This window comes from Colius striatus, chromosome 10 (assembly GCF_028858725.1).
Source record: "Colius striatus isolate bColStr4 chromosome 10, bColStr4.1.hap1, whole genome shotgun sequence".
NCBI classification, from domain to species: domain Eukaryota; kingdom Metazoa; phylum Chordata; class Aves; order Coliiformes; family Coliidae; genus Colius; species Colius striatus.
Window position 1 is genome coordinate 4,604,087 of NC_084768.1, and position 144,179 is coordinate 4,748,265.

At 44.8% G+C, this 144,179-nt stretch overlaps 4 protein-coding genes across 5 annotated transcripts; 1 reads left to right on the plus strand and 3 right to left on the minus strand.

Moving 5' to 3' along the window:
* Positions 1 to 20,556: 20,556 nt before the first annotated feature.
* Positions 20,557 to 22,921, minus strand: LOC133626245 (UPF0690 protein C1orf52 homolog). The gene is made up of 3 exons (XM_062003862.1): positions 22,625 to 22,921; positions 22,293 to 22,500; positions 20,557 to 21,136 (listed from the first exon to the last, which is right to left on the minus strand). The coding sequence occupies exons 1-3, from the start codon at positions 22,883 to 22,885 to the stop codon at positions 21,054 to 21,056; spliced, it is 552 nt and encodes a 183-aa protein (XP_061859846.1). The 5' UTR covers positions 22,886 to 22,921; the 3' UTR covers positions 20,557 to 21,053.
* A 1,734-nt stretch (positions 22,922 to 24,655) lies between these two features.
* Positions 24,656 to 32,393, minus strand: BCL10 (BCL10 immune signaling adaptor). 2 transcript variants are annotated; one of them, XM_062004112.1, is made up of 3 exons: positions 32,205 to 32,393; positions 27,522 to 27,810; positions 24,656 to 26,437 (listed from the first exon to the last, which is right to left on the minus strand). In XM_062004112.1, the coding sequence occupies exons 1-3, from the start codon at positions 32,310 to 32,312 to the stop codon at positions 26,070 to 26,072; spliced, it is 765 nt and encodes a 254-aa protein (XP_061860096.1). In that variant the 5' UTR covers positions 32,313 to 32,393; the 3' UTR covers positions 24,656 to 26,069. The 2 variants fall into 2 exon arrangements, with proteins under 2 accessions (XP_061860096.1, XP_061860097.1); XM_062004113.1 differs by lacking the exon at positions 32,205 to 32,393 and adding an exon at positions 31,676 to 31,876.
* Positions 32,394 to 34,838: 2,445 nt separating this feature from the next.
* Positions 34,839 to 97,227, minus strand: DDAH1 (dimethylarginine dimethylaminohydrolase 1). Its single transcript, XM_062003929.1, has 6 exons — positions 96,906 to 97,227; positions 54,045 to 54,144; positions 52,809 to 52,882; positions 51,856 to 51,975; positions 39,683 to 39,826; positions 34,839 to 39,289 (listed from the first exon to the last, which is right to left on the minus strand). Exons 1-6 carry the CDS (start codon positions 97,209 to 97,211, stop codon positions 39,173 to 39,175), a joined length of 861 nt encoding a protein of 286 aa, XP_061859913.1. The 5' UTR covers positions 97,212 to 97,227; the 3' UTR covers positions 34,839 to 39,172.
* A 42,077-nt stretch (positions 97,228 to 139,304) lies between these two features.
* Positions 139,305 to 141,913, plus strand: CCN1 (cellular communication network factor 1). Its single transcript, XM_062003483.1, has 5 exons — positions 139,305 to 139,479; positions 139,606 to 139,822; positions 140,166 to 140,513; positions 140,657 to 140,859; positions 140,969 to 141,913. Exons 1-5 carry the CDS (start codon positions 139,420 to 139,422, stop codon positions 141,266 to 141,268), a joined length of 1,128 nt encoding a protein of 375 aa, XP_061859467.1. The 5' UTR covers positions 139,305 to 139,419; the 3' UTR covers positions 141,269 to 141,913.
* Positions 141,914 to 144,179: the final 2,266 nt, after the last annotated feature.

Here is a 144,179-nt window from a genome sequence, read left to right on the forward strand (position 1 = left end):
TCTGTGGCTGTGGCTCTGTCAGCCCAGCGTCCCGGGGCAGGGGCCGCTCGGAGCTGAGCCTGCCCGTGAAATCCCGCCCTGTGGGCAGGGAACCAGCAGCTGCTGATACACCATGAAGGAGAAGCGGAGCAGGGCCCCAGTCCCAGACGGGCTCCGGATGGTGCCTCCCGGGGATGGCCCCAGCGAGCCCCCACAGAACATTCAGGTGGTCTTAAATAGGAGCAAGAGCACCGGTATAACATTAGAGCCGTTAAGTAAAACCATTATTTAAAAGAAGCACTGTAAAAGTCGTGATTGCAGAGGCGTTGGACCCACATGTGACGGTGCCCAGGAGCGTGCCAGAGCTGCACCCACGTGCTGCTCCTCTTCCAGGCCACCTCTGAGCCCTTTCCGCTTTGCTCTTTGGCCTGGTGAGATCTGCTGCACTCAGGTTGACCAGCATTACCTATTTAAGTACATGCCATTTATAGCAAATGTCACTCCCCTGGCAGTTTTGATTCCCTTTCCTTCCTGTGCTGTGGCCACATCCTGTGGAAAAATCATCCGGAGTCTGGTTACGCGTCTGGTTTTTATCACATCCAGTTGCCAGGTCTCGAGGGAAGATGACAGTGTTATTGCTGTTTACTTATAAAAGTGTAAACCAGCATGAGTGTACTGCAGAAATGTGTTGGGGCATCTGGTTTGCCTGCTGCGGAAGGCCATGTGCAAGTTCCCACCTACAAATCATCCACAATAACCAGGAGGGACTAAACTTGGAGGAGGTCCCAGGTGAAGGGCTGTGCTGGAATTCCGAACAAGGGCTGTGAAAAGTCTTTTCTCTACCCCAGAAGTAGAAGAACGAAGGGGAAGTACCAGATGAAAAGGAGGTGGTGGCAGGGCGGCTGCTGTGGAGATCCTGATGTGCCTTCCTGTACACAGCCTGTTTCGGAAGAGGTGCTTCACTGGCAGGCAGGGCAGCCTGAGAAACAGAAAAGCCCCCGTTAGCAAGTTGGTTTTTTCCCTCCAAACCACATTCCTGTGTAGCTGAATAATCAATCTAAGCTTTAAACGAGAAATCAGCATCTTAGCACTGTAGTAGATGGCAACAAATCTTCTTTGGTCATTTTGTCAGCAGCAATTAAAACAAAGTAAATAAAGAAAGAGTTTGTGAAAAGCTGGAGAATCCAGTTGCAGCCCAAGAGCCTGGCAGGATCCAGCCCTGCCATTGTGGGACCCGTTAGTCAGTATAGCAGGTGGCACTTCAGTAACACACATGTGTTTCCTGTTACTGTTGTTGCTGCAGATTAAAAGCCTGCTTTTTGTTTTTACAGGATTCAGGGGAGATATTTTAAAAAGAGCATCATATTGATAACTCTGTAATTTTTTTTTAAAAAGAAAAAAGCCTCCCTGTCCCTGTCCCTGTCCCTGTCCCTGTCCATGTCCATGACTTGCACTGGGGATCGGATGCTTGGGGAGTTGCCTCAGGACCATGCTTCTCTGTCCAGACCTGCCACAAGCTGGGTTGTTCCATCACCCACCTTTTCCTCAAAAAAACCCCAAACCATAGGCACTTCCCAGCTGCTCCCCTGTTTCTGCCTGGGGAAGGCTCTGCTGTTGTCAGGAGGATTACAGGGAGTGACCAAACCCAGACATTGGCCACCAGAAGTTGATTCCTGTGGGCCGTCAGGAAAGGCCCTTTTATAAGTGTGGTGATTTGGCCCAGCCAGCACAGATCCACCCTGCTGCCATCTCCCTTATTCACCTTCACAAAGACTGTCTATAAACTGGAGGAATATAAAGGGCAACATTTAAAAGGATGTAGTAGTGTTGGCACATAAGGAGTGCTAAGAAACTGTACATCTGACCTCCTCATGAGATACAGCTACAGCAGTAACATTTTTTTAATCAGCTAGTGCTACTGGTTCCAGTTTTCCACAGATTGTCCAGTCTTTGCTTAGGTTTTCTCTTTGCTCCAAATTTTATTTGCTATGAATTGGTGCAGATGTGCTTTCAGAGGGATTTTTTTCATCAATATATGCTGTTAATTCACAACTAAAAAGCAGTCAGGAACACTATACTCTTATTAATAAATGATCCTTTCATAAAAGACACATTTAAAACTATCAGCAATGCCCACGAGCAAACATATATATATAATAAATCTAACAGAAATATCCCTTCCTACAAAAGTTAGGGAAGATCTCAGATAAGACCCCAAACCTTTAGCTTGATAATATTCATATGGATCAGTCTAGTATCTGTTCATTCAGTGTTAAAATTGATTGAAGATGGTTACTAATACCCCCATCATTTGCTCCACTGTCCATTCTTTTAAATAACCTTTACAACTTTAATATAAGAGGCATTCATAAATATATTTTTTCCACTGTTCACACAGAACTCAAAGGTAAAACCAGAAGTTACTTCACTGGCTCTGGATATTGCAGCAAGCTTCCAGTGGCTACTCAGTTAAATACCCATTAGAGTCATTTCTAAAGGAGACATTCAAAAGCACTTCTGCTTAAAATCATGTGTAATATCATGGTTGGGACATTCACTTTTAGTATTGAACCATTCAGTTCAAATCTCTGCTCCTGACCAGGAAGGAAAGGCATATCAAAACATCAGATGAGTATTGTGGTGTATGGGTAGAGGAGGAACGCTGGCCTCTCTTACTTTTGAGGAGGGATGGGAGCCACTTATACATTCAGGAGAGGAATCCAGGACAATAAAAATGGCATAGGCACAGGAACAGCTACTGTGGGACAACAGAGAAATTGAGTGTTCATATCCCAGATCAGAGAGAGGCATAACAGCATGAAAAAGGAATAATCTACCTCGTATTCACCGAATTTATCACAGGGAAAGAGCATGCACATGGAAGTTTATCACACAACCAGCTGCTTTACTTCACTGTCAGCAAGTTACCTCCCAGTAACTTCTTATATCTCAAAGCCCTCCTTACTTTCCTGGGCAGGATTTAAACCACAGCCTCTCCTTAATGTCTTTAGAGGCCATCTCAGATATTTCTCTGCAAATGAGTTTTTATTGTACACACTGGTCCTGCAAGCACAATTTTCTTCTTGCTTTGTACAAGAGAACGTGGGTCCCCTATGCAGAAGTATGCTAACAAAGCAGGGTCTCTGGGAGCAGCCATCAGTGTCTTACTTGCTTCTGAAGTTACTGCAAGGAGACACTGAAAATTTCATCTGTCACAGGAAAATCAAACAGCCTATTTTCATTCTGCACACCGTACCTACACAAAGACATTTGGCCACCTGCTTTTAAAATGCCGAGTGTAAACACCTCACACTAACAAAAGTAGAGAACAATGTTTTTGATGGAGCTTGTTTTGATCTGGGCTATTGCCTTGCACATCTGGAGCCTATTGATAACAGCAGTCCGTCCTTAGGCTTAAAACTGGAGACATGACGTTTTTGTTAGTGTCGTTAATCTCATTAGATATCTACCCAGAAGTTTTTTGACAGGAAAATGAGTCAGAGACTGGAATGGATATGGATTTTTGGTTAACTTGCAAGACTTTTTCTCCAGCTTTGGAACACGCACAGTCACTAACATGAAAGAGCTTACACTGTGCAAAACCCTGTAAGCCCGGCATAACTCATGGCAGAAGGCAATTCCAACTGGTTCAACAATGTGAAGGCTACTTTCCGTTTGTTTCAACGGTGTGTAGACTGCATTCTACAGAATAGCTTAACAATTCGGGTTATTTCAATGAGCTGTTCACATTCAACCAACTTGTAGCCATTTGTTCAACCTTACAGTTCTAAATGCAACCAAATATTGTTCACAGTTTTAGTTGGGGTACATTCCCTTCCCAGCAGGGAACGTAGACCTAAACTGGGAAAACTTTCTTCTGATGCTACAAGTTATTTGAGAAGTTCTCCCTCTCTGCTCTGCCCTGCTGAGGCCTCATCTGGAGTCCTGTGTCCAGTTCTGGGCTCCTCAGCTCAAGAGGGACAGGGAATTGCTGGAGAGAGTCCAGCACAGGGCACCAAGATGATCAGGGGATGGAGCATCTTTCATACGAGGAAAGGCTGTGGGAACTGGGGCTGTTTAGTCTGGAGGAGACTGAGGGGGGATCTTATTAACATTCATAAATATCTAAAGGGTGGGTGTCAGGAGGTTGGGACATCCCTCTTTTCTATAGCAGCCAGCAACAGGACAAGGGGTGATGGGATGAAACTGGAACACAAAAAGTTCCACTTAAATGTAAGAAGAAACTGTTTGAGTGTTTCAGTGATGGAGCCCTGGCACAGGCTGCCCAGAGGGGTTGTGGAGGCTCCTTCCTTGGAGGTCTTCAAGACCCACCTGGACACGTTCCTGTGTGACCTGATCTAGGTGACCCTGCTTCTGCAGGGGGGTTGGACTGGATGATCTCTAAAGACCCCTTCCAACCCCACCATTCTGTGATTCTATGAAGACCATAGTAGTTTATAGATTATAATGTGGTGTTTGTGATGAGCACCAGATAAAGTACAAAGTGTTTAAATGGTGTTTGAAAGCACCATTCCCTTTTCACATTCACCCCTATGTTCCTGACTCTCTGTACTTGTGTGCCTGATATAGCATGAAATCCACTAGTGAGAAAAGCAACTGTAATGCACAAAGCCTCAAAGGAGATACTGTGATATATCCTCCTTGCCTTTTCTAATATGATGCAATTATTGAAATGGAAAATGAATAATATTTCACCATGCTGAGAATCAAAACGATACTCACTCTGTTTCTGGGATTATGGCCATTTAAAGGATTAACTTCAGAACAGCAGTCCAAGGAGATCTCAGCACTTTTGTACCAAAGGAAGCTGTTGCATGGCAGAATCAGCATCTGTGCAAACCGATACACTTTCTTCTCTAAAGGAGCTTCTCTTTCAGACTCAAAACCTCAAAATGAGCTGTCATCAGGAAGCCCAAGAGGATTTTCCTGTTTCTAGGGTTTTTTTTAACCTTTTCAATTAAAGTATTAACTTGTGGCTTACTCTGCTTGCAAAGGGCAGCCTTGCAAAATGACAGCTATGGGCCACAAGGTAGTTACACTTACTGAGGTGCCGATATTCAACTGGGAATTGATTGCTAATGGTGCAATTTGCCTTGACAATATCTCAGCATAAGAAACTGTTTCAACATTCTCAACAATCTTACTTTCTAGACATATCAAGATATGTCAAGATATTTTTCTTTCCCTCTGCTTTCAGTACCTTTTGGGGAAGTGATAACATGACATTTTGCACTTCAGTGCAAAGGGTACCAGGAACACCCATATGTAAAAATTAGGCAGCTGGCTTTACTCCTTCAGAGTGACAGATGTGATACGTTTTTATATAGGACAACTTGATGGGGCTGAATTGTGTGGTGAAGTAACACACTGTGAAATGCAGACACCTTTCTGCATTGTCCTCTGAAGGAAGGGAGAACCCCTGTGTCTCTGTCCCTGCTGCAATGCTGAGCACTATAAGCATCACGGTTGCAAACAGAGCATTTTGTCAGATTCATCTCTGCAGAAAGCCACAGAAGGTATGTAAGAAACTTTGAGGTCTGTTTTAGAAAACCCAGGGGAACAGTTGCAGAGTCACAGCAGTTCACAGACATGTTTAAGTTGTACAGTGCTACAACCAATTGCCATCTTAGAGTCTGCTGCACAGCTATCAAAAGAATTTGGGTTGGAAATACAGCCCACACACCTGCCTTGCTCTGCCAAAGACCAGTCAGAATAATGAGAGTGGAAAAGGAAAACTCAGAGCAGACCCCTCAACGTGCTGACTATACTCTTCCCAGATTGGTTTTTACTGAGCTCTCATTTTTCTTTCTGTGACTGAAGGGAAAAGCAGAAAAAAACCCCCAACAACACACCTTGCCAATTAGATTTAAACATTTAAATTGCCCCAACACATTGTATGAGAGAATTGATATTTACAAAGTTGATTAGAGAGATCTGACAAGTTCAATCAAACAAGACACAGCCTAGTACAGAATAAAGACTAACTTTGCAACAGCACAAGATTGAGACGTATCAGAAAAGCACCCAAAGGAGCAAATGCTCCATGGGAGGCTACTATGGCAACAAGCTCTTCTGGGTTTTTGAGCCCCTCCAGCACTCATGTCCCTCAACAGCTCCCACCACCCTGGAAGCAACAATTATATCTGCTCTAGAAATTAGCAGGAGTAGCACATGCCACTTCAAGCCTGGTGTTTCAGCCTGCACAGTGCTGAGCTAGGACATGGTAAATGACTGAAAAATGACAGCAGAGCAGCAGCTCTCCAGAACTTGTCACTCAAGGTTTTGTTTAAAACCAACAGGTTTTAAGTGCAGCTTTTCATTGCCATTTCTCAACCTTAGAACAACTGCAGTAATAGTGTTGGAGCTGTGGAGGACCCTGATAACAAGATTCATTTTATCTTAGATGTTCCCACTTGTAGCCATCTATATTTTTGCTAGTCAGGTAAACTGACACTAGAGTCAATAGGGAGTAATGAGTATTTCTAGAGAACAACTCATCTGCTTGTATTTACACATTCAATCCAAGAAGAAAGGAATCATGCTCCATAAGTAGCTTTTTCCTTCATCTGACTAGAAAAGAAATGTAGACAATCAGTTCAGATGCTTGTAATAACAGACACATCAGCATTGTATAAATCCTAATCCCAGTAATTTATTTTCACACTTTTTCAACTACAGATCACTTTTTCCTCCTCTGCCCAGATTACTCTGGAGGTCTTTTTTTTCCTGCTAAACATTCATGTCCTATACAGTAACACATTACATACACTTAATTCTCTAGGCCTCTGTTTTCACATTTGCTTGTACTCTCAGCTCTCTCCCTGTCAATGTTATTCTGGTTGCTGCCTTCTCCGAAACACGTCATTCTTAAACATTTTGGCTGGGGGTTGGGGTGGGGAGGGAAGAGGGTTTATTTCAAACAGCAAACCTCAAAAGACATTTAAGAATTCCATATAATCCCAGAGATATCCCACACTGTGGTCATTGCTATGCTTCCTTTACGTTTCATAAACCAGAAGGAAGCTGCATTAGTTTGTGCCTTTTGATTGTAGATAAAGATAACAACTGATGCATAAGATTAATGTATATTCATGAGTAGAATTATAGCTGTTCATGAAAGCACTACATTAGTGCCTGGTAATCAACATCTACTTTGCTTTCTTTTAATTTTAAAGTTAGCACAGTCACTAATCAAAGGTAATTACAACGCTGCCATTTGAAATGTTTATAAGGAGTTCTGTAGGAGGAAGAACAAGAAGAAGTGCAATTTCTTCCTCTACAGTGACACACGGTACTAGTGAACAACACTGTGATTTGGCTTCACAGAGCTTATCTGCAGAGTTTTGGCATGGAAATAGTAATTGTAAAAGCGATATTTTCATATCTGAATAAAGCCTTTTGCCCAAGAATCACAAGGCCAGAGTAAATATTAATAATTCCTATCTGCAAGATGAAGTACAGAAACACTGAAGCCACTCTTATTGGTAAAAGTGGGGCAAAGAATAGAGTAAGTTTCCAAGGAAGTACAAAACATCAGTGGCACAATCAAGGACAGCATTCACATGCCCTTCTTCTCACTCCTGAGACTGAGACAACCTTTGGAAAATAAGAATGAAATGAGTAGTCATTTTCATTCTTTCTAAACCACAGAAAAATAGGTCAGCCATGTTTTCATTTTAGACTACTACCCATTAATTCTATTTCCATTACAATTTGTTCTGTCAGCTTGCAAGAACTAGCCATCACAAGCTACAATCACGTGTTTGTTCCTAGACTAGCCTAACAGCACCTTGAATACAAAACACGGCTTTCTCTGAGACAGGAAAAGAAAGACTGGGGAAAGGAGAGCTACTGGTGTTTCAATATACACTTTACAAAAATGGTTGTTGCTTTTGCAACTTCTCCAATGTTCCTGGGAATAAGCCAGGTTCAGGTCCATCTATACATAAACCAGAAACCATAAACCACAAACCACAAATCTATGTTTTTTAGTGACTTTTTAGTGGCTTTTTTACTGGCTTTTTGAGTGGCTTTTTTAGTAGCTTTTGAGTGGCTTTCTAAGTGTCTTTTTTTAGTGTCTTTCTTTATTGTGTTTCTCTGATTCTATGGTTCTACGGTTCTCTGATGATGTTGTTTCTACGAGTCTATGGTGACAGGGCTCAGTGCTGCCGCCTTGTGTCCGAAAGCAAGAGCTGCAGCCGGGCTGCTCTCGTCTGCCACCATGTGGTGCAGCGTGAGTACTGCAGCGCTCGATTGACACCGCAGCGTGTGCGCGGCGCTGGGCTGTGACTGATGTCGGGGCATTCCCGCACTATTCTGATGGGCTGCTGGCTCCACAGACTATTTAGGAATTAGGAATTAGGAATTTAGGCTTTTTATGGTTTTGGTGGCTTTTTAGTGTCTTTTTAAGTGGTTTTTTAGTGTTTTTTTTTAATACAATGCTTTTTAAAAATAATATCCTTTTTAGGGGATTTTTTGTGGCTTTTTGTTAGCATTTTTAGTGGCTTTTTTAGTGACTTCTTTTCTTGTGTTTCCATGATTCTGTGTTTCTCTGGTTCTACGATTCCACGGTTCTCTGGCGCTGTGTTTCTACGAGTCTATGGTTCAGGGCTCGGTGCTGCCGCCTTGTGTCCGAATTGAAGAGCTGCGGCCGGGCTGCTCTCTTCTGCCACCATGTGGTGGAGCGTGAGTACTGCAGCGCTCGATTGACACCGCAGCGTGTGCGCGGCGCTGGGCTGTGACTGTCTGCTGTCGGGGCATTCCCGCACTATTCTGATGGGCTGCTGGCTCCACACACTATTTAGGAATTAGGAATTAGGAATTTAGGCTTTTTAGTGGTTTCTTGTGGCTTTTTAGTGGCTTTTTATGTTTTTTGGTGGCTTTTTAGTGCCTTTTTAAGTGGCTTTTTAGTGGCTTTTTTTAATACAATGCTTTTTAAAAATAATATCTTTTTTAGGGGATTCTTTTGTGGCTTTTTTCTCTTTTTAATGGCCTATTAGTGGTTTTTAGTGGCTTTTTTAATGACTTCTTTTCTTGTGTTTCTGTGGTTCTATGATTCTCTGGTTCTCTGGCTCTGTGTTTCTACGAGTCTATGGTGACAGAGCTCAGTGCTGCCGCCCTGTGTCCGAAATCAAGAGCTGCAGTCGGGCTGCTCTCTTCTGCCACCATGTGGTGACGCGTGAGTACTGCAGCGCTCGATTGACACCGCAGCGTGTGCGCGGCGCTGGGCTGTGACTGTCTGCTGTCGGGGCATTCCCGCACTATTCTGATGGGCTGCTGGCTCCACACACTATTTAGGAATTAGGAATTAGGAATTTAGGCTTTTTAGTGGTTTCTTGTGGCTTTTTAGTGGCTTTTTATGGTTTTTGGTGGCTTTTTTAGTGGCTTTTTTTATACAATGCTTTTTAAAAATAATGTCTTTTTTAGGGGATTTTTTGTGGGTTTTTAGTGGCTTTTTTAGTGATTTCTTTTCTTATGTTTCTATGATTCTGTGATTCTATGGTTCTATGATGTGTTTCTACGAGTCTATGGTGTCAGAGCTCAGTGCTGCCGCCTTGTGTCCGAATTGAAGAGCTGCAGCCGGGCTGCTCTCTTCTGCCACCATGTGGTGGAGCGTAAGTACTGCAGCGCTCGATTGACACCGCAGCGTGTGCGCGGCGCTGGGCTGTGACTGTCTGCTGTCGGGGCATTCCCGCACTATTCTGATGGGCTGCTGGCTCCACACACTATTTAGGAATTAGGAATTAGGAATTTAGGCTTTTTAGTGGTTTCTTGTGGCTTTTTAGTGGCTTTTTATGGTTTTTGGTGGCTTTTTTAGTGGCTTTTTTTATACAATGCTTTTTAAAAATAATGTCTTTTTTAGGGGATTTTTTGTGGGTTTTTAGTGGCTTTTTTAGTGATTTCTTTTCTTATGTTTCTATGATTCTGTGATTCTATGGTTCTATGATGTGTTTCTACGAGTCTATGGTGTCAGAGCTCAGTGCTGCCGCCTTGTGTCCGAATTGAAGAGCTGCAGCCGGGCTGCTCTCTTCTGCCACCATGTGGTGGAGCGTAAGTACTGCAGCGCTCGATTGACACCGCAGCGTGTGCGCGGCGCTGGGCTGTGACTGTCTGCTGTCGGGGCATTCCCGCACTATTCTGATGGGCTGCTGGCTCCACAGACTATTGAGGAATTAGGAATTAGGAATTTAGGCTTTTAATGGTTTTTTGGTGGCTTTTTTAGTGGCTTTTTAAGTGGCTTTTTATTGGCTTTTTTATACAATGCTTTTTAAAAATAATGTCTTTTTTTAGGGGATTTTTTGTGGCTTTTTAATCTTTTTTAATGGCTTTTTAGTGGTTTTTAAGTGGCTTTTTTAGTGACTTCTTTTCTTGTGTTTCTATGATTCTGTGATCCTATGGTTCTATGATTCTCTGGTTCTCTGGCTCTGTGTTTCTATGAGTCTGTGGTGTCAGAGCTCAGTGCTGCCGCCTTGTGTCCGAATTGAAGAGCTGCAGTCGGGCTGCTCTCGTCTGCCACCATGTGGTGACGCGTTAGTACTGCAGCGCTCACACTGCAGCGTGTGCGCGGCGCTGGGCTGTGACTGTCTGCTGTCGGGGCATTCCCGCACTATTCTGATGGGCTGCTGGCTCCACAGACTATTTAGAAATTAGGAATTAGGAATTTAGGCTTTTTAGTGGTTTCTTGTGGCTTTTTAGTGGCTTTTTATGGTTTTTGGTGGCTTTTTTAGTGGCTTTTTTTATACAATGCTTTTTAAAAATAATGTCTTTTTTAGGGGATTTTTTGTGGGTTTTTAGTGGCTTTTTTAGTGACTTCTTTTCTTGTGTTTCTATGGTTCTGTGATTCTATGGTTCTATGATGTGTTTCTACGAGTCTATGGTGACAGAGCTCAGTGCTGCCGCCCTGTGTCCGAAATCAAGAGCTGCAGCCGGGCTGCTCTCTTCTGCCACCATGTGGTGGAGCGTGAGTACTGCAGCGCTCGATTGACACCGCAGCGTGTGCGCGGCGCTGGGCTGTGACTGTCTGCTGTCGGGGCATTCCCGCACTATTCTGATGGGCTGCTGGCTCCACAGACTATTGAGGAATTAGGAATTAAAAATTTAGGCTTTTTAGTGGTTTCTTGTGGCTTTTTAGTGGCTTTTTATGGGTTTTCGTGGCTTTTTTAGTGGCTTTTTAGTGGCTTTTTTTATACAATGCTTTTTAAAAATAATGTCTTTTTTAGGGGATTTTTTGTGGTTTTTTAGTAGATTTTTTAATGGCTTTTTAGTGGTTTTTAGTGGCTTTTTTAGTGACTTCTTGTGTTTCTATGGTTCTGTGATTCTCTGGTTCTCTGATGTGTTTCTACGAGTCTATGGTTCAGGGCTCGGTGCTGCCGCCTTGTGTCCGAATTGAAGAGCTGCAGTCGGGCTGCTCTCGTCTGCCACCATGTGGTGAAGCGTGAGTACTGCAGCGCTCGATTGACACCGCAGCGTGTGCGCGGCGCTGGGCTGTGACTGTCTGCTGTCGGGGCATTCCCGCACTATTCTGATGGGCTGCTGGCTCCACAGACTATTTAGGGAATGCCGCGCCGCCACGTTGAGCCGCTGGGCAATGACAATGCGGCGTCAGGCGTTGCCAGGTAACGTCCATGCCAGCAGCCCATCAAAGAATTGCAAGAATGCCTTGCCGTCATTTTGGGTCACAAAATAGACTCAGTATCATATTCTTCCTCTCATCTACCTGCTTCTGAAATACAAGAAATTAATTAATGCTTGAAGCCAGCACATTTTTCTGTTGTAAACAGCAAATGGGCTTCATGAAGACACCCTTAGGTATTTACCTCAACAATCCTAGAGGATGAAGTCTTTAGTTTTACCTCCTCTCTTCCTCTCACCACCTTCTTACCCTTACTTAACTCTGTCACAGCTGAGCTTACTGGAGGGTTTTGGCACAAGTGTCATAACACAGCTCCATATAAGACTCATTTCCTGAAGCCAGATTTGACCATCTCCAGACCTCACACCCAGTGCCATCCTCACACACCTCTTCCTTTGGCTTTGGAAGGGCTTTGCCTATAACACTCCCAGGGCCCTGAGCTTTGCCACACAGGAGGAGAGCTTCTCCAGATAGCTAAATGTGTTTATCAGTCTTTCTGATGGTTAGTTAATTAAAACTTTTAACAGTTAGCAACCTTGGAACAGGCACAGGTTTACTCACCATTTTGACAGAGATCCATGCCTCCAGGATTCAATGTGCACAGGTAGACAACATGCATGGTTTGTCCCACTGACTGTCCCCACCTCCTCTGTCCACCCAGTGAAAACCAGCTTGTGACTCACGAAAGCATCCTGGTCTCCAGTGGCATTTTGGATTCCATTTGACAAGGACAATAGTTGCTATGGCTGGACGTTAGGAAGGACCACGAGCCCCCTTACTCAGTGCTCAGTGCTGTGGCTGCTGCTGCCTTAGATACCAGCACCAACCACAAGATCGGCTCTTCCCAGGTATCAGGATCTCCTTCAGAACTGGCTGATGTTTTGCTTTCACCAGTAAGAAGTCCTTGTGTTGTAGTCGTTAGAGACCACTGCTGGGCAAGAGAGCCAACATCAAAGCACACATCGCTGTCCCGTGCAGAGGCAAAGGCAGCAGTGACTGCAGGTGCCGGTGCTGCAGTGCCGCTCACACTGTGCAGGAAGCGAGACAGAGCACATGGCAAGCAGGACAGGAACGTACAATTGCCCTCTGACTGGCTCTCTTCTCAGAGGACAGGTAAGACATCAGCTATCCCTGCCTATGTAATTCAGCCCCTGGCAACATTTGCCCTTTAAGCAGTAATCAAGACCATTACCTTTCAGCATCACATGTTGCCAAAATGCCGTGAAAAACAACATTAGGTCTTTTAATTAAAACAGTGGATCAGTTCCACCTCTAGGACCTTCATGTCTTTTCTCAAGTTTCTTTCCATTCCTTCTGAAGAGTCTTGATGGAAAAAGTCGGTTTTAAGGGCTAGTTTAACTTCTGGGTGAACAGCAGGGCCTGACTGTTAAATCCTGTCCAGTTACCCCAGGACATCAGCAACATTGCTCCAAGGAAACTTGGACCCAGTGCACTGGAGCAGGTTCTATGATCAGACAAAGTACCCTCAGAAATTCACTATAATTCTGTCATTTCATTTGGAATGACTTTTTTTAAAATGACATCATTTGTATTTTTTTCCCTTGGCTATGCCAAAACCAAAGAACCAAGGCAAAACCTGAGGCAAATCACATTTTATAACTCTGAAAGCATAAATCTCAGCCACTTATACCTGTGCTTACAGAGGAGTCCTTGCTCTGTATGAACATAAAAGTACCAACCAGAGAGCTGCTTGAGAGGGTTATATGCTTCCCCATAAATGGAGATCAACCTTATAAACTCTTTTGTTTAACTGCATCTTTTTGCTGATTTCCACCAATTCGTTCAGGCACTAAGTTGCCAACGGTGGAATAAGGGTTGTTGGTGCTTGTTGCATTGCTGTCTTACCCTCGAGCTCTGCTTTAAAGCTGAGAGCTCTGCCAGGAAGGTGTGTGTCCAGCTGGGCAGCCAGGGGCAGCCAATGGCCTGGGTCACCTTGGGGAAGGCACATTCCAGGCTTATTTTTGTAACTTTCTATGACAGAAGTTTATAGAAATTAGATAAATGCAACTTTTCAAAGCCAATTCTTCCCCACTTCCTTATTTTGCAGAAGTAAGAGGGGGTTTTGAGTGTTGTTAAATTTAAGCCAACCATTACTTCGTGCAATCACAAGGTGACATTTGTTTGTCCCCAGACAACATTCAAAAATTCTGTGAAATGTACAGTGCAAAAGCTGTTTAAAAAGCCTTTGTAGTACTGAGAAAATCTACAGCAAGGTATCAAGCAACCAAAATAGATGAGTACTGCTTCAAGAGATGCTTGATCACGTATTAGAAAGAAAATGAGAAGAAAACGGACTTCTACAGTTTAAAGTAGTACTGCAAATTCAAACATCAGCTTTTAGCAAAAGCAGCCTCTGCTGGAGTAGCACATCTAGAATGTAAGAGCTAAATTACTGCAGGGCTCACTTGCCCAGTGGTCTGTTGGATGATTGTGCCGATGGAGCAACACATCTTTCTTGCAGCTGTATGACACTTTACTGACTCCATAGCTGCCCAAGAAGGCTGCAAAAACTTAGGGAAATAGGGCATCCCCAGGAGGGTGGGGATGATATATGCCTAGGATCCTCACAAGGTTAGACCAGAGGTTATTTGCCCCTAGCACTCAAGCATTCAAAGAGCCCAAATCTAGATACAGCCAGTTTTTATCAGGTCAGTTTCCTTGTTTCATCAGTAAGTGGAATCACTTACTGACATGGATTCTACTCATTTTCATATTGCCAGATTGAGGTGTCAGTTATGCTTCTGTGGGCAAACAATGCAGCAAGTCTATCAACATTATAATAATGTAATAACTCTATAGCATATGGAGTTGTCTTATATAAGTTTATGTCTTGCTTTATTATATACTTAGAAAAAAACTAAGTTAGTAAGACATAAGCAAGAATTCATTACTGTGTCAAAGATCATGGCCACATGGCTCATTTCAACTGTCACAGAGATACAGCTTGTTTATAATTACCTGACAGACACACACAAAGGTTCCTGTGAGAATAAGCCACCAATAGTAAAGCAAAACCTCAGATCTTGTACAAAAATCAGTATTCCTAACTATTAAAACAGTCAGCCTCTAATTACTTTAAATAATACATCTCTTTGAAACATTTCAGGCAATATATGAGCTCTTAAGTCTCTCAAAATACAAGGAAGGTTGTGATAATTTCTCTTAAGCATCTTCTAATTACAACAGAAATTGATCATTTCTCTAGAGCAAAAGCCTAACAGATAAACATTTTTTTTGTAATCACCTTCTTTAGGTTTTTATTAAGTAGTTGTGATCCTTCCTACAAAGTAAGTGAAATTAGTCTCTCATATTACCTGGCCTGGTTCCTCAAGGCACCCCTTACTACCCTGTGTCAGAGAATTTACTTGTTTAACAAAACTGGACCATGTTCTGCTTCCCAACAGTACAGAACTACTTTTGCTGAGGGCCTGATGCTGGGGTATTGTTTGGTTGGTTGGTTTGGTTTGAGGAGAGTGTGTTCATCCTCTCCTGGTAAGTCCTGTGCTTTAGGTTTAAATCCTCATTACACTTTCCTGCGATTACCCTGTATTAATCCTGAATTTGTTTCCATATCAGTCCAACTACAGCAAGAAACAGATGATGGAAAAGTTAAGCAAAGGTTGTGATTTGCTCCAGAGTATTTGCTCCACAGAATACGTTCATCTTGTTAAAAGACAGCAAAACACAGAGCCCTTGTGTTATTGCTCACAGGTACAGCAAAGCAAAGATGAGATTAATCATTTGAAGCTACCAAGATGAAAACATCCTAAAGATGAAGAGCACTTCAGCTTCTAAATGAAGAGCACTGATAAAATTATTTGATAAGGACCAAAAATGCTTATCTTCATTCATTGAATTCATTGCATTCCTCTGTCAATCCAGCTCCACAGGTCCTGGCTTCCTTGAAAATTCCTGCTTTTTTTTTTCCCACAAGTGCCTTGAAGAAAATAGTTCAAAGGAACCAGCAGCACAAGCCCATTCAGCCTCTGGTCCAACTCCACCTGCCAAGTCCAACTGATCTTTGCACATTTCTAGCAGTGACACAAATTCTGCAGACAACCCTTCCATCTGTGATACTCCACACACAAATAACTAGCTCACTGGAATCTGTCCCTCCTGTTATTCCCATTCTTTTTTGGTTCTTAATTATATAACTGACAAGCTTTTAGCAAGCAGTCCACTGCTACCAACACATTTGTCTGAGATTTGTCTGTCTGTCCCACAGGAAGCCTCCTGTGCAATGAACACTTTGTATCTCTTTCAGCAGTATTTTGATGTTTTACTTGACAGAAATCCTGCTTTCATTTCAGTCTGACACTCTGAGGCAGCTGCAGAACACTGAGCTAATCACCACCTTTCATTGCATTGTTCTTTAAACTTCACCTTAGCCCATGCATCCAGAAAATACCTTTGGCAGGAATGGAATCGGGTTTCTCAGCAACTTGCCTCTGTCTGCTCAAAGGGTTTTATAAACACATCCCATGTTTGTCTTCTTTTTGAGAAGATTTTTCCTCTGCAGCATTTGTTATGGAAAGAGGAGTCAGTATCTCCTCCCAAGTAGCCATTTCCACTCTTGCTGCTGGAGCAACAAGCCTGTCAATGAGCTCACCTCCGTAGGGCACCAGCACAACCACGCCTGTGTCCAGGCCTGATGGTGCTCAAATTGTTCCAGTTAGCTGGAAACCAGCCTTTGGATTTTTCCAGTTTGATAAGCAACTGTGGGTGTCCTTAAACATTTTCTCTCAAAAGGGAAATGCTGCAGAGCTGTAGCCAAGGACAGGAACCCATCTATCCCTGAAGGATGCACACTTCAGCTGTGATCAGCTTCCATGCTTTTAATACAGTGCTGTGTTGTTCTCGCATCAGACCCACATCCAATGCAAAAGTACAAACATCTGTGACCAGTAGTCAAAGGGATCTGGAAAAAAACAGCAAGCTAAGAAACAGACATGAGAGCCTTTCAAGACTGAGCAGAAAACCCAAATGAGCTTCCTGTCACCAGAAGAAGTCACCCAGCGCCACACAGCTTGTATTTCTCCTTGTTGAGCCAAAAAATCCTCCTGTGCCGATTCCAGGTTCATGACAGATTACACTTTGTGGAACACGCTGCATTTCCCTGCATTCACTTGCAGATTTTTCAGCCTTAACACAAAGCACTTGTAAATGAAGCAGTTCTTCTGTAGCATTAGCATGCATCAAGCAGTTGCATAGGAACAGCAGATCCACACGAGGGACCTTCAACCACCCCTCCATCAGCATTTCTGGGAGGAAGCACTGCCTGCCATGAGTCATTATCTCCAACAGCTGTACATCTGTACTGATTGGAATTCTTCTTTTGCAGATCATCCTGCCTTTCTTGGGTACCCAAGCAATAGAGCTGCCATTGTGCCAGCACCTGGACTCCCCACAATGCATCCATGGCAAGTCAATTGCCTTCCAGCCACCATTTTTCTAATCCTGACAAACTTTAAAAAGCATTTTCTCAAACCAAACCTGTGTGCATTTTTTACTGCCTTTTTCCCATGTTGCACATAATGATCATCATTACATTTTATTCATCACAACAGCAGTGCCATGATGAGTTAATACAGCCCTTATCTTCAGAGCCAGACCTCTCTATTTGTCAGAGGGAGTGTACGTTCCTTGTCACTCTCTCCTCTTGAAAGACAACCCAGGATAAACTGTTCTCTCATTATAGATTTTTTGAACATCTGAGGTATCAGTTTAAGTTTAGTAAGTGTCCACTCACACATTTCACAGATGCAGAGTAGCCAAATTTTAATTAGCTGCCCAAACCCGAAGAAAGCCTGAAAGTCTGTTTCCTGTTCAATCAAGCTTTGTCCTTCAGCTTTGTGTCAGCCCTTCCCACTTCCACTGTCAAAACAAATGAGAAAAAATTATTGCTCAGTTCTTCACACTTACCTTATCTGCTTCCTTTAAGCACTGCATCATTCCTTGGTTTGTACCTCTGTGTCCCTCCTAATCATGCAAAAACGGGATGGAGACAACTTGAATTCCATTCTGGGGGCTGCTGGATGCACTTCTGTAATTGCAAGGCTTATTGTGACATGGTCATGCTCTCTCGTGACTTATTGAGGAACATGAATGGTGGCTGGTAATTTCACACCTTTGTAGCTATAAATGCCATGGATGTGTTACCAGGAATCTTGAAGCCCAACTCTAGATGAGCATTTATTAATTTAGCCTATTGTCTACGTTTCTTAGAAGCTTTTTGTGGTACCTGAATAAGATTTTAACAGATCCTTGGCAAAACCAGTGGCCTTTCTTGTCCCTTCTTCCTCACCTTGCTGGCAGCTACATACCACCTACTCCTGTAGCCATTTCCAAACAGCCTCCTTGTACCAGCTACAGATACAGTGGGTTTGCCCTGCAGAAACAATTTGTGCCTTTCCAGTCATTTTCTCACACAGTTAGGACTCTAGCAATTTTTCCCCTGTGAAGAGTTCTGTAGTTGTTTGCATTACAAGTCACTGATGATATGAGCATTACATTTCTGTTACACAACCTCATTTACTTCCAATAAAACACACAGGCTGTTCTCTCTGAACTCTGAGAGGTCAGTCCCCCTCCCTGCTCTGAGCGTTTTTGTATGCCCTGTATGTCAAGAAATCTTCTGAGTTACTTGAAGCTGCAGCATTAGCACTTCTCTCATCATCGTCATCTCCTGAAGATGATGCATTGAAGCCTCTCTACCAAAAACCTTCCATCAGCAGAACCAGTCCACCCACATAACAGAGTTTCAGACAGGCTCTCACAGCTTTGTTTCAGAGGTTTTACTTCAGAAACATAGTTGCTTTTGCTCTTCCTCCTGAATAGGGAAGCAGCCATGGTCACTGCTTACAATGAGGATTTCCTCAACCTGTATATAATACAATTAATCAATTCTTCTCTCAGATTAACCACACTGGTTTTCTCCTTGGAAACTGAGTATCAGATGGTGTTAACTTCAGGACAACTGGATACTCATATGATACTCATGTATCATATGATCTGAAAACAAAGGGAGCGATTAGCAAGGTAACTTCCTGAGCTACCCCACAGAATGGCAGAGCAAACAATACCAGGACAAAAGCCTCCTTGGTCACGGCAGGCGTGGGAATGCATCCTATTTCCAGAGCTGGTGACATTAACCTTCAGCTGTAAGGCTCTTCAAGGAGCACTTCAGCAGCAAACAGAACTACTGTAAGGCTTGAGAATTAGGCAGTCCACTGGACCATGTACTTAGTGTCACATCCTTCAGATTTTAAGAAATGGTCCCATTCATCTCACATAGACCTGGAAATAAACTCTGATGAATTCTATCAAATAGGACAGCAGAGGCTGATTTCTCACAAAGTGTCACGCTAGATTATACTAGATCTGCACCTCGCTGCCTGAATATAAACCTTTGGGAAACTGGTCTAACATCCAATTTTAATATCTGAACAGGAGCTTGCTGCTGTTCCCTACCCTCAGTTCTATGCCAGCTACAGTATCAACACATTCCCCTTAAAAACGGAGCATTAACAGTGTTTTCTTGTACCACATTCTCTGAAGATTAGCATCTTCAGTCCAGCTACGTTAGAACAACATCTACAGACAAAAAAAAGCAGATTAGCCTGAGCTTTGTCATTCAGAGATCTTACCTTTAGCACTTCAATAACAACATGCTTCCCTTGTAAGCAAGGCTCACAGAAACCACTTGATCCCAGATGATCAGGACCCGGGACCAGCTACCCAAGTAGCTTGTGACAATCCACACCGTGGAGTGCAGGACGTAAGGCTGCATTACGTGCATGGAGACAGCTATTCCTATAAGAGAACTGGGCTGCACTAGATGCTACTTGGCAGTGGAAGTCCCTGCTCTATCCCAGCCACCACAGCCCAAGATGGACCATCTCGAGATACTACAGAGATGTGGCACTTCAACAGCTGTGACTGCAACACAGTCCCTCATCTGCTAGCATGCTGCGACAGCATCGAGTATTTGGGGCTGTGCTAAGAGAGCTGGGGAACCCTCAGCTCTGTGCAAGTACCATTTATTGAATCGTTTCCAGACTGGCAGCCCTGAGGGGATGCAATAAATCATGGACTTGGCCCAACAGCCTGTGAAATTGGTAAGGAGCAGTTGTTGAGTCTGCAGGTAGAGAAGGATCCAGAGCAAGCATTATCACACTGCCAAGACTGGAATTGCACAATTTCATATGCTCACTAAAATGGAACAGTTTTCTATATATTGAGGTTCAAAATATTTAAAAAAAAAAGTTTAGAAACATTACCCTTGTGTTAGCAGCTACAGAACCTCTCCTGCCAAAATAAAGTTAGTCCAGGATAGAAGAAAAACAAAAATGATGAACCTTTGCGTTAAAAGTTTGATTACATGAACCTCTGTCAGTAGGCTTAATCTCACTGGAGATTTCCTAAGGCACAGAAGTTATATTTGAAAATAAACCTAGAGCAGCCCTTCCTCCAACTCAGTTTTGCTGGTCCTTCCTCATACACAGACCTCAAAATGCATGCAGCAGCATATCACAAGTGCAATATACACTGACTAGTACTTGGAGAAGATTACCCATTGTTTGCACTGAAATAATTTGGCAGATGAAGCTGTGATAGAGCCTTGTGGTTTTTTCCCCCTAGAAATATCTATGTCCTATTTTCAATTTGAGGAACAGTATGTTAAATGCTTCAATTCCTCCCGCATCACTCAGTCTCACGTTTCACTGACACAGATCATGTAACATCATAACTAACTTTTAAAGTTGATTCTGGTTTTTTTCAGTTTGCAGTTGTGTGTTTATTACAAACAAAACCCTGAGGAACCTGTTATGACACAAGAAATACATCATGACAATTCATACAGTACAGAATTCACCCTCCTATTCACCAAGCACACAAGGCAGTATTTGTACTGCAGATGTTTCCAGATGTAGTTTTATTCCAGCGACTTCTTTGCAGTCTTTACATACATTTCAAAACAACACTAACCAAACTTATCACAGGACAGTACTTCAAAGAATCTTTAGTATATACTCCTTTATAAAAGGTTTTGACACAATGGAAAAGTCAGTCCAAAAAAGCTCATGTTACCAGGCTTCTTGATAAACAAGACACCGTGAAGTCCTGTAACCGGCATGAGCACAGGCATCCCTTAACAATGGATCTCTCTTCCAAATTCCTCTCTTAAATAAACAGGTTTCAATTCTGTTCAGTAGACAAGTTTCTATTATGATACTGTCCATTGACTGTTGTGCTTTCCAAAAGGCAAGCATACTACAGAAATAACATTCCCTACCTGACAGGAGAGAGACATTTAGTAAACATGTATTTGTTTCCTGTTCCAGCAGAGGAATCCAAGTTCACTGAAATTCTCATCATGGCTAAATCCAGCACGCCCCGCTTACAACTTCTTCTTCTTTGTCTGCTCCCCAGAGTCTAGTTTACGTTTCTTAGTGGAAATTAGTTCATCGTCTTTTTCATCATCTTAAAAAACAAGACAGAGTTAGTTAGTCAAAGTCAGCAAAGACAGTATCTTTGTCTTAAATACCATCTTCATCTCAGAACAACTGACTTAACTCTAAGATGCCTGGAAAAACAACATCCTTGTTTTTGAAATGTGAGCAATATGTAGACAGAACAGGAATTCTTTCTTGTTATACTACCACAGACCACTAAAGAACTAAGAAGAGGCCTTGCTATGCTACTGTATAGTATCTGTTCTACAGAAATTTTGTAATAGATAAGACAAAAAGAGAAGGACATCTTAGAAGGAGAAAGTAATGTCCAGGTCAATTAACAATTTATTTTTTTAGCCTTTGGATGAAGGCTGGCTAAAAAAAAATAGAGTGGAAAAAAAACCACCCTAAACCATACAGAACTAATGGAGCAAGGCAGAGACAGAAAAACTGCCACTGGTGAAGAAACTCCCAGAACAAAAAAAGGGAACAAGATAGCAAAAGCCCGTTTCTTTTGAAAAGGCTTGCTGACAACTGTTCTGGTAGACTGAAACACTATTGTCTGTTCTGAAAGTCCAGAATTCCTTTTTCTAGATTCCTTCTTGTGGTTGTTAATGGCTCCTCACTTTCCTCAGCAATTGAAAAACTAAATTCCTTCCTCCTGTCAAATATTTCTTCCTAGATTACCCTCCCAGCCTAGATTACCCCATGATTAAAAGTGAAGAGGGCAGTAAACATTTTCTTCAGTAATCTGTCACATGGATATTTAATTTAATTTCCTTCTCAGCCTCCAAGCTCTGCAAACATAACAATAACCTGACTGACATCCACACCTTGGGTCAAGACAGCAGCACTTAAACAGGCTTTAAACCACTTTCTGTTTTAACGTTACTGTGACTGAATCTGTTGGCTTCAGCTCTAACTACACTTCTACAGACTCTTTAACCATTCCCCGCTTCCACAAACGACAGCAGGAGGGGATATGAAATGGCAGGAGAGGCTCCATTAATTCTAAGAGAACCGGCACACAAGCACTGAGATGTAACTATCCCTGCAGCCGACTCCCGCTCTGCCGCTGCAGGGGTCAGCAGAACATCCTTTGGGCTCTGGGCAGGGAGGGCTGCAGCCACAGCCCCCTCTCGGCACCCGCCCCCCAGCTCGGCTGCCGCACGCCGGGGCCTCACCCGACTCCAGCGCCTCCCGCTCCTCGTCCGGCAGGAATCTCGCTTTGCCCGGGGGCCGCGGCGCGTCGGCGCCGTTGTCCTCGTACATGTTGGACCACTTTATCGCCATGTCGAGGGCTGGAGGCGGCGGGGGCTTCTTCTCTGGCGGGCTGTAGGTCTCGGGCGGGGGCACGGCGTTGCTCCGCCACACCTTGAACTCCTTGGGGGGCTGCGCGAGAGAGCAGGGCTACCGTCACACCGGGCCCGGGCGCCCGCCCGAGGCGCGGCCCTCAGCCCCGACCCCGGCTCCGGCCCCGGCCCCGGCGCCCGCCCCAGCCCCGGCCGCCTCGCACCTCCTCGGGCGCCCGCAGGACGCGGCTCTCCCAGTCGATCTGCTTGTTGAGCGGGTTGTAGAGGAACGCGGGCGGCTGGGACACCTTGCGGAACAGCTCGTCTGGCGGCGGCAGCCGCGGCCGCCGCCCCGGGCTGTCCTCCGCCGCCACGCCGCCCCCTGCCTGCCGCTCGTCGGGCTGAGGCTCCTCGGCCTCCGAGTCCGAGCTGGAGCTGCCGTAGGCCGCGAAATAGCTTAGCGGATCCTCTCCCTCGGCCGCCATGGCGGGGCCTGCCGCCGCGACAGTGCCCGCACGGAAACCGGGCCCGCGCCGAGGGTTCCGGCCCGCGGCCGCCCGGCAGCCCCGCCGCGCCCTCGGGGCGCGAAACGCACCCGGTACCGCTGCTCGAGCCCCCGTTTGTACACGGTGACGAGGAGCTCGCAGGAGCTGAGGGAAGCCACCCTTCCCTGGGCATTCCGGGCTCACGCTGGTACACGAGGGCTTTCGCCTGGCAGCGCCCAGAGACACACACAGAAAGTCGGACGTGAAGCAGAGACGAGCTCCCTTTCTCCTTCACAGCTCCAGCCTTAAGGAGGGAGAAAATGCATCTTAAGCGTTCAAGCGTTCACTAGCCCAGGGCAGAGACAGCTTTGAACATCACCTATCGAGTCACAGCTTAAGCAGTCACCTTAAGCACTCACATAGGGTATCTTCATGAAAATAGTTTCAAAATCGATTGAAAAAGGCTTGTACCAGACTTCTCTTGTTGCCAAGGCCCATGTATCTGTTTTTGCATCACATAAACTACTTACTAGTGCCATTCTGATTACCTACACGACCAAGAAAGCAGAACAAGGTGTAAGGAAAGGGCCTGAGTTGCAATATGATCAATTCCTTTATTGCAAAGATACTAAACTGGATCCAGCTGATGTCTCATAATCAATACTATAATCATTACTTTGAAAGAAACTCTACACGCCCATTACAATGAAAACTACTGCTGCACTGAGCCTCCACGGTCAACGTTTGCAAATCCTTTTTTGAGTCACGCTCAGCCCTCCAAACGTTTTGTTTTCCCCCTACTATTAAAGAAAACTAAATCTTGAAAATGAAGTCAACTTCTGTGTGGCTGGAAGCAACACTTCTCAGGTCTTTAAGAAGCTGAGAGATTGAGTCATTTGAAAAAAAAACTAAGAGTCGGGTTAGCAACACTATTCATACCCACAGAAAGTGTAGTTAAGCTAGTTCAGCAGCCAACATCTTCACTCCACGTGTGTGTTTTCCCTACACACTGCAGCAGAATGAGTCCCACAGGCACAGGCGTTTCACATGAAGTCAGTCTTTCCACCAGACAAACCTCTCTAGCAAGACAGTGAGAGCTAAAGCCTCCCGCACACACAAAACCAAAACCACACATCCAGACACGGGTGAGATCTCCTCACGCAATCTACACATCTTAATAACAAGGCAGAGAGGAAAACAGGCAATTACACAAAAGAGTTTATTCCAAAAGTTGTGACAAAAATATTTCAAATCTAAAAAAACCACAGCATGTTATAAACACTTGGTAAGACATTCACTGAAGGCCTGGGGTCAGTCGGCTCCACAGCAGCAGCGGCGCCTGCTCGGGCCAACTCCGGCCGCAAGCGCCCCGCGGTCGGGCTCCAATGTGAGGCCGTCTGTGCCATGCGCCCAGGCACCTCCTTGGGGAAGGCCAAGCTTGCTTGCCCTCATCTGTTACAGGAAAGGAAGCAGGGACCCAAACCCAAGTACAGCTCTTTAGGCGGTTACAGGAGATACTTAGAGAAATCAATTTTGTGGCATCCAGAGTATGTGTAAGAGGTTAATGGAAGAGAGGGATTTAAGACTACCCTTAATGTCATGTTAGAGAGCAAAATTTTGCCTTCTGAGCCAAGCAGTTTTGTTGAAAAGAATTTTCACTGTCTGACTTTAGCTGTATACAAGAAAACCAAGGATTTTTTATAAACACTGAACAGAAGCCCATATCCACATCTTTACTGGATGTAAGCTGTTTATACGCTAAGTATGGAGTGTAGGTGAGCATTGCAGTTTATTTTAATCTACTTTCAAAACCAGAGTAAACATGAAAAAAAACACCCAGAAACGATGCTGAGGTCCTGCAGATGGCCTGTCTCCACAGGAGAACACAGCTTACCTGGGTTTGAACTGGAATGGAATTACATGGCTTCAGCGCTGTACGAGAGCCAAAATCATTTAAAGCCTTAAATACAAACCTACCCTTTGATATGTCAAAGCATCCCGCTAAAGTCCCATCCTGCAGAACACAACTGTACACATTCCCAAGTAAGAGTTTGCCTTTGATTGGTAATTTTAAAGTGATCATAGGCCTGCTTTGTAAAAACTAGATTACAGCTCAAGAGTAGAGTATGAGAGGAACAGAGCATGTTACATTGTGTCAAGAAATGAGAACCTTCCCATGTTGAAATAGTTTAAAATGCATTCGACTCTAAACAATCTGAAATGTAAACGTGTCTATCTGCTTTGAAGAGTAGGTATCTGAAGTGCAACACTTCCAAGAGTCTTTCAGGTACCGACCCTTCCTTGCTACAGGACTCCTCCTCCACTTCCCTACTAGAACAAAACATACCAGCTTTGTTTCTTAATAGCATGATACAGTGACAAAGAGCATTCCCCAGTGATATTTTCTTACAGCCCAGGTGATGCTGTTACAGCAGTTTATGTTCCTTTTCCAGTACTAATGAGAATTTGTGTTTAAAGTGCATCTCAAATCACAAATCTCTAACGCACACACACGAGAACCATACGCAGAGATTTGTGCAAGTACGTTTGCTGTCCCACCTCACTGTGATTTTGGTTTACTACACAAAGTCCAGACAATTCAGAGACATCTCGCAAACAAGCATAGCTACAGATTTGTCCAGATTTCAGGGCTTTTTGGAAATGGAGCTGCATACACATACATAGAAGGCAGAATTTATCCTACAGAGGAACATTTAATTTGGTAAACAAGTTCAAGGTTTTTGGTAAGAACGTTTAAACTTCTTATTCAGAATTTTTTAATACTCAATATTTTTTCTAATTATCTTTCCAAATTCACCCATCACAGAAACATTAAGAAAAGCAGATTTGTAAGGTTCTGTAGGAAGAAAACACCCCTTTGCTCCATAACTGCAGCTTAAGTATCTGCAGCCAAACGTGAAGTCTTAAACACACTGCTTTAAAAAGCAAATCTTTGCAGGTATAATACCATGATCTTTTGAAAAGTAGAAAAAGCTCCCTAAAAAACATAGATCAAGCAGCTCCAGAGTCACTCAATTACAAAAATCAAATTACCCCTTTAAAACAGTAAATTGCATCGATTGCTTCCTCTGATATTGCTAGTTAAGTTTGAAGACAATTTAGAACGTTCTAAAGCATCACACAAAGTTTCAGTACGTTGGGATCAACAGAGAAGTTGTTATGTTCACTGGGGCTGAAGAGAACGTGATCTTAGAGGCAAAAAGCAATTGTCACTGGAACTAGTGCAGGGCTCCTGCTGCTCTGCCTGGAGCTCTGGGGGGAGTGGAGGAGCGCCGGGATCGCCAGGCCCTGGAAGGGTGCCCGAGAACACAGCACGTGCTGCATTTCCCATCTCCGCAACTGGCACGTTCATGGAGTGAAGGGAGACGGCAGACACAAAGGCAGCGGTGCTGTAATCTTCTTCTGGATGGTATATTGGGGTAGATTCCTTGTCTTTTGTTTTATCAAAAAAATTGGATTCATCAGAATACGATCTAGAAAGATTGTTTGTTCCTCCATACAGTGAGGTCATACAGGTGCTGCAGCTTAGACCTGAGACAAAAACGAGAGACTGGATTTAATTGCAAGACAGTGCACTCTTAAAACTGTGCTCCGGTTTAGCATCAGTTGATCTCGTCAAGGAGCAACTGTCTGTAATTTTAACAGGCTAACCTCTTCATCTCACCTGTGACACCCCAATACACACGACACATTAAAAAAATACATGCAGGTTACTTAGGCTGATGTGAATGATTTCTCTGTATCTCTGTACCAGCTACTGTTTTCCAGAGACATCATAATTTAAGGTTTGTTTTAGGAAGTCACTTTAGTCCCTTGAGTCATCTTTTGATAGTTTTTTCTCCCTATTCAAACCTTTAAAAGCTTCAACCACATGGTTCTACTCCAAAGCGGACTGCACTTGAAGGCTGGTTTACCTGAAGCCAGAGAAAACTTTAGGTCTTTCATCTCTAGTGTTGAAATGTACCTCTTCCTTCCTTATTTCTCTTTTGATGGGTGTGAAAGGAGAAGTAAGGTTTTTGGTTTAGATGGCTTTGGCTTTTTTTAATCTTCCTTAAAACTGAAGTGCATATAGTCACTTCAAGATTTGTGTGTCAACAAAATCTCTCTGCCTGTATGAAACAAAACACACACATTTGCAGTGTCTGATTTTAAGTTTTGGCATTGAAGGCATATAGGAGAATTCCTCTCAGGCTTTTGCTGGCTTATCTTCTGCTGAGGTGCAAACTTTGACAAAACCAGAACATCCTGCCACAGCAGTAAATAGCTTCAAGAGAAATGCAAGATGGAAGATAACCACGTATTGTGAGTTCTGAATTAGAGCTTCAGAGAAAGCAAAACTGAAATGTGAAGACAGACATATCCATCATAAATACACCTGACAGAGCTTTCTGAAATCTGTTACTTGTGATGTGTTCAGGTAGTAAAAAGGCAAAGGCAGGGTATATGCACTAGGTAAAGTCCACACGTTCCAAAATGTTTCTCCTAAACACTATGAGGAAAAAATCCCACCAAAACGTCATTACTAAGAAACATGATTTAAAGAATCATTGACATTTAATTTTGCAGACCCTCAAAATAAAACATGTCATACAAAATATTCCTATAAAGTCCTTACCTTTGAGAGCTTCAAGTTTTTCATTTTTTACTTTTAACACCACATCAGTTATCTTTTGTAACAGGAAGTTTTGTGTTCTTTCTCGTCTGATGGATTCAATTAAAAAATCTAGTCCCTTTGGGTTTTCTGCTAAGTAGTCCAGTAACTTCCCAGTTTTTTTCCTACTGGAAGATCTGGAAGAAATTTCTTCTGTATCTTCTCTTGTGAGGATTTTCTTTGAACGTAGGTAATCAAAATGTCTCTCAGCTATGATTTTATCACACAAGTAAGGACGCATCCGTTCTAAAGCCTGAAAAACAAAGACCGGTATTAGCCCATCTTTCCATTTATTCAGAAGCCCTGTATTTGAAACCTGGATGATCCTGACACAAGTTAAAGGAAACAATTCTTAAAGCTGCTCCTGTGTTACCTAGCAGATATTATTCTCCTTGTAAAGAAAACAATTAAAAAGTTATCTAATTTACTCACCTCTTTCATTAGTTTCCTTTGAGGGAACTCAGGACTTTTAATGCACGTTAAGTAATATGGCAAAGAGCTACTGAAAACGTTACCTGTATCACGTCTGTGGTTATCCCATTTCAGAACAGTCAGGAGTAAGAATGAAAAGAGACTACACCAACAAAACACATCAACCAACAAGACACATCAGCACCTACTCACTTTGTCTACAGACACACTAATTCTCGATGACTACCCAATGACCATGTTTCCATACTATTTGTATTCACAAGGCACCACTCAAAGTATTGCAGTTACTGCTCTTTTCTGTACATCCAGCAAAAGCAGTCTCAGAGCAACAGCATGAATATATTAATGTTTTAAAAGGTTTGTTAAATAAACACCACTATTTATAAGTTCAAGAGGTTACTGGCATCCAATACACATGCCCTTTCATCCACAGATGTATCTATTCTCAAAAGATTTTACTGTCTGCCTTTTGCCCTCATCAAACTGTCTTCTTTTGGTTTAAAATTTTGTCTTAAGCACCTGCAGCAACTTGCACATCTCTAACACGCTGCATAGGCCACTGAGATACTGCAACTCTGATGAGGAAAGGCTGTGGGAACTGGGGCTGTTTATTCTAGAAAAGAGAAGACTGAGGGGGGATCTTATTTATATTTACAAATACCTAAAGGGTGGGTGGCAGGAGGTTGGGACATCCCTTTTTTCTATGATATCTAGCAACAGGACGAGGGGTAATGGGATGAAGCTGGAACACAAAAAGTTCCACTTAAATATAAGAAAAAACTACTTCACTGTGAGGTGAGGGAGGCCTGGCACAGGCTGCCCAGAGGGGTTGTGGAGGCTCCTTCCTTGGAGGTCTTCAAGACCCATCTGGACATGTTCCTATGAAACCTGATCTAGGTGACCCTGCTTCTGCAGGAGGGTTGGACTAAATGATCTCTAAAGGTCCCTTCCAACCCCTACCATTCTATGACTCTGGCAGAAACAAAATTACTCTATCTGCAGTACAACCTTGGTTTACAAGTGCTGACTGGCGGCTCAGGTCCTCTCTACAACCAGTGAAAAGAAAGAGGTGGAACAATCTGCCCAAGGAAGGGGACTCCATCCACCAGCTAAAGACCCTAACCTGCAGATGTCTGTCTTAAACACTGAAATAGCAGTGCCACTTTCCATCTCCAGGGACTGCAACATCCACTATCAGATCACACTCGCTCAGAAATAATCCTCCTGGGGAAACATGTTCTTTTCTGTCATCATATTCAACTCCAACCTGACCACTGATTTATTTCTGAGGTAGTTTTATAGAAGCTATGTCAGAACTGAAGACTGCCATGTCACTGCTTTAACTTCCTCCTCGGAGGATGGAGTGTCCTCTCCTACACTGCTCAATTTATTTTACAGTTATCAGAACAAAAACCAATTTCCCTCCACCTTGTTCAGAGGGTGTATACAAGCACAAACATCACCCAAATCTAAATGGCATTCACCTCACTTCAATCTGTACATTAACAAGCCTGCTTGATATCAACATTGGAACATAACTAACAAGTGTTCACAACTCTCTGGTTTCAGTATCTGCTACTCTGTTAAGATGAGAGTTACAAATAACATCTCTGTGCTTGAAAACCAAGCTCATTTTATATAATACTACAAATTTGTCAGCTTCTGCCACCAACATTTTCCCCTTCATACAAGAAGTCAAATATGCAGTAGGTGAATATTACTGATGTGAAAAAACTAATCTGCACAAAGTTTCCCTTCATTCAAAAAAAAAGAAAGAAAGGAAACAGAAAAAAGGAGAGCCAGAAGGAAAAACACCTTTACATACAAGTCATGTGAAGAGATAGAAAGAAATGTAACTTATTTCCTGAAGCAGAAGATGTGTTCTAGTTGCTCTTCAGGATCCAACAAATGCTAAACCATCAATAAACAGCCTGTGGTTACACAGTTGTTAAAGAAAACATCAGTTGAGCATGCACGGAAGATAAAGGAAGACTTTTGGCAGCAGACTGTCACCACTAGAACAAACACAACATAAAACTGAAAATACAAGGGTGTAGCTCCACGCTAGCCAATCTAAGTGCAAGGAATCCCTTCCTCTGCAGGGCAGTTGCATCTTCCTAAACTTTCCATTGTCCAGTCAAGAAATGGAATCAGTGGTTTTTATTCCCCCCAGTCCAACAGCCAGCTTAATTACCTGATCCAGTTTAATGTGCAGTCACACTGGCACCAGTGGTAGCATAACAACTATGATAAGAGCAGAAAAGTGCAACAGTATAGCCTATATCAATTTAGGTAGCTTGGGAATTCATCTCGAGTGTCCAACTGCAATAAGCCCATGCCTGAGTGGTTATGAATGCAGCATGTAATACAGATTTCTTCAGTTCTCATGGAAATGTCCTCCTACCACCAGAAGGATCAATCAGTAAACTCTGAAACATAAATCAGTCAACATTTCAACACAAAAAGAATGGAGTGAGGTGCTACTGAATAGGACTACTATTGTGTTTTGACTAACATCTTCCTGTAATGAGTCTTTCACCATACGAAGCGCATCAGTTCTGAATTCCCCTCTGCACTGTCCTCACAGGCTAGCAGTTTATGCAGGACAGAAAGAGTAAACACATTAGAACAGAAGAACTAATTACACTTTGCTCTCCAGTGATGATTTTGTATGGCTCACTGCCTCCCCCTCAGCTCTCAAATGAAGGAGTTCGACCTTTATAATTTCTCCTCAGGTTTACCCAGACCAAGTTATCCTTGCAAGTTAGCTTTCTGAGGTATGCTATCACATAGCATACACAGCACTTCTGGTCACGCAGCACTTCTGTTCAGTGGGATCCTACCAGAGTTACTTGAACAGCTTTGAAACAGATCAGTGAGTTTACGCTGAACCAGCACTTTGTATTGTGAAGCTGTGACATTTAAAATCTGACAGAAGAAGCTCTGAAGTCAGATTTATTGGATTGTATTTTGATGGTAAAACTAATGTTATTTCTTTCTTATTATTAGGTGTTTGTCAAGTTCTCCAGTTACTATAGAAGGCCATATAAGACAAAGGGCTGAAGCAACATACGTGTACTTCTGTGAGATGCAACTGTGAATTCAGTTAGGCACAGATTAACATACATGTAACATTATACATATAGTTTTAAGTAGGTCTTATCTTTTTTGGTGTATCTACCGGATGCTAACCGTTGCAGTATTACCCTGTGGCTCCAAAGAAGCAAGTAATAACTTGAAAAAGGTGCCTCACGTAACTATGACAAAGCAGTTAAAGACAAGTACGTGCGCATAACACTAGTAAGAAACCAGAACTCAACTCCAAGCGTTCTTTATTGTACTGTAAAGGAACACAAAATCCCAAGCAACTCAAACATAAGGCACTGTAAATCATACACAGAAGCACTGATGGTCACTAACTAATTCATAAACTGCTCCTGTTTTTTTTGTTGCTGTTGTTTTTAAATCAATGACTTGCTGAGGATGGTTAGCACATTGCTTACTCCCAGTGTCGAACAGAAATGAGTAAATCCAGACTGAATCAAGGTGAAGTGTTCCCTCAGATTCCAGACACCACTGAATAAAAACGGGATGTGGGGGGGAAATTCCTCCAAAAAAACCCCAAATTAACCCAAACATTCATGGTCTGTAAGACAGATCTTACTAACATCAAGAGAAGTATATACCTTTTGCAGCCAACCCTTGGATGCCATGCTAGTTACTCATCCCTCATCCTCTACTCGGTCTCCTCCCTGCACAGAGGCACCGTGACAGCCAAACCCTTCCTCCTCCTGCCTTAAAACACGGCACAGGGGCAGGCGGCTCAGAGGAAGACAGAAAGCGGCGCTGCCAGATTAATACCTGTCCCCAGGGCTAAGCTCTCGCAAGCCGCTCCCAGCCTTACAGCGGGACGGCCCTCGCAGCCGCAATCCCCGTCAAGCTCCGGGCGCGACGTGGGCCCCGGGGCCCCTTCCCGCCGCCCCCGCCGCGCCGCACGTGACCCGCCCGCCCCCGCCGGGGCCCTTCGGGAAGCGGCGGGGAATTCCGGGCGGCGCGGTGCTGCCCGGCCCGGCCGCCGCTGCCCACCGTCCCGCCCCGGCGCCAGCCGCCCCCTCCGCGGCCCGCTCCGCCAGAGGCGGCTCCCGCTCCCCACGCAGGGCCCCGGCCCCACTCCGCCGCTGCACGCCCGGCCTCTCGGCCCGGCACACCACTTACATCCTTCTTCACCTCGGCCATTTCGTCCTCCGTTAGCAGCCGCCCCACAGCTCCGGAGACCGAGAGGGACACGGAGCTGCCGCCGGAGCCCGGGCCCGGCCCTTCCATAGCGAACCCGCCCCAGCGCGGCCGCCGCTGGGGAACGCGGCTGCGGGCAGCGCTTCCGGCGCGCGCCCCGGCCCCCGCTCAGCCGCCAATGGGCCCTCGGAGAGGACGCTCGCGGGCGCGTGGCTCCGCCCAGTCGCGCGTGCGCGGAGGGACACGCAGCCCGCCCGGCGCGGGACAGCGGCACCGCGCCCGCACCGCGCCCGGCCGGCAGCGCGCTGCCCCGGGATACGGCTTCGTTCCGCAGGAAGCGCGGCGCGGCCGGGCCGTGCGGGGCAGCTCCCGCCTCCCGCGCCGCTGGCAGCCCGCCGTGCTCCCGGGCCGTGCCCCTGCTAGCGGCGGGCGGGGCCAGTCCCGCGCCCGCTCCGCTAAAGCAGGTGCTTGGCAATGCTGAGCGGGCGCGGGCGCCGCGGGGCTGCAGCCTTCGCGGTTACACTCCACCGACGCGGCCTGGAAAGGCTGCGCTCTGCCCTGGCCACGACACACGTGTTACAGCCTGTTCTGAACTCGGCGGTCGATGAGAGGAGGGGACGCGGACCCACCGCTGTAAAGGGCTCTCTTCCGAGGCTGCTGCGGGTGTGACGAGCCGAGCCGTGCGCCCCGGAGCAGCCGCAGCTCGCCTCTCACGCCTCCGAAGGCCGGGGGGCCCCGCCGCCGGGTGCCGCTGCCCCGCCGGGATGCCGCCGCGCCAGCTCCCGCCCTGCCCGGTGCCGCCGGCCCGGCCCCGCGCAGGAGCCGGCTCGGAAGGAAAAGGGAGAAGACAAAATTTAGTCACTCTTTTTTTTCAACTCTCAAAGGTAAAACCCAGGCTATTGCTGCAGTCTTGAAAAGTTTGGGGGTTTTTTTGCAGCACTTTACTGCATAGTAGAAGCAACCAATGCACAGATTTGCCATCAAGAAGGCAAAACTACCAGTTTTACAGTATTTCACAAAGCCTTGTCAACACAACCATACTCCAACTAGTAACTGCATTGATATCTATTTTACACTGTTAGCATTCCCAGCTTTTCAATAAATGCACTGGATAGCAAAGGTCCTGCCCAGAACATCTGAAAAATAAAGGGCCAGTCACCAATCTTAGCTGGTGACACGGCTGATTTCTGTATAAGTGGGTGCTAAAAGCACAGCCCAAGCTTGGTTACCTGAAAACACCCAACCAGCTTTGCCCTCTGCCATTGCTGGGAAGACACTTCTGCCCAGTGACAATCTTTCAGACTTGCCCTCACCACCCAGCCCTGCAGATTCGATTGCGAGTAGTTTGGCAGCACACCTCTGCTCACGACTCAAAGCTGCCTGTGTATCTGGAATAAACATCTGAAATAGAAAGTAAATGAATATTTATCTCCTCAGAGGGCTGCAGGGAAAGCTGTATTTTCCAAGTCCAAGATCCTTCCTAATCCGTGCTAGGCATCCAAATACATGGCAAAGTTGCAGATTCTCTGATGCTTCCAGTGAGGGGATTGTGGCACTTCTGAGACAGAACTAGGCGTCTTCCCAGCACCTGACTCCCATCCTTGTTCATTAAACTGAATGCCTTTCAGCTCCTCCTCTTCAAGGTGAATTATATTGTTGACTTTGCTGGCTCCATACAATACTGCTGATAAAAATAGCCATTGTGCATTCTGGATTTAGAGTATTTGTTAATAACCTTGCTCAGCGAGAGGCACAGTTCAAAACCACGTGATGTCTGGAGGGTTAGGCTTCTGGATTCCTGAGCCGTGTACAAGACAAACTGAATGCAATTAACTTCAGCAATCAGGAAAAGAGCATGTGGTTAGAGAATACAAGAACAGAATATTTTTGCACACTTAATGCCAATAAACGCTAACAGGATTTAGTGGTGCAGCTGGAAGAAGACTACGCTCAGCATGAAACTCATTTCAGGAGGTTAGCATCAGTTCAATATCAAGAAGTGATCCTCAATGAAAAGCGAGTTAAGAGGGATTTCTTTATTTCAAGGGATCTGGGAAGATTTTGGCCACAAAGGTGCACGTAAATGTTTATTAATTGCACCAAACTAGGTGTATCTACATTAGACACAGCACTGATTTAAATATATTAGTATAAACCCCGTACTTTTAACCACTGTAGTTTAATTAGTACAAAGGCTACACTTAGATCAGCTCTAAAGTAATGTTTCCTTGCCATTGCTTCTCTAGCAGGAAGCATTAGATTGTGTATTCTTTAAAGTCATATTACTAGCAAGGCTGTGCAGTTTGGAAGTGATGTAGTTCTTTTGCTATGGTACCGTTAATTTATTTTGAGTTTCTGAAAAACTTAAATTGAGGCAATAATATTGAGGCCTTGAACAACTGAATCTTGAGTTGCCACAAGGTGGCACTGAAGGGCCGTGAGCACTTACGTCCAGGATGCTTAGAGTAACTGCATCGTCTCCCGAGGCCGTTAACCTCAAAATCCCAACCGAATGGTATCAGAGTACAAAGGCAGAAACGGAGATTAGCCCCACAGGCACTATTTGTAGCACACCACAAGTAGTATTTAGGTACAAACCACTACAGAACTACGGAGTGCACAGTACGACTGACACTTTATTCCTTCGTGACGGGGATATATAGTATTGAAACTGCAAGAGTCACAAAAAGAAAGAAAATCAAAGTGCAAACCTCTGTTAGAACAGATTATGGAATGTGTTCATGTTTTTGGCACAAAAAGTGAGGAACTAGATACTGCAACAAGATTTTAAGTTTAATGAAATGTAACACTTCTGGGTTCAGTAGTCATATTTGTGCACTGCAGAACAATACAACGTAAAGCAGTGACTAACACGATTCACATGCAACTCTATACACGGTATGTCATACGTCCAGTTGAAACTTCTCTGAAAATACATATGTGAGGTCCAACCGATACTTTGTTCACAATCACTTCAGTACCATTCTTTAATCTTTCTTATCTTTTGAGCTTCCTTATGGATAAAAGCAAAAATGGAGAATCTTAAATAGTAAATTGTTTTCCCCAAATGGTTCCACATAAATGTTGATGCTTTCTGTCAAAGTAAACTGGCTCTGACTTCATTGATATCACCTATAAGAAACTGAATGAAATCAAAAGCTCTTTTTTTTCTCTCCTGTACTTCATCCTTGATTTGCTGTGAACAATTAGTATCCTGTGCACTGACTTTTGTTTTTAAACTGGACATAGTGTTGCCTATGAGCTCTGTACCTATCACATGGAAATCACCAAAAAAAAATATCAGAGCATAGATTCATACAGTGGTATCTATTTAATATCAAAAGGGAGTATATTAGCATGGAAAAGACAAAAATGCAGAAATGGAAGAATTCAAGTTTATCTTATAAGGAACAGTATGCATTCACATTTTCATTGCAGAGAGAGACACTGTATTCACATTCTGGTGAAGAAAGAAACCCACATATCACAGCTCTCCCTAAACTCTCAGCAGAGATAACATCGTGAAAGATCTATAATGCACATTGTAGCTCTTTCACTTTGAACTGAGCTAAACTGATTGCTCAAAGGAAAAAAAAACCCCTTTGATGAGTAATTCAAGCCCCATTGCTGAGCTATTAACCACAAGAACTACTGCACTGACCTGCTATGTCATGTAGCCTGACAGTTGTTATTGAGTGTTTTATGTGGGCAGCTATTAGCATTCAGTGTCTCATCTCCTTTTTTGGTTTGGGATTTTATTTTATATTAATCAAGGATGATGACTTACATCAGGCATCTGAAAAATGTTCTGGTGACAAGATGTACAGGATGCCCATTAGATGCATATGTACCACAGCAGAAACGTCCTCATAACTGAATTCTTCATTTGGGTAACAAACAAACAGCAAACAGCAAGAACAAGCAGCATTTGGCGTGATTTTAGTTCTTAGTACCATACTGCAAATGCACAAATGGAAGTGCTCTTAATGTTTTTCCTTTATAATGCCAGAATAAAGAACAATGGAAGAAGCAGAGAGGCGAGTGCAATCCCACTAACCAGCTTAGGTAACTTTTGGCGTCAGGCTAAGGTGTAGTTTAGAGTGTCTACGTTAGGATGCTACGATGCCTACTGAGACAAACAGAGAGAAAAGCAGGTGTGACTTAGAGCACCTAAATTCTGTGCCTGAAGTTAAGACAGTTTGAATACAACTTGAAATCATCACCTGAGGAAATTCAGGTTCTTCAGCCACTCCCTTATCTTCCTTTTACCAAAATGTAGCCTTGAAGCCAAGGAAATCTACACAGAAATAGCTGAAGGACCAATCTCTCTGTCAATGCAATGTTTCTCAGCTCTGAGGTTCCAACTCCCCCTCTCCCTCCTTTGGGAAGCCAGGGGAATCACTGTCACTTTTTTCTATTCCTTTCAGGGACACAAGATATCAACAATGCCCACTGCAAACGTTTCTCTTTTCTGGAGAGATCCTAAGAGAAGTCACCCTTGTCGCTCTCTGGATCTATAGCTCCTGTTGACAGTCATTCCTTCCAGCTCAAAAGAAGCTGCTCAGAGCCAAAGTGGGATCCTCAGTTTCTCTTCCCTCCTGGCATCTACTCAAGGAAGGATTAAGTTTAGAATAGTCCACCTGGGGTTGGGACACTTTGGAGGGAAGAGGGAGGAGTACAGAAAAAGAAGACTCATGTAGCAGAACGGTGACAACAGAAGGCAGAAGGACATGGGTGGGGGCCAGGTCACAGAAGGTGTACCGACAGGTCAGGGGGGGCTCTGTTCCAGCTTTGTACGACAGCTCCCATAGCTGTTTTTAACAGAGTACAGCTTACCTCTAGAAGGTCACAAATACTGCAGGGTCACTTTTTGGCACAAAATCTTTTTTTCATATCAAGTCATTTTAAAATGCATTTTAAATGCTTTATCAGATATCTAAAAAGCACTGAGGGAAGGTAGAAAAAGAGATTTCCCCACTGCAATGTTTAACATCCCTAGAGCCCGATCACCTGGGTCAGGCTTAAACTATGGGGCATGGGAATGCAGGAGACAAAGGGGAAACATTAGGAGAACCCTTTGGGACAGCATACAGCCTTAAAATCAGCACTTGCAGTTTGGCTGGCTAAAGACTTCCTTTGGGACAAGCTCTCTTTTCACATAGGTTTTATTTGTTCCTCATTGCTCTCTCTTGTGATACCTTGTGTCATCACAACATACAGTATGCCCACAAAGTATCAGATGTATTCTGGTAGCTGCCAGGACGTTTCTTCCTTGTCAGCCACTGAGATGAAGCGACAGATATGCTGAAGAGTACCTACGGATATGAGTCCTTGTGTTTCCTCCCTTAATGACTGCACAGAAAAGCGCGCAGGTTTCTAAAGGATATCCAAGTGTGTGCTTGGTTAACAGTTTGCTTTCCTGCAGATCAACACTGCCTGAGTCCCCCCTGCTCCCTTCCTGCTGTACCTTAGCAACATGCCACAAGTGGTCTGGGAAAGGTGGAGGAGATGTCTAGGAAGCTGATAACATGTTCAGACTATTTGTCAGTCTCTGGAGAGTTCCCACTACTGCCTCTGTTTGGGAATTTCTCCATCCTTGGTTTAGAAATGATTTAACAAGTATGTGAATACAATGGGTTATGCTTGGTGAAAAAAAAAGTATGACTCAGTGGGTAAGCATGTTGTGGAATTTGCTACAAAAATTGTATTTGTTTTAACTGAATACCACAGTAAATATTCATGCAACTAAAAAAAAGAAGATGGTTATTGTTCCAAGGAAAACTGCCCCAAGGGCAGATAAAGAACAAATGCCAATGTTTCAGGAAAAAATAGCTTCCCTTATTCATGAGCATAATCCAGGAATAGCTGTCCTTCAACTCCCTCTATCACTCCTTCCTTTTGAATTTTGCTAGTAAGTGGCCTCCAAAAGAAGAGAAAACAGACACAGAAAATTTTTCAAATGTAAACTAGGAGAACTAGAAAACTCCATTATTTTAGATGACTTTAGTGCTTGGTTAACACTGTTTGCTTTCCTGCAGATCAACACTGCCTGAGTCCCCCCTGCTCCCTTCCTGCTGTACCTTAGCAACATGCCACAAGTGGTCTGGGAAAGGTGGAGGAGATGCCTAGGAAGCTGATAACATGTTCAGACTATTTGTCAGTTGTAGTGAAATCTGCAGATGTAACTAATAAATGTTATGTTACTATGACCTGAATTCTGTACTATTGTATAAATATCTGTGTGTATTACTAATAAACAAGCACTGACTCTACCTCCATGAGGATACGTCTTTGACTTCGGAAAGCTCCCACACATCAATTGACGCCCAAACAGGGACCCAGATTGCCTGGACATGGATCACGATGGAAGAAGGCTAAAGGGAAGCCAGACAGAGGAGCTCAGCTCCAGTTGATGTCTAGTTGATGTTCCAAGCTAGTGTATTGAAAGCTTCCCTACCATGCAAGATACCAAGCTTATGAGGCCACTAAGTCTTCTTGAGTCCACCTTGATACCTTACATCGCTGAAAGTAAAGAGGCCTGAGGAAGGAAAAAGAGATGCAGAGCAAGGAAGCAATAGAAAAAATGAGGAGAAGGGAACTGTGTAAAGACAACAGAGGTGCTTGAAATGTTGCTAATTAGTTGGTTTTCATAAAATTTTCACACAGGTATGTTAAATCACTGAAGCTAAGGGTTAGCCATTATAATTGTCTTCTTCTAGCCCATGAGACTAACACACTTCAAAGTCATGTGCACTCCAACAAGCTGTATATCCATCTTAAATACCATCTGCAAGGACATAATAAAAATACACAAAGCAAAAATTTGTAAACAAGGGTTAGTAGCACAGTGGTACAGTAGATTGTCAATAAAACCAATAAAACTGTGGATACAGACTCGTCTACCTTGTGTGTAACATTATTGCCAGTTACAAGGAAGGGACTCTGTAAACTCATAATTCTGAAGATTTGTTAATAAGCACAGAGCAACAGGTGAGTGACCCATCTACTTTCTCCAGTTCTGTGTTGGCTATTGGGATCAGCATGTGGTCCTTCAGCTTTTCAAACACCTGTTTAGGAAAGAAAAGGAACAGAAATCACTACACAGCTCCCTATTTTCCCTTTTTCCTAAGTATTTCCAGAATGAACAGGCATAGATTTATCAGAGGGTGCCAAGCCATCTCATAATTTGTAACCAGCACTAACATTGACAGCATTAGGTAGCCTTCTGGCTATGAGATTCCCTTGCACTAATACTGCAGAGAGGAACTGTTGTTACACCCAGTTACACAGAAGCAGCTCCAGGGTCACAAGAGACAAGGTAATTAAATCAGCAGTAGAGATGAGAACACAGCCCAAGCCTCCCACCTTTCACCATCTGGTATTTCCATGACAGGATACGACATCCCATGTTGGAAACCACCCCATTTCAGTTCCCACTGGCTTCCTGGCAGGGCTCTCACCTTTGCACTCTCTGGGTACTCCTCGGGGGCTCGGTGCAGCAGGACGTGCCCTTTGCTGGGAATGTTTAAGTAGATGCAGTTTGCTGCAGCATCATCGGGCACCGTCAGCTTGTCATAGCGGTGGTCACTCATCTGTTGCATGGTCTGCCAGGAGACACAAAGCACAGCTATTTAGACCAAACACATCAGCAGCCCCAAACAAATGGGAGAATGGTGTCTTCAAAAAATAGTTAATCATGATTGCCAAGTCAGCCAAATGCCACTTTACTATGCAGTAAGTGAGGAGATGTCTTTTCATCCCACTCCTTCAAGGAAGAATCTACTAACCCTAAACTGAAATAAGCAGTAAAAAAACCCTTTGTGAAATGGCTCTTGCAAGAAGCAGGATTAAGCAAGGCACTCAGTAAGCATCTTCTGTGGGGTCTTTTCCTCAAGGAATGTCCATTGAATATGCAAAACTCCTGCTCACATTGATGGAAGCTATAGGTGCTCAGCACCTCCAAAAAAAGCAGTCATCATTCAATATTTATAAAATGAGCGTGAATTCACACAAACAGGACAGAAACAGTTCCCAGCCTGGATATCAGCCCAATCTTAATTCTTTTCAAGGACCTCCTTTCTGCTTTCCAAGCATTTCTTCTTTCACTAAGCACCTGTGCCGAGGACCGAGAAGGCACGGCTGTGCTAATCCTCGTTCCCAAGGGGACAACACAATAACCTCCTCAGAACAGCAGACCTGGTGGTTTTCAGAGGTTTGGTTTATAAATATAGGGCTGATACACAAATTTGGGTTCTGGCTGGAATTTCAGAGACAGAGACTCTCAGCATAGGAGAAGCTTGAGATCCCATGTTTTGGATCAGGCTCAGCTTTTTAATAAAGACGGGAAAAGCACGAATCCCCATTGTATCATTCCAGCTTTACCCCGACAGAAACCGAGAATAGCACAGAACTGAACAAAGCTTAAAGTCAAAACTTCTGGTCCTACTGAAAGCCTAAGCAAACACAAGGGTTTCAGTTTGTCCTCTAGCCCCACTGCATTCCCACATACATTGCAAACACATGAACAGAAGGAAAAGGGTTTTTTTCAGCTTAAAACTACTCACGCTAATGTTATCTTGAAAATAAACTGGTATTTTGTTAACAAACGTTTTCAACTAAATTCTCTTCTCAGGGAAATCCCACAGATTTACATCACACAGCAGAGAGCAGACTCTAATTTTAGGCACAGTTAAGTTCATTGTTAAATTATTTGCAAGGTCGTTCATTTGCACTACTTCTCATTCATTAAAAAAACCACTAAATAGAACTGAATTGTAGTAAAGATCTAAGACACATGGGGAAGCAACAAAACAACTCACACTTGCACAAACCTCCAGTATTTCTTTAATTGGTCTGGATACATTTTTCATGTTGTAGCCTGAGTCATGCACATCTCGCAGAGAACGTGAAACTCACAATGGTGAATGCCATGCATTCTTGAGGAAGTGTTATCAGATTGTCATTTCTTGTTCCCTTTCAAGTTATGAAACTCTCCGGAGTTCCCAAGGTCTCATCTATCTCCATAAAAGGTTAATGGGTTTTTCGGGGGAAAAATCCTTGCACCTTCACTTCACCGGATGCATTTTTATTACATGCTTACTGTGTTTGACTTTCCTAGTTATGATTTTGTTTGTTATGTTGCCAAGACATATTTTGTTATGCTTTCCTTGATATTGCAGACATCCAGCAGCAGGTGATTTGCTGGCACCCAGTGCAACCCTTCTCCCTGGTAAACAGCCAGCAGACTTGGCCTTTACCTGCAGCTTCTCTTCCCTACATCATATTTTTAACAAAACATATTTATTAAATCTGCAGTAAAACACAAGTGTCAGTACAGGGAAAAGTCACTGTGCCTGGATCCCACTCAGCTCCCAAACGTTTGTGCTCTCTCCAGCCCTTGTTGGAAACAGAATGCTAATGTTGCAGGGTTTTCTGTAAGGAACAGCTCATTCATCAGAACTACATTGTGAATCACTGAGAAACATTTCCATATGAAATTACAAACGAATTCCTAAGCAGAAGGGTACAGACACGTCTCCCATTCAGTTGCTTCCACAAAACGCTCAAGTGAGAACAGCAGCAGCAAACAGAAATGAAGTGGCTGGCGGCAGCGCTCTTAGCTGTGCCTCAGGATCCAGCTTCAGGGAGCCTGGGAGATGATGGCGAGGGCACATTAAGAGGATTGTTTTCAAGATTAAAAAGCACAGAAGCGGTGGCTGAATTAATTCAGGAACAAATGAGAAAAAAAGAGAGGGAAAGTGAGATGAAGCAGCACAGGAGTTTGCATACACAGCTGCAACAGCGGGAACGGGATCTCAGCTAGCTCGAACAACGGCACAAGAAAGCATTTATTACCAAGTGGAGGTCTGACAACACAACACTATTCTCTCAGCTCTTGAGATAAGAAGGAAATCATATTTGCAAGCTTTCACTGCTCTTACAACTATGCCTGCATGTAGAAAGAACATTTCAAAAACCACTTTCTTGAGAGTATGCCCAGGCAGTAACACCCCAAACTTGCCCCACAGGGAGGCTCTACATGCAGCAGACACACATCGTTATGATGCAATCAGCTTATTTCAAAGACCTGTGGTTCCATATTTGTATTGCATAAAGTACCAAGCACACAGGCCTGGCCAGGTAGGAGTTCACGGCAGAGAAAGATAAAAGCCCTTTGATTGTATTTTCTATCAGATTCACCTCCAAAAAGACTTCTTTTTTTTTTTAATGGCAAGTTTACAGAGACTATAGTGCTCACACAGTGTGTTTATGGAGGGCTGGCTTTCTGCCCACAAACAATGCACGACCAGCTACGCTCAGAGCCAGGCATTTCCCGCATGCCTAGTTTTTCTGGGAATTTTCTTCAGCCTGAAGAGAGTAATTTTCATTGCACATTCTCTCAGCCCTTAGTCATGCTTTCCTTATGTTGAAGTCATCGACATAGCCTAAGATGCCTTTTCTATAGTTTTTTCACTGTGTGTCCTCAGACAACTGAGGTAATGGATAAGCTAAATAATCCTAAATATGAAGCAGCATTATGCATGATGGAAAAATGTGTATGCATTTAGGGCCTATTATCACTGTCAGAGTTAAGATGACTGCATGCACTTTTAAAACAGGCCAAGCCTAGTTACACATTTTCCCCCCTCTATGGAAGACCCTGGGTTGAGCCCTGTTTCATCTGGGATCTACTCACATCCAGATTGCTGGAGGACAGTGACCAAGCCCACCACACCTGCAAAATGCCTTTGTAACTGCAACATCCCACAAGCAAATCCAAACATACAGTGAATGTTCCACTCGCTAACATGGCAATAAACACTGCACTTAAAAATGCCCACGTCATGTGGACAGAGATGCAGAAGTGCAGGCTTTGGGGGTCTGATTTTTGTTTTGATTAGCTCCTGCTTGCCTGGCTCTCAATGTTGAAAAGAAAAACCAAACCTAAGCCCAAGACAAATACATAAAACCCTACACCCACAGGATCACTCCCTCACCAGATTTCAACTACCCTTTCCTAAATCTTTCAAGTCACAGTCTTCTTAAAAAAAGCCTAATAATTAAAACCTATTGAAGATATTTTTTTGATCCCATCTCTTTGCTTTCTTTCCCAAGCACATTATATTTTGGCCTGTTTTCCATTGATGCTGAAGTAACACTTGACCTGGGGTACAGAGCAAATTGGAACATTTTAATCCAAGAGCTGCGAGACAAGGTCAAGCTACATCAAGATTTTAGGTACAACAATGAAAGTGAAGTATTTTTGTGGTACAGGGCAACTAACACTGATGAGAAGAATAACTCAGCAATATGCAGTCACATCGCCCCAGGGTGGCTGGGAGTTTGGAAGGACAGCATGCTTCTCTTCTGCTTGGAGGAAGGACCGCTTGTCTGGTACAGCGTGGGGCTTCTGCCGTTATATACTCAATGCAAAAGATGAGGACAGGCACCTGGGCCAGTACATTATCATCTGAGGAAGGTAAATTATTGCTTGCTACATGGAAAATACTGGTGACTACCAAACCTGTCATTTCTGACAGAGATTTGGCATGTGGTACACAGGAATCTCAACTCATCAACTGTCATATCAAGCAATCCCATATACAGCACCGCTCCAGGAGTCTGTCCAGTTTACCTTTGAACCTGCAGCATGATGGCTTCAGAGTTCAACATACTGTGTGAGGAAGCATTTCCTTTCCTTTCTTTTTTTGAACTCGCTCGTTGCTTTTAGAGTTCCCTTGGCTCTTGCACTAGAATGGACAGTGAACAACTGATCCCCAGCTGCCTTTTCCACATCTTTCTTGACTTTATAGGCAACTATGATCCCAGCTTGCTTGTCTGTTTTTTCAGGCTATAGTCATAGCTTGCTTAGTTTGTCTCCTTAGGCAAGCTGTTACAGCTTTATGCCCCTCCTTACTGCACTTTTCTGAATCTTTCCAGCTCTACTCTGCTTTTCTTGGAACAAAGGGATTGTGCACATAAAGCACATCCAACAGCCAACATGCAGAGGTATCACAGCTTTAATCAATGTCATAATGGTATTGCCCATTTGGCTTTCATCTGAGCCGGCAATTTCAACAAGCCCAGCATCTTATTTCTGTGATATTGTCACTTTCCCTGCCCCTGCTGCACATCAACTTTACACCTACATACCCTGGATTTCATTCACTATTTTATTGCCCTGTCTCTCTCTGCTGATTCCGTACTTCTTTATGTTTTGAGAAACAATTGGTGCTAGAGAGAGAAAGCAGTAGCCGTAGGGTTCAATACAAGAAAGTGCAGGACAGAGTGAGACTGGCAAGCTATGCCACGGTGCCACACACCTGGGACTCAGCCTGCCATACAAATCACGGCACTCAAGAGCTTCTCAGAGTTTCTTTGAAACATAGCAGTGACAACAGTGACCATAAAGGCTTGACCAGGCTGACCAGAGTTGGACAGAAAAGCAGAGCTGGAAAAGCTAGTGATCTTGGTTGAATGTCAAGGTCTACCAGGAGCGTCACCCCTGATGCACAGACAGGCAGGAGAGACAACAGTGTGGTAGACTCAGTAGGAAGGGAACAAGGCAGCCACTTTGAGCAGCATCACAGTAGAATGATCTGAGGCTTCTTGTCAGGTACCAAAAAGTCTGCTATAGATACAGGATAGCATAGACCCTACAGATTCAAACTGCACTCAAGACTTTGAAACCAGCAATGCCTCAGTCTGCCATGGTCAATTTCTTAGCCCATACACAGCCATGGCCTTACTTCAATTTCCACCTACCACCCACGCTCTCAGCAGCTGGGCTTTGGGCTTTTCCTCCCTGCTGCACCCACTCAGTCATGTTTTCCAGAAGGCAGAGTTCTCTAAGCAACCTCTCCCACCCTGCTCCTGGGCTTTTTCTGGCGCAGGACAACTTTTGCATCACTGCAGATGTGATGGGTACCACATGCTGTTGGACATGTGCACCTGTGCTGCTCTGCCCTTGAGCCACCTTGTGTCTCAGCCACGCCGTCACCTGCCTGCCAGCCCTGCCCAAGGACTGCTGCACAGGGAAACCACAACCCAAGGAGGGGAAAAGGAAGCTGCTTACGTGTGTTGCTTTCAGTCAAGAAGCCCAGAGGACGAACATCCTGTCTTTTAGAACAGGAACCCAGGGAGAGAACGTCAAAGAAAAAAAAAGAAGCAAAGGAATAGAAACATGAGTCCCCATTTACGCAAGTGAAATGACATCTTCTCAGTCAGCCTCTGACCCAGCTCCTGTGGCTGACAGCCTCACTGGTGACAAGTAGGTATTGAAAGTGACACTTTCCTCACCCTTGGAAAAAAACCCCAAAACAGGAAAACCAAAATAAGATTAATGCAACAGTATCTGTTCTATAACTATGTACTTTTGAGTCTTTATCTCTCAGAAGACTAGGTTCTTCTGCACATATACAAACTGAACAGCACTGGCATTCAGTCAAGTGCAATATGTGTATTATAACATCTGTCTTTTAATTAAAGGAAAAGCACAGCTAGTCGCCTTTTTAAAGCAGCAGGTCCCACCTGGTACTCAGTGAAGACCTGCATCCTCTGAGATTCTGTACACCCCTAATTCATAAAGTAATGGAAAGTCAGAGGGAGCTAAAGGAAAGTGCACAGAATTTCATAAACTGGCTAATTTTCCCTTCTATGAGGCTGAGAGCAGCAAAGTCTCATTTTCCAATTTTTAGGAGGAAGTTGTCAATTGTTCTCTGGATTTCACTAACCTTTCTTTGTTACTGCATTACAGAAAAGTCAGCATTCATCTGCACTTACTGCTAATTCCCTACCTGATGTCATCTTCTTTGGGTTATTAATATTACTAATCATTTCCACAGCAACCCATTGTGATATCGTAAATAGAGGATTATGACTTCATGCAGGGAATAAGCAGAGGCACAAATGATGAATTCTTAAGGAAGAAGAGATAATGTTTTCATGCAAACTTGTACATTACTAGAAAAGACAGACACTATACAGACAACAGGAAGAGCAGACTTAGCTGAGTCTTTTCATGCTGGCTGAGGGTTACGGGCTGCTTTCTAAGAACACCAGCTAGATGAAGTTTTCCCTTAGATGCCCATTCTGGAGGCGCTTCTGTGGCAGAGCTGGGAACTCCTCAGCTTTATGCAGGCACTATAACCCTGCTTTCATGCAGGGAAAGAGTACTTGGCTTTTTAAAGCTGGCACTCTGCAGAGAATTCAGTTATACAAGATGGAATAAGAACAAAAGGCATTTAATCACAGGAACGGGGGCAACTGCCAATGCTAGAACAATTCGTTGTGCCCAAGTCTTTAAAAGCGCTGCTCTGATCATAGCTTTGGAAACAGATCAAGAGCCTAGTTGCCCAAGTAACTCCTTTCTATTTTCTGCTTAAGATGTGGTTTCGATAAGCCTCCCTTGACCTCTGTCAAGACAGCTGCATTTGCAATAGCGTCCTTCAGGGAATAATTTAAGGGATGAATGAGCAGCTCCACTCCCAATAGAAGATACTGAATGGGAGAGTCAAGAACAAGGCAGAGCAATCATGTCCAACTTTTAATCTAAAGCAATGGAAAAAAAGAAGCATTTGCTGAAGTCATGGCAGTGCACTATCGTACATACTCTGATACACTCCTGACCATAATGAAATCCCATTGACTAACAAGGCCGGAGTCTGGCATTCCAAGGATGAGCTCAGGAGTGCAGATGCAATCACTGCTCTGAGTCCTGCTGGGGCAGGTCTGTCCAGGGCACACGAGGGGTTACAAACTCAGCTGCATTACCTGCTCTGCCTCGCACCCTGCTGGGCAAACACCACTCAGCCCTGACATCTGCACCTTGGTAATTAACATCCATTCCTCTGAAATAACCAGTTGAAATCCCGGGTGCCTGACATGAAACTCCATTATCCCAGATCTTAGAGGGAATATTCCAGACGTGGTTGGCCATGGTCTGATCATACACAAAGCTGCTTAAACTAAGGACTGTGTCCACCATCATCTGCTACTGTTCAAGTCTTCATTCCTCACAGAATCCAGAGGGGATCTCTGCTCTGTACCAAGCAACACAACCAACCACACATGGCTTTTTGGGAATCAAGATAGAGTGAGAGAGTACAGAAAGGAGCGTGTAACATGCTGTGTTGCCATTCTGATTGTCATCTTGCCCAGCGTTTGCTTTTGCTGATGGAACCTGAACTGCATTACATCCCAGGACACTTCCTGCTCATCTGCTGTCCCAGCAAGACTCCAGGGCTGTGTCCCTCATTGTGGAAGAAGTGGTGCAGAGCATCCATCCGCAGCGCTGCCCCATCAACTTCCTACGCCAGGGCCGGCACTGTCAGGGCCCGAATTCCTCGTTCATACTCATGGTAAAGATCAGCAAGTCCAACAGCATCCGATTAGAGCCCAAAAGTGACACGTTTAGAGGAAACCCCGGCCTCGCTAACAGAACAGAAAAATAATCCAGGCTTTACTGGCTCAACAGTCATGGTCAATGTTCAACTATGGAATTCCACTTAGGGAACTATGAGCAGGTTTAATTACAAGAAGGAATTAAATACATGCTGAAAACAGCAGAGAAAATCTAGTTTCAGATGTGACAGTCACTACAGGCTCCAATACTTTCCACAGTTAATTTGTCTCTTTCACTCATTTTCCTTGAGTGCCACTGTTCAGCTGCAGCCCAAACAAATATTCTACGCTTGCCAGAGTCTGAAGAGGATTTCACGGTTAAACTGTCACTTCTGATTTATTATCTGCTTCTAGCATGTGCTCTATAAAACCTAAACCCTGCGCAAGCATTTCCTAGCTCCCTTGCAGTGCTTTACACTACATACACCACACCGGACTCATGATCAATAGCATTTTGCCATATGTGAGCACCAGATGCGACTTCCTTTATTTTTAAAGTAGTATTGCAAGGATACACAATTTCCACCAGTATGAATAATCAGGATAAACTTCTTCCAAACAAGACTGTTAGTGGAAAGGTAAATCCTATTTTAAATGTAGAATGTTGGCATAGCATGACATAGCAGTTCACTTGTTGCCTAACAAGACCCGTTACAGAATGAAAACAGCTCTACTACCATGGTTAAAGACAGCTTAATCATCTTGCTTGTATGACTGGATTTCCAGACATGAAAAACGGCAACAACAAAGGAGCGGTTTAAAATAACAAGCTATCACAATACAGGAGTGGCACAATGGGCTGTGCCAGGCAAATGACTCAGTAGAAGCTCAGAGGACCGTACTGCCTCACAGTCTGGGATGGGTAACAAGAGGAGCAGCTGACAGCACTGCTATAGCTCAATCTGGTGAAATCCATGGAGCAGCTTTTGATTCTGAGTATCAGTGCCTCATAGATCCTCTTGCAACTGCATTTCCACAAGACTGCAAGAAGCTGACTACAAACTGAAATCTTACTCTTTGGAGGCAAGCAAACAATACAAAGAAATTGCTGAAGGCAAAAGGCAAGAAGTCATGTGTTAGAGGAAGCTAGTGATAAGCAGCCCTGCCAACTCCATTTCTGAGGTGGATGCTTTACCTACTTGTTTTCCAATAATTTCTCTGAAGAAATTTAGGCTTCTTGAGGAACAGATAGAGTTTCTCCAGGATGAGAGTGGAGTTGGATTCCATAAACTGAGCAAGAAGCACATCCTGGGTGTGTTCTTACTGCGATGTGGTTGCCTGATGTGACCTGTCAGCTCACTAAGAGCATGAGAAGGGCATGTGCTGTGGCATAAAACTGCTGCTCTGGGCCAGAGTCCCTAACCTCAGCTGTCAGCATGAGAGCAAACACAACCAGTCACACACATGTAAACATGCTGCTAAATGTTCAAAGCAGAGAAACACACTGAAAATTGACATAGCAGATGTATTTTTAAAAAGATATCCACCAACAATCAAAGACTGCTATATTATCTGGTTAATTACCATCTTCTTTTTAAGATGTATCTGCTTTTCACTGTTCCTTGATCAATGCTGGTATGTACTTGACAGCTAGTTACCAGCAACACTTAATCAGCTTATCCAGAAAATATTTTTGTCTACAATAGCTAAATTGATGCACTGCAACATGATTAGCCGAGCTGTGCAAAAGGCTTTAATCAAACTGATGAGTTCTCAGATTAGTCCTGGCTCAACTTCAAATTGTAGCTCTGAGCAACCAGTATTGTACTTGAATTTTGCTCATGTTTATAAACACTCTACACAAGTGTAGGACTGTCTGGATATGCCCAAACTTCATCACACTGCTGCTCATAATGTGAGTTTGAGTCTGAATATTTGAGGTAGTGCATATTTCACAGAGAAACAAGCAGGCACTTTCCATCCTAAACTAAATCAATCTCACAGCATCAGACCTTTAGAACCAAAACCATTTGTCATAAGTTTCTCAGGGGAGAAGACACGGATGACAAGCTGGGAATGTGCTCACAGAGCTCCATGTAGTGATTTCTAATATAAAGACAGCTTGTTCAAATGAATGAGCAAACTTAAAGCCATTCCAAACTATGGGGGAAGTATGGGGGAAGTCAAGGGACCATCCTTTTGTTTAAGAGCTCCCCTATGCTCACACCATCAGCCTGCCATCCTATTCCCTTAATTGCTGTCAGGCTGCAAGGCTAAGCCAGCCAGGACTGCATTTTCCTGACCTCCATAATTCAACCCATGTCCAGCAGGAGAGATTCTGAGATTTGAAATGTTGGTTTTATTTTAGCTGGGGACTGAGACATTTTAAATCTTGAACTGTCACAAGTTCAAAAAGAAAAAAAAAACAAAAACCCATCAAATCTCTGATGAGCTCTGATAGTAAAAGTCTTGCTGCTGGGAAAGGACAAGTCCTAGGATTATGCCCATGAAGAAATGTAAAAGACTAGAAAAGCAAATGTGCAATGAAGTATCACAGCATGACAGTAAGGACAAGAAGTTGCTCAGGCTTTCCATCTTGCAACTATTTAAGGATATTTAAAAATAATACATTTCAGTAGCTTACTGAAGCTGAGGTGTACAAGACATGCAGGATGTGTTCCTGAGCTCTTTGGGAGCCAGGGATGTTTGTTTCAGAGTTATATACAGTTTTTGTTGTAAATGTTCTGCCTGGCAGAGATTTAGATCAGGAGCCTTGGGCACTGATAGCATTGCTGTTCTTAAAAATAATTCATGCTTTAGAATCAGGGCAAGAGATACATGTTATGTTGCATAAGTTGCATTTAAACTGGATGGATTTCAGAGAGCTTCCTCACTAGCACAGCAGAGCTATCTCCACCCTTCCTCATCTCCCTCCATGCATTAATCATCATTCTGCATCAAGGAAGCTTCTGCAAAGTCTTCACTGAGGTTCTTACTTATTGGCAAAAGAATCAGTATAATCATAAGCTGAAAATTTAGGACTTGCTACTCTTACTGAAAAATAAATTTTGGTTTAGCCTTTGAAGGCAATTCCTGATAAAAAATGCATATGACACTGAGCTATAATGCTTCCAGACGTGCTCTGGCTTGCCTGTGTCTCAAATCAAAACGTGCATGATGGTGGGTCTTAAATTATCAAGAGGAACAAACTCCCTCAAGCTTCACTTCAGGTAAAGTCTCAGTTGCTCTTTCCTGTTTTGGTACCCCAGCCAAAGTTTCTGCTGCAAAGCATGAGTGCCTGCAGCCGTGATCCCATGCAGGAGCAGAGATGCTGATTGCTGTCTCATTGCCTATACTTATAATGAGAGTCATAGCCTCAGGTATCTCTGTGCCCACATCTCTGAAAAAGCTTAATTTGGTAGATTTGCTCTGAACACACCCAGCAGGCAGGAAAGCAGAAAACAGACCACCGCAGCAATACGCATTGCCCATCGAGGATGATGGTGGCAGTACAGTGTTGATACGCTAGACAATGGATTACTGTTTTGCAAGTCTGCAAGTAAAGAGACCCAGATTGGTCTGAAGGTTCAAATCCCACCTCTCACTTTAGAGGAAAACGTTCAGAGACTCAAATTATCAGCCAGGCTGGGGTAAGACTATTCTCCCCTCCTTCTGTTGAAGTCATACTGTTATGACAACTTCATGGGACCAGAGAGGAAAAAAGTGTGACCAGGAAGGAACCTGACTTTGCAGCCAGGTGATGGAGGAAGGAGGGATGGGGAGTGCTGGACTTTCATCCTGAGTCTGGAGTTACTTCATGATTTGATCCAGAAAGTCTGCACTGCAAAGTGTGCACACAGATCATCTTCACAACAAGATCAGACCCCTTGCCACCCCACTTCTTCACGCCAAAACTCTTACTTCCTCTCTGGTCATTTTAAAAGTTACATTTCTCATGGGCAACATCTAAATTAAATATCTCCGCTGCTCTGATGATACCTCCTTATTCCTTCCTATCACCAAATTATCACCTTTTTAGTCAACAAAGCTGCAAGTAATAACCTGTATCATCCATTATTTCCTGGAGACAGCTAAAGCTAAGTTAACATCACTGTGCTCTTGCCTGATATAAACATTGTTTATGGTTTGCACATACAGGAGATCCTGAGATGTACTGATTTCCTCCTTCATTGATCTATATTTACTTTAGATTTCCAGCATCCTTGAGCAGAAATTTAAACCAAAAAAAAACCCAAGTTTATTGGTTAGAAAATTTTCTTATGTGCTTTACCTTGAGGGCTTTCTGTGCAGCTTCACTTGATCCAATAGCAATCAAGTTTGGTCCAGCCATGCTGCAAAAGCTCTTCAGATGCAAAGAATCGTGAACAGGGACTGTGGAAACAGCATAATCCTGTAGGGGAGCAAAGAATGATTGCTATAAATATTTTTAGATTGTCTTAGTTCCATAATTACATTGAGATATTCCGTAACTTATTTTACTCTCCACAAATTAACAATATCAACATATCTCAAGCTGCAGTGTCAACTGTGACATACTCCTCCTGACCAGCTTGTCTTGTCTGGTGCACTGGAATACAGTCCAGAATAAAGTTCAAGTATTACTACTGTTGCAACTGTAAAGAAATACATGAAAATGCATAATTAAGCAGTATGAACACAAACTCTCTTGAGAGACCAGCAATAAGAACGCGCTGCCGATACCACAAGAACACTAAGAATGTGAATGTTGATATGCTCTCAAATAATAACAGTCTTCCACTACCTAACGTAACAATCTCACATTTCAGATCCAACTTCAGCATCTCTCCCTTTACAAGGTCCTCAAACCTTTTCATAGAATCACAGAATGGTAGGGGTTGGAAGGGACCTTTAGAGATCATCCAGTTCAACCCCCCTGCAGAAGCAGGGTCACCTAGATCGGGTCGCATAGGAACATGTCCAGGCGGGTCTTGAAGACATCCAAGGAAGAAGACTCCACAACCTCTCTGGGCAGCCTGTGCCAGGGCTCCCTCACCTGAACAGTGAAATAGTTTTTTCTTATATTTAAGTGGAGCTTTTTGTGTTCCAGCTTCATCCCGTTATCCCTTGTCCTGTTACTAGCGTTAAAGTTTTTTTATGCAAGTCCTAAATAAAGCACTTGAGCATGACAAACACCTTGGCTTGCTCAACTGGTTCAGTGGATGATAGCTTGCATTTCCCATGGCATAAATGAATCTTACAAACCTTAAATGTGTCAGCCAGTATTTCTGCACCACGTTGATTTGTCCGCCTGGAGAGACCCACAAAAAATTCTCGGCCTGGAATGAAAAACAAGGAGGGCAAAACAATACAGCTGGTTTTTTTTAAGGCATCACCTCCCATAAAAGAAATAAAAATCACAGCAGCTCCTTCATCAGAACATACACATCTTAAAACCAGGTTGGCTTTAGAGGCATTCTGAAGCAATCTTTCACGTATATAATTTTCTGTCTTTCTTGTCTCAAGCTGAGTAGCAAAACTGAAAATTCAGCACAGAAGAATGCGACCTGCAACTGTGAGCTGATAATTTAAAGCAATTATCTTTGTCCAGAAGACACATTTCACCAGAAACATAAATAGCTTCCTCTTCTAAAGCTCTGCAATGGCCATTGAGTCAGGAAAAAGAACAGCTGGGCTGGATTAGTACAGAACTGATTAACCATTTCCCTCTCCCTCTGAGACTTCTTCTGTCTCAAACGTAGCTCTGCAGCCACCGTCATCCTCCAGCTCCAGAGGAAATCAGTGCTGATTCTGCACTGCCTTAGAAAGGCCTCGCTTCCCAAGCTGCCTCTTTTGGGACCTTTCTTTCCCCTTGGTGAACTAAGGCAAACAGACAGTCTACTGTGATGCTGATTAAAATAAACAGGCTTGTTCAGCACAGGCGTGTGCACAGCCGATGTGAGAAAATGCCTAATGGGTTTAATGACATAAAAACCACAGTACCTTCACCTTTGAAGTCAACCATGCATTTAAGCTGTCTAGCACATGACATCCAGCAGGCAACTCCACCACTTTCTCCATAAACTAAAAACGCATTCTTTGCATTTGATTCGTTGACCTGCTGACAATTGTCCGCATCGAGCCTTTACGAGTCTTGAAAATGAGCCTGGTGAACATAGCTGCTTATAATAAGAAATACGAAACAACTGCAGGCAGCTGACTACTGAAAGCATTTTTCTTACTGGCATTTTACAAGCTAAAATAAAATCTGTATGCACAGTGCTGCTCTTTGTACTGTGTGCACTGCTACTTCACTGATTCAGGCGTTAGGCAGGACGTCGAGGGTTGCATTGAAAATTTATCTCTCAGCTACTTTCATGACATTTAGTAAACAACTGATTTAACAAAGCACACGAATGACATTTCATTATGCAGACGACAGATAACATGCAGTCTTGGAGGCAGTCAGAATATGTAAACAGCAAATCACTACCACTATACCTGTAAATAAGACGTCTCCACCATCCAACGTGGCATTTTCATCTACCATCTCTACTATATTGAGGCTGAGACTTTCTAGTACTCTCTTCATCGCTTCAACCTGTTTAAAGGAAAGTGGTTTAGATTATATTGTATCACTAGAAAGCTTAAAAACCTACCAGAAATACAAGTCATTAACAAGAATTAAAGTCCTTTAACGTGCTTTTAACAACACAGTTGGCAGGGTACTTTGTGTCCTTGCCCATAGCAATTCCCCAGCTCTCCACAGGCTTTTGTGGTCTGGAGGGGTGAGAGTGTCAAGCAGCAGCAATGAGGCTCTTGCCTTCACACAGGAGCCACGCAGCATGTGAGGAAGAAATGTGAGGGGTCCAGATATGCATGTTAAGTCCAGTCCCTCTGTACAGTAATAGACTTTCTCCCAAATCCCATCTCTTAGATTTGAGCAGGAAAAAGTACCAACAGAAGAGTGACATTCTCTCCTTCTGTGCTTGCTCAGACACAAGATGTGGCTCTACCAACCGTGGAAATGGCAAGTCTAAGCCAAGCCCATACTCAGTCAGGGGAAAAAGCCATTCCCCAATCAGTAAACATGAATTGCCTTTATAGATTTATTGAGCACTAGTTCTTATTGCGTTTTTGAGCTCCCTTGGTACAGAATTACAGGACCTTTCATGTCTACATGTTGTGTGGCTGGCTGCTGGCCACGGAGAGCTGCACGCATGGCAGGGAGCCTGGAGCTGCCGAGCCCCTTTCCTGCTGACAGGAGCTCATAACAGGAGCAGGGAATGCAGCTTCAGGAGGTTTTCTCTTTCCCAGAGAGGGCTGCTGAGGATGCCTAGAGCAGAATCTACTCACATCATCAGCCATCCATACGAAGGGCTAATGCTTGCTACATTTAGGTTCCACCATCTTGGTGTTTTGCAAGCTTAAAGAAGCACCCGCACGCAACCAACTGCTCACCAGAATGGCTTTGGACTACAGCTTGCAGAATGCTAATGGAAACGAGTCCATCCACAGAAACCTCTGAACCTGACCCCACACAGCAGTGTCATCATGTTCAGCGAAACCTCCTCACCATGGTTAACCAGAGATGCCCAGCAAGCATTAACAAATATGAAAGACGCGGTAAAGATCTGTTAGCTCTTATTTTTGCATGTCTCACATGTCATTTATCTATTTAGTGTGATCAACTACGTATCTCTAGAAAATACAGGAAGATAAAGTGGGTGACAGGTTTCTTGTCTTCCAGGACCATATACCAACAGAAGCAACCCTAGCAGCCCTACTCTTGGGCTCTGACAAACTGTACCTGCCATGGCAGAGAATGGAGATATGGTAGTGACTAGTCACTTTTGCTGCAGCAGCCTCAGAGCAATAGCAGCACATGCTTTGTCTGTCATACCTTCCTAAGACCAGGGCTGGCTTCAGGGAATAAGAAAGGCCACAGAGGTGATCCACCTAAGCCTCCTCCCTCTTCTTCTTTATCAGCCATGACTCAGCTATGTGGCATTTGTGAGTGACTCCATAAAGGTAAGAGCAGGTCTCCATGGGCTGCCAGGACAGGTGATGGAGGTCTATAAGACCTCATCTTATCCACAATTTATTTGCTCTCTGAAGGTTTCTCTCTAGCACAGCCTCACTCTCCAATCACTTTATAGAAAAACAACCACCCTTGGACAAGCACACTGTTCAAGTCAGTAATCCAGTTTAAAACTGAACAGGTTGAAGGCACGTCTTTATGACACCTGTAAAACGCTGACAGGTTACCCTGCAGTGCAGAGCTGTAGCTGTGAGCTTTTCAAGTCCAAAAGGACTCATCCTTCCCACACAAAATCCCATCTAAGGCTCTGGCACACAGACTGGAGCAAGTCCTCAGTGTGCCTTCTACAATTATTAACACTTATTTTTGCTCCTCTGTATTTTGCTTGATGCTAAAATGACTTCAGGCTGAAACTGGGCAGTCAATAGATTTCAGGCTTAGTAGCAAGGCTTTATCTTCCTTAGTCTTGTTACTCTGTCTCCGGTGACCTTCAAAATTAGGTTTATAAGGAGGACTGGACCTACGTGGTACTTTAAAAATAAATGGGAAACAGCTAAGTTAATATTGGAAAGCTGACTCTGGTACAAACACAGCAATGTTTTGTAACATCCATGTGCTGATAGGAGAATGAGTTCTTTTGCCTGTGTGGCTCAATGGCTTTTACAGCGCAGGTGCTACATGGTTAAGAGCCATGAGACCCCAAAGAAGAACAGTTGCTTAATATGGGGTATCATAATTGTGGTATAAGAGGGTTCCCAGTCCAAGAACACATAGACTCAATGTTTCGTGCTGACATGGAGCAGACAAGTGAACTCATGACTGGGACACCCTGACACATGAGTACACCAGCCACAGGCAGTTGGAATAAATAAAGAATCCCATCTGATTGGTACATTTAAGACAGAAAGCCATACTGCAGGAAAAAAACAGGATCAGCCAGCTTGTTATGTGATCACCTATCTCCAGTTAATCTACCACCTTCAATAGCTTCCAAAACTGAAACATCAAGGAGAAAAAGCCCTTTTGTGAGATTCGCTGTTGATCGGGTGCTTGCAGCAGAAGCTGTCTGGACTTGAAAGCTAATCCAGAGGCTGCTCTCACACAGCACCTGCTCCCTGTGCCGCTTCTGTCCTCAGAAGGAGACAGATTATTGAGAGCAGAAGAAAAGTAGCATCCATCTCAGCCATGAGCACGAGGTTGGGAGGGTACAAAAGCCCAAAGGTGGATCTGCCTGCAAGATGTGCCTGGGGCCAGAGCAAACAAGCACCAGTCACTGAGGCAGGTTTGGGCTCCCCAAACACGTAGGAAACCTAGTTTTCACCTGAGCATTGCAAACATCCAAAACACCTGCACAATCCTGACAAGTGACTCCAAGCAGTCAGTAAACAGAGTCCCCCAGGGAGAAGCAGGCAGGGAGGCAGCAGCACCTCATATCCCCAGGCCACAACAGCCAATTAATAGCACTAGAGTAGCAATTAAGTCAAGTGCCTAGCTAATGAGAATACTGGAAGGCAAATGCTGACTTTGGATTTGTGATTTGAGCCATATATGTGTTTAATTACCAGATGCTAACTACCATTTAACCACCAGGCTATGCTAGAGATGCCTTGAAGTGTTTCTTTAATTTACTAGGGTTGATGCAGCCACAGTGCAGATACTAAGGAAAGTTATCAGGACTAAACTTTGTCCAAAATCACAGAAAAATTTGCTTCATGATTGTTCCAGGCTTTGGAAATATAAGGTACTCGGATGTTTTTCTCCAACAGTTGAACTCATTTTAGCTTATGAAACTAAATTTTAATAAATAGGATAATAGAATCATAGAATGGTAGGGGTTGGAAGGGACCTTTAGAGATCATTTTTTCCATGATGGGTGCTAGTGGATTCAATTCTACAGTTCAAGGTTTCACAGGATTTTTAAGTAACCAGTAGAAATTCCTGGAGTTTTTAATTGGAAAGTGCTGTTTGCACATCTGGTGACATATGCTAGGAATACCTTTCAATATCTGTTGTTTGTGTAAAATAGAAGTCTCAAGTTACTGTTTGTTTTCTGTTGGCAGCACAAGGACCTTCATTCAGTAGAAGCAAAAATTAAAAAAGAAGCACAAACTGATATGGGGAAGATTAGAGTGAAAATGACATTATTAAAAACCCAATTGAAAAGGAACTTGTAAACACAAGATTCTGGAAAAAAAAACAAACCCAAAAAAGAACAGCCCATCTGCTTTTGCATATAGCTGTGTTTGCTGCACAGGGGATATCACAGACTCACATTACTCCCCATCACATCATCTTTAAAGCCATCCTACAGCAGTTCTGAGTATGTGGCGTGTCCACAGTACATCTTTCACGCATGATCACCTTGGAATCATTCAGAGTTTGGGTTAGAATGGGATAAAGTCCTCACAATTAGCTTGAGTCTATATCTCATCATTGTAAAAGGGTACTGAGAACTTGGTTCTATCCTTAAACCTTAAACTTCCCATATCGGGAAGGCTTGTGCCACTTCCCAGTGGAACTCTTAGCCTGGAGAGAAAACAAGATACGATCTCCAGCTAAGAAGGGATAAGTGATTGTTATCCACAATTAAGAAGTTAAAAACAGGGATGTAGCAAAACAATGGATTTTAAAAGCCTCCCATCCTCCTCACATATTATCCTCCCCAAACAACTGAGATCTGGGGTTTTTTTCTGAAATGTGGAGTCTTAACCCATACTAGTGAGTTTTTTATAGTGAAACAAAGAGATAGCTTGGATGTATGAAAAAGCAACCAACATTTGAAGGTTTTTTTCCAGGAGAGAACTCCAGAAAGGTGGATGGAGAAAGTCCTCTCTGAAGCCACAGTTACCTGGGAGACATCAGGAGAACACAAAGTATCTGGACATGATCTGACTACAGGCATACTCACGATGAAGAAGAGTTATTGCTTGCAGTTTTTTCCTAAGTAGCCAAGAGGAAAAGCCACCTTCCCTCACTTTATCTCCTTTATTTGAAAACTGAAATCTTAGGTAGGCAGAATTGTAGCATACAAAGAAAACACTCATCTGAATCCTTTAAGATTTCTGTATCGTGTTACCTTGGGTCAGCTTAAGGTCTGTAATACAATATTGGGTTTTATTGTACACGTACCCATTAGTACATCAGTTGAGTGTTAAAGCTTGTATGCATTGTGTAGTGATATTTTTTCTAATAAGCACATTCCTGGTGTGAGATGGCATGCATCTAATCCACAGCAAAGCTGACAATGGGCTCCAGCCAGCTCAGCTCTGTTTCAAGGAAAGAGGATAATAACTACATTTGACATTTATAAGAATTTAATTTCCTGGTGCTTTAAAAATGGAGCTCATTACGCCCCAGACTGGTGCTTTCTGCCAATTACTGTAACCAATGTGCAGAGATATCTCTTCTCTATATTAGTATTTGATGCACTCTAAATGGAGGCAGCTTCCTAAATTATTTATTGGTCTTCTGTGCACTAACCATGTTATGGGATTTCTGTTATTGACTGTAAGAAGAAAATCCTCTTTTCAAAAGACAGTGGAAATAGGGAAATGATTTTACAAGCCACAGGCTCACCCTTGCCAACTGCAGGGCAACTTTTCCCCCCAGAGTGCCAAGGCTGGGCAGCAGGGCCACAGGAAAGGCACCACCAAGGCTCCCAAATGCCCCATGGCCAGGGGAACAGCTGGGGCTCAGCACAAGTTGTGAATGGTAACAAATCAGGCATCCCCTAATGACCCCAATTACCCATCTGCCTTCTCCTTGGAGCTCTCACTGAAAGACAGAAGATGTCTGCAGACCTGTTTCAAGTGAAAGGATGCAGAAAGAGCAGAAGGCCATCCGACGAGCCAGAGATTAAATGAGGTTTCTAAACCAGCAAAACTCAGCATTAAGTGCTAACAGTTTGGTTCTCCAGAGACTGACTGCAGCCCTAACAAAAAAGGACTCTCAGCCCAAAACACACTGCCACAGTCTCTTCTGAAATTTTACATCCACCACCAGTTTCTCTGGCATGGTAAATCCCAATTATTGGGTTTCACTCCCTTCTTCATTGTGCTTTAATCAGTCATTCATAGCTGTACAAAGCAAATGTCAGACTTAATATATGCAGAAGTTAGACCGTGATATCTCTGAGGTAACTATTTCTGGAGCCATTAGCTCTGAGTTCACAAAGTACCACTGTCAATATATAATGCATTTTTCAGCAAGGCTCCGAGTGAAGGCTATAAATAGAGATGGATAAAGCCAGGGCCAGGAAAGGGTAACTTCAGTTTTGCAAAACCAGATACCAGTGCTGGTCACGATCCAGGTTCTTGCCTGTCTCAGTCTGCTCTGTTTGGAGATGAGGAAAGCCTGTCTCCTCTTGACAATATGCATTGCCCTTCTGGGCTTGCAGAGGCTTCAAAGAAAATAAAACAGCACTGTAATAGTTGTCAGGGTTTTGAGAAGAAAAACTCACTCTTTGTTGTTCTCTTTCTTTAAGCAGGTGAGAAATAGACCCTTGTGTATATCAGTCTCAGAAATTTGTGGGATGTGGGCTATGGCAAAGTTTCTGACTCCTGCTTCCAGTGTTGACACCACAAAGGGCTCTGGCTCTTGACAGGTCAGCGGGACAGCAGTGGAAGAATAAGACAGTTCTGCACTGCTATCTGATGCAGATTCACACTGTAAGAGTGTGTTAAGTGCAAGACAAGTAAGGTCATCTCTGTCCCACAAACAGATGCCAGCACAGCCTGGTAAAGCCGCCCTGTACCTGCCATTCCTGCCCTCACCAGCTGACAGACCATGGTTTGCTTCAGCAATCGATCCCCATTTCCACTCTCCCAGAGCCTTTATATATAACCCCACTGCCTCTTTCAGAATGATAGTGGCAGCCTGGTCCCAAAGCAAATCACAGCTGCTCAGCAGCATGCTCTGGATGGTGTGGGTGGCACTCAGACAAACTGCATACAGACTGCTCAGTTGAGTGTGATCTGAACATGACTTCATCAAACTAGGTTGTGCATCATGATGTGGAAAACAGTGTGTTACATCAGAACACTCATAAAACCCTTCTTGGAAGTTTCAGTCAATGCTACTCTGCTGTTCCTGGTCAACACGGAGCTCCAGGGCCAGGTCCTTAACCAAATGGTGGGGTAGTTGCACCTCAGCATCAGACTTGTAGTGCCTTAGTGGCTGTGTCAGAATATTCACCAGCATATGGCAGATGCGGCTCTCCTTCTACCTGTGATGGATGCACTTGACTCATCTTAACCAAACTTGCAGTGGTTTGGTACAAGCTCCAAAGGAGGTAAAGGCCTCAGCTATAGCTGGGCCAAGAACTTCTCAAGGAAATCCACAAAGGAGCAGAGCGACCCAGTGAGCACTGACATATGTATATGAGCTTGGAACACTGATCATACAATGAATGCATGAATAACAGGTGTTTTTTCCAAGACTCATTTATCAAGGATCAAAGAAAGTTGTGGGTGCAAGGTATTCCATGCATAACTCTCCCATTGTATGCAATTTGACTACAAGCCAACCACTTTACCCTATAAATACGATAGTCAAAGTTGAGCTCTCCCTGCTAGGCTGTGTGGCTGCATGACAGTGATTGCCTGTTGAGCTGGTATGCCTCTCTCCTTGAAGCAATGAGATCTTTTACCAACAACAGATTGTGGGATGAGTCCAATTTGAGTTCTCCCTGGATGGCACACCAAGTGATTCTCTCGAACATGGACACCTCTTCAGGTTTGAGATTCCTTACCAGAGACTAAGAGAATCTTCCTTACCAATGGTGGAGAGACCTCTTAGTCACACCTTGGTAAGTGACTGATAGCATGCTGAATTAATACCAATTAATAGCCAATTCTATTAAGACAAACTATTGACCAAGTCTGAGATGACGATTGGACCTAGCTGCACCTAAGCTCCATTTGGAGTTTAGAAAGCAAGCAGGTCTACTCTGAGCCTCATGACTCAACATTGTAAGGAGGATTTTCCTTACCATTTTATTAATTCCATTAGACAGAAACCGTTGGCCAAGTCTGAGACTAAGTCTGGATCCAGCTGCACCTAGACTGCTCTCTGAGGAGGAGTTTAGACAGCAAAGGGTTCTACTGTGAACCTTGTGCCTCAATGGGAGGGTCTCCCCTTACTCTTTGGTCTCTGTGTAAATCATTTTAGACAGATATTAACTTGATTTGTCTTTTCAATCTTTGTTTCTTCCACATAGTAAGTAACAGGGTGAACCTTGCCACAGGGTCAATCTTGCCATCAAACTCTGTTAAGTTGCACTTTTACACATTCATATTAAAACCACTTTTGCAAATACCTTTGGTGTTTTCTCTATGTGGTCTAAATTACTGGTTCACAATACCACCCAGATCAGTACAGCTTGTCCTCAATCATTTTTCATCAAATGAGGACACAGGAAGGCCAAAAAGGAACACTGAGGCACTCCTAAGCCATGTCCTCGAGTAGAAAATAAATTGTTTGTTGTTCCCAATACCCAGATCTCACACCAAAGCTCTCAGCTTGCAGCTGAGGTAGCTTCAAAGTGCAGCTTTTGCCAGAGTCTGGAAAAGTTTATGAACCATGGATTCAGAAAGGCCACAGAGATAATTACCTCATTTTGCCCACACACTGCTAATTATGGATCCAAACCCACACTGTCCTACTGAAGTAGTCGCAAACTATGAGGAAAGGGAAACAAGGACAGAGCTGGACCAGCAGCAGCACAGAGAGGGACTGTCACACGAAGGAGAAACAGCAAGAGACAGGTGGACCTGCAGGTTTTCTTGTCCCAGAAAAGCTTCTCACTGCACAGGAGGGGGGCTCCAGCCTAGCAGGTCTCAGGAGGTCAAGCAGCAACCTCCTCACCCAGATAAATGCAGTTAAAAATACAATTAATCAAGATGTCCTTGGAGCATGTTGTGTTTTAAAAGCCAAGCAGAACCGAAGCTCATGAAAACAACTCTAGGTGACTCATCAGAAGTAAACCATGCCTGGGTCTCCCCTTCCACTCCTCCACCACTTAGCCTTTAAACTGCAAGTATATTGCCCACAAAACAAGGGCCAGCAACCTGCTCACTTGCTACAAAAAGCTGGGCTGAAATGTCAACCCTCAGCAAGCGAAAATAATTTCAATCAGCTATGACAAATCCACCGCAGAGAAAGAAAAGGCCATTTAAAAAGATGGAGATTTAAAGTCACTAGAGGAAAAGGCTAAGATCCACTGAGCATAAAATCAGGTTAGTGGAAAAGTTTAAGCAGCATGAATGCATTGTCACAGAAAAACAATGAAGATCTTGCCGGATAAAGACGATGACATGAAATTTAAGTCGCACTCAGGCATGCTGAGAAAGTAACGTTCTAAATACTTTTTGCTTACAATTACAAAATGATCAATTGTTAAGTGTTGGACAGAGAAATATATTCCATTCTGCCTGGACATGCACAGTGGGCCAAGAATGCACCTGGATAAGCCAAGCATTCATTATCTCCCAGACACTCAATATCCCATAATACCCCCAGTGGCTGCCAGCTCCTTGTCCACCCTTGACCACAAGCCATGTGCCGCATTTCACAGCTGAAAGGTATTTAAAATTCATGAAGCCTGTTGAAAGCTCGACTGTCACATTCTGCTCATTCCACAGGGTATGGGAAAACCGAGCAGAAGGTACATTTCAACCGAGGCTATTATGGCTCTTGAATAACCAATATTCCATTAAATTGCTAATAAACCCACTTGAAGATAAGTTGATCACAATCAAACCATACAGTAGCATTCCTTTCCTTTAACACCAAGTTGTCAGGTTTCACTCTGTACTGTACTACTGTTTCTGTGCTGTTTGTTCCTGCCTTGACACGGAGCATTCAAGACACTCACTTTGTGCCCAGTAATCTAAATGCTCTATTCTAAAGAGGTTGAAAGATCTTTGGCAAGGATAATACTCTGCTTATTTTAAGGTAGGGAATTATTTTCAAAGGAAAATCTGTGCTAAAGTACTGAAAAATAATTATACCTCAACTGGGATGTTTGAGGATTTGTAACCCCTTGAACGGGGTGCTTATAATTTGAACGGAGTGGTAAATGGTACAAGCATCTCCTGGCTTCCCTAGCACTCAGACAAGCTTGCTCTGGTCTGAATTTTCATTTGCATTTGCAGTTCTGCAACTCATTTCATCCTCTCTCCATCAAATCTTAGTTTTATCAACCGATATTAAAAAATGATGAGAAAAACAAGAGTGTTTGTTTTTCTTTAAAACAGATTTTGTTAGATTCCTTACAGTTAATTGTCAAGCTGCTGGCAGACCTGCTGTCGCCTTCTGATCTTGCTGTGTGCACATGTCATTGTGCCAAGAGGAATTCCAAATTCTGTAATTTCTAACGTTGAAACACATGTCAGTCTCCTTCTCGGAAAGGAATTTAGAAGCTTTAATTTTTTATTTGAACTAACCTGATACAGCCAAGAAGCAGCCCCCATCCAGCTCCTTCCCATCAGAGAACCATCATCACCACCCAGCTCTGAACTCTTCCCCTCTACCTCTCCAAGCCACGTGGGAACCAACCTGCAGATTTCAGCTGCACTAACAGCTGAAGATCATCATCTGGAAGATTGGTTTCACCTAGCCTGTCTGGTAGGGAGCCATGAACAAGACCCAGGTGGTCATCACCAGGTCCCCATGACCACATACTGAGGACGAACAACGAGGAGATGCAACAGCTCCAGCGGGCACCTGCCTAGAGTGTGCTGGAGCCAGCCCAGTTCGAGGAGCAATGATCACTGTCACAGGCAGCAAAGAGAGCATTTTTCTTCACATTCAACTCACTCAGTAACTGGCCTTCACTGAGGAGCACCCGGTTGCTCCCATGTTATTTTATAACAAGGGCCCCATGGGCAGAGGTTATACTAACCCAGCATTTTTTCTCCTCTAATAATAGGTTTCATTCATGCTTTCAGAGAAGTTGACTTGTCTGTCTTATTTTAGCTATGCTAACACATCCTGCAAGACTGCCCAGAAGTGTCTAGACATAGATAACAACAACAGTGGCAGAAAATGTAAATTCTGACCATTTTCCATTTCCCAGATAGTTGCAGGTAAGGTTTCCACTGCCAGCTAAGAAAAGTATCACTCCAGTCGGATTACAGAAGTTTGCTGATACACATGAAATTGGATAAAATCCTTGAAGACACACCAAAATTTTAAGTGGTAAAAAAAGCATTTCAATATAAATAATCAAGCCAGGAGTCACCTATTGAAAAAGCTGGCCATCACAGAGTTAAGATTGGACATTTCAAGCTGAAAATAACCTTGAGGAGTCTAACATCCCAGTGAAAAGTTTTAATAAATTCTTATGCTTTAAAGAAAAATATGCAGTAAGCATGTGCAATTACCCATCTCTGGCTACTGTTGAACTCAAAGACAAAAGACAAGACAAAAGGGGTACACTTACGAACTCTGACCTACAAAGCCCTGATCTGTGCAACAAATATGAAGTATAAGCCAAAGAAACTTCTTTTACACTTCTTTCTACACTTAATTACCTTCAAGTGTACCTGAACTTCAGTGCAGTGACATTTACATAACACCCCTAAACAATTTCTGCAATACAGGTACAAGGATAGAGAATTTAAGACATTTTGTGAAGATGCAGCATAGCAATATGCATCCTCTTCATATTCAATAACAGATATGATGAAGTTTAAAACCAAAACCTAGATTAGAACACTACTTTTTAAAAAACCAACCAAATAGAAATTGCTTAGGTGCTCATTCTAAGTTCAAGTCATAGTAATTTCAAATCTGAGGGGACACTGTTGCTCTGATCATCTGCAAGCACTACGGACACGACTGTACACAGATTTGCCAGGAGAGCTTTCTCAGTTGAAGGTAGGCATCAGGAGAGTCAAACCTGAACACAAGACCTGAGCTGTAGGCAGGTGGCAGAGGATGAAACCCTGGCCTCACTGAAGCCAGGATGCCCTCACCCAAGATGTCCCTTTACATTTTATACAACAAATGCAGAAATGCAAATACCAGCATGCTTGTAAGGGAAGCACTTTAACAGCACTAACAGGTGTAATATGGTTAATTGTTTTGCTCCCTTCCCTGCCAAACAGGCTACTACACACTTTCACACATCTCAAGACTACATATGGGAAAAAAATGAAGAAAAGCAAACTAACAGCTATGTAAAAAGTAACTGTTCCAAGAGCCTACTTAATTAAAGCTCTTGGAGTCAAAAGACATTGAGGCTCCTAACTCAACTATCCTCCTTTGGTGAGATATACTCTTGCAAACCAAGTCCGCTGTCCTTTACTAACTTACCAACACCACTCATCAGGCACAGCACTGGAGATGCAGCTTCTTCAGTACCTTACTGTTTGGCAAACAGTTACTTTGGGAAGGGAAATACCTCTCTGCAGCCTTTTAAATGTACCTGAGAAATGAGAGGTTCACTTAAGATATTATTCAATAAAGAGCTACTCTGAAGGAGGAATTAAATTCATGAAGAACTCTTCCCAGCTACACTGCACTGGGCTAATTGAATTTGATGACCTACATTTCCTAATTACACCTCCTGTATCTAAGGCAGCACATGCCCATGTGTCACCACATCCAAGCCAGCATCCCTTGCAGAGCAGCAGCAATGCTTCCCAGGAGAAACATACTGAAGGCTCCAAGCTCTGCCCTCCTGCCCACTGCCAGCTCAAGGCACCGCCATGAGGCACAGTGATGCCACAATCCTCCCAACAGGTCCCATGTTTGGAGGGATACGTGGCTCACAGCAGCCTGGACCAAAGCCACCGCTGCCCAGAGCAAACAGCAGCAGCACAACTGGCGGACACAAGGCAACAGCAGCCCATTCCCAGACTCATGTGGGAATAGGGAGCATGTCTGCTGCAACAGCAGCCAAGAGTGGATGATACAGCAGACTCCAGCATCACTTTATAGTCAGTCTAATGGCTTTTCCTTTCTCGGCACAGTACTACGTAACCTTGCCACCATACAGAAATAAAGAGAAATACTGAAATTTATAAAATTATAACAAAATGGAAACTATTACCTCATCAGATGTTATCAACATCCTCAGAGGTGTGGAAGTAACCTGACAGCTTATAACTGCAGTGCTACCAGACAGAGGCGATGCCAACACCCACAGGTACCTGGTGTGACTTGCTGCAATCAAAAGGTAAACTTGGGGCTGGAGCAGCAGTCAGTTGAGAGAAAGTTAAAAGAAAACCACTTCACACACTCTGGTCACTGAGAAGCTTTCTCCTTGGCAACTGCTTTTGTTTCAGCTGCTTGGAGCTCCTGCCCTGCTGCTGTGTAGGGTGGCTGAGGCTCCCTGAGAGCTACAGTCCCAGCCAGGCAAGACCCAGCCCTACCAAGAGGGCTCAGCTGTGGATGTGCCTTGTCATCCTTCCTGGCAGAAGGGAAGCGATGCCTGCACCATGTGACAACCAGAGGGGAAATTATCATAAGCATATCATCTACAGACAACTGCCTTTGACTGCAGGAAAGTCCTTCGTGTACCTCCTGCAAGCATTCTGGAGAAGATAAAAATGCTCTAAAAGTTATGTACCCGCACATAAGGCTCAAGAGTTCCTCATTCACTCCTCACGACTACATGGTTACACTTAGGAAGATAGTAGGTTTTTTAGCTTCTTCAGTAGGAAGAGTATTCTCCTGGCTGCTGAAGCTTCACACTGCACCTACTTACAGGTCTATAAGCCAAGCAATAAAGTGGAAACCTCGGAAAATAATGACAACTACATTCTTCATAGTGTTAGTGTTGCTTTCAAAACTTGTCTCTACCTATCTACTGCTGAATCCTTTTGAAGTTCTACAAGTGCTAAGTGCTCAGGGAGAAAAGTCTGTTTTCTTACCTGTTCTGGAAGGTGAAAGAAAGGTGAAAGAAAGTTTTAACTGTAGTTACACAACAGTGAACAGAAGCTGCAGAAATTCATATAGTCTGCAAGGTCATAGCAGAAGGAATAAGGTATTTTGGTCTATTCCACATTCTTCTTATGCTTCAGCAGAGTAACAGGTCAAAAAGAAGGCAAAGGTAGGAAGCAAGACTTTTCAGTATTTACTTAGCTCTAAAAGAAGAAATACAGCTTCTCCTTCAGAGACCACTTGTTACAATGACCAGAAAGATGAGGCTTCTGAAAAACCTAACACATAGATGGCAGATGTTAAAGACAGGATAATTTGTTCCAAATACAGATACTCCATGCTCTTTCAGTTACAAATATAGTGGTGAAAATGAAAAGCATCAAACAAGTGACAGATTATACACAGAAGGAATGGAAGTAAAATAAACAAGTAAAAGCAGTTACCTAAAGAATACACAGAACTAATAACTTTCAAAAGCCTTATTTTCACAAAGCTGAAAAAGTTAACTCATTAAGCAGCTAATATCCGGAACACCCACTCTCACATGTGAGAAGGAACATTGTACTTGATAAAGCATCAAAGATGATGGTTAATTGGTGTACTGGGGAAATTCAATCAGATATACAAGCCAAAACAATTGTAACATATATCAGAAATTAAGGGAAGATGTAAATGCAGAAGGACCTAGTGAAAATCTCTGAATAGAAAAATCAAGATCCACAAGGACCTTTTTTATCTCCTTTGTTTCTCTACCTTAGGAACAAGAAGAATTGCAACAGTAGTGCTGATTCATTATTATTTAGAAAGGGCAAAATTTTCAATACTCATGCCAAAGAGTAAAAGTCCAGAACTTCTGCTCTGCATGGGGAAAAGGCCAGTCAAATACTTGGATTGTATTAAAGAGAATAATTTTCATCCCAATCAAAACACAGGAGGTCATTAAACAGTAGTTATTAAAAAGCAGGTTTAAAATGGCAAGTCAGAATGATTTCTACCTAAGGAGGAATTCTGCAGTGTCCAAAATCCTTCACAGTCCGATGGGAATGCCAGAAAACTTTGCAAAACAATTGATAGTGAAGTAAAAAGGAATTGAAGGATAAAGTAATTAACAGAAGATAAAGCCTATCTTGTCTAATTGGATACAACACTGGATGAAAGGATAACTCCAGTCAACAGCAGCAAAAGAACTGATTCACCAGGTTAAGATGTAAGTACATATTGCTTTGGTATGCAGAAGAACACCTTGACACATCTCAAGACCCAATGAGAATGGAAGTAATTCCAGAATAGGTGCCTCAAACAGAAATACATCAGTGCAAAGTCACTCAAGTTCCACACAAATAGTCTGAGGGCACACAATCATCACTGGTCAGTGACCAAAGGAGTGTTGAACTGTGAGTGAACCAGGTGGCAGGCAAGGAGGATGGCACAAGAGGTACAAGTGACCAACCCACACTGCCATATGGCCACCGTGAAGAAGGCTGGGTGGCTTGCATGAGAACCTCAGATCATGGTCAGAGGATGGGCCATCTGTTTAGTTTTGTAAATTGAGTCACCACAGATGATCATCATCTGCACATGGCCTCTAACCATGGCCAAACAGAGACTTTGGCATGGACAAGCCAGGGGACACTGTGTAGGGGCAGTGAGATCCACCATCCCAGTGCACGCTCTTGCCACAGCTGTTCTCCAGTACCACATCCATCACACAGAGAACACCCAACACCACAAAGCACTCAAAGAAGAGCCACCAGGAGAAAGGCATTTCAACCTAGGCAGCATTCCCAGGGCTCAATTTGTTTCACTGGTCAAAGACAGAAATATAAAGGCCTTCAATCACATCTGCAAAGATCTACACAGGGACTAGAAATTCAGTAACAAGCTTTGGCAAAATGCAGCACCTAGGAGCTGAATCTAAAGTGGGAGCCATGGTCAATGCAGGGACAGTGTTTTCCTTTTTTAAAAGATAATGTATCAGTCAGATAATTTAGCATGGATTGTATTAAACTCTTCCCCTCCTTTGCAATCTGAGAGGAGGGGACCCACGGCTCTACAGAGAGCAGCTCATCCCCAGTGTGAGCATAGGTCTGGAGGAAGATGATGGGTGAAAGGCTGAACCCAGAAGCCTACTGCTAAACCAGGCACCAGAAAATGCTGATGAGGAAACCACAGCTTTGTGACTCTTTCACCTTGCTCAGTGAAAGGGAAGACGACACAGAGCCTGGTGAGAAACAAAGGCACTTTTCACAGTGGCTAATGCCTGTGCAAATTATGTCATTTTAGGAAAAGATGAGCCTGAAAACCTTGACCAAAGAACTTTGCTTTCACCTTTCTTTTTAATTGCTGCCACACATCCCCAGGCAGGCAGGCATACACTCACAGAAACAGATGACGTCCTCGGTTTACTACCGACAAATGGATCAATTTTCTCTTTATGGGTAGTAAAAGGCCTCCCTGGAAAAGCTTGTGGCTACTTATGACAGACAAGGCAGTTAAAGAGATCTTACAGTACCACTTACTCGCCACTTCTGCTGGTGTAGTTGGCCAATGGGAACGCTAAGGGGTACAATCTCGACTGAAAGCACACAGCACCTGCAATCCGTATGGCAGCACATCCAAGCGATGGGGTAAGCGGGGAGGAGCGGTGTGATGGGCAGAGTTCACTGGGGAGGGGGCGGGGGCAAGGCGGCTTGGGAAACACTGACGTATTGTCTTTCCATTACTAAAAATTACACTTTGTGAAATAGTATTAGATCATTTTAAGAGGTTTATACAAGGACACTGAAAAATAAGTCCTTTTGCAAATCCTATTTTTTTAACGTCTCCCTCCCCTATTTCCACTATGCATCAGGTTGTGAAAATCCAACATGCAATAAGTCTAGTGTTCCCAGACAGAGGAGACGAACCTCAACTCAAGTTAAATCTTCCAGCTGTTCTCAACTCCTTCTCTCCATCAGACAGACTCAGAGCAGTGCCTTAATTACTTGTTTAGGAAGGATGTGACATGTTCCAATTTAATACGTTTAGTCCTTCTTAGAGTAAATGTAGAATTAAGCCTCAGTATGCACTTGACAGATCTCTTAGCAACGAGAGTGCAATCAGCCAACAATGGATGATTCACAGTTTTAGCAAGAGTGTGCAGAACTGCCTGCCAAAAGTCTGAATAAACTCACATTGCTAGACACTATGGTAAAATGTACCCTGATCTCTTTTAAACTATTATATCATAGAGGAAAGTTAAACTGCATGCATTCCAGCAGCTTGCCTGAGTCTGGAAATACAATTGAACTGCAACATCTCAATTTTATAACAGCTGAGACTTTTTGGTGGTTATTTTCACTTAATTGGGATAATGGCACGTTTCAAGGTAAACTGCTAACATTTCTCAGTTTGTGTAAATAAGGGACAGCTACTTCTGTTTCTGAAATGGGAAGAGCCTGGAGGATGGTAATGAGTAGTCTATTCAAAGTCACATCAATTAAAAGAAGGGCTAATCTCACACCTACTGCTGTGAGGCCCACTGACATTTAAAACATTTAGAGATCTCTGTGCAATCTGTAAGTCAGGGGGGAACAGCAGGAAGCAGCACAACAGAGTGCAAATATCCAACCCGACACATTGCTATACTCTCTCTAATGCTTTTCAAAGCCCAGTTGAGTACCAGGCTGCCACAACACAGACAAGATTGTTTCTATTTCTGCAGCCAAATTTCTGCCTTCCTAGACCAGTTTCAGGCCAACCTTCAGGATCTGCCTTGGGAGAGTTTCCACCATGCTTTCCATGTGGATATCTTCCTACACAAAACCAGGCTCCAGCAAATCCTTTACAAAATACTATTGAAAAAATAAACAAAATCAGAAAAGCACTGCCAGGATTGGCCCCACACTGTGAGGACACCAAATACAGAGGAAAAGTCACAGACTCTTTCTTTCAGCTACAACCATGAACCATGGCCAGAGCTTTTCCTCTGCTACATTGGACACCAGAGTGAAACCCCTCAAGGATTAACAGCATCCAGTCAGAGGAGACAGGGACAGCTTTCTCCCAAGCATCATCTTAATGTTGCTAGAGTGAGGAATCTCTCTGGATGTCTGAAGACCTGAAAAGCTTCTCACTCTAGTTTATGATCATTTATCCACTGCTTCTGCTCATATCTCATATTGTGGACTGCTTTTTGTCCTTTGCCTGAGATATCAATATTCACAGCAGAAGAGAGATGACACTGTTGTCTTGCCACTTTGACTGCCTCAAGCTGACACTCACTTGGTATCCAACTCAAGAAACCTCATTTGAAAACACAGACATCTTAGCCATTTTTCTCTGCCTTCTTTTCAATAGGTCTTGCTGTCCATCTTGCTCAAAACAGGGGACAACTCAGTGGGAGATCTACTCTGAGCTCCATCCAGGCACCATTCATTTGCTCTGACCCCACACCGCTCCCAGGAAAGAACCACCACAGCCCTTAATGACCAGGCACAGGCCCAACACAATGAAAAGCTGCAGCATGCTACATCTGTTTACCATTTGGGCAACACACCCTGGCAGCCCCAGCCACCGGCAGCCTGGGGAATCTCTCCTGCTGCAGGCAGGAGCCTTGCTCCAGCAGCCCTTTTCCAGGTAAAGCAGATATGCTTGGCTAAATAAGTAGCTTTCTTTGGCACAGAAGAGCGGGGCGCCCGAGTTGGTTGGCAGACTTCACCTCTGAAAAGAGGGTTGTGGTCAGGGAAAGGAATTTGAACACATTGAGCTCCACGCTGTCTTTAACACTAGGAGAGTCACAGGTTTCCGCTCCTAGGAGCTGACAACCCTTCAAAGCGAAACGAAGGCAGCAAGGGAGGTACAGTGAGTGTCAGGCAGATGCATTAAATGAAAAAATACCATAGCTGAGACTTTCTGTAAATGCACACAGACAAAAATTAAGCAGGTAAGAAAAGGAGCAGGTACAAAGTAGAACGTGCTTACACATTTATTGCATCTGTAAAGAGAGACTTCCTATTGACAATACTCTCAATAGACAAACCAGAGCCCAGGAGATTTTTCCATTTATTGCCATAAGGATAAGATCAAAGGGCTGAAAAGAATGCAACTGAGGGGGCCACAGGGAGCTGGGGCACAGGCGCCTCGGTCAGGCAAGAGAGGGATTCACCATCCGACTTCAGGCAGCAGCATGTGATCTGTGCTGTGTACCACCAGCATCATCACACACTGTCAGTAAAAAAAACACTGTTATATCTAGAAAGAAAATGCAGCAGGGACTGGTTTCGCTTCTGCTATCCTTTGCCTAGATGGAAGTAAATTTGGGATGTAATTTTTTCCATCCCTGAGTTGCTCTGGTGCATCCCTTTTGGGAGCTCTGCTACTGCCTCAGCTGCAGAGCACGTGTAGTGGTATTGCTGCTTGGGGAACTTGATGTTACTCAATGGCTGACGTGAATCCTCATGTTGTACGATGCAGCAGAGCAGAATTCCCTCACTCCCTGTTTTACCCTATAAGGGCATTTGATGATGGTGCTGTGAACCTGTGCCTTCACACAGATTTGTGGCAGCTGCTGCAGCACAGCAAAGCCAAGCCCAAGTTTAGATTCTTGTGTGTTGTGATAATCAGCTGGGGTTCGGAAAATCCTTCAAAAAAAAAAGTCTAACTTTCTGGCAACTTAACAAAGCTTTTGAAAAAAATAACAGTTTAACATCTGGAACAAAAATACTCTGAGGAAGTCCAAGACCAACACAGCATAGAACATTTTTACCCCTACAACTGTTACTGTACAGCACTTCCTTGTCCCCAGCTCAGTGAAATTGGAACATTTGCATCAAGATGCTGAAACATTTTATTGGAAGTCATGCAGGAAGGTAGAAAGATAAAGGGCTATTCATACACTTGAACACTTAAAAATTTTTCTGGGTTTTGTTTATTTTTATTTCTGTCCCATGAATTTCCTCAGTCTTTTAATGCACCTTAATCTTCATCAATATTTAACTCTGCAGCAGAAATACTGCATACTTTGTTTTCCCATTGAACTTGAGAGCAGAGGGAGAGAAAAAAAACAGCCATGGGAAGAAGAAAAACAGCCAGTTCTAAAGGAAACGATTTTTCCTTTTTCCACGAGATGTCCTGGAATAGAATCAGGGAGAATGATGAAAGAGAAAGGTGGGTAGTGAGAACACTGTGCTATTTCAAAGATTTAGCTAGGGTCATCATTTAGGACACTTCTTCCTACCTCTGGGTTTCAGGTCTAAAACCTACCTAAGATCAAGAATGAAAATACCTCTCAACACTTAATTCTCAGCAGGCACTACAAGATAAGAGCAGTTCCCTGCAGTATTGTTCACAACAAACAAGTAATCATACATAATTACATACACTATGCATATATACACACACCTACACATACATACAAGACCCTTTCAACTGGGGATGAGAATGCTTAGAGAACTCTTGCAACCTAGGAGAGATCTCTTGTTTTCAGTACTTCCTGGAATAGCAATTTCCCATCATATACAACAGAAAGGTTTGTAAGAACCTGCCCAGGACAGAGTAGAACTGATGTCAGCTCATGCTAGATGCTGCGCAGTACATTATGTGGCTTCTTGTACCATATGAGAACATCCAACAGAAAAAAAAAAAAATCACTCTTTTTGTGTTTCCTTTGTCTTTCACTAAGTCCATATCATGTCCTGCAAAGCCTATACCTAATTTTTCACCTGCCTGTTCTTCAAAGGAACAGCACCTAGAGTAGCAGTTGAGCCTGGGACATTGTCAGTCTTGTTGAATATAGTTTTTAAAAAAGCAAAGAAAATCTCAGTTAAAATGTATGGAGGGTTAAGCTTTCCAACATAGTATTTTTCAATGTTGGCTATGAAATACTACACAGTTTTTCCTTGGGAAAAACAAAAACTTGCTGGTTTTGGACGAGCTCATGCTTTGCTCTCTATCAGAGTTACTGGCGCTCATGCTACAGTACATAAGAGCCCACATACCAACTATTGCAGCATTAAATAGACCGTGGAGTTCCCTGTACACTGTCACCCACCAACATAAAAAAAGACTCTTAAGTTCTCTGAAGAACCTGTGCACCCTCTCAGCTTAACCAGAGAAAATGGGTACAACAGATCTCCTGTAGACCTTGGATCCAAAAGGAAGCAAACTCAAACCCAGAATGCATTTTTATTTCAAGGTATTGCACAAAGGATTTATACACTTTAATCCTGACGTATCAAGCTCTCCTGAAAAGACGTCTTGTGCCTAGCAGAGCAGAGGAACTCAGCACTTGTATCATCCCTCCACATGATTGTTTCTAAGGAATTTTGCTAACATAGCAGGACAGCAGAAATAGGCCCTGTAGTACTGAGGTTTGTGAATGTGTCTTGATGCAGCCTGGCTCAGCAGAGAGTGAGTGCCATGCAAAGCCCTGTCGTGCAGGAAGCCACGAAGTCTTGGGACCACTCTGGATTAACTACAAAAACAGAAAAATCAACTTAATAAATCTCACATGCAGGTACACCTCTCAGAAATGTGAAAATACTAAAAGAAAAGCCCTGATAGAGCCACCTATAAAAGGCTGAGATTACAGAACCAAGATGTAATCACATCTCTCCATTTGCATTTCCAGCTGCAATCTAGAGTCACATCAACAAACATTTGGCACATAAAAAAATCAGTTTTTAAGTGTTTCCAAGTTTTTCAACAGTTTAAATGTTTGGTTGTTTTGATTTTTCCATAAATTAATGATTCTTTCCCAAACCTTTGCAGCTCAAGGGATTCATTATCTGCTGTGGAATGACAGATAATTGTGTTCTCTGCCCAGCTGGCTCAGCCAAGGGATGTTATAGGTGCTCCTGGAAGCCTCTTTGGAAGCAGGAGGGCTCCTGCCTCCTCAGCAGTGCTTTGTCATTACCTGGAGTCCCAGCACAGGGCATGGCAGTGCATAGCTCTGCTTGAGTTCAGCTGGTGAGGGGCAGCCAGGCCAACAACCAGTGACTACAGCAAGACAAGAATCAAAATGCTTTCAAATGCCGAAGAATCAAGTAAGAGCTACAAAACTCATGCTAAAGAAGAATCTGCACCAGCCATTTTGTGTCTCTGAGTACAGAATATCCTGACTAAGCAAAATGTAAAGCTGCACAGACAGAAAGAACCAAGACTAAGTGCTGGTTTCCAGTAGGCTCCTTGCAGAACAGCAGGTCTGACCAGCAATCCTGGTCAGGCTTTCTGATTGTTTATTTGTTCATTTAAGATTTTCCCACTTGATCAGAGCACGCAAGATCAAAAAGTGTTTCAGAAAGAGTACAAACAATACAAATACAAATAAGACCCATGAAATCTACTCTCATTTCACAAAAACCTCAAACAACTAAACCCATAAAGCCCAAATACACAACTCTTCATCCCTGCCCTGATCTACAAGCTAATGGCATGTGTGGATGCTCCCATGGCACTGATGCACTGGTTAGGAGAATCATAGAAGCATTACTGCAGCACAGAGCCAACTGCCACCAACGACCCTGGCACAAAACACTTCACTGTGTCTTTCGTGATGTTTTTCTCTCCCCATACACATGCACAGCGGTGACCATGACAAAAATCAAGCCAAGCAGCTGGTGTATGACCAATGCTCCTGTCTCAAATCTGGTGCATCTTCTTATAGATTTCCATTCTCCATCTTCTAGGTTGCTATTTTCTCATTCCCTAGCAAGACCGATACAACTCCAAACCATACAGCTCTTGCAAAAGGTTGGAAGAGTCTATCCTCTGTCTGTTGTGTTGTCTACACTAAATCTTCTTAGAGGGCAGCAGAGTGAAGTCTACCCTACTGCCCACAGGTAGGGTAAGTGCATCCCACAGATGCACAATCCCGCTCTCCAGGACTGGAAAAGCCCTTGAACACCCACATAATCTCTTTTAACATTTCACTAGCCTCCCTGTTTTCCCCCAGTATCAAATTCATATCTTGCTTGCTGCAGTTTAATCCCACAACTTCTCCTATCTGCGATAGCTAATCCCTGCCTTTTAGCAGCTGGCTGCCCAGGGGACACTTCTGCATTTTTAGTTATACAGAATGTAATGAATCTTTAATTAAATGGGCTTGATGAGGAAAGTCATTCAAATTAGACTTTGTCAGTAGGACAAAACCCCAGCTGTTTTTCCTAAAGGATATAATGAAGCACAGTTTAAAATACCTAGAATCCAACTTCAGCACTGCAGAACAACAGTTTGCAAAAACAACATTTGGTAGGAAAACAGGGAATGACTGAACAAGAAAATTATCAAGGATCTTCAACAACCAGGCATGTTTTAAGCCATGCAGCTTTCATGGCAATTCCTTCATAAACCAGGAGCTTCTAACAATCTAACAGGCTTAATGCAACCAGTAGCAAGAGCACAACTAGTTTCACACGGGTTATTTGCACAACCAATGTAGTACAGAAAAAACAGTGCAAATGCCCTGGAAAGGCACCTCTGAGAAGCTTACTTAGCTCCACAGGAATGGAGTAAAGCACACATCGTCAGCACATCCTCAATGTGCTTCTCATCTCTTCAGGATGACAGCAACACTGTGAGTTTCTCTTGTTTAATCTGCACAAGAGGATACAAGCATTAGGTGCTGAATGACTCTTCACATTGACTTCAGTGGGAATAAACTAGCCTGGATTGCAGAAGAAAAAAGCACTAACAGAAAGTTAATGAGGTACAAACCAGGTTATGAATGGACCAAAGAAAAAATTCTCCTAAAGCTATTTCCTGCCTTGATGCAATTGAATTCTTGCCTTTTAAGGCCTCACCTTACCCTCCTCCCCCTTTCCTTAGGCAATGCTTTATTATACCCGAGACTTTCTCCACTTTTCTAATCAGTTTCCATTATGTCCTTTTCCTTTAAAGTTTCGCACTATTGCTCCTGGTGGAGCTGTAACAGTGCTGAAAATGGCAGCATAGACTGGCTACAGCCTTTTAAATAGTCTTAAAATGGAGCCAAGGTAGAATAAGTCTACTGGACAAGGGTGTTAAAGCACCAGAGCTCTTACTGCAGCGCCTGCAACCCAGCTCCTGCCAAGGCAGCTCTGCACACGACAACATGGAAAGTTTTAAAACAAAGTCTAGCCTACAGTAAGAAAAAATTCCTGATCTGCAAGTTTTTAAAAGGATGTTATCAACCAAAAGGCTTGATTTGGCCTCCTTCGAACCTGAGGGAGACCCAAAGGCAGAGCACATAGACAGACCAATTCTAGCAGCGGAATACTCAACCCATACCCTGAGTTTTCCCCATTTCCTCTTCCACTGGAAGAAGGGTGATGCAAGTTGGCTTCCTACACTCATATCTTGCTTTTATGTTCAAAACAGAAAACCATCCCCCCCCGCTACTCACACATACTCTGCTATCGCTTCTAAGGAACTATTTTACCCACCTTCAAATATTTCTCTCAACCACATTCCCACCTCACCAGCTCACACTCCCAACCAGCAAGACTCAGAGCTGGCTGGCAATGTCGTGAGACAGGCTCTCACAAGAATTTCCTGCTTCTGGTTCAGCCAGACATACTGCAGCAACAGACGCTCTTGCAGTATTTTGGCACCTCCAGTCCTTGTTAAGGCCAAGGCCCGGGAACGCAACTGAAAAAAACACTTCTTAATTTTTAGTGTTTTAAAATAACTCGGCTTGTCCCTCTGCTGCCACGGGTGTCTGCTTGGCTTCCACCCTAAAAGACTGCTTCCACTGAGATGAACTGACTTTGTTTTCAGTGATACCTTCAGCGCTGTAGTTTCCAATTTGCTTCCCAGAAAGCAGCTTGCTAAAATACCACTACACCAGGGTGTCAGAGCAGTTTACTCCAGAGAAGTGTTACAGAAAGAACTGACCCTCCAAGAACAATGAGTTAGGTTTTCCACAGGTTCTGAGGTACTTCCAGCAAGTGTTTCTATTAAGATGACCAAGCTGGTGAACACTCTGCACAGAAACCTCACACAAGACCTACAGATCTTACATGCATGTTCCTAAAAATGCAACTCATGATGGACTGAGGAAGCCAGAGTTTCCACATTTTCTGGTCTCTTCTCATAAACTAGCATGCAAGCCTGCACTATAGCTGGACAAGGCCATTTCTCAGTGTGACACATCTCAGAAAATCCTTCAGATACTGTAGGCTGCTGCAGCTCACATCTGCACCTCACAGACCATCGTTTGCAGCATCACTGCTCGGTCAATACAATTCCCACTGACAGATCACCTTGGGAAAAGGCCTTGCTGAAAATTCAGAATTTGGGCCACATACAGATGCACTCAAGACAAATTCCATCTCCTCATGCCAGATCTCACCATGTAGGAGAGTCTGAACATATGCCCACGCCACTAGCATGAAATAAGGACCATGCTGGATGCTGGAGAGCGTGTTGGATCCTTTCAAGAGGGGTGGCCCTCAGACTTTTGTCTAGTTGTTCACTGGAAACACAGCTGCCTACAGCATGTGCTGATACAAGCAGTCAGTCATAGTTTGAAATACTTTAAAACACACTTTTCCTACATCCTGTATATGATGGCATACTCCTCTGCCTCAGGCTTGTCTTCCTTATAGCATGGGGAGTAGCAGCAAGAACACCTTTTGAGAAAAACAAAAACCCCACTCCTAGCATAGAGGCAGCTCAAGTTTTGGGAATGAGTTTAGAAATGGAAGCCCAAACTTCTCAATACAAGTGTCTTTGGCTGGGTTGTGCTCCAGAGGAAAGAGCTTCCCGTTGAGACACTGAGCCTGTAATTCCCATTCAGGGCTTTGGCTAGGGGTCAGAGGACACATACCACAGTGTGAGCAGCTATTCAGGCATGTTTAAATACTTTAAAAAGGTTCTGCTGCTGATCTCATCTACAGGAGTTATCACCTACGCCAGTGTCTGTGCAGGGCTGGGGTTAATGCCTTGCACCAGACAAGGTACACGTGACAAGGAAAGCTAGCATTGACAGCAGCCATCTCCTCATCCTCAGCCCTCTGGAGTACCTTCCCCAAAAGCTAAACAAGTGCATCTATTTTCTGCTAGATATAAAGACACAAACCTACAGAAAAGCTCATTACTAGAGCAGTCACCACATATGGAAGGCATGCCAGATGCTTTATGCATCAACAACAAAGACTCCCCACTCCTAAAGGAGTGCACAGGAAAAGCAAGACACAAAGATGAAGCATTCTTTAAAGATCCATCCTCCACATGGATTTAGCTTGTTCTTAAAACTCACTGCAGAATATATTTGATACTGCTATGCTCTGTATTTAATATTACTAAGCTGCACACTTTTGTGGGCACCGTGCTACAGTAAAATCTCCTAAACAATATTTAAGGCTAAGAAACACTTCAAAGCACAAGCTGTATCATCTTGACAACCGCTACATCCCGTCAGGCTTTCCACTGCTGAAAAACATGATCGTGACAACAGCTCAGAGAGATGGTAAGTAAGCAGACACAGGACAAGAAAGAGTTTAAGTGCTTTAAACTAAGACAAGTGATTATAGGCTCTGCATTAAGCAATAGCACCTTACAGGATTGAGCCCCAGCTGCTTATATACTTGCGTCACAGGCACAAGCCTTAAAGTTAAAAGAAGGTCCCTTTCCTTGAATCCTAACATGACATACAGAATGCAAATGCCTGTCTTCACTTCTTCCTAGACTGAAATCTACATCCAGCTCGCTCTCCCCCACCTGCTCCAGATCCCAGCAACTTCACAGCAGGCAGTCAATGCTTGCACCTCCAATGGACACCTCTAGGCTATTTCCAACAGTGGATGCCTTTGTCTAGTACCAAGGCTACAGTCCATTCCATGTGTTAAATGTTTGACTGTTGGTACATATTTTGTAAGGCTAATGCAATTCAAAGGGGTTTTCAGTACTTTTTGTACCGCTCCTGAGGAAGTGCAGTTTGTTACCAGCGTAACACTTCATGGCAGACTTCATGGTAGGTATGCAGTGAATCTGCTTTCAGGAATGCAAAACAGGGTACTATTTTTAGATACAGTCTCAGGATTTATATAAACCTGAATAAGACCTTACACACTGTTTTATTAGAAACCCTTTGTTTACATTCCATCCTCAAGAAATAGAAACCCATTTCTTAAAAAGTTGTGGGAATAGTGCTTTGCATTGGAGGGCTGGCAGACCTACAGGAGCTCCTGTTAGGCTTCGGGTTGTGTGCAGCAATCTTGTAAAGAGGGTAAGGAAACTAGGTTAAAATGGGAGAAGCCTGGTGCAGAATTACAAGCAGTGCCTTTAGTCCTTAAGATGAAGTACGGACAGAGCACATTTCAACTGCACAAAAGCTTTTGGCAGGTTCTGGTGGTTGCTGACATCTGTGCCAAGGTTCGCCTAAGGATAAGGAAATAAGAAAGATAAAGCCATGCTTGGGAAATGTCAAAGCCAGGACATGAAACAGCAAGCCCCGGGAGGGGACAGGACATGCTCACAGACAGTGCTGGGGACAGTCACAGGAGTATTTCCCACTGGTACCACAAATCCAGCTGCCTTGGTCAGTGCCTGGATAGCAGTCACCCCTCTTTGTATTAGTTATATCCCTCCCTTGCATTCCCTTGTGCTACTCTCCAGTCATTCTGCATGGCAAGGACATGGTGGCACACCAATCTGGGCTGCAGGGGAACCAGAGCTCCAGCTACTGGGTCAGGAAAACCCATTGGGAGTGTTACTGCAGCCAAGTGACAGGCACCAAAGCAAACAGAGGTGCAAAACAAGAGCCTTTCCTTCCTGCCTGGCAGGCTGTATAACACCTTCACATCCCAGGCTCCCACAGCCTCTGTTTGACCAGAGCATTACGACACCCGGGGTCCACGGCAGGCTTTTATGCAAAGGCCTGATGGCTGGGAGGACTTTTGGAAACACAGAAGAAGCTTACCATCCAATCTCAGACACACTAGCTCTAGTCTTGCTCCCAATAAAAGCTCTCTAGTCAGCCCTGAACAATGCACAGCTAGATTGATCTGTCAGAAATGACTTTCAGGCTGCTCGTGGCATTACCTTAGAGAAGATGGACATCACTCCTGGCAACCTGCCATTCAAACCCACCTAGAAATGTCTCCTGTGTCTGCCATTTGCAGGCATGAAGAGATCAACAGTTCTGCTCTGTAAATTTTTAGTGATTCAATTAGCTGTGAAGCAGAGGCATAAGGGCAGAAAGGAGCAGAGCCTTTTCCAAAGGATTCCTTGTGTTCTGAAAATCAACTGTTTCCTATCACCAGTGCTGGTATTTTCAGGCTCACTTGATGTGTAGCAGGCTATTCAGGAAAAGCCTGCCCATCACCTCCACAGCACAAACTGGGAGGTTATCAGCTGCTATCAACTGTCCCACACCACCACAAATCCCAGGGCCCATGGGAAATAACCCTCCTCGTGGCATCTTTCTGCAAAGGCTCTTCTAGGACACTGTCTTTCATAGTGTTAAGCCTGGCTCAATGTATCAAACCTCTGCATGCCAAGTATTCATTGCTAGGCCTTTCTAAGAATCATTTTGCAAAGCTTGGATGGCTGTATGTTTTCACAGCTGATGCAGAAAAGCTAGAAACAACATTTCAAATCTGTGGTTTACAAAGTATGCACTGTTTCTTAGGGCTAAGTTGACTTAAGGGTGGGGGGGAAATCCTTTTATACTGTGAACATAAAATATCCAACTCTCTTAATGGAGGAATCATTCAATTTTCTGCTGTCTGTGCTAGTATGGATATACTGAGGCAGGGAAGAAAAAAATAAATCAACACCTGTCCTCAGAGCACCCATTCCCAGGGCTAGTGATGATCCTGCTCATCCCAGCAGACACCCCGATTGAGCCTGAACACAGGTTTTCCTGCCCAGTGGGATGGAAACACTGGCAGCATCTCTACAGGGTTAAGGCAGGACAGGGGCCTCCCAGAAAGTTGTCCTCAGACAACTTGTGACCTTGAGTATCATAACAAGTGACTCATTAGGAGTCTGCTTAACAGCTATCAGTATTACAGCCTATTCATAATACATCAACAGCTTAAGTGTGTCATAGAGACCAGTATAGCTAAGTAGTCTGACAGTGGTTGGTACTGGAAGCTTAAGGAAAGAATAAAAAAGGACAAGTATACAGTGCTGCTGTCTCCAGCACATCGTCCCCTGCTTACTGTAAGAGACAGTGCAATACTTCCAAAGCCAGATATTGCATCTCGACCAAAGTGTTAAACAGCTATTGATGGATCTCTCTTTCATTAGTAGATACCCAGCTGTACTTTTGGCCCCTGCAACATCCTGGCAATGAATCTGACAGCTCAGTTGTGCATTGCATGACAAAGTACTTCCTTCTGCTTCAATTTGCTGCCTGGGTATTTCTCTGGATGTCATCAAGTTTCATACTATCATTCCCAGTCCATTTTCTTTGTACCATTTGAGATATTGTAGAGCTCTCATTTCTCTCCTACCCAAAATAACTTTGAGTTGAAGGCATTTATCCAATTAGTGTCAATTCATACAGAAGCAGTCCCATGCTGCAGCAAGGTCTTCTCATCTACCCCTACCTTTTCTGCTTACCCTGCATTTCCAGGATGGGTAACCAGAACCTCACACAGCATTTCACATCCAGATGAATAATCAATTTAAGCCCCATAAAAAAACAGGCCTTTCATCAATACTGGAGGTATACAGCATTTAAGAGTGCAATACTGAAGCTGTTTCATATGGAGTGGAGTTTCATAGCTGGACTTGCCAGCATCAGTGAAGAGAGAGCATCCAGATTGATGCTTAAGTGCTGACAAAGGCTCTCCCCTACATAGTGGCAAGTCACCCCATGTTCCTTGTCTTCAAATCAGCTTTGATGGTATATCTTCTCTACCTCTACTTCTGGACTGACGACTTCTCCTGTGTTAGAGGGATTTTACCTTTCAGACTAGTTCAGATTGGTCAAAAGGATCAATAATTATTGGACAGTAATGCAAACAGCAGACTATCTGCCTGATTTCTTCTAGAAGCTACACTAAAACCAGTTGCTTTTTGTACACATTTTGACCTCCTGCAACCAGGAGGAATGTGGAAGAGGGTCTATCATAATTCTGTGCCTCCTCCTTGTCTAACAGCCTCTACTCCAGGAAAGCACTACATATGGAAGTTCCTAAACATTCCCAGCTAAAGGAGTCATCCCAGATCACCTCGCAAAACAGCAGGACAATGTGTAGAGGACTTGAGAATTTGCTGGGAAAACACAGGTATCCAATTCATAAGAGTTTCCATCAGTATCTACTGTTTCTATTGGTTTCTATTTGCCTGTCATAACACTACTGCTTTCTTCAGCTCTTGCTGAACCACTTCATTAGCACAGGCACTGGTATCCCCACCAGAGGCTTGTAGTTGATACCAAGTCATGAACTAGTGCACTGAACCCCAGTAAATACCTAGTGACTAGCAACAGTCACACCATCTCTCCTCTGTACAGTGCTGGAAGAACATGGAATACTTGAGATTCACCACTTTTACTGTTTTAAGCACAGTGGTGACAGTATACTCAGCTACATGGATAGGTAAAACACTCCAAAGCACTTGTACTCTTTGCAGAATTAACGCTTATAGGATTGGTAAAGGTCTCTCACCTTTACAAAGCAGCATGGTCTGGAGTTTACTGATAGTCATTTAAAGTATTTTGAAAGATAAAGCTTGCTATTTCTGGACAACAGGCCAAAAAACTAACACTTGCCCTTATAGCTTGGTTTTGCACGGTGGTGACTGCCTCCATGGCTGCTGGCCTGTGACTCAAAGGACACAGACATACTGAGGTGCAGAGATAAGCACAAGCAGGATTCTTATCCTGCAAGATCACCCTTTCTAGAACAAACAGGATTCAGCTTCCCTGACAGCTTCTACACTAACTTACACTGAGTCTCAGAAAAAGGAAAGAAAACTCCAAAATCAATCACAACAATGTCAATAGTGTCCAGTTATCCATCAGTCTTGTTTCGCTGGCCAACTGAGACTGATCTGAGACAGACCATTTCATCATGCCAGTGAATGTCAGCTGGTATCCAGAGACAGACATGGACAGGCAGTTCCTTTCCTATTAACATACATCAACCTTCCAGAAACAAATTATCACAGCTATATTTTAAAAATAATGCCAAGTACTCAATCTCTACGGAAATGAAAATGAGTTCTGCAAGTGTTGAACAAGCCATTTTTTAAATACTTGTTTGGTTTTGCTATTGACTCAAAATGACAGAAAAATGGCACATTACAGTGTGGTCAGCTGACCTGTATGTGACCTTGGATGACTGCAAGACCTGACTTGGGTACATCTCAGCCTTAAAACATTGCATTTACCTTTTCCTTAAAAAAAAAAATCCTAATACTGCTACAACAAAGGAGGTAACAAGAAAACATTGTCACCTGATTGTGTGGGCACATCATTTATCTTCACCCTAGAACTGCAACTGCCCAGATCTGATACCAAGACTGAATCTCTCTTATACCATAAACTTGATTTATTAGGCATATGTTCCTGTAAAAAAAAAAAAAGAGGGTTTTAAAAAATAAATTAATCATTTGTAGTTACTGACAAAAATTTCTTCCTTGTCAGGAAGGCGTTCTCTGCAGCCACCAATCTCTGCAGGCCTGCTGTAAGCAATGACTTCCATACACAAGCCCATATATACTGCAATAACTTATGGGCAACAAAGACTCCACTTCACACAGGTGACTTGTGTTTCAGGTCAAACATTTAATAATGATGACTACATTTTTGATCCAGCAGAAATTTGAAAAAGACAAGAAATTATCTGCAAAACTGAACAACACAGAAGCATAGTTGGTTTGCATGGGCAAATCTGAGCCACTAAGCTCACAACATACTTTGGATGAGTGGAGTATTGCAAGTTAAAGCTTACTTTCCACCACATGGAGACATGTTGTACCTGCAGCAGAGGATAAATAGCTGTTCCAGAATCCCTCTGGAGAAATCAAAGGAAGAATAATCAGTAATACTGGTAGAAATTAAAGACTGTATGTGTTTAATTTAAAAAGCCAGTGTTTAGATTCACCATGCTTGCTGAAGAGTTGCATGTCCTGGTCACTTGACCAAGAGGCACAATTGGAGGCACTGTGTTTAAGGACACAACTGGACTTACCAAATACGGGGCTTGGGAGAAACAGTAAAAAGAACAGAGATTCTTGCCTCTGACACGTTTAAAAGATAATGTAAATGAAATATTAAGGAATGTGTGTTCCACTGAGCTATATACACAGCTATACAGACCATTAACACCAGACAAAAACATGAGATGTCTTACGAGAAACTGGAGCAAAGGACCTTGACGTGTGCATTGTACATCTTGTCTCGAGGCAGAGTACTTTCCAAAAGCTCCCTATCAGGTAAGACCTGGGATCACATTGCTCAGAGGGATTATTAAGAAACCTACAATGTATCAGTTACTGAAGAGTTTAATTGAAAAAGTTTTGAGAACTTTAATGACATATTTAATGAGACCTTAGGCACAGACAGGCACCTGCACATACTATTATCAGAAAACAGCTGCACTTACCCTCAACTACAGCACAGCCCTGCAGAGGTGCTGTCAGAGGTGTGTCCTGCCAGTGGAGATGGCATTCCAGCTCTTTTTCTTCCCAAGGGAAGTACAGCACAGTCCGGCAGCACTACAGCCCACGCTCTGCACAGGAGCATGGGAGGCAGGGCACATGGGGATCCTGGCTCAGGGGATCAGTACACAGCAGCTATGGGAGTCCCATCTTGGAGACAATGGAGGGCAAGAGAGGGCCTGAGTGGACAAACACAGCTCTGGAGGTGAATTTGCAAGTGCAAGCATGTGGAAGGCAGAGAAGGGAAAGTGAAGATATGTGCTCCTTCTCTGTCCTGGCACAGTGCTGGGCGCAGCTGCAGTTTGTACCGATGGTACAGATGGGAAATCTTAGCTGGAGACTTCACTCTCCATACTGGAGCATCTCAGACTAACAGGCAGAAGCAGAACATGCAGGAGCTGTTTCTGCATCACACACTTTGCTCCATCACTTCCCTGGGATGCTGTCAGATCCCACAATTAGCAAGAAAGCACTACAGGCTGCAGACCAACCCTCTCCTTTGCAGAGCACACAGGGTGTTGCAGGCTTGTAGGGTACATAGGATTAAAAACCCCCAACTACCAGGCAACCTGTACTGGGTAGGTTATGAACCCACATTTCAATCTCAAAACCAAAACTCCAGCAGTGACTGTAGTAAAAATCGCTGTAAAAACTAGTTTAAGTGAGACAGGTCACCAAAGAAATTTAGGTTAAATTTGAAAGTCTGAGCAGAAAGCTCTTGAGGAAGGAGCAGGGCAACTCCAAACCATAGGTTATAAGTCAGAGCAGCAGCAAAGGTTCTCTTCACTTAGAGGAAATGCTTAGTTACTTGGAACTTTAAATCATTTAGCATTTGCACTGAACCATAAGCTCACCAAGGGCTATTTATCAGAGCTAAAGGGAATAGTAATTAACAAGACACAAAAGCTGACATCAGGCTTGCATAATAACAATCAGTGTCCACAGGAGATTAAAAAACAGGCATTTAATTTGGGTTCTGCATGTTTTTAATCTTCTGGTCAGCAACTTGGATATTCCTAAGAAACCTGACATCACAAGGTCTAAATAACAAGCTCTAAATATTGCCTCTGCTAGAAAAGCATGAAACCCAAGTTGCTCCTACGCTGTCCTTAAAGATTGCTTTACAGTTCTATAGATAGAAACCAATGACAATGAATACAGTTCATTTATATTGATCTGACTAGAAGCTGCTTCCTAAAATTTTCATTAAATCTGTGATCACAGAAGCAAAATTGAAATGAAAAAATACAGTTTACGGCACAGTCAACTTGCCCAAAGTGCTACACCAGCAATGAACCACCTACCTGAATCACAAAGCAGCATTCAAACTACTTTTGAAATAGGCTGACTTAGGAGGCTAAAACATCCCTTCTCACGTCTACTGATACTATCACTACTCAGGCTCCTGACACAGGTCTATCCAGTATTGTCCAAAGGATTGGTTTTTAAACTTCCCAATACTGTTTCAGAGCAAACGTAAGTACACAGATGCTTTTTCTCCTCTCTTGAGTGTTTTTCAGTTAACTTATATGCTAATACCAAAACACTAATACATTTCATTAGTTTTCATTTTCAAAGAAACATATGATGCAGGTTCTGATGGGAGTTACTTCATCGCCTTCTGTACCCCATGATGGGCACCACCCATTTGCTTCTGGAGAAAGCCTTGAAGTGACACATATCTTGTGGAAGATCATTACATTTGGTCTGCCAACTACATGCTCTGCAAAAGACAACCAAAACTCACGTTAAATCTCAGGTAATACATCCTATCTGAAGTCTGACTGGTATCCCTCAATCTGTTTTCAGTATAATTGAAAATAACATAGTGACAGTATCTCACACACTTGCACTCTAATTTTGAGATTAGACCAAACAGATGATGAAAACAGGCTAAAGCAGCGTGTATATAGCTCAGGGCTATATTTAAGAAAAACCAACGTGACAAGAGAGTGCAAAGATACCTACTGCCGTTGCTAATCTTTGTCAACCTCCATGTAAAGCTTTAGCCCATGTTTACTCACCTGCTGTACTGTGCACTAAGTAATGCTGCAGTGGTAACCTCTGTGCTTTCTGTCTTAAGCTTTCTAGGCAGAACACCAAGGTTATTCTGTAACATGTAGGGTAAAGCAAAATAAGGACCTGCAAAGGAGTCAGTTAAAACGCACAGACCTCCACAATTTGTTGTGACAGTTAAAAGAACTAGAAGTTAAAGTGGCAATAAAATGTTTAATCTTTTGCCTCTCTAGTAATCAGCAAGTGCTAATCCTCCATGGAAATGAGACAGAACTTTGCCAGTTGTGCAGAGAGATGCTGGTTTAAGTGATTAGTCAGCAAATACAGGTTCTTTTGCACTAGCGTGTGTTATAAAACTCTCATAACCTAATTAAGCTCAGGAGCCAGCTGAGCCTTGAACCTGTTTCTCCTGAGCCTAGCTTTCTATTACTTTGAAAAATATATCATCCTACAGAATTGCCTAGATCTACAGAGGGAATGGAGAAAGTGTCTGGCTTTTAGCAGTAATTACATAGCATTACCTTAGTCTGTGCAATACATAAACTCTTTTTGCCTTCCATTTTCTCAAATGCCTCTACCAAAAGGGCTGAGACTCATTCCTGTGAGCAGTAAGCTGTGGGTGAGACAGCAGCCCAGCACAGGGTGCAGGCTCTAGTTCATACATGGCTGCACAGCCCTGCAGAAACAGTGCAGGGTGTGCAGAGGGTGGCAGCTGAGGGTGACGTGCAGAACAAACTCTCTAACAGGGTTAAGGGTTACAAAGCAGGTATGTATTGTGCCGGCGGCTGCGAAGGAGATAATTCTGCCAAGCCTGTACACACTATTGTCTAACAAAGGGCTACTTATAGGGTACAGGTAGGGGTATGCATAAGCACCTATTACATATTCATGACCCATCCCCACTCTGTATTGTAATAAATCCTCTTTGATCCTACACTTGTTCGGTGTCTCTGGTAGATTTCCATGCCATGGAGCAGGATGCAAACAATTCTGTTTTCCACATTCCAAGTCCTTCTTATCTGCAGCTGTCTGCACACCAGCTTCTTAGTTATCAGCTTTCAGGGTCTTCAAGGCCTTTACTAACGAGCAGTTCGAATTCCAGTGAGCTGAGGTTTCTTATCATGGTGTTAGTTTACAGTGAATCCTGTCTTTCTAACTTTCTCAGGCCTTTCCCTTCTCTCTGTCTGCTTTTGCTCATGGAGGGTGCTAAGCACTGAGGAGTAGGTTACCTGGTCCAGCACATCTGGAAGCCCTGACACTCAGCAAGCAGATTCAGGAAGAGGCATCCAGAGATGCTGAAAAGGCAATTAGGTAGCTTCTATCATCAGAAGATGTAGGGAGGCAACTAGGAGAGCTAAAGCCTCACTGGAGTTGCAACTTGCAAGGGAGGTCAAGGACAATAAGAAGGGCTTCTTCAAATACATTGCAGATAAAACTAATGCTAGAGGCAACTGTTGAATGAGACAGGTGCCCTGGTGACAGAGGATACAGAGAAGGTAGAGTTACTGAATGCCTTCTTTGCCTCTGTCTATACTGCTGGAGACTGTCCTCAGGAGCCCTAGACTCCAAAGGAAGTCAGGTTAAAGAAGGTGTTTTGTCTGGTTGATGAGGACTGGGTTAAGGATCCATTGAGCAATCTGGATGTAGATAAATCCATGGGCGCTGATGGGATGCACCCATGGGTGCTGAGGGAGCTGGTGGAAGTCATTGCTAAACTGCTCTCCATCATCTTCAGTAAGTTGTGGAAAACAGGAGAGGTGCCTGAGGACTGGAGGAAAGCAAATGCCACTCCAGTCTTCAAAAAGGGCAAGGAGGAGGACCTGGGTAACTACAGACTGGTCAGCCTCATCTCCATCCCTGGAAAGGTGGTGGAACAACTTATTCTGGGTGCTGTCTCCAGGCATTTAAAGGACAAGAGGTCATTAGGAGCAGTTGACATGGTTTTCCCAAAGGGAAGCCACATTTGACCAACCTGATAGCCTTTTATGGAGATGTAACCAGGTGGATAGATGGTGGTAGTGCAGTGGATGCACTTATCTTAATTTCAGTAAAGCATTTGACACCATCTCCCACAGCATCCTTGCAGCAAAACTGAGAAAGTATGGGCTGGATGAACAGGTAGTGAGGCGGATTGTTAACTTGAAGGGAAGAAGGAAGAGAGTTGTGATCAATGGGGCAGAGTCTAGCTGCAGGCTTGTGTCTAGTGGAGTCCCTCAGGAGTCAGTGCTGGGACTGGTACTGTTCAATATATTCATTAATGACCTTGATGAGGGAACAGAGGCACTGTCAGCAGGTTTGCTGATGATACTAAACTGGAGGCAGTGGCTGACACCCCAGAAGGCTGTGCTGCCATTCAACCAGACCTGGACAGGCTGGAGAGTTGGGCAGGGAGAAATCTAAAGGAATTCAATAAGGGCAAGTGTAGAAACTTGCATCTGGGAAAGAAAAACCCCATGCACCAGTACAGGTTGGAGAATGAACTGTTAGAAAGTAGTATAGGGAAAGGGTCCTGGGGGTCCCGGTGGGCAGCAGAATCAGCATGAGTCAGCAACATGCCCTCATGGTCAAGAAGGCCAATAGCATCTTGGGGTGTATTGGAAGGGTGGTGGGCAGTAGGTCGAGACAGGTTCTCCTCCCTCTCTACTCTACCCTTGTGAGACTTAATCTGGAATACTGTGTTCAGTTCTTGGCCCCTCAGTTCAAGAAGGACAGGAAGCTGCTGGAGAGAGTTCAGCGCAGGGCCACAAATTTGATGAAGGGAGTGGAGCATCTCCCTTATGATGCAAGGCTAAGGGAGCTGGGGCTCTTTAGCTTGGATAAGAGGAGACTGAGGGGTGACCTCATTAATGTTTACAAATACATAAAGATCAGGTGTCAGGAGGATGGAGCCAGGCTCTTCTCAATGATGTCCAGTGATAGGACAAGGGGCAATGGGTATCATCTGGAACATAAGAGGCTCCAAAGAAATACAAGGAAGAATTTCTTCACTGTGAGGGTGAGGGAGCACTGGAAGGGGCTGCCCAGATGGGTTGTTGAGTCTCCTTCTCTGGAGACATTGAAAACCCACCTGGATGAGTTCCTGCCTGACGTACTCTAGGTGGTCCTGCTCTGGCAGGAGGGTTGGACTAGGCGATGTTTTGAGGTCCCTTCCAGCCCTTGAGAGTCTGCGATTCTGTAATGCTTGTTGAGAGGATGGGATTTGACTAACATTTCTGCTTGTTGCTGCTTATTACCTATTCTGATGACACCAAACTGGGAGCACTGGCTGATTCCCCAGAGGCTGTGCTGCCATTCAGCAGGATCTCAACTGCCTGGAGAGTTGGGCAGAGAGGAACCTCCTGAGGTTCAACAAGGACAAGTGCAGAGTCCTGCATCTGGGAAGGAACAGCCCCAAGCACCAGTACAGGCTGGGGGTCGAACTGCTGAAGAGCAGCTCTGCAGAGAGAGACCTGGGAGTGCTGGCTGATAATAAGCTAAATATGAGCCAGCAATGTGCCCTTGTGGCACAATGGCCTCCTGGGATGCATCAAGAAGAGTGTGGCCAGCAGGTCGAGAGAGGTTCTTCTGCCCCTCTACTCTGCTCTGGTGAGGCCTCATTTGGAGTCCTGTGTCCAGTTCTGGGCTCCTCAGCTCAAGAGGGACAGAGAACTGCTGGAGAGAGACCAGCACAAGGCCACCAAGATGATCAAGGGTACAGAACATCTTTCATATGAGGAAAGGCTGCGGGACCTGGGGCTGTTTAGTCTGGAGGAGAGGAGACTGAGGGAGGATATCATTAACATTTATCTAAAGGGTGGGTGGCAGGAGGTTGGGACAGCCCTCTTTTCTGTAGTAGCTAGTAACAGGACAAGGGGTGATGGGATGAAGCTGGAACACAAAAAGTTCCACTTAAACATAAGAAAAAAACTATTTCACCGTGAGGGTGACAGAGCAGTGGCACAGGCTGCCCAGAGGGGTTGTGGAGTCTCCTTCCTTGGTGGTCTTCAAGACCCACCTGGACATGCTCCTATGCGACCTGATTTAGGTGACCCTGCTTCTGCGGGGGGGTAGACTAGATGATCTCTAAAGGTTCCTTCCAACCCCGACCATTCTATGATTCTCACTGCTGAAGACCCATCTATCCTCCTAAACCACAGGAACACAGTTCCATTAGTTGCCTCTAGCAGGTCTCGGAAGAGTGAGGCATATCAATAGTGATCTTCTTTGCAACAGCTCCTGAAGTTCTCCCAGCATCACCTATTCTCCCTTCCCTATGCCTCAGCTGAGGTCAGGTCACTGTGGGTGCATTTTGCTGAGCTTTTGTGTTTCCATCTGTCTGCATAAGCATAGAAACAGTGAAAATGCTGTTTTGTGCTATTCCAAGCGCATTAAGACAACTTAGGCAGTAAGAGCAATGTGCTGATGAGGGCTCTTCTCAGCAACCAGCCCTGTTGTGTCCAGAAGGTGACGTGATGAGTTTATATTAGAGGAATAAACAATAGAGAACATACTGCTGGAACTGGCAATCTTATCAGTGATCACAACATTTCCATTGGAGTTACTCAACTTGAACATCAAGTACACTGGTGACTGCACACAGCTGAACAAAACACCAGCTTATATGCATTAGCAATTTACCTTTGGCTTACTTCAAAAGCCTTTACCTTTCTGCCAAATCCAAAAAAAACCCTCAGAAACCATGAATTTTAAAACAAGTTCAAAAGTTGGTATCACATAAACATAATGCCTTGAAATAAGTCTGATTCTTGCAATCATTAAACGCATGACTAATTTTTCTACTTTCCTAAAAAAAATACTGGGCTCTTTCCCAGCACTGACTGAACACAACCAAATTTAATTCAGCTCTTTTTTCCCCTACAATAACTTGGAGCAAGAACAGACATAATCCCAGATTTTATTTTGTTCCAGACAGACAACGGGTAAAGAATCCAGTGGTGCTGGAGGGGTAAGCAACAGTATTTATAAAGCCTGAAAGCTCAATCAATGCTATTAGAAACTACTGCAGAAATTTGCCTGCTACATACAGTGTTACAGTAAATGATGACAAGCTTTTTTAATAAGGAGTCTAGTCAGTGAAAGAACATGCTGCATCAGTTCTTAAATATTACATTACGGGTTTTCAGTAGCATGAAACACGGGAGATGGGAGACAGCGGTGCTTAATTCATACATCTGGCAGACAGTTTATCAGGAGGCACAACACACCTGAAAAGGCACTGCTCCAGCTGTGTGTTCAGCCAGGCTGTTGCCTTTGGGATGCATCTTGGCAGCCCCCTGCATCCTTCAACTTTCACTCTTCATGCTTCAGAACCTGACCTACCACATACTTCTTGGCAGCTTTCCTGGACACAAGCCTTCTCTCTACCTATTCTTTGCAGAAATGGTACCCTACAATCCTGTTTCCCTCATCCCTTTCTCCCTCCAGTACTCCTGCCTGCTCTGTACAGAAGTCCATTAAACAGTTAAAGAGATCAGCCAGACAAGCCTGACTGAGTCCTGCCTTACAAGGAGGCTCAAGTCAAGCATTCAGGCTCAGGAGCTGGGCTTCACATTAACTGGGTTAAGCCACACATACACCAACTGTACTGCTAAAATATTTATGGGTTTGCATGTTACATAAAAAGGAGATTGCACTTTGAGAAAATGGTGCTGTAGGCAGACTGCATCCACGCTCTTTCCCTCTGTCACCCACTTGACCATACAAGTGACAATGCACTACAACAGCCATGGTTCCCTTTCATACCAGGCTAAGCCAGCTGAGGTAGGAGTAGCCTTTCAGAAGCAGCATGAAGAAACTGGTTTCACAGAGCTTCATTCTTCTGATTTTCTAGCAGTAGATCCATTGGACCAGGAGCAATGCAGATTTAATGATTGTTGCTATCTCAACAGTGAGGATTTCATAGCAGTTTCAGTGACAAATGGCTGACTCCAAGTATCCTAATATACAAGTGGTTTCATGCTCACAGATTAAATCAGAAGGGACCTCAGGAAGCACTCAAGGCGAGGCCTGTTATGATAATAGACCAGGTTGCTCAGGACTTTATCCATCTGAGTCTTGAAAACCTCCAAGGATGACGACTGCACAGCTTCACCAGGCCCTTGGTCCACTGCTTGGCTATCCCCACTGAAAAGCCTTTTCCCCTTACACCCCATTAAAACATCGATCTACATGTGCTGTCTCTTCAACTCCTGCCACACAATTCACGGAGCCTGGCTCCATGTTCTTGGTAAGATGCAGTCTGTGAGCACCAAGTAAAGAGGGTAATGACTTCCCTCAGTCTACTGGTTCTGCTCTTAATACAGCCCATGATCCTACTGGCCTTCACTGCAGGGATACATTGCTGCCTTATGGCCACTGTGCTCCCACAAGAACCACCCTGGGGTTTTTCTGTAGAGCTATCCCCCATCCTCTTAGTCTCACCTAGTGTTCCCTCCTTCCCTCCCTGGGGCAGGACTTTTCATTTGTCCCTGCTCAACTCCGTAAGGTCCAGCAGCCCAGACCTCACAGGTTATTGCCTCTCACCCTTGCTTCTCTCACTCCAGTTTAGGGCAATTCACAGCTCTATACAGATGCCCCCATCTCCTCCAGGTCACCAATAAAGACATTTAACAGGACAGATGCTAGAATAGCATCTTCACTTGCTACCTGCCTCCAGAAACTATCTCAGTTGGGAATCAGAGACTGACTATACTCTTCAACAAAAGACTTTGGAAGGCTGACAAGAAGCACTCATCAGGATGGAGGCTCAGGGTGGGCTCCTCAAGGCGGCCACAGGTCCCAGTGCCAGGGCTGCCTGAGCACCTGCAACTTCCAGAACAAGGGCTGGAAATAGCAAGAGCAGAGCAGCTCTGGCTACAGCAGAGCTGCAAGGCAGACCATCACTGCTTGGTGGGCTCTCTGTGAAAGCGAGGTTATCACTGATGTTTGCCAAGGCATGTGCCAAGCCCTCCACCACAGCACACTGGGCAAAGTAGTCTTGTACACATTTCTGCTTCCTAAAACCTTGACCATCTTACTTTCAAGATGCCATCCTGGTCACTTAACTACTCCAAGCAGACTCACTAGCTAAACATGAGTCCCAGCCACTATACCAGGAAGGGCAGACTGCCCCAGGGGATGCCTTGGAGGGGAGAGAGGATCATCATCTTGCAGAAATGAGCACTTCCTCTCCCTCCCTGCAAAGGGCTGCTGTAATGATTTTTCCAAGAGGAAGAATTGCTGTAAATAATTAAGAGTTATCTGTTCAGACAAGCACTACATTGCAATGTCATGCATTGTTATAGCTTTAAGAGGATGTTAGTTCAATTATTTTTTCTGTTTTACTTCACAGAAAACTCAGGGGAGGGATTGCTCCATCAATCAAGAAAACTAATAAGGTTCAAATTACACCTCAAAGCTTTTTCTCTCCTCTTGATTCATGATTCTGCCTGGACAAGTCACCCATGGAAAGAAGTAAATTTGTTCTCCTAAAGGGGAAATTGTGCAAATTGCAGCAGGAGTCACATAACTACATACCAGTGAGTCATGTGAAGGACCAGTGAAAACTCACTCGGACTCTGGCCGAGAAGTAGCTGCTTTTGAGAGCAGCATGTGGCAAACACACTTTACTCTGATGTTGTCACCTTTAAGAGCATTCAGATGTGCTTCAAACAGTAAATACACTTGGGTAAGCAGCACAAGGAAATGTGCTGTACAAGATGTGTGTAGTATGTCACTGTTGCACTCTTGGGTACAATTCAAGTGAACTTTGTAATTGCTAAAAGAATGGCACTATATCAAAAACATCAAGTGGAGACACTCATCCATTGCACTCAATGGCCAAGAGCCAATACTGCTATACTACAGCTAGGGACCCAGCCCTGTCCCACAGGCACAGTAGTATGTGCTTGGGGATCACAAGATAAGTTATGGTACCACAGAGAAGATGGCAACTGGAAGAGACAAGACAGTTACATTAGAATGCGCTTACACGAAGGTTCCCAGTGTAGCAGTTCTGCATCTTCAAAGGTTTGTTTAATTTGCTACTCACAAGCTGTTGAGGAGACAACCGGGTGGCACTTCAATGCATGCACTGCCTGATGAATGAGCTTTAACTGGCATGGCTCATTCAGGAAAAGTTGTAAAAATATCTACAGTAAGGCTCCTGTGCCTGTGCATCCTCCACACCTCTCTCCAACCCGATGACCTGCGTCCCATGGACATCCACATATCTCAAGCCTATAGGGCCTGCAGGGGCTGCACAGGGAAGGCATCACCAGGTTCAAGGGCATCCGGGCTAACCCTGGGTACACCAAAACACACACCAGCCCTTGCAGGCAGGCCAGTGGGTACAATTACCACAGGTATCCATAACGCTGCCTGGACAGAGCTCAGGCTGAACAAGTAATGAAAGCAGGATTCGGATAAGCAGGGCTGCAGCACGGACACAAGCCTGCACAACCGACTGGCAATCCATCACCCCTCTGGACCGAGCTGGGCAAGTTCGTACCGAGCGGCAGCCCGCACGCCCCAGAAAGGATGAGTCATAGTTTACACCCTCCCCTTGTTTTCAGGAGCTAGGGGCCATCGCTCGCCGATAAACCCCGCGCAGCCGGGCACCGCGGCACCGGGCGCGGCCGGCCAAGACCCGCGCCAGTCCCGCCGAGGCGGGCTGCTGCCGCTGCTCCGGAGCGATGCGCGATGTCCGCTGCCGCCGCTGCGCCGCCGGCCCCCGCCCCGCTCCCGCCGAGGCTCCGCGCCGGGCCCGGGGACACGCCCGACGGCGCGGCCGCCTCGAGCCCACCTGAGCGGCACGGCCACCGCTCGCCACGGCTCTCGGCCCCTACCCTGCCGCACCGTACCTCCTTCCTGCGGCTGGGCGCGCCCGGGCGGGTGAGCAGCGCCGTCTCCTCGCAGACCACGGCCGCATCCTCCACGAAGACGCAGTCGGGGAGGCTCTCGTCGGCCGGCAGCTCCAGCACCTGCAGCCCCAGCTTGCCCCGCAGCACGCCCACGTACAGCTGGTGCTCCCGCTCCGCGCGGGCGAAGTCCACCTCGGGGCCCGCCGCGGTGCGCAGCGCCTGCCGAGACAGCGACTCGGGCAGCGCCCGCACCACGGCGTGCGTACAGCGCCCGAAGGCGGCGGGGCCGCCGCCCAGCCCGGCCATGCTGCGCGGCAGGGACGGCGCGGCGCGGAGGGGGGACGGGCGGCCGCCGCCGGCCCTGGCAGCTGATAAAGCGCCGCCCGCGGCCCGGCCGCGCCCTATTGGCTCCCCACCAGGCACATTTCCATGGGGCCGCCGCCAAGCGCGCTCCCATTGGCTGCCGGCGGCTGCCGGGCCGCGCGATTGGCCGCCCGCCGCAGGGCGCCGCTTACCTGTGCGGCGGGCGGGAGCGGCGGCGCCGCCCGCTCAGCCTTGAGGGGCCGGCCCTCGGGCTCGGCACGGCACGGACCGGCCCCTTCGAGCGTACGCGGCGCGGCAGGGGAGCGGCGGCGGGGCCTCGACCCTGCGTGGGGCGGCCTCGGGGCTTGCCGCTGGCCTTGCCCCTGGGTAGGGAGTTGGGGCTGCCCGTGCTTGTCCTGGAGCTCTGGTACCGCTACGCGGGCTGGGGGGCAGCGCGGTTTCACAGGGTAATTTCACGTACACGCTGACAGAATTCAAAGCCTTTAGTCTCCCCGCGTTTCTGTGCTCATTCAAGGTGGATGTGGGCAGCAAGAGGGGGCTGCTCAGCCCTCCTGATGAAAGATACATCGGGGTAGCTGCCTGCGTGCCCTTTGCAGCCGCCTGCAGCTTCCCCGGCGGTGGAGCAAGAGGCCAGGCCGTTTATCCACGCAGCCAGAGGAATATCCCCTGACGAAGGCAATTGCAGTTACAAATCCAATGGAAATAAACCCAGACACTGCCTAATTCCTCATCATGGCTTTCTAAGGGACACTCGTGAGCAGAGTTTGTCCACCTTCTTCCACTCCTTAAGCTGTCAAAAGTTTCCAGCTCTGCGGGGTCAGTGACACCCATGTTTAGCTCCACCTCTGCCTCAGAGACTGAAACAATGAACATTTTCCACCCTTTCCCCTAAAAGAAACCATCTGCTTCGCCCTGGTTCATTTTAGCCAGGTTTTATCCCAACTTGAGGTTATCCCTGATCGGGGCCAGTCCTTCCTAGCGCACACAGCTGGTTTCCAGGCAGGAGGCAAATGAGGCCTTGAGCCAGACCTTGTGCTACAGGACACATCCACAGCACCAGTTCCCGGTTGTGCTGATGCTATTGCAACCCTCCCTAGTACCTCCGAGATCTCTCCTCACCAGAGGAGATGGGAAGAAAGGAGGAATATGAATTTTCCTTCCAGCTTGTCTTTTCCTGGCAAGACTATTTCAAGTATCCCTCTGGTCACAAAGGGGACCTCACCAACACACTCTGTGTTCCCCCTTCAGTGCTCAGACAAAACCCAGGCAGCTGCCTTGGCCCTGCTGTCACGGATGTTGGCACAAGTTCAGCATTTGGGAACAGGGTTAATGAATACTACGAAGGAAATATCCAAGTGTGTTTTCAAAATGGCAGCTGACTAGATTTTCATCTGCATTTTCCACACGTTCTCCAAATATCCTGTGAAGGCTGCCTTTATTTAACGTGCATAGGCACAGTTATTTGAATAACTGTCATTCACTGAGTAATGTGCAAATATTATTCTCCTTAAACAAATGGATGGGTGATTGAGTCGCTATCGTGTAGGACATTTCAAATTCTTGAGAAGCCACTACAAATGGTATTATACCATCTCTGGGATAATGTGTGATCCTTCCACAGTTGTTAAAGCTTCTTTTTACTTGTTACAGATTTGGGATATGGCCATTGGCGTGCTTTGGTTTGCTTTTTGTTAGTGTGATGTTTAACCAGAAGACAAAGTACTACCATCCTTCTGGAACTGGAAAATATTGCCAGGATTCCTGCCTGAAAAGCTATTGAAAATAGTTATTCTTGCAGCCTACACATTAGAAAGTTCTAGTCAATACAGATTTTTTTTACATCCATAAATACCTTATTAATTTATAAGATATGATGGTTTTTAACATGAGATGTGAGGTGATGCCACACAGTCGCCTCTTACGCACAGGTAGGGCAGTGAGGTTTGCCCCAGCGACATTGTCACTGGCCCAGGCTGACCTCAGGTGGCCAGTGCTGCTCCCTGGGAGCTGTCCAGTTATCGCTTCTGACAGCTTCTCAATACATTTCCACATTATGAGAGGCAAGGCTGGAGGAGGGAGGATCTCTTTGTGAGAGGCAGTGGTAGGAGATAGTGGTATGCTACAAATAACGATTTGGTTTGTAAATGGAAAACGTTAGCTATTTAGACAAGGCTACAGAACTGACAACTACAGTAAAAAAGAAATAGTCAACTGTATTTCCATAAATGTGCAAAACGGTGCAGTTTAAATACGAATGATCTGATTGTGATTGTTCTGTTATTTACGTTGAACAGAAAGGCATCATTAACAATCTAGGAACAATTGCACCCAGAGCAAAATTGTGCTAACATGTAGTAAGATTCACAAAATTCCAGTTTACTCACAGATTAACATTACAGAATAGAATGTGTCCACACAGGCTTGTGGGAGTGATGTTAAAATTCATCACATGCAGTAACACAAAACAGGTCAGCTACAGTCATCGACATGCCATTTGTTGTCTACCTTTCTCTATATCCAGTATTTTCATGTAATTTTTTGCTACTGGAGAGACCAGGGTAAAAGAGCAAAGCTGCCCCTCAGAAAAGAAAAAAAGCTGGGTCACGTGAGACATTTATGCAGAACAGCGAAAACTGTGATCACATGTAGTGCAAACCGCTTAAGCAGTATCACAGAAAGCTGCATTTAGAAGGGAGGAAACACTTTGTACAGACAAGGATGCAAATCCAGGTGTTGTGTGACTGACACTACACAGAGTCATCTGCTGGCAATGACAGTGAGAAGAAAATTGCTTTGCAAAATGTACTTGAGGATGCACACGTGAGTAGCACGTTTGCTTTCAGGAGAAAGGAACAGGGAGTGAAACAGGAGGTATGGTTTGAAAGTTATGCCAGCAAAGTCCTCGATAACCAGTGAAATTTCATCTGTTTGACATCTATTAGCAGCATATTGGTAAGAATATATATTTTTTTACAGGCATGACTTGAGAAAAGTCTGCAGCTGTGTAAGAAGCTGCCACAAAGGGGAAAGGAACAGTTTCTACAAGGTAGATGGCAAGCAAAAGATTTAAATTACTGGAAGGAAAAGTACAGAAAACTTTCTAACAAAAAGGAACAGAGAAAAAGACTGTCTGGAAAGAATGTACAGCCTCTATACTATGTGTTTTTTAAGAAGAAGTTAAATATCTGCCAGGAGCAAAAAGCCAAAGCTGGGGGAGGATTGATGAGCTGTCCCTTCCACTCCTGTGATTCTATTATATTTTTTTACACTGAAAAATTATTGTTTTAGTAAAAGCAGCTATGTAATGATGAGTCTTAACACCTGCAGTAGCAATGCACAGCCTTTATATGCACCACTAGGTGACTGAAGGTCACAGCTGGTCACGGCTGTTGAACAGTTTGTGTGACCGTGACAAAGGAGAATTTGGACAACTGCCGAATACAACTGCATAGCACAGAGGCTGATTGCTCGGGCGTGCTAGACGGCTGCAGAGTTTAAACACCATTCCCATCACTAGCAGATGCTGGAACACCACCACTGGCTCTAAGGCTGTGATGGGCACCTCTCACACTGTTAAGGAAATGCTACTTGAAACTCGAGACAGTGAAAAGCCTGGACAAGACAGCAACTGAGCCAGTCAGTACCCAGCATGTCCTGCTATGGCAATGGGAATCACAGAACCATAGAATGATAGGGTTGGAAGGGACCTTTAGAGATCATCCAGTCCACCCCCCTGCAGAAGCAGGTTCACCTAGATCAGGTCACACAGAACATGTCCAGGTGGGTTTTGAAAACGTCCAGAGAAGGAGACTCCACACACTCCCTGGGCAGCCTTTGCCAGGGCTCCCTCACCTGAACAGTGAAAGAGTTTTTCCTTAAGTTTAAGTGGAACTTTTTGTGTTCCAGTTTCTTTCCATTACCCTTTGTCCTATCACTGGATGCAACAGAAAAAAAGTGATGCCCCAACCTCCTGACATCCACTGCTTAGATATTCGTAAATATTAATGATATTCCCCCTGCAGTCTCCTCCAGACTAAACAGGCACAGTTCCCACAGCCTTTCCTCACAAGGAAGATGCTCCAGTCCCCTGATCATCTCGGTGGCCTTGTGCTAGCCTTTATCTAGAAATTCCCTATCCCTCTTGAGCTGGGCCAGATGAGGCCTCACCAGGGCAGAGTAGAGGGAGAGAAGAACCTCCCTTGAGCTGCTGCCCACACTCTTCTTGATGCATCACAGAATCTGGACCAGAAAGACGCAGACACATTGAATTTCACTTTTTAAAAGGAATGTAGACTTCAGTGATTTCTGCAGCTCAGTAGAAATCTGAAACACCTGTAGAGGCAAATGCCATTATTAATAGAAGCAAACACTGCTCTGCAGGAAAAGCTCCTGTTATGATCAATGGGTCATTCTCCTAGTAAAGGTACAGGACCAGGTCTTATTCACAGCCACAGGAGAGAAAGATGTTACTTGAATCATGCTTTAGACACACGAAAAACAAGTCAAAGGGGTTTTCACCCATATAGCTGACAGAAGTTCTCAGTTTCTACCTTAGTACTTTAGTATAAAAACCCACAGCGATTCAGTGAAGCAGTATTTTTACAAAAGGATTGTCTGGGCTCCTCATTCACAGGAGATAAAGACATTAGGCAACAAGTCACTTTGCTGCATGGACAAGCTCTCAGGTGTTTTTGCGTTTTCCAAATGTGGAACAGACATAGCTCACCATCTATTCTTTATGTCACAGATCACTCCTGGAAGAGGAGATCAGCCTCTAACAAATGAAGCAAATCAACAGCATGTCTACCAGTCTGTAGAGAAATCCTTATGGGGAGCAGCATTTTCCCTCGCCTGAGTTGAACCCATGCTATCTCACAGAGTCTTACCAAGGTCAGATTAATTCTATATATAGCTGGTTCAGGGGAAACACAATATTTGTTTGGTCTGCTATGGGATAATGAACTGGGTGTTTTCTCAGCTGGCATTTTGCATCTTCCAGAGAAGGAGGAATTCCCATGAGCTGACAGCTACACAGTTGTTCAGAGACAAAGCTGTCAAAGAGTGATTCTTTAAAAGTCAGCTTTGGCAGCATTGTTGCCATGATACATGGCACCAGGGAGCCTGGCTGATATGCAGAGGCGCAGGGCATTCCTCACATTTATAGTCTTCCCACATGTTTTGTTACAATAGGTTGCATTGGAACAGTGGATTTGTTTGGCTGAACAAACTGATCACTGGGGAGAGAGCTGCAGGAGTTTGACTCGTTTACCTCCTGTGTTCCTATCTCCTCGCCTTCACCATGCCTTATGTCCACTTCTACTCTTCTCTTTTTTGGAAGGGGAAAAGTAATTTGTTGAATTTTAGGGAAAAAAACATGGGTCAGGTACCAGAAGTTCAGATGATCATGACTGAAAAATGAGATTGGTACTCTCTGGAAATTTATGCTGAATTACAAGGTTTGACAGTGTTTTTCTTCCAGAAAAGGAGGACACCATTTATTTCCCTGATATACATACTTCCCAGAAATACTTCAGAAATACTGTGCCATCCAGGAGAGAAGGAGACAGGGCTAAGATAAGAGCTTTGTAAATTGTTCTTGTTGTGGCTGCCCTGGGAAAATCAGACAGTATGATTTTCCTGCTATCAGACAGCATTTTTAATGAAGTATGCAAGTTTATCAGCTTGGCAAGAAAGCATCAGCTCCAGCAGCAGAAGAGGGAATGGCCTATGCCTTTTGCACTTAGGCAACTATTGTTCAATGGGTCTCATGAACCCAAACCAGCTGCAGTGAGGCACTGCAGGTGCCCCCATGGGCAGCACAAAGAGGCTACCTGAGGGAAAGTGGAGTAGAGTCTTTGGCAAACCATGGCTTCTCAACTGGGCTGCACTGATACCAAAGGAATCATGCATACACTGTTTTTTTTTCTCCTCTTCAAGTCTTCGACCAAAACTATACCTTTACTCCCTAAAAAAGCAAAAGCTTAAAAATACTGATTGATGCAGGTTAATATTTTCTAAAGGACACAGACCCTTTTCCATGTAACTTGAGTTGCTTTTTAATGTTTATCCTAAGTCTCCATTTCCCTTTTCTATGGAGCCAGCTGACCAGTTGGCAGCACCCCGCAGGTGTGGCAGCCTGTCCTTCCCTTTCATTGCCTGAAAAGCCCTTGCGAGCTCAGCAGTAAGAAGCAATGACATTTAGCTGTAGCATTTCTTGCTTTTCTTAGTTGGCATTTCCTATTCCTTCCAGGAGCCAGCTGCCTCAGAATGAATTCACAGCCTTGCATATGACTTAGGCATCCTTTGCCTTGATTTACACGTGGTTGATGTATTTATGGTGTTGACTTGGTCAATAACTTGCAAATGCAGCTATGAAACTGTGTATTTACATGAAACTTGTTGAAGTGGAATTAGCTTTTGTATCCAGAAGAAAGAGAGTATAGAGATATACATACATATTTATATACATACATGTATGCACACGAGTCAACAACATTGTGGTTTCCCTTGTGTACCTGCAAAGAGCAAGGAGTTCTTTTGCCAGCTTCCTTGGCACTAAGATTAGTGCTAGAGACAAACAGACAGATTAATACATCACAAATCAAGCTAAGAAAGTGAAGGGCTTCCAATAGGCTTTTTTTTACTGAGTTTATTAATATGCTGTCCTAAGTGTCAGAGTGAAGAAGCTATAAAACATGAAAAGATACATATCTTAGCTTCAGCATGAATGTATCCAGGCTGCTGGCAATGACTCTTCTGCAATTAATCACAGAATATATGTGAATAGATCTTTTTTTTCTTGGAAGGGAAATGTTCCATAGCTGTTTGCCTCTCCACAGGGGAACACAGGCAGGTGCTGCCACAGGAAGCAGGTAGTTCACGAGGAGTGACACCTGTTGGAAAACTTGAGGAGGTGGTGGGTGGTCAGTTTGTTACTTATCACTTAACCAAGAGGTTTCTGGATGCCTCTAACTCACCAGCTGAAAAAGAATGGAGACAGGAAGCAGTTAAGGCACAGTTCAAGAAGGGGCAGAATTCCTGCTCCCCAGTTTCCAACAAGTAAAGAACTGCTACTCCCCACAAATAGTGCCACTGCACACAGTGGGGACAGGAGTAAGCTCAGAGGGCACTGCCTTCAGCAGATAAATCAGCAGGAGATGAGGCACCCTTGATACCACCTAACACTTGAGTCTGAGAAAATGCTGAGCTGAAGCATCTGTGGGACCTCAAGGTCTGATTTCTGGATATCAGAGCTTATCTCTGTGTATTCATCTTGAGGATCATGTACCTTTAGAGTGCAAAACATTTTCCTGATGTCCCATTCAAAGCTTTCAAGGACTTATCTACATCTATTGAGAATAATTGGTCTCCATTGTGTTTGTAACTGCCTTTCAAGTACCCATAGGTTGCTATTACCTCTTTCTTAGCCTTCTCTTTTCCAAGCCAAACAAGCTAGTTCCCTAAATCTCCCCTTTTGTTCCCTGTGCTTTGGTCCCTTAATTACAATGGTAGCCTTCTGCAGTTCAATCAGCAGTTTCTCAATCTCCCTCTCTCTCTCTCTCTCTCTCTCTCTTTCTCTCTCTCGACCAGGGAGTCCCAGTCTGGACATTGTTCCAGATATGGTCTCATCAATGTCAAGTAGAGGGGGACAATAATATCTACCAGCTTGCTGGCCACAATCTTCTTAATGCAGTATACTGTTTGTATAGCTGCAGACTGTAAACCTGGAGCACACAGTAACCTTCAGATCCTTTTCCTGGTCAGCTAGTTATTATTTTGTAAAGATCCACCCATCTTGAAGTCTCTTCAGTTCTTGTTGCCCTTCATGAAGTTGCTGTCAGCCCAGTGCTCAGGTTTCACTGAGTTTTCCCACAGACCAGCAGAACTCAAAATGAAATTTCCACCTCAGCATATTCCAAACACAAAGAGCCAAACATGTAGATCAGAGTGAATTACTGCTGTTAAAAACAACAGCAACTTTCTATACATAATACAAAGCCTTGTACCCTTTCCCTTGATTAGAGCTGGGGTTTTACCAAAAATCATCTCTCATTTCATTCTGTGGAAATCACACACCTGTACTCAGCTCAAGGGAACCATCCCTAGTTATATCAGTAAAAGATCTCCTTCACCTTTTTTTGTGTTGTCTTGAAACTGATCATTACAACTGTTTTTTTTTTCCCTTTTCCCTGAAATCCCAAGGACTTGTGATGACCTGGAAACTGCTATTTGTTTTGTGCTGCAGGTAATCTGCACCGATGCTCACTTTTCTGTCAAATCTGTTCATATTCCAAAATCTCTCTCCTTCTGCATTTGATAGCAATTTAATATTTTATGAAAATCCAACTGCTTTAATTTTAGGTAGTCATACAAACACTGCCAGCCACGTTATAGGAAAGGAATGAATATTGTCTTAATAAACTGGTAGAAGTCAGATCACGTAGTGAATACGCGTGCCTTTAGTTTTGCTGACCACATAAATTCAGTTCCATTTGAAATGTGTTTGTGAAATCAAGTGAAGAGGACTGGTTATGCCTTTCACAATATAACTGTAAAAACAAAATCAGCACTGAAAGCAGATAGCTCTCTCACTGATGTCTCTGAAAGCAGTTATAAAAAGTGTATTTCATGCAGTTTGGCAGTTCTACTCCTTACTGCTATAAACGCATAGAGACTAGTGCCTCAAAATGCTCATATTCTTATTCCATTCAGGGTCAGAGAAGAAATACCATATGGTAATGAGCATGGTAAATGGAGACAGAAGAAATTTGATTGTGCATCTTGATAAAATATAATTCTTTAGTGATTATGGTCATAGTTTTACAGGATTAGTAGATCGAAAGTATAATTATCTGCTCACTTCAACAGATGCATTAATGGCAGGAATGGACCTGTATATACTTATTTATTCCTTTCAGTTACAAGTAATTCAAACCAACCACTTAAGTGGCAGGGGAAGAGCATTATTTTGTTTATTTGTCACAAGAGAAAGACGTATTTTAAAATACAACTAATGGTTTCAGTCACTTTCCTTTCAAGACCTGAAAGTCAAAGGCTTGGAGAAGCACCTCGGAAGAAGCAACATCTGAAGTATCCTAAGTAGGGCACTCCACACCATGAGTCATTTCTCTAAATCTCTCCAGAAACAGTGAAAATGACAAGACAGTGTCATGTGGGAAGTATTTGGTTACAAACAGAACTGCTCTGTGTATAAATTGAGACTATAATCCAACACTGAGTAACAAAGAGGATATATCAATAACAATATTTTAACAGCTGCCTCAGGTGCCAGATGACTTTTGCTGTGTATATTGTCATCAGAAAGGAGATACACACACACACAAAAGTAATGCAGAAGTGACATCATGATTTAAAAATACTCTAATAGCACAAGATGGAATTCAAGACCTAACCAACCGACAGAAAATGCATCATTGTCTTTTTATCTCTACTAACTTGTCCACATATAAGCTTTGCTTTCCACTACAGGCTATTTTAATGGGATTAGTTATTAAAGTCAACAGAAAATAAATCACTGTTTCCAAGAGGGTCTGTTTTAATTTGGAATTATTTTTTTTCTCTACTGCATCAAGTTACATCTTTCCTAAAAGTAATCAAGATATGACTAGTCAATGGCTATATTAATCCATGTTAGGCATCTCTTTCCTGGTAAGTCAGAAAAAGCCACTTTTAAAATACAAAACCTGTATAACAATGTCACTTTTAGACAATTACTTTTTGAGACATGAGCCAAGTACTGCCTTCATTTTAGTTTCTTAGCCATCACTTGGCTTTACCCCACTTACTCGGTATATAGATATCTGGAGGCTGATTCCTCCCTATCATTGCTGTCAATGCAGTCTCATTTTAGAAAAGCCACTCCAGATCAAAACATGAGCAAAAGCAAAACCAGCCCTGTATGAATTTATGTTTTTTCCCATTTGATGTACAAATCTTTTTTCTAGAATAATAATCTAACAGTGTTTACTGTTGACCATTGAGTGTTTTTACTGTATAGTGTCCAATGCCCCTGGAATGCTATAGGATGGAATTTCCTGCGTTAATAAATTGCATCTGCTGAATATCACCATTTGGCTGATTATCCATTCCTCAACAGAAAGGAATTTATTATGCTAACCTTTATTTTCTTGATTTCAGAAAACCATACACATGTCTACCCTGCACAAGCACACCAGTCTCCATTACATGCACAACGTTAAATGGATTAGTTGCATAAAAAATCAGTTTGTGCCTAATGATGCTATTTGCATACTGTAAATTGCAGTAAGTCTGGGTTTTGATACTTTTGCAAAGATAATTCTACCTCCTCTTTCTCTTTTCTCAACCTTTTCCTACAAAATACCACCCTTATGTTTTTCTTCTTCTAAGTAAATTGCTACACTTTTTGCCAACATTGTGTCGCTGTTTCAAGAGACCTGCACCAGTTATGTGTCCCTGGAACAATGAAACTGTCATTGGCAGGGCAAAAATGTGGCATTTAGCCCATGAAATTTGGAAGCCGCCCCCTAAAGAGATCCTGTTGACTGTGGAAATCTGTGTCTTCAAAGTGAAATGCAAAATCCACTTCTTTGATCTAGTTCTCTGCTCAGTAACACCACATTTATAAACAAACATACATCATATAAAATAAACATTGCCTTGCTCCCGTTGAGCAGAGGGAGAAGAAGGGTCCTTCTGTGTCCATTTTATTTTTGGGAGGCAACTGGACAGTGCAGCAAAGAGATGCTTTATATAAGGACCTAGAGATGTGGAGATTTTCCAAAACTAACAGCACATTGTGCACTGACAGTGTGGTGAGTGAGGTGGTTTTTACCATCAGCGCCTTGCAATTCTAGTCACACATTCAATTGAAACCCCACCTGAAATCTGCCAATGAAAGCAGCTTTAGCTTGCACACAGCAGTGACAGGGAATAAAGATACACATCAGGCTGATGAGCACTAAGAAGTAAATTGTCTGCCCAGATGGAAATCAATAGCTCTCCTCACTCTCTTCGTTCTTTGGCAAGATTGGGAGCTTTGGATGGCAATTAAAGCTTACCCAGCTGCCAAGTGTCCTAATTACACACACAAGAAATTCTGCATTTCTCCTTCTACCTGAAACATCCCTTGTGTGACATTCATTTAGCTTATTACAGCCAGGCTTCCTGCTGTTGGTAGCAATGATGTATTCTTTTTAATAAAAACACCCCAAATCCTTTCTTGCACCTGGCTCCACCAGTGAGAAATCCCCTTAAAGCTCCGTGATGGCCACCAGCCCCTGTGCTGCACAGGCATTTTCACAAGATCCTTCCACATAGTGTCTTCACTCTTATGCTCTATTTTCAGTGCTTTTCACCTCCCATTGAATTTTGGAGCCTTGCCTCCCCTGCCCAGAATATTTTCCAGGTAACTCTTCTGCCTACCTGTTGAGCAGCCGCTTGTTTCTTTTACTCTCCCTGATTCCCCTGCTGCCCCATCCTCCTTAGCCATTACCCTGGCCACTCTGGCTTTGCTCTGCCGGCAGCACTGGGAGCCAGATTTCTGGGTGTTGGGGAGCAGGAGGGGCTGTGGCTGGGATGCCATGCTGGCTGCCTGCATGGGGATCAGGCACGTGGACCACCGCCGGTGCCACCTGAACAGGCCTGTCTGTGCGACCAGGGGCTCAGCTCCCCAGGCAAACCTTTCAGCACCTCCCTGCACCACTGAAAGAGGTCAAAACAGAGCAGAGAGACGCTTCATTCTGACATCCACAGACTTATGGGATTCTCTTGGAAATGAAGCACTATCTTTAAGGTATTTTGTCATTACAGCGTTCCCCTGTTCTTTGCGAACTGAAGCGGGCCTGGATTCTAAGAGGAAAGAGCTGATTTTACTTCTGCTATAAGGAAAAATATAGCAAAAAAAATCTCACAGAACTTTATATTCTCTTTCATTTTCCTGGCACTTTTTTGTTGCTGTATAAATAAAACCAACTAATGGACAACTAAGGTTGAGCAGTGCACATGGTTTCCGGGAACTCCTAATTGTCCTTGACGAAAAGACGTGTTTTTTTCAGAAGCCTTCAATAATTCAGGTCTGAATCAAATGCAATTAGTGAAGCTGTGCAAAGCAAACTGAAGAAGAAAGACACTAAAATCTCAGGCCTCTTATTTTATCATCATGATTATCACTTTATTATGAATTAAAGTGGGAAAACCCATTAAGTACCCATGGATCCAGGAGCAACGGATCTAAAAGGCAAAACAGCATCCCACTTAGCTCCAGACCACAAAGCCTAAGACATTGTGCTGTATAAGTCACCTTGTGTTTGCACAAAATGGTTAGATTATCTCAATTAAGCCACAAGATTAGCTGAATTAGGGATCAACCATATTCACCAAAGAACAAATAAACTATGGGATACATCAAGGGAGAAAGGAAAAGGTAAGAGAGAATCCACAATCCCCCTTGAGCCTTCCAATTTACATGTTACAGGTTAAAAGGCATATTATGAACATTAAACAGCATTAACTTGTGTTCTGCTTTTTTTTTGGTCCCTTTAATAGCACCGTGATTCTCATTTATCCTCAGCCTCTGCTGCACTGCTTTGCTCTGCTCTGGAAGGGCAGAGAAGCCTTAAAGGCAGGTTTAAATGAGTTTACATTGCCAGGGAAGCACAAGGGTGCCTTAGAGCTAATGAAAATGATCTCCACTATCAGAGAAAGAAAGAATATAGAACAGGCTGTACTACTGTTAATGCAAGAAAGAGTTAACAATTTCACTTCATCTTGATGCATTATAATTCACCAATAAATGCCATATTCATTCTCTTTTAATAAAAATAATTCATATGCACATAAACCACTGCAAATAAAGCCTGATGGGTATTGTCCTTGAAGGAGAAAACAACCATCTGTCCTTCATCAGCCAGGCACAAAAGGGATGCCTTGCTATTTCATAAAAGCTGCCAATCAATTGTAGGTGTGGGATCATCTATCACAATAGGCAACATTCCATCTCCCACACTGGTGAAGTGCTGTGTAATTTGCAGTGCAGTGAACATGGTTTGTAATTACATTTGATAGGACCACAGGACATAAATTACATGGCTTTACATACATTTAGCTGCTACCGCAAATTCTTGCCTGGCATTAGCTCCAAGGGGTTTTCAGCAGGGAGAAGGAGGAAGAGGGGGAAAAAAGAGGGGAAAAAGAAAAACTTTTAAAGATTGTTTTTAGGAGTTTTAGGAAAAATGTCCATGTGAGAAATAATAACAATAACAATAATAATAATTATTGTTTTGTCATCAGTTCAGTTGGACACCATCCCAATAAGTCTGGCAAGAGAAGAAAAAGGACATCATTGAAATGTATTTGTTTTCTTTTCTTTTTTTAAAGTCCAAGCAGGGCTGACAGTGTCTGTTTAGGTATGTCACAAGAAGACTGAGTTTCTCCTCTTATCTGCAATGATTTGTAAACACAGCTGTCAGGCAATATTCTGGTCTGGAAACCAGCTCCATAAAACCAATACCTGTTACCAACATGTCATGTACAATACTCAATCATACTTGCTGACCATCGTGACAGATACTCTCTAGTACGCTAAGCAAGGAGAGTCTCCTGCCGAGAGTTTAGCTATGGAATTTGAGGAGATGCACCCTAATCATAGCACAAGAGTATGTACAGGGGAGTAGATAATGACTCCCCGTTGTCATTAAGGAACCAGAGGCAGAAACAGCAGCATGGCAAGGCCATCCTCAAACAGATCCCAGCAAAACACTGGATGATTGAAGATTAGCAACTATTTAATCCATTTTGGCCTGGAAAGAATGTAAGAAGAATGAGAAGCTTGAATCAAAACTCGAGTAAGCCTGAAGCTATCCTGACATGTTTGTGAACTAAATTCCCTCCTGACACTTTCCTATTATTTTGGTTCTTGGATCATCATTCTTTACATGCTGGGACCAACAATGGCTTTTATTGTAGCCTGCTCCATTTTCCTCTCGCACACAAAGGGAAAGCTCCCTCGGTGAATGCCAGAGGCAAATACTGCTTTCTCAAAAAGTTACATAGGAGAAGTATGCTTCAGCTTTTGTTTGCATACTGTAATCTCCAGCCACACTGAAGGCAAGCTGAGTCATTCATAAATATGGCCTTTTGGACTTTAAAGGTCAGCTATGCTTTTCATAATAAAAACCTGTTAGCATAGAATCATCCGGGCAAACCCAAACAGCAGTTTTAAGTAACGCATCACAAATGACCCACCACCATAAACACTCCACCCAGAAACCACCACTCTGCAGTCTACAACGAAACAGGAAAAAGGGATGGAGATGATAAGGTCTTGGAAAGGCCTTTTTCCACATACCATAGCTCAGTGAAGGAGTTTACAGAAATGACTGACATAGATGAATATAAGAACATGTAGGCTTCTGAAACGGGAGGCCAGCTTAGGAAAGATGTGACATGGAAAGGATCAGTTCATGAAGGAGAAGCTTTACAGTGAAACTACAAGGGACTGTTGGTTATAAATAAAGAGAATAACATTTGAGACAAAGGAAAAAAACCCCAAAAGCCATTTTCCAAACATAATGAAAAATCCAAGCTCTTTCAGGGGCTTAAGGGTATTTAAATGCAAATGACTTTACTTCACCCAACCCAGAAGCAAGAGCTGCTTAGAAATTGTTGCATTATTTTCTGTTGAGTAATCATAACTTTTGAGCATCCAGTGTACTCTGACAAAGGGCCGTGAGCACGATGTCTGGCTGTGCATGGGATTGCCTCTTATTAAATAGAGGGGACGTCTAATCCAAATGGTGTTGCACCTTCCCCATCACTCCCTGTAAACTTGTCATTTTAATGACAATGAGTCAGAAATAAGTAGCAAAAGTGGTCTGGGTTTGCTTCAGTATGAAAGCCAGAATATATTTTAAAATGTATGACTGGTTCTGAAGCTGATGAAAAGGTTGAGATTGACAAACAAACCAAAGTCCACTACAGAAAGCTCAGGTGCGTGGTAGTGGCCACAGCAGCAGCAGCAGCCAGTCCTGGGACAACCAGTCGTCACATCCCCAATGGTCTCATCCCTTCCTGTCCAGCAAGGAAGCAGCTCAGCCATAGTTGTCCCAGAGATGTCTGTGTCCAGAAGGGTTTCCCAGGGAGGTGTCAGGAATGAGAGCAGGTGGACAATGCTGAGCTGTACAGAGTACTCATGTACACCTCACGTTCATCCTAACTCCTTTCCTCCCACTCTGTGTCAGCAGTCCCATCACCTCTCCTTCCACTCAAGCACTTGGAGCAGGATAACTTTTGACTCCTCCATTTCCTTACCCCTTCTGTCCTCCCAAAAATGTGTCTGGGCTTCAATATTTCTTTCTCTACAACTGTAGTGGGAAGTGTGGATGAATCTGGTCGTGACAGCAATGCAGTGTCCCTTCTGCCACACTGGCACTTGGCCACCCCACCACACTGGCTTATATTGTTGCTTTTGAAGTCACCTGACTCTGGGATCCCTCAAAACCAAAGCTCCTCATGCAACTTCATCAGGTTTGGGCTTCTCAGAGTAAGCCCAAAGCTGGTGGGAGCTGCCCTAGGTCCCTATCACCTCAGTATAAATGGTTTTTACAATCTACTTCTTGCTTTTCCTATGAAAATCCAGCCATGATCTCACCAGACTCTAATACCATCTCTAATATTCACATCCCTGGTGCCGCTTTCAGGCTCACCCAGACTGATGGTTTTTTCCCTTTCTTCTGCACTGCCTCTCCATAAGGAATTATTTTGCTAATGCTGCTCTGCTTACCAAACTGGTTCTTTGAAATCCCTTCTCAAACTCACTCTCACCAGCCTGCTCACAATGCAAACAAACTAATGCCTGGTTATATGCATTAGCTGCTCAAGAAGTTATGTTATATTGTAATGTAACTTAAGCCTTCACTCAGGAGCCTGCAGGCAAGGAGCTGGAAAGGGGAAAGGGGGAAGAGGACAGGACCTTGCACATGTGGGAAGGCTGAGGAGGAACAAAACACTCCCCTTATCTCCTACCACAATCCCCATCTAGAACCAGTGACCAGAACCCAAAACTGCTCTCAGTGGCTCTGGCCCCTGCTCTCTATCTCCACTGCTATTGGAAACACTCAGCTCTTGGTCTTGATTAAATTTGGGTTATTATGTTCTCTGGCCAGGAAATTTGTGCCATCTTCATTAAGAGAATTTTCCTTAAGGCACCCAGCAAATTTCTGAGCACTGCCAATTTACCAAAGGGAAGGCCATTTCTATTTCCAAAGAGTATGAAAATGAATGAATTTGTCAATATTTGCTTCTAGCATTTGATAATTGTTTGCTCGTGCTGATTAACTGCGATATTCCTGTGCCCAGTTAATTCTGCAGAGCATCAGGATGAGCAGTGTGTATCACATCAACTGACTCTCAGATGAACCGAAAAAGCCAAAGCTGTAAGCCTTCAAGTGAGCACATAAAGATGGGAAATGAAACAATAAATTACACATATTTTAAAATATCCATGCTACTGGATTTCTATTGCAGATATTTAAATACTGAAATGCCTCACATCATACTGTTACCCTGTTTCTACATCCAAAAAAGGCACCGGAGGTATTGTCAAGGGTTCTGCATCTGAGAGCTGGTTAAAGCTTGCTCTTGTAACCTCAGCAAGTTATAAAAAGTCTTATCCCTAGTGAAATATGTATTTTATTTGTATTTAAGGTCATTTTTGGAAACTAGACCCAGACTTGGTTTATACAGAAGAGTACAAAGGCTTAGGGCTGACATTTGCTTGAGCTTCAAATTGTATTCCAATGAGCTATGCTCTTATTTTAACTTGCTTATATAGATTTCTGTTGGTAAGTGGCTGTAATGTGTTATTTTATTTGCAGTTAATGACTTGAAAAACAGAAACTATCAAAGGCAGCAATTACAGAGCCTGTTTTCTCCTCTGGTATGGGAGCAGCAGCAAGGAGCTGTGCTGGTAATGCCTGAGTGCATTTACGAGACAGACATGAAGACGCAAAAGCGGGGAAGTGGTACCGGTGGTGGGACAGGGACTGAATCAGTGTGGGAAGAGTGCTCAGCATCCACACAAGCCACACCACGGGGCTGCCCTGGCTAGAGTACTGTAAGATTTGTATTGGGGCAGTAATGAAGAACAAGGCAGGCATCCGAAACAGATGAGGCTGGATTCAACAAGGTTCAAGGCAGCGAAGAGCTGGGTTCTGCTCTTGGGCCACAACAACCCTGTGCCACGATACACGCTTGGGGCAGAGTGGCTGGAAAGCTGTCCTGCAGAAAAGGACCTGGAGGTCTTGGTCAACAGCAGCTGGACACGAGCCAGCAGTGTGCCCAGGTGCCTAAGAAGGCCAATGGCACCCTGGATTGTATCAGAAATAGTGTGACCAACAGGGCCAAGGAAGTGATTGTCCCCTTGTACTCGGCACCAGTGAGGCCACACCTCAAATACTGCATCCAGTTCTGGGCCCCTCACTGCAAGAAGCACATCGAGGTACTGGAGTGTGTCCAGAGACAGGGCAACGAAGCTGGTGAAGGGTCTGGAGAGCAAGTCTTATGAAGAGTAGCTGAGGGAGCTGGGGATATTTAAATTGGAGAAGAAGAGGCTGAGAGAAGACCTTGACACTCTCTACAACAACTTGAAGGGAGGCTGTAGCAAGGTGGAGGTTAATCTCTTTTCCAAAGTGATGAGTGACAGGACAAGAGGAAATGGGTTCAAGTTGTGCCAGGGGATGTTTGGATTGGAGATGAAGAAGAACTTTTTCACTGAGAAGGTTGTTGGACACTGGCATAGGCTGCCCAGTGAGGTGCTGAAGTCCTCATCCCTGGAGATACTGAAAAGCTGTGTAGATGAGGTGCTGGGGGATATAATTTAGTGGGGGGCTTGTCAGTGTGAGATTAGTGGTTGGACTTGATCCTAAAGGTCTTTTCCAACCAAAAAGATTCTATGATTCCATAAAATGGGCTGAAAATGGATAACACCAACTGGACACTAATAAAATTGTTTAAAGTGTGCTGTAAAGCCAAGCAGAGAGATACTGATACCATTTAGAGACTCAGTCTGACACAGACTGCTCTTCTGAAGGCACAAATGTGTCTGTACTTTAACACACCAAAGGAAAAGTCTGATTTAGGGGATCACCTTATGGCATATGCTTGTGTCTTGAAGCAGTGTTTTTCATTTGCAAAGCAAGGTTATGGCATAGCCCAAGGTTATGCCATTCCCTGCAGAGAAGAACTGAGCTTAGGGAGAGCTTTCTGCCTTGAGCCTACAAAGCCCAAGTTGTGCAGGCTCCAGGACGTGAACCAAGGGAGACTTCTGGGAAGAACTGAGAAGGAAGATGAGGATAAAGTAACTGGTGGAAAAAAACCTGTGGGGACAGGGTGAGTATGTTTTGGATGCCATGAAGAGAAGCAGGTTAGGGGCGGATACCTGCTCAAGCATTACTGTCTCTGCATGAATCTGTCCTGAAACACAGAGTTCAGCATTGCAGTAAAGCATTTTCTGTGTGTCTGGGTATAGAAAGGAAAGAAGCCAAATTGATTTCTGCAACAGAGGCAGGGTCTTTAGCTGGTACAGCCTTCCCACCCCTCCCTCAGCACGTGCAGGTACAGAATGGAACTTGTTTTTAAAATTCGGATGTCAAAGCAACACCTTTTTTTCCTCCAAAAATGGAAAACTCCTTGTACTGGATCAAATAATTGAAAAGTTGCTGAAACAAGAGAGTAACAGTTAATCCTGCCCAAAGGGTAGATCTAAATTCTCCCTGGAAAGGCTACTGCATGTGGGATTATATATAGTGGTTAACCAAATATTCAAGGGACATTAGTAATTACCATAACATCCCACCACTTACTCTGTCAAATGCACAATTTATGCGAGGAGCCCACAACTTCAAAGGGAATTTGTTTGCTTTAAAAATAGTTGGAAATACATTTCCATCCCACAGCTTTTTCCTCAATACCTTCCTGTCCCCTCCTCAAAAAAATGCCTGAAAGGCTTCTAGGTGTTTTGTGTAAACACCTTTCCCAGTGGATTTTGCCCCGGTTGGTTTGTAGCGCACTGTGTGCCAGGGCACACGGCTCCCTCCTTCCCCTGCTCTCCTGGCAGAGCTGTGTGCCAGCCACCACGGGGAGACGGCTGCTCTCCACGCTGGCCTCCAGGCCCACAGACCCCCTGCCACCCCCCACAGCCACCTCAGGAAATGCCCCGTCAGCTTTCACGCTCACTGGAGCACAGAAGGGGCTCACAGAGAAGGTGGCTGCACAGAGATCAACCTCTGCTCTGCAATTTCTTAAAATCTAGGATTTCTAAGAGATACACTGCTGGAAGCAGAAACACACCAGGGGGTTGCAGGTGGGTGCCAGAAGCCAGCAGTTCCCACCACCACCCTGCAGCACCAGCACCCTAGGCACCAGAGGAGCACAGTGATGCATGGAGCGCGCCCTTCCCGTCGCTGCTGACCCAAAACAAGCAGCAGCCCTGGCCCTGAAGGGCAGCCTTGCCGCAGGGAGCAGCCAGCCCAGAGCTCTCAGTGGGAAACCTCTCTGCTCTCAGGCCAGGACCCTAAAAATAAGAGCAGCCTGGCTCCAGCATCTGTGCTGTTGCCTTTGATCTCCCGGCCCTAATGCTGCGCTGACCCCGTGGCTTTGGGAGGACTTTGCCATGTGGACTGGTGGCCTGCCTAGACTTGTTGTAACCTGTAGCCCCATCATTTCAGTGATATGTCAACTGGAAGCTTAATCTTTAAATCTGATACATGTTTTGGTAACTTGCTTCTTTCTTTCTTACACTCTGGGAGCACCAAATGCCTTTAGGGACAAGAGATCAGGATGTGCCCCTGGTAATGCCATGTTTTTATAGCAGCACTTCAGTTTCTGGTGGGATTTATTTAAGACTGTGGAATATTTATAGTTAAATGGAAATGAGCAGTGGAATAAAAATAGACATTATAAGTTAAGCCTATTCTATTAACTGTCTCAGTACCGGCAACCTAAAAAGAAGTGCTTGGTAATATCGCTTTGCCTGATCAGTGTAGCTGAAGAAACCTGTGAGGGGAGCTTAACTCATCTTAACTGCCTTCACCTGGATATTGAATGCGGTTCACAACCACTGCCTTTCCCCAGTGCAGCCCAGAGGTAGCTGCCCCTTGCAGCATGACAGCGTGTCCCTCCCCTGCCTGGTCCCTGGGCCCGCTGGCACCTCCAGAGCTCTCCTGCCCACCTCTCTTCTGCTCTGCTTCCCACTTTGTTTCGCCTCTGACCTCGACGGCTCTTCAGCTGAGCCCATGCTGCCAGAGGACCATTAGTAAGCCTTACAAGGTTATTTTAAAAAAAGGATGTTGCAAAGAGTGAAAGCCTCACTTTGTTCATATTTGTCTCCCCTTGCTGTGCGCATGCCAAAGGGCTATCATCTTGCTTCCTGGCTGAAATAGAAGTTCAGTAATGCATACTTGTGGGGTTCTGTCACTGCAGGAATCATTTAATAGTGACAAATAAGCCAGGAAATAAACCAAACAGATGGAAAATGGTCATCCCCCATCCATGGGCACCTGCTCTGGGATGCAGTCTGTAATGATCTATATACACTTCAGAGACAAAATTACATTACCACATGTTGGAGAGTATCTGTTCAGATCTGTGAATGAGTTACAAGGCACACATAGCGGGTACCAAAAATGACATCAAATTAACAATATAAAAAGTACCAAGCTGTAGTTTTGAAAATAACAGATTATCACCAAAAAAAGTTCTTGGATTGGAAAATAAAACAAGGGTAAAAATATCCCTTAGAGAAAACCAATAAGAGTCCCAGAATTTTTCACCCCCCAGGACAAGTCATCCACACCATAAGCCTCCAGAGCTTTTCCAAATGTGGGTTACTGAACCTGATTTTGTTCAAGAGAGGCATTCCTCTGACTAAGAGTTAAGCGAAGTCTTCCAATCATTTCATTCCCAGCCTCAAGTCTTATGGCATTTAAGCAGAAGTTAAGAATTTTAAAGACTTTTAAGGCTTCTGAAGCCCATATTGAATTTGGAAAACCTACATGGCTCAATACTTCCAAAAAGCAAGGCCAACCTGACTGTATGCCTGAACAAGACTTTAGGAGCATAACAATAATGGCATGCATCCCAGATCTGACTATGTTTTACATGAAAACAGAAGATTCTTTTCAAGAAGACCTTGTGTCTGTTCCCTCAACAAAATCAGCTTTGCTTCTTAGACTTTTTTTTCAAGAAGTAGAGAAATGATGCAAAGAAAACATGCCTGTATTCAACAGCACTCTCCCAGCAAAAGTTTCCAGCCTCCATCCCTCTGCCAGAATCTATTTTCATTCCTGTGTTTTGAAAGTATCTGGAAACAAAGATAGCCAGAGCACTCTTACGTAATAACGAGGTGGCCTCATGCTATGAAGTCTCTATCTGGTAAAATTTCAGCTATTTTAGAATATAAGTATTTATAGACTCAGATTACTGGTCTTTATCTGTAGGAAGGCCAGATTTGGGCTTCCACAAACTGACTAGGGAGAATGCTCTTTCTGTGCTCTACTCCTCCCCTTTTGGCTTTAAGGGGAAGCTGAGTAGATCCTGAATGTACACTCACTCATTACCTTGTCTTTCTCAGTGCATGTGAAGTCATTGAAATAGCTCAATAGCTTTCTCCCTCAGAAAGAAAAGCCCAAGTAGATGACACAATCTGACAATTAGCTTACTATGACATCAATACATTTGAACAGAATAGATACTATTGCAGCTCTGGACTTTGAATGGAATCCTTGATGTCCAACAACGTGTTTGGAAAACTAATGGGAAACAAAAGCAGATATAAACATGGAAAGAAAATTGAAAGCAAGCAGCCCAAATTTCGGTGGCAGTTACATAAAGCAAGTGTGAGCACACAGAATACATATGAAAGCCTTATTGCATGCTTTAACGTGAATTATAAACCATCATTCCAAAAATAACTTTCCCAGAAAAAAACCCCCCATATCCACAGGAGGAACAGAAGACTGTTATATAAAAGGAATCAAGGTCAAAAAAGAAGCTCCAGGAACAGTGATCTATTCACAAACCCTGAATTACTTCACCTCTTTCATGGAAAAATACAGGGCAAGTGTAAGGCTTTCTTGCTTCATGTGGTTACAACTATAAATACATCTTCTGCTGACCTACAGGTATTTACTGATGCCAGACAGACTACAGAGGAATTGTTGCCAGCCTTTTGCTCCTTTTTTGTTCGATAACAGGTACATATCCATGGCCCTTAGCCACAGCATGGTTCCAAAATGACTTTGGGACTCTTACCAGCGAGGGTAGCTATTTTTATAATCCACTTGTCTAGATCTGTGGGATTTTCCCCATTAGATAATCGCTATTTTAAGATTAACTTGTCAGCCACCACGAGCCAGAAAGATGAGATCCAGCTTTGCACTGTTTGTATCACCATCTTGAGTCAGTAATCGGTAATGCTGTAAAACAACTCATTTTAGGCATCTGAGGCACGTAGGTGACCTTCAGCCAAACCAGCACCGTGAGCAGAACTGGCCCAAATGGAAAAACCATTTGGTGTGTTTCAGATGCTGCCCACTGCTATTTAGCAGGGAAAACCAAGGAAGCCTATATCAAGATGCAGATGTATTTGATGACAATGTTGCCTCTAAACCACTGTATCGACTGTTGAGAGCTTGGTGGTGTACCACTTGACTCCCCTTTGCTTGCAAAGAATGTCCAGACAGACAAACGGCCCTGCTGCTTCTGGCCATTACTCGACCTTTGAGCAATGCAGATTGTGAAAGAGTTCGGCTGTATGGGAAACAAATTGTTATTTTTCTTCCTGCACAGAAAGGAATGGATTCAGCATGTGCCAGACTTGCCTCTTTTTTTCCCCTTCTCTTTGACAACTTGCAGCCCATTGTTTATCAAATGGCACCCTGAATCTTCTGCGTCATATTTTTCTTTGACTTCAATACTTTCCTTTAACTAACACAGTGTGTATGATGGCAGACCAACAAACACATTTTAAAAATCAGCACTTCTGTGGAAACAAAGTTTACCATTTCCCACACAGATTAGATGCTGCTTTTCCTAATGAAATAAAACACTTGCACGTAATTCTGCTGCTGTACTCCAGCTGAACTCAGAGCCTCACGCTGGATCTCCTCAGAGTGACAGCTGATTACAAACATCTTGTAATCACCCCACCTTCTTACCTTCTTTTTTTTTTTCTTTTGAGACATGCTGCATTTTTGTTCCAATTTGGCTTCTGATCTCTTTTGTCTCCTCCAACTGGAATGAAACTGTTGCAAAAAAAAATAGCCATGTCACCCTCCCCAGTGGAGTTTTGAAGCAAGCCAAAGTGGCTGAGGCAGATGACCATCGCTGAGGAGGGAACCTGCCAGCAACTCACTGGACAAGAGAAAGTTTTGGCCAGACCCCAGTGGGCTTCAGGATGGCAACTCCTACAATTTGTTAATAGCTTGAACAATTTAGAGCAGTCTCAGCACTGCTCCAAATCACTTGGAGGCTGCTTAACCCTCCCTGCTGTGCTGTTGTTGTGGCTGTTGGAACCCATCTCCCCAGTCTTCTCAGGTGGGGCTGTTTTCATTTGTGCCTTCAAACAGGGGAAGTAAACAAAGAATTGCACATGTGGTTTGTGAGGGCAGTAGGAGAGCCCTGTAAAGGCCTGCCAAGAACAAGCAGCTGCACAACACCCCGCCAGCACTCCTGCGCTGCTGCCCTCTGCCTCTTGCACGTTCCCCTCCTCCATCTTCTCATTTGCAAAGAAAAAAACCCACAAAAAGCAGCCCCTAAAATCCCTACCTGTGAACTAGCAGACTACCTCACAGGGTTTCAGATGGCTGCAGCACTTCTAGGGTAACATCTTTGCCATAAGGTCACCAAAGGCTTCAAACACTCATGAGCATGATAGGATAAAGGCAAGAGACACATAGAGGATGCTAGGGCTGGTTACACTCTTTCAGCAATTTTAAATGGTGCCATCTCCTGAATATTCATGTGTTTGAGGGATTTTTTTCCTAAAAATATTCTTTTGAATGTACTTAACATTTTCTTTGGAGATCTTTCTCTTCAGGCAGCCAGGTGATTTGTACTGACTGAAGGTCTACAGTGGTTTTGCTTTGTTGTTTCATTTTTTTTAATGCAAGCTACAGTTGTAAATAAAACCTCAGACGACTAAAATGGCGCAGGATCAATGTATAAAGCTTTTGCAGCCTGTTTATTAGGACATCTGAGAAAGTCTGGTTCACTTTTTCCTCTGCACAGCAAGTTTCCTCTGCCTCTGTGTACTGCAACAGAGGAGAGAAAAACACTGGGAAAATGTTGGAAAATATGATAGTAGAACTGCAAACACTGACAGGTGGGCTCAAAGGAGGTAAAATCTCTCCATCACTTTGTTTTTAGTGGACTAGATTTGATATCAAAGGGCTGCTTTCCCCTCCCATTTAAGAAGTAACCTATTTATAGAGGCAAGAGGAAAGGATGCAGGGCGGGAGCATCGAAGGATGGTGTTGGTATTTCTCTTGAACTCCTCCAAGCTCTGTGGATTCACTCGTCATCTTTGCTCACCCACCTCCCAAACCATCCCAGCCCTGGGGAGTGCGGGGACCCTCCTGCAAGCAAGGCCAGGCTGGGCCAGCCCTGGGAGCAGCTCAAACACCCTTTCCAGGTGTGATGTTTCTGGGCTGCAGCTGGCCACCGAACTGCTGGCTGCCCATTTCAGCCAGGCACAGAGCAGCAGGGAAGTGGTCAACCAGAGAGGACAGCTGAGGTAGCACTGGGAAGGGCATGGATGGCACCTCCCCAGCACCAACTCGCCTCCAGGGGACTCTGTGGTGGCCAGCAGCTCCCCGCTGGCCCAGCCAGGGCTGCACACACAGCCTGACCACGCTCGCCCACAATGATGCTGGACATGCAAGGCCATGGGCAAAATGAGTAGGCAGCTTCTTGCTAGGAACATTTGAAAGCAATTTTAGAGAAATGTATCCCATTTGGAAAACTCTGTGTCACCAGGCTGTTGCATTTCTGGGGAGAAGGTAGGAGGTGGAGGTGCAGCATTACCCAGGCGGGAGGAAAGGGCTTGGCAGTGCTTTCAGTTCTGCAAAATCTGAGCTGCTGTCAGCATGTGCTGAACAGCAGCTGCCCAAGCATTCAGGTATTTTTTCCCTAGTGATGCTTTTGAAAGGCTACTTCTTTGTTTTGAACCACATGCTATGCCTCACAGCCTCTCCCAGGTGCTGCATTACCACCTCCCATTACTCCCCTTGGGACAGCAGGACAGGGTGGTGACAAACCAACCCCCAACAGGAGCTCAGCCCCAAGAGGCAGTGCCCCATGCCCCTTCCCTGCCCAGCCCTGCTGCCTCTGCTCCTGGCACAAACACGCACACTCCCTCCAAAACTCTAACACCTCCCCACAGTTTCTCTGCATCATGAATAGGATGCAAAACTGCCAGCAAGAGAAGAGCAAAACATGTCCCTTTGGACCCCCTGTCCCAGTCCTTCTTCTCTGGCAGTTGAAAGCTGAGCCCATCCCTACCCTGTGATGGCAAAGGCTGCGGCAAGAGCTCATCTTGGGGTGCTGGGAGCATCGTGAGTACATCCATGCCCAGCTGCGTGGCCAAGCTTACCAGCTGGAGTGTGGAGGAACAAGGACTGTTTGGTGGTTTTAAAAGGGGAAATTATTTTTCTGCCAGACCATCCCAGGCTTCCAACACTCCCCACACCATCCGACCGTGGGTTACATCTAAAACACGCCGTCTCTTTCTGCCCAGGGAGAGGATACAGATAACAAGCTGTTACAGCCTTCTCATAATGCTGTGGTTTTCTGTTTAGTAAAATCTACAGCAAGACCACAAAGAAGATGCAGATGGATTTCAACGAAGCAGCAAGCAGAGGCAGGCTGGATGCCTGCATGCCATCACCTCCCTTGCCAGTGCCCTGGCCTGGGCAGCACCTTGGCCTCGGGGAGGTGGGCAGGCAGGGTGACTCAGGGAAGACATCTGCCCAGTTTCCAGTAGCCCTTCGACCAAACCCAACACTTGGAAGTGTTGGTGGAGCCATGAGCTCCACCAAGTTGTGGGCAGTGGAACTAATGAGACCTCATTTCCTATGGATTTGTGTCTTGCGGTTGGACTTCCTGGTGTCTGAACACAAGTGCCAAGGAGGCACTTTCTGTGGTCAGGGTGTTCACGGCCTCTCCCTCTGCCTCCCCACCATGGATTCTTCTTCCAGCCTCTAACCAGAGCTGTGCTTAGGCCGCTGGCTCTCCCAGCACATCCCTCCTCCCCACGGCTGCTCTCTTTCCTTGGCTCTGCCTCTAGCTTGATCTCTTGGAAACAAACACTTTCATGGTTGGCTGAAATTGATTCAATGGACTCAGAAATAGAGGGTAAACTAGCAGGCAAGAGTGGCTAAAAAAATGCATTTTATATGAAAACCAGCATAACATGGTTACAAAAACACTGAACTATAAAGCAGGAGCAGCCCACAGTCTTGAGTCTAGCAGCCACAAATACAAACTTTCTCAAGGCCAAGAGGCACTGGGCACCTCCCAGTGCTGAGGACGGGGAGAAAGAGAAGGAAGAAGCCATGACTGGGGCTCTAAGTCACATTGGGCCCCTTTCCTTTCCTTTCCTTTCCTTTCCTTTCCTTTCCTTTCCTTTCCTTTCCTTTCCTTTCCTTTCCTTTCCTTTCCTTTCCTTTCCTTTCCTTTCCTTTCCTTTCCTTTCCTTTCCTTTCCTTTCCTTTCCTTTCCTTTCCTTTCCTTTCCTTTCCTTTCCTTTCCTTTCCTTTCGCCCAGCAGTGCAGCCCCTGCTCTCCCAGCTTCCTCCTGTGGGCAGGAGGATCACTGAGCATCCAGATCACCGAGCATCCAAATCACAGTCCACCCAGCATGGCAAGAGGGGCACACAGAAAACAGCCCGTACACTGCTCTGTTTGGTACACACAGCTGGGCAGGCTCAGGTGGCACTTCACATGTCAAAAGCGGATCTATTTTGCATATGTATTTACCCTCAGTGAGACTAATTGTGTAGCACTGGTAGGAAACACCTTTGACCTTTGCTGACCTGCACGTGGCTGAGTGCCACAGTCAGCTGTCATAGAACCATGGAATGGTAGGGCTGGAAGGGACCTTTAGAGATCATCTGGTCCAATTCCCCTGCTAAAGCAGGTCCCACCTAGATCAGGTCACACAGGAACACATCCAGGCTGGTTTTGAAAACCTCCAAGGAAGGAGAATCCACACCCTCCCTGGGCAGCCTGTGCCAGGGCTCCCTCACCTGAACAGTGAAAGAGTTTTTTCTTATGTTTAAATGGCACTTTGTGTTCCAGCTTCATCCCATCAGCCCTTGTCCTGTTGCTAGATACAACAGAAAAAAGTGATGCCCCAACTTCCTGACATGCACCCTTTAGATATTTGTAAATGTTAATAAGATCCCCCCTCAGTCTCCTCTTCTCCAGACTAAACAGCCCCAGCTCCCACAGCCTTTTCTCATATGAAAGATGCTCCAGTCCCCTGATCATCTTGGTGGCCCTGTGCTGGACTCTCTCCAGAAGTTCTCTGTCCCTTCTGAATTGATGAGTCCAGAACTGGACACAGGACTCCAGATGAGGCCTCACCAGGGCAGAGTAGAGAGGGAGAAGAACCTCCCTTGACCTGCTGCCCACACTCTTCTTGATGCACTCCAGGATGCCATTGGCCGCCTTGGCCACGAGGGCACATTGCTGGCTCATAGTTTATTTTCAACCAGCACTCCCAGGTCTCTCTCTGCAGAGCTGCTCTCCAGCAGCTCACCCCCAGCCTGTCCTGGTGCATGGGGTTGTTCCTTCCCAGGTGCAGGACTCTGCCCTTGTCCTTGTTGAATCTCATGACTGAATGGCAGCACAGTCTTCTGGTGAATCAACCAGTTTGGTGTCATCAGGGAACATGCTGAGGGTTCACTCTGTCCCCTCATCCAGGCTGTTGATGAAGATGTTGAACAAGACTGGCCCCAGAACTGATCCCTGTGGAACTCCACTGGCCACAGGCCTCCAACTTGATTCTATGCCATTGATCACCACCTTCTGGGCTCTGTCATTCAGCCGGCTCTCCATCCACCTCACCATCCACTCATCCAAGCCACGCTATCTGAGCTTTCTTTCTGATGAGGATGTTATGGGAGATAGTGTTAAAAGCCTCTAGCAAGCCAGCTATGCCCTCGTAGAAGGCCATCAGGCTGGTCAAACAGGATTTTTTTCTTGCTGCGACAAAACCCACTTCACATCTATCTTTTATGAGAGCAGTAAGAGCAAATGTTTCTCCATGAAGACAAAACAAATGGAACAAACCAAAGGCAAAAATGAGAGGCTGCCTACCCAGCTTGATTTACCACGTTGGCGATGATGTATTCCCTAAAGCTATTTCTTTTTCAAAAGCCTGAAAACGAAGGCAAGAAAATTCTAGAAGAGTTTGGTGTTGCAGGGCCAGGCCACTACACCATCAATGTGTCCATTAGAGGAAACCGACCCTCCCTGCCTCGCTTGGTGGCTGCAAGAGGGATGAAGGGCGATGAAGATGCAGCACTGGGCACAAGGACAGCCACCAGCCTGCTGGGCTGAGGGAGGGGGACCTGGTCACCCTGGAGAAGCGGAGGGCTCTAGGGGGCCCAAGAGCAGCCTCCAGTATCTCCAGGGTGGTTATCCAGAAGGTAGAGCCAAGCTGCCCACTGTGGTACACATGGGAGAGACTGGGAGTAAGCAGGAGCAGCAGAGGTTCAGATTTGGTTATGAATTCCAGCCTGAATTATCCAGTGATCTGGTATTTTCCCCGTGCCTTGGCTTCCCACATGTAAAACGCAAAGGCACATGCAAGACAGCGTTTCCCACTGATGGTAGCTTCATGAGAACATATGCACTAAGACTGCACCAGAGACCACAGAGGCTTAAAAATAAACACCTTTTAAGACAATGAAGAATAAATACCCATCACATGAACAAGTGCAGAATTAGTGTTGTCTGTGGGACAGGAATTCTCTCTGCTGTCCCGCTGGTTGGCGGCGGAGCTGAGCGGGTGTGATCCGACAGCGCTTCCCCGGCTGCGGGAGGCTGCGGGACAGACCCATGCAGCCGCAGCCCGCAGCTACAGCTCAGCCCGTGCGCCCCACATCACCTCCCTTTGCACATTAATCTGCTGCTCAAAACGTTGCCCTTCCTCAAACTAATGTGAAAATGAGAGCAGAAGAAACTTAGCCTCAAACTACTGTTTAAATAGCACTGAGTTACTGAAAAGCAAAGAAAAAAAGCAGCAAGCTGAAGATGTTATCATCTGGAGCAGAAGAGATGACACTGACATGCAGCAAGAGGCTTGCTTCCAGATATGCTGTGGGGAAAGATGGCTCCCATTCACATCGACAGCAAAATGTCATGCAGCATCTGGATCAGGAATCCCTCTGCACTGGAAATCAGCTCTTGGATGGGGGCTGGCCACTCTTTTGTATTGACTCGTCTGTGCCACGGTGACACTGCTGCTAACACGTAGTTTGTTTTGTCCATTTAGGAGACATCTAGTTATCTCAATCATTTAACAATGTGTAAAATTACAAACACATTCAACTACAATATGTCCCTCTTGCGTAAACCTCTTCTCTTGGCCACATACATAATGAAAACCCTGTTGAGTCAGTAATAAAATCCAGAGAGCTTTCAAGTCTCAGAACTGAATGTTCAAATTTTGTAGCTCACTTCCTTTTCTAACCAGACAGCAGGGCTGCCAAGAGAATTTCTGGGCGTTCAGCCCCTTTTGATATACATACACACACACAAATATATATATATAGCACTCTACTGGGGCTGGCAGAGAGCAGGCACTGATTGTTTTTAACGCAGGTATGAACAAATGCACTTACAAAAGAAATCAGAATACTACTTGTTTTCATCTGACAGAACAGACAGCTCAGACCCGGACAGGGAAAACGATCAGCTCCAGCTCTGTCAATAAACAAATATTTGCGTTTCACTCCAGCAGAGGAAAAATGCAGCCCTGATTTTAGGAACCAACCTCAAAAATTTGTGTGTGGAAAGGCCACGGTTCTTTATGCAAACAGACCAGTTGCACATGCAAATGCCTGGCTTGCGTGAATAACGGCACTATACGTACGTACGGGTCAGGCATGGGATGCAGCATGCCACATTTTTGAAGGCTAAGCCTCACTCCTGAGAAGAGCAGAGCACCCTCACCTTGCACTGGAGCCAAACAGTAATGAGTGAACTGGGCCAATCCCAGCCAGGAGGACTTTGATAGCTAAATAGAAGAGCCTTAAGATTATATTACACAGAACCCCTTGTGATTCCTGCCTGAAAGACTAAATGGCTCTGAAATGCTTTGCACTATTTATAACAACCACCGCCACAATTACATTTATTTCTCTGTACTGTCTGCTTTTGTATTTATACTGTAAGCAGCGTATTAAAAAGGGGACCAAATAGATTTCACATATGTCAGTGCAATACAAGAGCAGGCAGCAGCCACGTGAAGGGAAGGACAAATATTGAATGAGTTTCACATGGCATGGAAATACAAGGCGAAGTTCAAGTCTGAGAGTTTTCCCACACTTGGGCTAAGCACATTACCAACAGCTGCTCAGATCCTCACTGCCATCCTGCAGGAGCAGGACGGGGTAGGGCAGAAGACAGCCTCCCCTCACTGCTCTCAGGTACTTATACCAGGGTGGGAATGAAAAACAACTGAACCTGAGATAAACTGGCACATAAACATTGGCTGAGGAATCGGACCCTGTGGCTCTTCACTTGACAGGCAGAGCGAGGTCATCCCAACCTGCCCCGCACACCGAGCTGGGACAGCTCTGCACCACTCATGAGGAGATTTTTCCACTGTCAGTGGGCAATGAGTCAGAATGGGAGAGGGAAGCTGTTTACTGAAAAGCTCTTGGAACTAAGGGAGGGAAAGGGAAACACATAGGAGAGGCTAAGGATGGGTTCTAAAAACAAGATAAGACAAACAAAACATGGACAAACCGTGGGGATGAGGATGGAGGTGGAGGCAGAAATACCAAAGTGATGGCAGATGGGGAGACATGTGCTAGGAGAGCCCGGACAGAAAGCTGAATACAAGTAAGGTGTAGCAGAAGGAACAGCAGAAGGGTGCAAATGGGAATGAGAGAGACGAAATATAGGGGGACAAAAGGCAGCAGGCTCCCAAGTTGTATGCTGCTGAGGCTCATGTGGCCTTTTTTAAAGGGAATGCATAGCCAAGATGACCCTAATGTTAACAGCAGAGCAATGATCATATCAGCCAGCTCGTGCTGGCAGAGGGCACAAAATAAAGATGCCTGAGTAGGGAGAATCATGGAAGTGACTAAAATTAATGTGATCAAAGCAAAGAACCGCTGCTCCCCACCAAAATGACATTCCTCACTCTCCGAGGAGTCAACTTGTGCACCGTGGCTGCTCTGCGTGTGCTTTTGCCATTCGTGAGCACCCACGGTACTCTCACTCACACTTCAGGTATCTCAACGCCTCCTAGTCGTTAGCACACCCTCCCAACATCCCCGTGTGTCAGGAAAGAATGTTTATCTCCTCTCTACAGAGGGGCACTGAAGCACAGGGAGACAAACAATTTGTCCAGGACCACACCGGCAGGCTGTGGAAACCCAGAGCCTGAACGCAGCTCTTCCAAGTCCCAGGACACAACTGCAGCTGCTAATGAGAACCAAGAATATTCCAAAAATGCAAATGAACCATCTTGAAAGTTTTACAAGTGAAACTCCCGCTGCAGGCATGAATGGAGGAAGTGCTGACTCCAAGAGGCAAATTCTTTACCACCCCATCTCCCGAGTCCCAGAAATCCTGTTGATCTGGGCTAATAAATTTCCCCAAGCGCTAGACGTTCTCTTGGCCCTCATCCCAAGCTCACATAAGAAGCTATTTCATAGGAAAGGTTCTTATTTACAGTTACTCAACTCCCATAATATTTTATCTGAGGTGGCATTTTTAACACTCCCCTCCCCAATACTGGATGAACTGTCTCTTTCTTTGCTTTATAGGTTTGTAACTAATCTAGTTAAAATCCCATAAATATTGGGATGTTTCTGTGCTCCCCATTCAGGCAGGAGGCTGGCTGAGGAAAAAGTCCATTAGCATTAAAATGATGGTGACATCCAGACTGAAGCTGACCATTCATTTTTTAAGACTACTGTCCTCGTGCCAGCTGCCCTTCAGAGGCTGACTGTGCACCAACTGTGCAGCCTCCTGAACGTGCTACACACAGGCAACGGTGTCCTGCCAGAAAGTCCAGAGAGAGAGGCATGAGCTCTTGCCAGGTTGCACTGAGGGTTAAAGTGCTGGTTTGCCACTCCTGGGAGATCTGGGCAGGAGTCTTTGTTTTACTGCAGGCCTGTGTGCCACTCAAATGGCACAAGGAGGCCATAAATGCAGGGGAGGGGGCTGCAGGGAGAAGCCATGGCTGAGCAGGGTGCCTCAGGCCAGTGGAGCCAATGAACCTCAGTTAGAGGCTGAGGTGGCCACTTTGCTCAAGTCTGTGCTCATGGCTTACATGTGGTAAAGAGGTGCGAGTGAGGCAGAAGGAAACGTGGCCTGTGATTCCGTGTGCAGAGAAAGAGCTGTGTTCTTCTGATGCTTACCCTGATGGGCAGCAGCCCCTTCTGCTGTTGTGGCAACACCAAGAGCCCCTTCTCTTAGCACTCTCCTTCCATGATGCTTCCAAGCCCAAGTGGGAGGTCTACACCTAGTGCTCGTCAGACAAGGCGGCTGCAGGAAGGGCTCAAAGACAAACGCTGCTGGTGCCCCCATGCTGGAAAACCCCAGTGAGGAGAGATGCTGAGTTATTTTACCAGAATGACACCATCCTGCACTGAGCATGTCCCCATCCCCTTGTCACTGGGATGGCAAGTCTGGGAAAGATGTCCTCTGCAGGTGAAGCTGGTGGGAAAGATAAACAACCTCAACAGGATTTCTGGCCTTATTCACACACTGAGGTACTTGTTTTATACACACATATATATATATGGCTACACTCAATCATAGAGTGCTTAGCCAGCCCTAATACAGACTTCTACTTCCTAACTCTACTTCTCCTCAATATAAAACTTTCCTGAGAAGTTAGTCAGACTAAGAGTCCCTTTTTAATCTTTCTTCAAGAGTTAAAAAGCTGCCAGTTGTTTAACCAGATCATCAAAATAAACTCATTTCTCAGCTGATGATAGCTTCTGAGGGAATCACAGAGAAGCAGATGCAGCCACTCATTCCTTGGGACCTCTCCAGAAACTCAAATGTCAGTTGTTTCACTTCACTACTATGTGCCAATCAACTCGTGCCACCAATTTTGACCAGATAAATCAGCTTCAATGTCCGTATAATAGAGACCAGAAGCTAGTGCTCAGGTTAAGACCTCAGCCAAGACCAAAGCTAATGTGTAAAACCTCTCCTGACTGTGGATTTCCCACCAGCCCCATCAGCATCTCACAGGTGTGAGGTGTGTGCCACCCATCACGTGGGGTGGCTTCTGCACATTTTGCTTTCCCCACAGCGTTTGGTCTCTCTCACCTTTTTGGAACATGCCTGCTGATAACATCCAGACTCTCAGCTGCAGTCCTGAGCCCCAGCTCCTTATTTGTGGAAAGCCAGAAGCACTACATGCTGGCCTGTGTCCCCACTCATGCTTCATTATGCACAGGGTTTGCTGCCCCACTCTACTCACTCCAGAACCCTTCATTTCACATCTGACCTTCACAAGGTGTATTTCAGCAACAACCCTCTTCTGCTGCAAGATAAACTGCCACCTTGACCATCTCTTTCACTGGCCACATAAAGAAGATGCTTCTTACCACACATCCTCACCAAACATCACCTAGCCACCTCACATTTTTGAAATGTGTAAGGCCTGAAGTGTAGAATTTGGGGTTTTACACCAGCTAATATTAATAGAAACATTCTCAGAATTTTTTTTCCCCCCAGTGTAAATGGAACACTTATTTTTTTAAGCATGCCCCTGCAGTGCTTGCAGGCCAAACACTGCAGCATTGTATCTGCCCGGGGAGCTCGCTATAAACACATCTGTCTAGCTGCTCTGTCAGCCCCACTGAGCTCTCTATAAACCAGGAAAAGTAAACCTGTACATTAAATATTTACTGTTTTCAGCATGTATAATCTAGAAGTGTTTTTAGCAGCAAAAGCAAGGTGCACTTTTAATCAATGATTTTTATTTTGACATTGTTAAACACTGTATGGGTGATCCTAGAAAAGACCACTCCTTGAAACCAGAGGCTCTTCTCTCACAGCTGGTTACAGATATTATCACATTGGCACATTTTTCTCACCTGAAAGACCCATCCTGTCTCCCATTTTTCTGCCCCAGTTCCAAGTTACCCCATAAGTATGAAAGCTGAGCTTGTGGGGAGTTTCCCAAGCAGACCCTGGGTTAGGCAGTGAGAGGGGACAGTGGCAAATAAGCAGCTGACTTTACAAAAGCATACAGATGATGACTTAAAAGAATAATAACACATAAGCAAACTTCTCTGAAAGTAAACAGTTGCCAGCCAGCACTAGTTTTATGATCAGCATAACAGCTTGCTTTAAATGCTTGCTCCATGCAAAAGAGCTCCTGCTTTTATCTCAACATTGACACCAGGAGTCATAATTTCTGTACAACAACAGGAAAAGAGATGTTAACACAGCCATAGAAAAGTCTCTGCACCAAAGCAGTCTGCTGATAGCCCCCACTAACCTTTTACTTCCCAAGGACATCAGGGAAAGAGTGGGCAGCAGACAGGCTTCCTGCCCGACTCAGAGATGTCCTTCTCATTGCACAAGCTGCTGAGCTCCCAGCTGCTGGATGGAGGCCACGAGGGTGCTTTTGCAGAGCACGCTGCCAGCTTGCACCAGCAGCCTCTCTCCAGTCTCATTTTAGCCCCCAGCAGAGATAAGGTGAGACAGAGATTCCATTCACACAGTTTCTTCTTCACTCCCCTAGAAAAATCACCCCAACCAGCATCACAGCACAAAACCCATCTTTCAGATTCAGATGCTAATCAAGCCCAGAGATGGTTTAGCACTTCTACCTAATCACAGGCATGTAACACTGGGATGGGCACCTAGTTGCACATTCTTGGATTGCAGCTCCATCTCCACAAACATTCTTAAAGCACATACATGACCTGTTGGCTGCTTGCACATCCTCCATATCTGTAAGGATGAACATTGTGTCTACTTATTTGACTGCTATTGATTTTTCATTACCCTATCACACTAGAAGTGAGGGGCACAAGTAACCCAGCAGCAGAGTGGCCCTGGAGGAGGTTGTGCTGGCTGGCTTGCTGGCATTGCTTAGCTCGTGGGTGCCACAAAACAAGCACACACAGAGAACACAGCCAGCTGCCACTGCAAGGTGCTCACATAACATACTGGTAGGGTGAGAGTCCGGATGGAACAGAATGGAAATGAACAGTAACACAGCAAACATAACTAAGGTCTCACTGTGTTTTTATAAGCCTGTGTATGTAGTAGAGAATGAATAACAATACTGGACAAAGCCAAGAAGCACCTCAGGGGATTCTGAAATTAATCCCATGACATTTCCAGCAGCCAGCCTAGAAAGTGCAGTAAGTGATAGAATTCACTGTGTGGCACACGTTCAGCATCCTGACAGATCAGGCCTTCCCTGCTCTTCACAAGCAAAGAAGAAAACCCCAACAAAACAAACACCTTTGGGTTTTTTTCTTCAAGAAAATAGCTGCAAAACTGCATTCTTAAAATCAAAGGCTAGGCAAGTTCTTTGGTCATTCATGTATCAGCAACAAGAAACTGTTCCACATGGTCACAAAGGCGGAGGGAAAGTGAGAGAGGGAAAGCATAAGAGGGAAGGCAGGTTCCCCGAGCTTTGATACAGACTAACATTAGAGAAATGTAGCTGTGATTACTAACTATAATAAAACAAAACACCTTCGGGGAAATGAGACTTTGTCATGTATTTAAAACATAGAAAAAGAAAACAAATAAGCAAATTTGTACATACCAAAGCAAGTGTATTCTGGGGCACACAGTCTCACAACACAGGTAAAAAGCAGAAGGCACTCCCAGGTGCAGTTAAGCTGCAGACTGATGCAGACAGCAGCTGACAACCATTATGGACCACAGCCTGGAAGTGTGCTTTGATCAATGATTTCTCCAGCACAAGCTGATTGACTGCAATCAGGTTCAGATAGCTCCAGTAACTCCTTGTATCATGTGCAATTTTCTTTTGAGCTTGCTCATTTCATCCTAACAAGATGTCAGTTTGCACGCGTGGCTCCACTGGGAAATCTTACTCTTGGACGACTAAAGTTTAAAGTTAAGAATAAGTTTCTACTGAGGTTATCTGGGATGACTAATGCTCTGGGGTAAGATCTCTGACCAGGACCTTCATCTCAGCTGATGCTGGGAAAGAACCTATGTATGCTCCCCATGACTCAGCCTCCTTCTCCTTCATGAAACACAGCTGGGATGGTTTTTTTTCCCCCAGGAATATACAGAGAGATTTCACACTATCCTGCTCTCATTTGCAAGCTATCTCCCTGCATGGAATTAACACAATACACATGACTAGAAGAAATCCACGTGCAGCCAGGTGCTACCTAGAACTGCCTGGTATTTATTTTGTGACATGGAGAGTCAAAGCCCGTAATAGTCTTTCCATTGCATACTTCAGCTATAGGGATGCGCTTGATGAAAGTTGCAGCTTCCTAATGTAGTCTCATGTGGATGGACACACACGTGAGAGTAGGTGATATAGATTAAGCAATCTGCCTGTCTCACTGAGGTAGTGGCTGGTACTGAAAGTTATGCCAGACTCTCGAATAACTAGTATTTTGAGTCTCTGACTGGGCAGGAGGAACTAAGCAGGAGCTGGCTGTAAGTGCTTTGCTTTTCTGTATCCTGGTTGGGGTAAGAAAGCCATGCAGGCTTCAAAGGGAACACAGTGACTGTCAGCAGGGATACTTCTTGCCTGACATGCTGCTACATCCCTTATACCTGTGTAAGGTACATCTGTGTAGCAGTGCAGTTCACACACTCAAGCAGCAATGAGCACAACGGACTATTCCATCAAACTTTCCTTCTCCATTTCCCCGCAGGGTTAGAAGGCTCATGAGACCCCTTCCACTTTTACACAATGAGAACCTTTGCGACACCTTGACAGCAGCCAGAGGAAATGCAGTGCACCTACAAGGCAAAGTGCCTCTCAGTGCACAAATGCTGCAGAGCAACCCTCCCACCCCCCAAATATTAGAAACCACAGGCAAGACACAGGCTATACAAAAAAACCATGACAGGCATGAGCACAGCTGAAGGGCAAGCAGCAAGGAAAAAGGAAGAAAACAAATAGGAAATGCCATACTCAAAAGAATTCAGCATAAACTCCAAGCAAATCAAAGCAAGAAAAAAATCTGAACCCACTTGAATTTTAGCTGCTGAAACCTTCTGGCTGCTCAGTCACTCTGCCTGTGCCTCGCTGTGCTTAATTTGCCCCACTGGATTTGCACCTCCTGTGAGTGACTGAGAGGAGCCATTGACTCCAGGAGGACTGATTTAGTGTAGCAGGAACCGGCGGCCTGGCAGGGGCTGTGGGAGAGGCCCAGCCCGAGGTAGGTAAACACTGGAAGAGGGAAGGCTGCAGGAAAAATGGGACTGGGAACAGTGAAGAGGAGAAGAAAGCAAAGCAGAGATGGAAGAAATGTGTGGCAAAGGATGGGCAGAGGAAAAAGAGAATTAGAAAGAGGAAATTAAACACAGTACAAAAAAGGGCTGGATGCTAGATTTAATGAGATCTCTCTCCAGAATCCATACAGTTGTAAATGTCTGGCATGCTCTAGTTTGGTGCTGGATACTTACTGTCAGTGAGAGCACCGTCACCCGGAGCAGCCTCTGTCCTAAGCAGCGCTTCGTGCTGTTCCACAGTCCCTGTGCGCACCCATGAAAAGCTGACGCTGGGTGGAGGGAACACAAACCAGTTATTTTTTCTTGATTTGTTTGGCTGGAAAGTCCTTTCCCTGGAGAGAAAGAGGCCTGTGAAAATGACAGGATATACTCAGTAAATCTGTATTACCTGCTACATAAGCCAACTCTTTCAAATCCCTGCTTTGCATTAGCCAAGGTCCCAGCAGACTTTACCTGACAAACAGCAGTTGCCTACGGCACAAAAAGCGAGGAGCCAGTAAAACAGTCTTCATGACGTGAAGCAGGGAGTATTTTCCAGTTCACTTAGGACAACAAAGGTCTGGAATGGTATGTTATATTGAAAAAAATCTAAGAAAGGAAGACATTCTAAACTTTTTCCTGTTTCCTGATGTCCATCCAGGAGATGTAGGCACAGCCTGGAAGGCAAACGCAGGGTTGTGCTTTGTGACAGGGAAACATGTGCAGGGGAAGCCTATGAAAGGGTCACAGTCAAACCCCAAAGAAACTCAACCCATCTCAGGTGTTGTCAACTACTTGAAATTCAGGACAGGTTTGTTAAAAGGTGCTTCAAAGCTTTCAAAGTGACCTTTTTTTCTTTAGCAAATGTAGGTTCAGTTACAGTTTCCCATCAAAGTTGTGTGAATGTGTGGTAAGACAGAAACCAGCTGAGAAAAGGTGCTATTCATTGACTTTTCCTGTGGCATTTGCTGAATGTTGTGAAAGCCATAGATCAGAGCGAAATGCTTGGTGCATGTCCTTAAATTAGATGTGATTAAATAAAAAAGTGTTTGCATAAATCCCTGAAAAGCAAACCTGGCCAATTTAACCATGCATTGGTGTGCTATCTCTTCCTGCTTTTTCTAAATTTTGGAAAGATTTTCGAAAGCCTCCTTAGTCAAGGTGTGTTCAATCACAAACTTCTTCCTTCCAATCACAGTGCTGCTGTGTAAAGTGTCATCCTGAGGAAAAAAAGTACCTGTCAGACACTCCATCTGAAAAAAACACTCTTAGAGTTTTAAAACCACAGACCCCTCCCCCCATCCACCTGAAGAGCCCAAGGGAAGCCTGGTGTACTGGATAGCTTGAAGCCTGGAAACGGGACTGAGCCTCGCTCCTCCTCGTCACCAGCTGGGGCTCAGCCAAATCAGTAGGGCTGGAAAGTCGTTACTACCATTACTGGCAACCATCGAAGTTTGCCGGTGGTCTCTGTCCAATTCTTAATGGACACATAAAATACCTCCTGTCATCAGAAATGGCACTAAATGGTATATATTGGCGGTCTCAGGAGATAACTGCATGTAACTACAGACTCAATTTCCCTTTAGGCTTTTGTCCTTTCTGGATAAATTTTGAGGCATAAGGGTGATGAGGAAAACCACTGGTGCCTTCTGTAGAGCAACTTCTGGGCAAAGGGGGCGTGGACCTTTCGTCCCACCACCTTTCCTGAACCACAAAACCACCACAAAGTAAAACATCAATCTAATTTGCTCGGATGACATGAAAAATACAAAGAGAATAAACTGGGGGGTGGGGGGAGGGGGGGGAACACCCAACGGGAACCCTCCATCAGGCTTGGCCTGGGCGGGGGCCTGACCACTGCAGGGAGGAGGGATGGCAAGGGACACCAGTTTTCCTGCCCGCAGTGCCAGTGTCGCGGGAACACCCCTGGAGGAGGACGGGGCCGAGCTCCACATCCCAAGCTGGGAGCGACATCGGTGTCCCCTCCGACGGGGACTCCCATCGCACCGCCCGGCCGCCGACCCCGGGGTCATGGTATCGCCTTGCGGGGAGGGGCTGCCCCGGCCCGCACCATCCCGTCGCTGCCCGGCCCGCACCATCCCGCCGCTGCCCGGCCCGTCGTGCCGGTGCCGGTGCGCGCTCCCCGTGCCGCGGCCAGGGCCGGGCCGGGCCGTCTCATTCAGCTCCGGCCCTGGGGCTGGGGCTGCTCCGAGAAGGATGCGCGCCGGAGGAGTGAAAGAAGCCGGTGTACGGTTTGGGAAGGTGAGGCCCGGCCGGACCGAAGACAGGCGCCCATTGTCCGCGCCCCGCCGTGTGCCGCCCGGCAGCAGCGTCCCCCCGCCGCACTCCTCCGGCCGCAGCCACGTCCAGGAACAGCGCTCTCAAGACAACAACAAACCCCCTTTTCTGCGGCTCCGGCAAGGTCCAACAAGGCTGCCTTATTACTCCTCCGGGGACTGAAACACAAAACACCACCACACACGCGTACACACGCACGCACGCACGGCCCCGGGCCCCGCGCACCGGGAGCAGCACTCACCCGCAGCCCTGGGCACAGTCCCCGTGAAACGGTCCTTTCTGTAACCCCTTCGGCAGTGGCACCGGGCAGGCGACGAGACGTCTGAGCTTCGCTCCTCCGAACAGCGGGGCTGCCGCCGCTGCTCCCCCCTCCCTACGTGCCCATCCTTTACGAGAGGCGCACACAGACACTGTATGGAAATGCTACGCACACAGGTTAATCACGTCCCTCTCCTCATCCCCTCCCTCTCCACTGTCTCCCTCGCCCCCTCCCCCCTCCGCTTTTCACGGCCTTTGGAGCGCTTCTTGCAAAGTTTCGCCTCTCCTCTGAATCTGCTCCTCCGCCTTCCAGCCCCGAAGGCGACCGAAAAAAAACCCAACCCCAAACTCAATCCCAAAACTTGTGTTAGGAACAACAATCTCATTTGCAAAGAAAAATCCCTGGAATGGGGACTCATTGTAACGCCGTTGGGTAGCAGACTTGACTGCTGAGCTTTTTTCAATCAAGGAGCAAACTGCAGTATATCGCCAGTTGGCTCCTCCAGCGCAATTCTCCTAAATCATGATAGACAGATTGCGTGAAAAACAGGAATTCCAAAGAATTTCCTGCCCTGGGAACAGAAGTTAAGGCTATATTTAACAACATCTGAAGCTGTCAAGAATGCTTTGTGGTTGGATAACAGAGTAGAAAAATGTGAAAAATGCAGGCTACTGCTATACCAAATATGGAAATATTGTTACGTCTGGTGTCTAAATCTCCATCTGGAAATACTTACAGCCATGAAAAGACAAGACGCCACAACAGAAGCTTAAACTCTCCTCCCCAAACCCAAATCTTAAACTTCCAACAAGGAAATACTGTTCGAGGACGCCCAACTTGAGCGGGGGCCACTAAACCCGGTGAAAATCAGCCAGGCTGGGTGCTGCGGTGCCCGGGATGCCGTGCGGGGCCAGGGATGCCGTGCTAGCCCGGGATGCCGTGCGGTACCAGGGATGCCGTGCTAGCCCGGGATGCCATGAGGGGCCATGGATACTGTGCTAGCCCGGGATGCCGTGCGGTACCAGGGATGCCGTGCTAGCCCGGGATGCCGTGCGGTACCAGGGATGCCGTGCTAGCCCGGGATGCCATGCGGGGACAGGGATACCGTGCTAGCCCGGGATGCCGTGTGGTACCAGGGATGCAGTGCTAGCCCGGGATGCCGTGCCCGGCCGGGAAGGTGGGCGCTCGGTGCTAGCGCAGGGATTCGCCGCGCTCTGCCGCCACGTGAAACGTTGTGTTTGTCCCTTAAACGGCGGCAGCAACGACAAAACCCCGGGTACCGCCGGGGTGCCCTGTGGAACGCGTAGTGCGTAACGCAGCCCCGCGCGGCAGCCGTGCAGCGGGGAGCCCGGACAGCGCCGCTGGCGCGGTTCCCGCTGGGCACCCCCCGCACAGTCCCAAGCGCAAAACGCTCCTTGTTTTGACATCCTCGTGTTTCGGTGCGTCCCTGAGCATAACGGGGATGAAAACCTCACCCGCGCGCGTAGCGGGGAGAGGCCTCCGCGGCGGGAGGGGCCGTTCCCGCGGTGACACCCCCCCCGCCCCCCCCCTCCCGCCGGGTCCCCGGAGCGCGCGGCGGGGCGCGCGGGGGCGCGCGGGGACCCCCCGCGGCAGAGCCGCCGCCAGCGGCCGCGGTGCCGCGAGACGGGGCGGGGCGGGGCGGCCGCGCCGCGCGCCAGCCGCATTCCTGGGATGCCGCGAGCGCTGGACGCGGCCGCGGCCCGGAACGCGCGACGTCAGCGCCGCGGCGCACGCGGCGGCCCCGCGCCCCATATAAGGCGGTCGCGCCCGCCGCTGCCTCAGACCGCGCCGGCCCCGCTCCCGCCCGCGTCCCTGCCTTCCCTCCTGCCCTCTCTCTGCCGCGGCCGGTGCTGTGCCCCGTTGCCTCGCCGCGCCGCCCCGCGCTCCTGCCTCGCCGGCGTTAGAGATGGGCTCCGCGGGCACCCGTCCCGCTCTCGCGGCCGCTCTCCTCTGCCTAGCCCGCCTGGTGAGTGCCGCCGCTGCGCTCGGGGGTTGCGGGGCGGGGGGAGGCTGGCGGGGAGGCGGTGGGTGGCCGCAGCCCGCTCCGCCGCCGGCACTCACGAGCCGCGCTCTGCTCTGCTCCGCCTCGCAGGCTCTGGGCTCGCCGTGTCCCGCCGTCTGCCAGTGCCCGGCGGCCGTTCCGCAGTGCGCCCCGGGCGTGGGGCTGGTGCCGGACGGCTGCGGCTGCTGCAAGGTCTGCGCCAAGCAGCTGAACGAGGACTGCAGCCGGACGCAACCCTGCGACCACACCAAGGGACTGGAGTGTAACTTCGGCGCCAGCCCCGCCGCGCTGAAGGGCATCTGCAGAGGTAAGCGGCTCGCCCTCCGCCTGCCCCGGGAGAACAAACCCCGGTCCCCGTAGTGCCGAAGTTTAGTAATTTCGAGTCCATGTATGGTTATGCTTTGTTGTTGGTAGCTTGGCAGAAAGGCACATGACTTCAGCAGTCTGGAATGTGATTCAGTATGTCTGGGCTCCGCTAAACGCACATAAGGAAAAGTGATTCCTGACTAACTTATTGTTCTGGCCCCGCGTCTCCGGGGGATTGTAGGGAGCTCCACCGTAAAGCGAATTTAACAGACCAGCAAATGCAGGAGCTTAAAGCAACGATCCGCTCCGCTGACTTTCCCTCTTTTCTCTGTTGATCTCTGCAGCGCAGTCCGAGGGGAGACCGTGTGAATATAACTCCAAAATCTACCAGAACGGCGAAAGCTTCCAGCCGAACTGTAAACACCAGTGTACGTGCATAGATGGAGCTGTGGGCTGCATCCCGCTCTGCCCACAAGAGCTCTCGCTTCCCAACCTGGGCTGTCCCAGCCCCAGGCTGGTCAAAGTCCCCGGGCAGTGCTGCGAAGAGTGGGTCTGCGATGAAAGCAAGGATGCGCTGGATGAGCTGGAAGGCTTCTTCAGCAAAGAGTTTGGTCTGGACGATTCTGAAGGCGAACTAACCAGGAACAACGAGCTAATTGCCATCGTGAAGGGAGGCCTGAAAATGCTGCCTGGTGAGTATCAGCTAGCCTGTGTGACAGTGCCAGTTTAGGGGAGGAGGCGGGAGGATGGCTATGTGACTCCTAAGACCCCCAATGGAAAGAAGGAAACCTGTTGAGAGGGTATGTTTAGGCTAAGCTGACCTTTTCTCTTCCAGTTTTTGGCTCTGAACCACAAAGCCGAGCTTTTGAGAATCCCAAATGCATTGTACAAACAACCTCCTGGTCCCAGTGCTCAAAGACGTGTGGAACTGGCATCTCCACGAGGGTCACCAATGACAACGCCGACTGCAAGCTCATCAAAGAGACCAGGATATGTGAAGTGAGGCCATGTGGCCAGCCTAGCTATGCCTCCCTAAAGGTAAATACAGACTTCTCTGCAGCTCCTCTTCTTTCCAAACTGCCTTGGGTAGAGGGTAAAGGCTGGAGAAGAATCTTGTCCTAATACTATTATTGCCTCTCCTTTACAGAAGGGAAAAAAGTGTACCAAGACTAAGAAGTCCCCGTCGCCGGTGAAGTTCACTTACGCGGGATGCTCCAGCGTGAAGAAGTACCGCCCCAAGTACTGTGGGTCCTGCGTCGATGGCAGGTGCTGCACGCCCCAGCAGACCAGGACTGTCAAGATCCGATTCCGCTGCGACGATGGAGAAACCTTCACCAAGAGCGTCATGATGATCCAGTCCTGCCGCTGCAACTACAACTGCCCCCACGCCAACGAGGCTTATCCCTACTACAGACTGGTCAATGACATCCACAAATTTAGGGACTAACTTGTGTGGGGGTGGGATGCTAAACAGAATTTTGAAGTAACCAGCCACGGAGAAAGGACTTTAATGGAAATGGTGCCTTGCCCATTTGAGGGCAACATTGACACATTACCCGAGTGCACTGTGCAACTGGACACTAATGCAACAGAGATTTAAGCATACTTAAAGCTTCATAGTACTGGAGCAACTCTACTGCTTCTTTTTGGAGCACCTTATCTAATTATGTCCTGTTTTCTGTTTGTAAGTGATCAGATAAATGTTTTGTTCCGGTTATGAAAACTTCTTTCCTCTCCTGTTCAATTTAACACTCTGCTTCTCCCTCTCTCTCCATCTTCTCCCCCTCTTTCCCAACCAAGTTGGAAGTTACATTCCTTCCTGAGGTGGGCACTTGTGGGGTGTTCACAGTGGCAGCTATTGTGTACCAACTGTAGTTTAAAGGCAAACAGAAATCAGTTGTTTTAAAGCTGAGTATTTTATTTATCAAACTGTAGCGTTTTGTTTCTCTTTTGAGTTTGTTGTTGGTTTTTTTTTACCCCTTCCAGCCCCTGTAATACTGGAATAAGTTGTAAATGATTTTAATTTTATATTCAATGAATTAAAAGAATTTATTTATGGAATTAATCATTTAATAAAGAAATATTTACTTAACTACTCCCAGTAGAGCATTCTGATAGGCAACAACTGCAGCAACTGCCCAAGCTTTCTGTGAGAACTGTGGTCTGAAAAGCTCAGATCCTCTGAAAAGTGAAACAAGCTCTACTACAGCTGCAGTGATGGACCAGAAAGCCGAGTCTCATTCTTCAGCCAAATGACGTTTTTTTGAAGCGGTGCGTGCAGTCTGCAACCTGGCTCCAGGAAAGTATACACAGAGAAAGCTTGTTGGCAGTGAAAGCAAATGTTTGATAAGAGAGACTGAAATGTTAATTAGCCTGTCAGATTATTCAAACCGTCCTGGAATTTGCAACAGAAGGTCCTTCATTAGGATGCAGTGCATACAGGGGGCCGTTGAGCACTGGGGTGGAAGTGGTCCTCGGGGGTCTCGCATTTTTTTTTCTGGTGGCTGCTTTTTGCAAATTAATACATTTCAGTGGCAGAAGAATGTTTCCTACAGTCTGCAGGAGGTAGTTTGCTTTCACTAAATTCAAATTAAATGAGCTTGAAGCAATGACTTTTGTTAATCCTAATAACCCAGTGATGAAAAGTAAACATACTGTTAACGGGAGAAGAATGCGAGGAATTTCAAGTACTTCTCCAATGGAGTAAAAGGCAGAGCAGCTAGTCTTTTCTTCACCTCCCCTTCCCACTTTTTAAAATATGTCATTACAGATATGTATGTGGTGGGGGACAGATGACATTTTGCTAACCAAAAGAGTCCTAAGAGAGCTTGCTGGCACGTGCTAAGAAAATGACATCTAATAAAGAAAATTAGCGAGAGTAGGATGTGAGAGAGCAGCATCGAACATTTGTACTGTTCTGCTTAGCATAAACCTGCCACAGTTGTGGTGGTGGTGTTTCTGTGACTGATTAGTTCTCTGGCAATAGATCCTCCCATCATCTTTAGTAAGAAATCTATTTCTCATAAAAAGACAATCCTGAGGTTTTAGGGTCATGAAGGGGTGCCAGGCAGTGTCGTACAGGTAGATGCAGAATGGGGTAAGAGTCAATTCTTTACTAGACTTGGATACTTCAATAAAGTAAACGGCCAAATATCTCAGAAGCTCATCTCTGTCAGCTAATGCTTTGCCTGAGAAATTGCAGCCATCTCCCTTCTGCTCAGTCAAGTTCTCTCCCTGAAGGCATTCAAAACTTGAGCTGTTTTGGTATTCAGCACCTGGCCACCAGTCTCAGCTGTACCTAAACTTGTTTGTACAATATTTGTTGCCAGTGAAAGTGTAGAAGGCAGTGAAGCGCTTTTGCATGGCTTCTGCTCACATTGAGCACTTCACTCCATCAGCCACTCACTGAGAGAGACGTCATCAGGCTTGTGTCTTGGATTATTGTGTGGACAGAGGAAGAGGAATAGGCTGCTCAGACACAGGGGAGCCATGTGCACCTCCATTGCCATTCCCACTGTCCCTCACACTTGAATGACACTCACCTTCAAACCAACGTAAGTAACGGTTCCCAGAAATATTACACCTATGTGTAACTCTACGATACACGTCTGTAACACACACACCATACACAAACAAGAGTGGCCCTTCTGACTCCTGCCTCAAGTGCGGCTCCAGCCAGGCTCTGGATTTTACAACCTGTGTTTTGGGCTCTCCATGTTTCATCAAGTAGATGGGTGCTTCTGTAATCTACTCCCTAGAAAAATCTACTGTTGGGAGAATAAGGGCTGCAGGAGCAGCAAATGCAAACATTAAGAGTCAAATATATTAAATGAAGTTATCCTGCTATAAAGATAGGGAATGAACCACACTGAAATGCAGAGCTGGGATCTCACACTGACTGATCATCACCCATATATTCCTCTCTTTTCACATTTCACAGCTGTGTGGCACAACCATTAAACCCACAATTCCCAATACTGCAAAAGGAATCCACGTCCCTTTTTTTGTGTATCACCTTTGCACGTGCTTTGAGATCTTTGTATTCTGTTGTTCCAGCAGAAAAAGCCTCAAAACACTAGGAATGAATATAGAAATGATTAAAAGCACAGGTCCCTCTAAGTGCCATCAGCTGGCACAGGCCAGGCTAATGAGCACAACTGTCATTTTATTTCTTGTCAAAAACTAAACTATCAATATCCTCCTTCAAGATTAATGCTAAAAGATGAGGTGTTAGGAAGAACAAACAGCCTCTGCTTCAGCCATCCCCCGGCTCCTCTCGATGCCTGCCCCAGGTCCTTCGCCTGCTTATTTTTAAGCTGCTCGGATCTGCCACACCACCCCCCACCCAGCTGTCCTGG

Coding starts and splice junctions, on each gene's coding strand:
- LOC133626245 (XM_062003862.1), bottom strand. CDS start 22,885: ATGGCGGCCGAGGGAGAGGATCCGCTAAGCTATTTCGCGGCCTACGGC. Junction 22,501..22,624: donor TCCTGCGGGCGCCCGAGGAG/GTGCGAGGCGGC, acceptor TCTCTCGCGCAG/CCCCCCAAGGAGTTCAAGGT. Junction 21,137..22,292: donor GCGGGAGGCGCTGGAGTCGG/GTGAGGCCCCGG, acceptor TTGTTTTTTAAG/ATGATGAAAAAGACGATGAA.
- DDAH1 (XM_062003929.1), bottom strand. CDS start 97,211: ATGGCCGGGCTGGGCGGCGGCCCCGCCGCCTTCGGGCGCTGTACGCAC. Junction 51,976..52,808: donor TACTGGCTGACACATTTAAG/GTTTGTAAGATT, acceptor GCTCCCCTACAG/GATTATGCTGTTTCCACAGT. Junction 39,290..39,682: donor AGTACCCAGAGAGTGCAAAG/GTGAGAGCCCTG, acceptor TTTCCTAAACAG/GTGTTTGAAAAGCTGAAGGA.
- CCN1 (XM_062003483.1), top strand. CDS start 139,420: ATGGGCTCCGCGGGCACCCGTCCCGCTCTCGCGGCCGCTCTCCTCTGC. Junction 139,823..140,165: donor GCTGAAGGGCATCTGCAGAG/GTAAGCGGCTCG, acceptor TGATCTCTGCAG/CGCAGTCCGAGGGGAGACCG. Junction 140,860..140,968: donor CTAGCTATGCCTCCCTAAAG/GTAAATACAGAC, acceptor TCTCCTTTACAG/AAGGGAAAAAAGTGTACCAA.
- BCL10 (XM_062004112.1), bottom strand. CDS start 32,312: ATGGAAGGGCCGGGCCCGGGCTCCGGCGGCAGCTCCGTGTCCCTCTCG. Junction 27,811..32,204: donor TGGCCGAGGTGAAGAAGGAT/GTAAGTGGTGTG, acceptor TTTGTTTTTCAG/GCTTTAGAACGGATGCGTCC. Junction 26,438..27,521: donor AAAACTTGAAGCTCTCAAAG/GTAAGGACTTTA, acceptor TTTTTGTCTCAG/GTCTAAGCTGCAGCACCTGT.